Genomic DNA, 142,633 nt, shown 5'->3' on the forward strand with positions numbered 1-142,633 from the left:
TAAGTGGACAGTAAAAACAGTAAATGCACAGTAAAAATAATAAATGTGCAGTAAAAATATTAATTGCACAGTAAAAATAATAATTACACAGTAAAAATAATAATTGCCCAGTAAAAATAATAAATGCACAGCAAAAATGATAGATGCAAAGTAAAAATAATAAATGCACAGTAAATAATAGCATCTCAAAACTAGAGATTGTAGAATTCCACATTTCGAGTTTTACGTTTTCGAGTTTAATCGTTCGAGAGGTATGTTTCTTTGTAGGTCGCTGGGGCCAAGCTCCAGCCTGCAGGCTACCAATTCTACGTCACTGTAGCTCCATAAAAACCATTATTCCACGTTTTGAGATTTACATTTTAGAATTTAATCATTCGATGAGTATGTTTCCTTTAAGCTTAGCGTGCAAGCTACCTACTGAGCGTTTATTATTTAAACTGTGCAAACTGAAACTACAGACTGATCCAGAAATACTGAGTCTGTTGGCAACACTGGGCTTAAATTTTTAAGGATACCAGTAGAGTACGCTTCCAGTTACCAACAATTTAACATTCTTGTGGGGTTGTACGTCAAATAATTGTCAAGAAAAATTAAATTCAGTTGCAATGTTGCAAATTACGAGCACAAATACTTTCAAATCTGTTGCCAACAGACTCAGTATCTCTGGATTAGTCTGTAGATAATGAGCATATACGATTTCTTTACTGGGAAAATTTTAATAAAATACTATGCATGGTTTACTTGTCATTTAAATTTTTTACTGTGCAAAAAAGAATTAAATACTGATCATTTATACTCTTTTACTGATCACAATCGAATTTATTACTGATCGCTTTATTACTACCCAATATGATGATCAGAAAATGCTAAAAATAGGTTATAAATTAGAGATGAAATTGCGACCTATCTATACAGCCTGTTAGGAAATGGTCTAACAAAAATTTGAAGGCAGATAGAGAGTGGTAAAACTAATCGATTAAGTAAAATTTTTGTGTATCGAAAATGCATAGTTTTCCCAAAAAAAATTGAAAGTAAGGTCCCAAATTTTGAGAACCGCTAAACTAGAATGAAATAATTAGCGAGTACTTTAAAATTTTTGACAAAACGGCTGAGGTAAATTAAGTTCTTGGTCCACTCCGTAATTCTTTTATTTCAATGTGTGTTTTGTTATTAAATTTTACTCCAAAAAAGAAACTAAAAAATATGCCAAAACTAAGATTCGAATCACTCACACAATAGCTACTTGTGTATTAAAAGAGCAAAGTAGTACATACATACATTGCCGATTGAGAGAATGTTAACGCGTGACGAAGGATCGCGGCATTTTCCCGAAATCCACAATGTACATTTGCGTTCACAACACAAACAAAAATTTTTCTCAGTCGCAAGTATTAAGACTATACCATAACCATAATAAAACCTTAAGTTCATATGCCAATTTTCTTGGATATAACTTCAAAAATGAAGGACTTTTGCATTTAACTCCATTGAGGATGAAATTTCTAAAAAAGCTGAAATATACGTCTCTTCTTTTTTAACCGACTGTTTAAGATTTTGATTGATATCTATAACTTCAACAATAAAGAAATTTTTATATATGTATAACTTCAACAATTTAGAATTTTTTGTGTAACCTCCTTGGACTGGAATTTTCAACAAACCTGAAACACGCGTTTTTTTATTTTTAGACGAACGCTCAAATCCCAATTTTTTTGGTTATAACTTCGAAAATGACAAATTTTTATATTCAACCATCTTAGAGATGAAACTTAAAAATTCCAGAAACACACCTTTTTTCATTTTGAATCGAAAGATCATATTTTATGAATAAAGCTTCAAAAATGACTATTTTTTAACCCTCTGTGGAGTGGAATTTTTAAAAATAATAAAATACTTGTTTCTTTATTTTTCACCGAATTCCCAAATACCAATTTTTATAGATATCAGTTAAACAATGTCAGATTTTGGTATTTTACCCTTTTGAGGGTAGTATTTCAAAATAATCATGAAACACGTGTTTCTTTTTTTACCGACTACCCAAATACCAATTTTTATCAATATAAGTTCAACAATTACGAATTTTTATATTTAACCTACTTAGGGGTAGAAATTCCAAATATTCTTAAACACACGTTTTTCATCTTTAACCGAAAGCTCAAATACCAATTGCATGGATGCAACTTAAAAATTACGGATTTTTATACAAATTCCAAACCCTCTTGTCCCTTTGGGGTTAGTATTTCCAACTAAAACACGTGTTTCTTCACTTATCTGATAAGAGGAATAAATAGTACCAATAGTTAATCGACCAGTCTAAGCGTCTGGTCTATTGCTATGACGTGTTATCGTAGTTTGTTCGTCATCCATCAGATGCGCCGGGCAAATAATAATAATAATAATATGAATTTAAAATAAATCAAAAAGTCATCCCAAAAATATTTTTACAATTAATGCTCTTATGCATGTTTAAAGCATGACACCGTGGACGTCTTAAACCGAATAAAAATCGCAAATTCATTTCGTAGTCCGAGAAGTGTGCAGCGTTGGTTTGCCTATCTCGCACTATTCACGCCGTCAATGACACGGTACTTTTAATTCCTCTGATTACACTGAAAACCTAAATACCTACTTTAATTAAAATAAATTCAAAAGTTCGAATTTTTATACAGCCATTTAACCCTCTTAGGAATTGATTTTTCGAAAATTCTGAAACACGTCTTTCTTCAGTTTTAATCATTTAACCGCCTTAGGGGGTGATTTTCCAAAAATCCTTTCTTATTACAAGCTACCTATTGTGAAAATTTCAGGTTTATACAGGATGTTCCGTTTAAATCCCACATTAGAAGTATTGAAAGTTATAATAAAGATATTCATTTGAAAGCTGGTACTAAGTCACAGTCCGTTAAGTTTTGCTCAATGAAAATATTTTCAAGATGGCAGCACTTCCGGTTATACCTATCAACTTTCTTCTTTTAAATAGAAAGCTATGTGTTTCACTGCGTTTTTGGATTAGTTGAGTTATTTTAAGGAAGTTTTTATCAACTTTCCCTATACGATTTTTAATAAAAAAAATGCAGTTTTTATTTGATAATATAAAAACGGTACAAGCGCAGACGCCCAAATTCGACCAGTTAAAAGCCCTCCCAAGGAACTACAAGATGGACTATTCAGTCAAATGTCTACCGTAAACCGTTGACGCACGATCGCACTTGGAAGGTTTTTAAAACATTTCCCAATCTCAAAAACAACAGGATTTTTAGCACGGCTCAAGCTTAGAGCCAACTACTGGCCAAATTTCATAGAAAAATATTAACTCGAAGAGTTATTGCAGTTCGCAGAAGAACCGGACAGAAAGATCGCCGGACATCAAAAAATTTCACTTATTTTTTTCGGCGTAGAATCGATCAATACAAGTTTCATCTCGATCAGACTTCAAATGACCGAAAATGAGGTAATTTTAATTTTTTGGGGCTAGTGACATTTTTTAAGTATTTTTGCGCAAAACAACATTCAAGCATCGTTTGTAAATAAAAACTATTTTATATTTGAATAACATTTTCAATAAAAAGTCAACAAGGTAGAGAAAATTTCGGTCATTTAAGCAAGCTTCACTCGATGTAATTTCAACAAGTTGAAAAAGTAATGAATTTGGCCTAAACTGTTTTTAAAATTAGCTTTTTGGTCTTCTAAACTTCCAAATTAAATTAAAATTGATGTTATTTTGACTGTTTCGTTCGATTTAGCTAGTTTTTGAGCCAAATTTTCTTCAAAATAATATTAAAAACCCAAAAATATGTGCAAATATGGAAATATGATATTAATCGAACCTTCTCCAAACTTTTAGGGCGTTCATTTTTTTTGCCAAAACAGTCGACAATGTATTTTTGAGAGTTGTAGCTTATTGTTTTCAACAGGTTTTATATCTATATTTCGTAAAATTTCATTTATCATATCTGTTATTTGATCTGTTTTATTGTTAAAGCACGTCGTACTTATGACCCCTTTTTGAAATGATTTCATGACACATTTTGATCTCACTTACCCTTTTCACATTTTGCACTCAAAATTTTCACTAAAGTGAGTCTTTTGGAAAACATTTCGATTTAAAAATCTCTTTTTTGTCAAATTTATGTATCTGCAGCACATCGAGGCATTTTGACAAACTTTAAAATTGACAATTGAGACCACCATTGTTGCCACTGTTCTAAATAAAGTCACTGTAGTAGTAACCAGTAGGGGAGGTCACTCTCTGCATTAGTTACTAAAATATTATTATATTTTTGTCTTTTTAATTGTAAAAACGTCACACAAGATCAAGTTAGATACAACAGTTTTTCTTTCTATTTCTTTAATTGTAACAATGACAAACAAAGTCCTTTTTGATGGAATCAAAAAATGCCTAAAGTTTTATCTATTACATCATTATTTAGAAAAATTACAATATTCCTAGACTTTTCTGCTGTGTGTAGTTATTTATTGTACAATGTGTTCAAAAATGGTAGCTTATCAAGTCAGCTATGAAATTTGAACGTAATGTGCCGCTTAATTTAAATTGTAAATGCCGTCAAAGTGACAGATCCGTCAAAATAATGCAAAAAGGCTTCGAATCTAAAAACAAAAGAATTCACAACAACAAAAATCACTAAAATACAGAATATAAATCAAAGTAAATCCTACACTTTCAACAATTTTGTCGAAAAATTAAAAAATGTGAGTAAAAAGCTAATTCAAAGATTTGACAGAAATGACAGTACTCAGAAACTAGAATAGTCATTTGGACGAAGTGGCACATTGAATTTGAATTCCATAGGCTATTTGATGAACAACCATTTTATTTTTGGACACATTATATAAGGGTCTTACAATGTGATTAATCCGCGAAAAGGTTTAAACGCGAGAACGAAGTGTTTTATTCCCTATGTAAGAATTTCATCAGGTTTTAGCTGAACTATATCTTGTGTAAATTCCCATAATTTCTTAGGAAGGTCGGGATCTGCCACGGTTTTATAAGATGCAACTTTTTGGCAGTCTTCAAAATGTTCGCCACTGTATTTTTCAATTCGTTTTGTGACAGAACAGTAGATTGTTGTCTGAGCCCCTTCCTCACTTGTCTATAATTACAACATTACATTTTCTACAAAATACGTAGCTAAATTTACCTACCTTGAAAAATATATTGGTCAAAAACTGAAAAAGGAGTTTATAACCATTTTTTGCATGTCTGTAAAGTTCAGTTTTCACAGCGCCTGGATGCAGCGAATAAGTCGTAACTTCAGTTCCTTCCAATCTTCTTGCCAGTTCTTTTGTAAACAGAATATTGCATAACTTGGAGTAGTAGTATACGGTAACTATTCCTGGATATTTATCAACATTGCTGACATCAAAATTTTTGGCATACTTGGCCACCATAGATGACACATTGATCACACGACTTCCTTTCGTTTTCTTTAAAAGACCTTTAATTAACATAATGAAGTATTTATTATAAACAAAAATTAGAAAATAAACCTATAAGTAAATGAGTCAATAGAAAACTCGAAAAATAGTTAATCTGCATCAATAAAACATGTCCGTCTTTGCTCTTTTTATCACCGATCCCTCCAGCACCTGCGTTATTCACCAGAATATCTAAACGATCTTCTGTTTCATTAATTTCCTTAGCAAACTCTCGTACCGAATTAAACGAACTCATATTGATCAGTTTTACAACAACATTTTTGTTGCCAGTTTCTTCTATAACTTTATAACGGGCATCTTCTGCTCGTTTTTCATCGCGACAAGCTAAAATCACCCGTGCCCCCCTTTTGGCAAAATCTAACGCCGTCTCAAAACCAATACCTAGAATATAAAAATATACGTATAAATACCTAATTAAGTAATTAGAATAAAAAATCGAGAGAATTACCTGTGTTTGCACCAGTTATTATAGCAGTTTTGCCTACTAAGCATGTTTTGCTTCTGCACCATCCTGTAGTAAACTTGATGTAAATTTTTAAAATTACACCAAATATAAGAAGAAACACTATCACAAATATGTAGAACATTTTGTTCAAAAACAAAAATTGTCGGAAACATAACTTGGAAGTTATTGTATAATCATCTGATATGCTTGTTTTATCATTATCTTCACTTTTATCTTTGTTTATCGTCACAAATTTTTCATTTATTTGAAGTTTAGTATCGATAATTTAAACTAAAAAAGTATGCACATATTATTTATAAATAATGGTATACACACTGTACACGTACTTCAGTAAGCGCAGATATCGCCAATCGATTTTATTTTATTTATAAGTAGCTTCTTAAATATTATAATTTTTTTTTGGATAATAGTATGACATTTAAAAATTATTTCTCGTTGTCTTAATAATTAATAATATTAAATGCTCGTTGTATAATAGTAGTTCAATATACAAGTAAAGAAAAGTTACTCATTATTTGTACGTACAGGAACCACGAGCCAACTTTTCTTTACGTGTATAATACAACGTTTTCTCTTATAGGTACATCGAGAAATTATTGTTAAATTTTTTCACGGATAGAATTAAAAAATCACCAAATGGCCACTTTAATCTAACGAGTAAGATAAAAAAAATAACTAAATCATATAGTGGACCACAGTAGCCACTTGTAGAATAAAGGTGTACTACCTCTACTCGTGTCTATGTAATAAGCAACAATATTACACGTATTAATACCTGTAAGGGAAATACTATTTTTTAGTTTGAGTAAACCTTTTTCTCACATGTAAAATAATTTTAAAATAACATATTTGCCGTGGTTGACAATTTTGATAACCCACGGTTAACCAAGTCATAAACATGCGCCATTTTTTTATTTAATTTTTGGTCTTTCCTGAGCTGACCTAGAAATCAAGAAGAGCTCTAATTACTCGAATTGATTCATAATACTTTTCTCAAAGGCCCAGAGTACGGATTTTAAAAACTAAGGATATGAAACGACGTACAAATAAAACGACCCCGTCCTCGATAGTTCCGTTAATGTCGCCAGAGGCGTAGTTGTTCCATTACCGTCTAAGTTTTCAGAGCAATAAATTTATAAAAATAGTTGTAATTAAATAACGGTTAGCACAAGGCGAATAAAAACCATATAGGCAGATAGGGCATTAAATTCTCAATAATAGGAGATAAAGATAGTGCAATTATTGTTTCTTAAACTATATTTAAAAAAATTTCAAGGATTTACCAATTTGCACTCTGCCCCATATTTTTCAAAACCCTACGAATACGGTTACAGATACAAAAAAAATGTTCAGAGGAAAGTTCTAGAGAATTAAATTTCCTTTAAAAAAGTTCGCGAGACCGTATCTCTATCTTCAACCTTTTAGGCTCCAAAGTCATTCAAAGACGCTCAAGCGATGGATTTCCTTAATTTTGCAGTTGGTCAAATGTTGGAAAATGATATAATTATACCTAAACCGTTGAAGATAGACATATGCTGCCGCAAACTTTTTTGTAGAAAATTTAAATTTCTACAACTTTGTTCCTTTCATCTTTTTGTATCGTCAACCGTATTTGCTGCGTTTGCAAAAAATAAAGTGAAACGCAAATTGATAATTCTAAGCGATAATTTTTTGGGCATCGTTGCCTGTTTATTAAAACACTGCGAACACGGTTGAAGATACAAAAAACTGTAAAGAACGACGTTGTAGAGAATTAAAGTTGCTACAAAAAAGTCAGCGACACCATATTTCTATCTTCAACGGTTTGGATATAAATTCCATATTTGATTACCGGCAAAATGAAAGAAATCCGTCGCTTGAGAGTCTTTGAACGCCTTTAAAGCATAAACCGTTAAAGATAAAGATATGGTCTCCCCGACTTTTTTACAGGAAATTTAATTCTCTACAACTTTCTTCTAAACGTTTTTCCTGTATCTGTAACCGTATTCACAGCGTTTTGAAAAAGACGGGACGAAGCGCAAATTTTAAATTTTTAAATGTTGAGAATACAAAGCTTAAGATTTCTACATTTTTTTCTAAGTAATTAGTGAACTGATTGAAATTAAATTAATTTAAAACGATTTGACACCGAGACGGTATAACGCTGGAAGCGCCCTCATTTTACTCTGCCGTACTATTATTTGTTGGGTTCAGAAAATCCTTCGATTTTGTATCTCGTTCCGTCTCCTAAGTTATAGTTTTTTGTAGTGCAGAGTTAGTTGAATTTATGAATCTTTACTAGTGTAAATATAAAATTGTAATCATCATTGTAGTAATTGTAGTTGCAATTGTAGAAATTGTGAAAATAGTTTTGAAACCACATACAATTCTCCAAGCAGCAAAAATGTTTTAGAAAACTTGAGTGACTGTTATTTGAATCTTTGCAAAGGGGGAAAGTAGTGATACCTCGAAAAAAGAATTGGCAATAATAAATTAAATATTTACTGATAAAAATGAACTTAACATATTTCATCAGGCTTTAATGAGACAATCATTTCCGTAATGTTCCAAAATTTTGTCATTTCTTGGTTTTCTACAATTGCATATCTTTTAACCCTTTGGCAATCTATAAAGTTTTCACCATTACATTCTTCGATTCCTTTTGTCACAGAGCAATGGATTGGGGTTTGTGCTCCCTCCTCTGGTGTCTGTTAAAAATTCTAATTTTAATTAATAAAATTCGAGCATCAAATAATAATTTCCATTTTATGTTTTCAAATAATTCTCTACCTTAAAAAAGAAACGCTTGAACGACTGGGCCAGCAAATTTATGAATCTTGGTGTTTGTTTAAAAATTTCTGTATCCACTAACCCCGGATCTGCAGAATAAGCAGTGACTCCACTTTTATCTAGTCTTTTGGCTAACTCCAGTGTAAACAATATCATACAAAGTTTCGTGATACCATAATCGTTCAAAGTTCCTTCAACGTTATTAATTTTATCGACATTAAAACCGTGAGCAACTCTTGCCATTACCGATGTTAGATTAATTATGCGACTTGGTTTACTTTTCCTCATTAGATCTAAAAACCTTTAAATTATAAAATTAATCTTTGTAAAAACAACAACAAACCTGTTAGAAGAACAGTTAACAGAAAAGGTGAGAAATAATTGACTTGCATAACTAACAGATTACCATCGTTAGTTAAGGAATTTAGACCAACTTCAAGGATCGCTGCATTATTTACCAGAATGTTTAAACGCTCTTCAGATCTTTTTACATCTTCAACAAAGGCTCTAACTGAAGCGAAAGAACTCAAATCGATTAATTTCACAACTACATTTTCATTTCCAGTTTCATTAATTATTTTCCTGCATGCCTCTCTTGCCTTTTGTTCATTTCGGCAAGCTAAAATCACTCGAGCTCCTCTTTTTGCAAAATCCAATGCTATCTCGTAACCGATGCCTACCAAAGTAATTTTAAATAAATAGTAAGAAGTTAAGTAAAATATTTTACCTGTATTTGCTCCGGTTATAAGAGCTGTTTTTCCAACTAAACACGTCTGACTTTTACACCGGACAATCGTTAGTGTTAAGTAAATTTTAATAATTGTGCATAAAAATATAATTATAAAAATTATAAACAACATGTTCGTATCTCAGTATTGTTTACTGAACTCTTTTCAGTACAGTAAACATTAAACTACGAGCAATGACCCACAAATGTGATCCGGCTTCCATTTTCCCACACTTTCGCTGAATTTTTATAATAAACATTTGATAAGAAATCATTAACTCTTATTACCACACGTGCACAAACAGGTGTGGAACAACCTTTAATACTTTTTAATCTTTTTTTATTTTTATCTATTGTAAAAACAGTAGATTTCTTTATTAATTTGGCAATATTTTTCTTGGAAACATTATCGAATTGTCTACAAACAATATAAACATAATCTATCCCGGAACTTAAAGGTAATTAGATGTTCCTTCTTGTGTATGCAAGATATGAAGCCATGACGTTTTCTGTACCATGGAAAATTATTTAATGTAATATTATTTTGTACAAGTTTTGTGATTATTGACAGATCAGATCAATAGAAATAAAAAAATTGAAAAAAGCACTTAAAACGTGAGTTTTTGCAGCCCCAGTACCTACAATTATTTAATTGTTCTATTACGTAATGATAAAATAAAAATAGTAACTTACCGACAATCTAAGGCCATTGTTCTTTGAACATCAGTCATCATTATCTATCATACATGCAAGTATTGCAGAAAGAAAATGATTTAAATAATAAACTAAAACAAATTTCATTTTTTGAGAAAATTAATATAAAATAAGGAAATTTTGCGTGTCCTTTTTCACTCTTTCCTTGATTTTGTCCGATAGAATAACTACGATAGGCTATAAAAAGTATATCCTACATGAAACACTCACTTCATCTATGTTAACCAAAGTTGACATGACGATTTATTAAAGAATAAACAGAGTAACTCTAAAGTTTTCTATACTATTTACTATTTTTAAATTGTGACAGTGCACATTATTATACGGGTCAGTTAACAACGATTTGCCTCGATAACGAACACTTCTTCTACATTTTTGTAGGAACGGATTTTCTGTATAACGGACACGGACAAAAAAATCCCCAATTACCATAATATCATATAAATTTACCTCCAGAATAGAGGACACGGAGTGTTGGACGCTTCTGTCATTTCGCGATCAAAAGGTATGTGTATGGAACCACCGTATAGAGTATTCCATATGTTTATGTCAACGAAATGTTTGATGAATTGAAAAATTAGATGAAAAGATTGATGAAGACACTAGTGTTAAAGAGAAAACTTGCCCTAGCACCACAGTAAACTCATGCTGCTTGAATATTTTGAAGCTGAAGCTACTTTGTAAAAAACATTTTTGTTGAGGTATGAAATTTGAATACCTTTGGTAGACAGTTTATTGAATAATGCCTTCCTAATCCTGTAAATAGCACTTTATTTCAAATTTTGTGGTACTATGTTGAGTAATTAGCAAATCCTGTATACCTTCTGTGATGACTTTGTCACACTTTGTCCTATGTCACAGTCACACCCATTTGTTTATTAAAAAAAACAATTGTTTATACTAAAATCGCCCACATCCATTTAGTGGACACCTCGCCACAACGGACAATTAAAAATTCCTTATCAGTGTCCGTTGTTGAGAAGTTTTACTGTAAATGTAATGTAGTTTTTCGGCTTATATTAAACTTCTAGATCTTAATATTATTTGTTTACACACTTCTGACTGAATTTTTAATCATCATAGCATGAATAACAGAGGGAAGAAGCTCATCCCCACACGCAAACTCTCTTGAACTGGCCCATATAAAAAGTTTTAGCTTAATTTAGGGTATTTTTTATAATAATGCATAATATCTACATTTTTTTGGAGTAATTTTTAAACAAGAAAAGTATTGGTACACTGTTACAACTTCCTTCACTTGTACCAATTGCGAATCAATTTAAAATTTACGTTACAGACCATAAGCAGTATGAATGTGTCTTTTGGTATTTTTTTATTTTTTTGTACTTGCTAGGTAAACAGTATAAAAAATTGAGATTTGTTCAACTGTAAATTTTTGATCATAATGCTACAATTATTTTTACAATTTTGTGAATTACGAGATTCAATTGTTAATTAAGTTCATTTTAATTTTTCATATATGTAAACAACCCATGTATGAAACTATGTATTATTAACCTTTTTCCAAGCTGCAATGTAAAACAATATACTATTTAAAAAAATTACTGGTACCTGCTTAAAAATGAATTTCTATCAGATGCATAACTATTTAGTTCTAACTTTTAGGGAAAAAACATAATTAATTAGAGCAAAAATCTGATAGATAAGTCAAAATTACCTTTACCTACGTTAACGAATAGTAAGAGAATCTAAGCATTTAATTTTTAAATTAAAAATGTATAATAGTTATTTATGTAATAAGTTCGCAAAATAGAGTTTTAGCGGACAAATGGGATTAGGGACAAGACGACGAAGGAGATTAATGAAATGAGTCCGCTAAAACTATTTTGCGAAAATGTTGCATACAAACTTTTTGGTACCAGCTCTCTAAAACAACAATAAATTGTAAAATTCTATTTTTACATGTAGTAAAATATTGATAAAACAGCAATTTGGATGGAATATCGTTTTACGGAGTGAAAATTTTATGGTATGTCCATACATACTCAGATCAATTTGTGAAGCCGGGATGGCTATCGCTAGCTTATGCATTATTTCTTCCATCATATAATCGTGTCTTTTACTATAAATTACCATAAAAAATAATCAAATTTTACTTTGAATTAAATAAAATTGACATCAAATTTGACAGCTGTGTCATTCGTAGTGGACTGTATCCAAGGTAATGATACTCACAAAATTCATACTTTTTTATTCTGCAGTGCGGTGTAGAGTTTAGTTTAATCCCAAATAACTCGAAAACGGTACATTTTGGAGATATGAAGCAGAAGTACCTTTTTTCTTAAAAAATGATTGGGTTTTTGATTTTTGGTATCAAAAATATGTGTTAATAGGTCGAAAAATTTAGTTATCACCCAAACACTGGAAGGGCCCCCTTGTCACCGAAAATGTATATCTTTTACAAGATTTTCATTTACACCATAAGAAAGAGGGTCTTTGTGTCTCTTGACATGCAAAATTTTATAATAATCGCATAAACGATAACAAAATTATTTTCAAAAAACTATTTTTCCAGAGCAATTTTTTAAAAATTGTAATTTTTTATTTTTTAAGGTGGGTCAGTAAATACTATCCTATTTATTCTCATTTGTAGAGGGGTATTCGTGGTTAAAATTAGGCAACACATTTTTGAATCATCCGATATACTATTATATTTCCAATCCACTATCATCATAAGTGGTGTCGATCGATAGTCATAGCAACCGACAGATGTATTGAAACAAAAATAATTATTTTGTCGAATACTAAATAAATTAGAGTCCGCAAAGAGTTGCCATGACGACTTTAAGACCTGTCATTTAAAATGTCATTTTGCGGAGTCAAAACAGTTCCCAAAGTGACCATTTTAGGAAGCGTGTACCAAAAAAGATTTTATGTATAAATATTTACACTAACTTGAATATTAGATATTTCTTACAAATTTGTTTTTAGCTTTCGCTACCTTATAGTGTAAATTTAGAGTGTAAGACACTATGAAGATTTGTTTATACGCAATTAGTAGGTTCTTTTGCTTAATGACAAAATTTGGGATACCATTTAGCTATTTTAGCATGCACCTATTTAGTTTCAAGGCCTCTATGGACCGCCAAGTGCTTAAGCCACCACCGGTTTATAATAGGTACCGTAAATACGTTGAAAGGAAAGAATTACAATAGTGAAAGAATAAATTTAACTTGTTCTGCGAAATTTAGTAGGTTTATTAAGGCAAAGAAACACAAGTAAAAAACATGTAGTATTCCGAACTGTATTTATAAAATACACAATTGTTCCTACACTTATTTAATTATTTCTTCATCATATTGTTTACATTTTCCTGAATATTTTTCACTGCAAATGGCGCCTCACTCTGTGTTCTTAAATAATAATTTCCTCGAGCTGAAGTCGGAGCTGGATCTCCCATAGGAATTCCTTCTTCCTTACACTCTTCTTTGTGCAAGAAATTCTCAAACGAATCACAACGATATGCCATAAAAGGTACTTCAGCAGTCAAACTTTCGGCGAAATAGGCCCAACTTCGACCATGGCTACAAGCTTCAATCATCTGTAGCACACGCAATTAGCACACCCAGTGTAACTAAACTAAATTAAAAATTACTTCAAAAATGTTCTCGCATCCAGGCTGAGGCACACTTCCCCCATTTGGGTGGAAATCAGCATGTCCAATTGAACTACTCATCCCCAAATAACCTGCACAAGTATGGATAACATCCACAAAATCAGCATCCTCCTTATCAAGATGTCCTCCTTCGACTAGACCCATGTTGAACCCAGGCAATGCTGGGTCAAGACCTGTCACTCTACCAACCTTGCCTTTCACACCTCGAGCCCCAAACCCCGTGACATGAGCCCCTAAACTATGACCAACCAGATGAAAGTTTTTAGGGTCGGCACCAGAATCGACAAGTTTGTTAAGAAATTCGGAATAGAAATCGCCCACCGATTTGGTGGCCCTCATTGGAATTGGATAAAGAACATTGCTCGAGATTTCGCTCCAGTCCATTATAAACACATTCGCGTCGTATTTTTTCAAAAACCCGTCTTTAATTTTCACACAAGTGTCAGCAGAGCCGCTGGACATCCAGCCATGAGTCACAAACTTGCTCGGTTTACTTTTATCGAAGATTCCTTCAAGTTTTTCGAGGGAATCCTCAATTTTGGTGCCCTCAGGGTGTTGTCTAAATTAATGTTGTGAGACGAAAATTTGTAAAATGCACAGTACCTACCTGGTGTAAAGTGTAAATGTTACGACTTCTTTTGGTTCAGGAGGAAAAATAAACCTAGCATCATCTGAATCGTCAAAATAACCAATAATCAATTCGCCGTTTTCTTTTTGGCCTACGGGAATCCATTCAGTACCAAATCCCGGATACTTTTCCTGAAGAGCTTCCCTACTGTAATTTTGAGTCAGATTACCCACACCTGAAGGTCACCAAAATTAATTTTTGTATGATTCTTAAGCCAACTTACCCAAAAATGTAGCAATAAATAGAAAGAGGCACCACATTTTTATTAAAGTATAACCGGTTAATTACTACATTATTTTTATACCACAGGTGTAATTAAAAGGGTAGAGATTGCAGCGGAAATAATAATTACTTCCGTGTTTTAACACAATACTAATAAACGGTTTTGTTGGATTTATCTTCAAAGTGTCAATTAAAAACATACAAAATCGTCATAATTTATAAATATTTAAATCACATGGTGTGCTGATATGATAACCACCTTCATTTTAATGCATTTTATAATCAGGTTAAGAGATAATGAAGTATTTGGGACGTTTGTTGTATTATTTTGAGCTCTGGATAAAACAGATTATAAAACTGTAGGTAATACCATGCGATCATTTGAGTTTATAATTATTAATTAGGGTAGACGGTTTTGTGTCTTTGTGATTGAAAAACTAGTGCAAACTGAGGGAAAAAATGTATTCTCTGAATATTACCGTTCAACACATTATTATATGACTCTTTCAGCTTGATTCATTATCATAATCGGCATTTTCATCCAAGTTAAAAAACTGGTAAAGCTTACTTTAATTATAAATTCAAAAAATCGCAAGGTATAAATACAATCGTACTTTTTTTATCTCCAAGACATATTAGTTATAATTAATTATTCTAGTGTTATTCTAGAATCTGTAGATTAATTTTGTTACTATTTATATCAGGAAAATTGTTTAGTAATTTTCTGTGCTCATTAGCGTCAAAATAACAGTTCGCGAACGCAAAAATTTCCTAAATCCCATTTCAGTTCATAGTAAAATTTTGCAATAGCGCATATGATTTTTTTGGAGTGAAATGAAGCATAAATTGAGGGTTTGTGGTTTTCTTAACCTGAAACGGGTCGCTGGGATTTAGTTTAACACAGAAATCTTTTCTTTTACAGATAATCTCAATTTGTACTTTATTTTTCACTCTGAAAAATTGTTGCAATTCTACTAAGGGCTGAAATGGGATATACTATAACCGCGAAAGTACAGACTGATCCAGAAATACTGAGTCTGTTGGCAACACATTTGAAAGTATTTGTGCTCATAATTTGTAACATTGCAATTCAATTTTTCTTGACAATTATTTGACGTACAACCCCACAAAAAAGTTAAATTGTTGTTAACGTAAAAAATTTTTCAGTTTCTCTTAGCCGATAAAGAATGCAAAGCTCAATATTTATTATTTTTTTCCACTAAATTAGTAAATTGGTTGAATTTAAATAAATTTAAAACAATTTGGCACCGAGACGGTACGTTACGAACCTTCAAAGCGCTCTCATTTTTACTCTGCCGTACTATATGTTTTTGGGTACTGATTATCGTGCCATTTTGTATACGTTATCTATAGACCTCCGTGTTCTAGAAATACTTATAGAGATTTGTTTTTAATATGGCATATGAAACACAGCAGCAAGTTTGTTTCTAAAATCGATGCCCATTTTATACAATTAATCAAAATTAAAACAAGTGTAAATTATACATTTTATTTATTATAAAATATAAATAGGAATTTTATAATAAAAACACAACACTTATTGACAATCTTAAATTGAGGCCTTTTTGTTCATTTTAAAACAAGTGCAGATTATACGGTGCGTTCAAAAAGTCTTTAGATCAACTCTTGCTGTGGAAATTGAATTGATAGATTTTTATTGTCTATGATAAATTATCGTTTTATTCTGTTGAAGTGTCAAACGCGCAACTTGCGATTTCCTCCAACGCGAGTATATTCGTACAAGAAATCCAGATACGTTAAAAATTTCACAGCAAGACTTGATCTAAAGACTTTTTGAACACACTGTACTTTTTATTTATTATAATATATAGATAGAAATTTTATAAAAAAAAACATAACACTTATTGACAATCTTAAATTGAGGCCTTTCTGTTGATTTTTACAAATCTAAACTTTTCCGGCAATTTACAAAAATAACTCGCATCCACCTCCCCATCATGAAACTTCATAGTCAACTTTTCCCGGCTTTTAATTCTGTCAATTAACCCTTTATAAATTTCAGTTCTTCGCTTAAGAACAGCAAGAAAAGCCCGCCAAGCGATACTTTTCAAACACTGAAATGTTACTTTCCGATATTTGCCACCTTTATAAGTTACGATTTTTTTAAACGCCCTCGAGGCATATGCTCTAACTGTCGAACTCAAAACTAACCAAATAAAACCAAAATCATTGACCAAAAAACTAGTTCTTAATGCCATCATAGCTGCATCAAACTTATAAGCGACACAAATCATAGCATCGTAGAAATTCGCAAAAACGGTCTTTTGGTCGTTGAAAACTGTGTTGAATTCAAACTTCGTGAAACTGTTACAAATGAATGGAAAGTCCATCGCTTTTTGGAGAAATCTCGCCGGGTTATCGTCGCTGATTTGATTGTTAAAATTCCACAGTTTGAATTTGTGTCGAATCTCGTAATTCGGAGGCAGTTTGTATAGCGTACGCACTTGTCGTGTCGTCAAATTGAAGATTTTTCCGCAATAGGGAATTTCGTCTTGTGGGTGGCGATGGGTTGGTAAATTTGTTCGTGTTTTGGTGGGATTTACTTGATAGACGCCTTTGATTAGCAATTCGAAGTCGTAGACTTTGTGAGGGTGAGGTGAGCAGAAGAAATAATCGTCGACGGTTCGATGGATGAAAGCGTCTTTGTCCAAGTTGGAAAAGTAAAGTCGGTCCATAAAAGCCATGTAGAGTTCACACAAACAGCCTGATAAGGGATCACCTTGTAACAATCCGTGGTTCCACTTGTAAATCTTTCGCCTAAAAGCCACAAATTGGTTGCTGATGTGGTCTACAATAAAATTTTTCTTTTCCGAATCCAGCAAATGTGTCGGAATGCTCTGAATTAATTTACAAAGAACTGGAATTTTGACGTTTCCGTACGCGTCTCTAATATCAACTTTGATGCCATAAATCTGCCCTTGTGTTTTTTGAGTGAATTCCGACCAGCACGTGTAGAGAGACCCGCTTGTTTTGTATTTCTCTTCCAACACTTTGTAGATTTTGGACGTTAAAAGTTTAAAAAATGGTTTTCGCGCCGAATCTGGGAATATGCTCACGATTGCGCGAAAGTTGTCTTGTTTTGGGATTATGTTCAAAACACCTCGTGGTTTCACCTCGTCTTGGACCTCGACCAAATACTTCATTTTCTTCAATTTGTGAAACACCTTGCTCTCGAATGAAATGTACTCCTCTTTGCGGATGAATTTGATTTCGTGTCCGTTCAGTGTTTTGATGGGTTTGTAGTAAAAGGCGATTAAGGGTTTGACTATGTTGTCGAGGAGGAATAAATTGTGTTTGAGCAATAGTTTAGGGCGGAGGTTCGGTTCGACGTTTTGTAGCCAGGGAATTGCATCGTAATCGTAGCATTTGTGGAGGACTGATAAATGGATACACTCGAATGACGATTGCGTTAGAATTTTTTCGACGACTTTGTAGAAACGTTTGAGGTTTGTGGTTGTTCCGAAGTAAGATTTTGGAATGATTTCCTGTAAAAGTGTGAGAATTTGGACGGGTTTCTTGGTCTTGTGCTTTTTACATAGTCGGAAGTTTTTTAGAGCAATGTTTAAGATGCTGTGGTATTTTGAGTTGACTGTTTTTGGGGCTTTCTGGCGAGATTTTAACGAAAGGCGATAGTAGTGGACCATTATTTCTGTAAAAAATAACACTATGAATTATTTATAACATGGGATCTAAAATGAATGAACTAGAGCTGGCCATGCCTGCGAAACTTTAGCCATGTCAAAAATTTTTCTTAAGTTTACGCTTATGGCTTGTCAAAATGTGAACTGTCAATAGAGTTAAAAAATAATAAAATAGCAATTTTATTTTTATTCTTTCGGTATATTCAACATCCAAAGTGGACAAATGACTTTTTGTAAACCAGATATTATTATTACAAACAAATTATTTTTACAACGCTCGAAAATGCCATTGCGTTTTACAAATTTTACGCACTAATGCGCGAAATCAAAGTTCTCGCACTACTGCCAGAACTTCGCGGTTAAGGTTAAAGCCGAACATGTTCTAGTGTGTTTCTAAGCCGCCAGATGGCGCGGAATTTATTTTGCTATTATCTTATTACCCATTCACTTTTTTTCACAATTAAAAAAAAGTTTTGAACATAGCTGCATTAAATTTGAGGCAACATAACGCTTTTTTATTTTTTGAATTACTTTTGGAAAAAAAAACGAAGGTAGGGCGACGAATCTCCATCACAAAAATATTTTTGTGTTTAAAATTCGATAAGGTGGAAGGTATCAAAACGCGAATTTTGTAAAATCTTTTGTTTAGTTATGGTCGGGCAGTGAGGAAGGCATTCCTTGGAAGCAGCTTTATAACTAACAAAAAAATTTTGAGTTTTCAGAAAAATCCTCAATTTCGCAAAATAATACCGTTTCTGGATTAAAAAAGTGGAAAAACACCCGAAAAAAGACGAAACCAATCACATTTTCAACCCAATTTTGTGAAATTGGTTAGGAATTTAGGCTAAGGTTTTTCAAATTCGCAGCATATTTTTAAAGAAATTTATCGCGAAATTGGTCTTTTTTATTTAAAAATAACAACGTTAATAAAACGCAAAACAGTAATTAATTATTAATTAAGTGATTATTGTCATTTTCGAGAAAATTTAGTGATGCTTGGTTTATTTTTGAAAAATTTCGTTACATACAAAAGCGTTTCTGATTTACAGAGTGACTCAATAGTGAGTTATTTCTGGATAAGACTGATTCCAGAAATAACCCACTACTGACTCACCCTGTACATGCTAAAACGTTCTAACAAAACAAAATAATGTAACATGCAAATCGTTTGATAATAATAATTTTTTCATCCGATTTGGTGAAATCTTGCAAAAAAACGTACTTACAAGTAAACTTAAAACATATTTAAAATCTCAGATGCGGTAAAAAGTACATCACTTTCGGCTTATCTTAATGACTTTCTGATTATTATTGAAAAATTTAGCACAATGATACCGTTTCTGGCTCAAAAAAGTGGTGAAACGCTCGGAAAAACATGTCATTTTCAACCCAATTTTGTAAGTTTTCTACAATTAATAATATAAATCTGACACAGTTCGCCGATTCTTCGACTTATTTTTAACAAAATTTTTCACAAAAATGCTCTCTTTGATGAAGAAAAAATGTATTAACACATATTTACGTTATTTTCGAACTACTCATTTAATAATTTTACGATTTATATTAGAAAAAACAGCTAAAATGTTATAAATTGCAAACGCAATTTTAAACTTGGAAGCGAGCTTAAAATTTAAAAAAAGGTAAGAATTACACTACTCTCGATATAATTTAGTAATTTTTCCGCTTAATTTTTTAAAATTTTGCGACGTGATTGATTAAATTTTTCACTAAAAGACTTAGTAAAACGCAAGAAAAAGGCAAAATTAGCGTCAATTACTTCAGTCAAATAGTGTTTGCTTTGCAAAACTATGCTTTTTTTATAAAAAGGCAAAATGATATCACTTCCGATTCAATCTGATTTAACTAAGTGATTTTTCGTTTATTTTGGAGAATTTTTGCTAAATAATTATGTTTTTTAACGAAAGTCCACCGAGTGAACAACTAAAAATACATAAACTACCTATTTTAATTTACTTGAATCACTTTCACTGTAACAAGTCGTTGTAATAACTAAAAAATTAAGTTTTTTGTATTTCAAAGATTGGAAGTAAACATTAGGCATGCAACTGATAAAATTAACTATCCTCGTTTTTTTTTTTATTGAAAAGTAGGTACTAATTTTCGGTTAACAGTTTTAAATAAGTATGTAATAGTAACACTTGAGATTTAAAAAAAGCCAAAAGTTTCATTTAATTTAATTGTTGTACTAAAGAGGTGATTGTTTTAAATGATACGAAATCATTATTTTAACAATTTTACACACAAAAACTACTTACTGTTTGTAGTGGCTCTCTTGTAATACATATTGCACTTATTTAATACTTGTTAAATTTTGTGATGCGTTCGATTAGGCGCGTTTGTGTTTCGGAACTTGTCTTTGCGTGTTTAAGCCCTTTAAACGGCTGGAAATGTAGCCGACCAATTAGAATCCACTTCACCCCTAACTTACTCCGGTTTTATTCAGCGGATCATTATTTTTTTTAAACTATTTATAAAGATTTAGCTTTTTAAATAATATTCAAAGATAATTTGTTTCAATTATTCTTTCTCATTATTTTAAACCAATCTAGACAAAATTATGCTACAGTTATAAAGGTATAGTTAAAAGAAAAATCGTTATTGTTATTATAATATTTATTTATTTGGATTTTTATATTATTACTTACGAGTATGTCCTTATGTTATTTTGTCGCTTTTACATCGTTTGTTGACTACACTGTTGTTTTTAACATGTTTTTTTAGAGTAAAGATTTTACTTTGCTGAACACTGTCGTCTCTATGGAACAGTTTGCAATGCATTCGCATGGACTTTTTAAAAATGAAAATAGAACAATTAAAATTTTACAATTAAAAAACTTGTAATGTAATGTTTAACGAAATAAATTCTTTACCATATTAATACAGAAGATCTAAGAACTTTAGTAATGCATTGACATGATTTTTTTAACATAGGAGTAATAGAGTTATGTGATGTTCAGTAAATTAAAAACCTCAGTGTAGGTAACAAGTGTTCATTAAAAAAAAACTCTAGTTTTTGAGATTAAAAATCATTTGTTTTATATGTAAAATACATAGAAGAATTACTATTATTGTTAATAATTTGTTCATTATTCTTTATCTTACGTCTCTCATTATAATTTTTAAAGATCAGTGGATTTAAAAATCATTTTATTACGACGCCTATGGGCAATTTTTTTTTTCAATTCGGAAATAAAATTAACTAGACGCCCTCTGGTGATGACTTTTGAACTATGTTGAAAACGGTAACGAAATTTTCGTAATTCACATTTAAATGACATTTAATGAATTGTTTAACAATTTTGCATGTATAGTGTTAATTTTAGAATTTTTCCACTGAAAAAATCATGAAATGCTTCGGTAAATCTACAAAACTACAATTACGATTAACAACTGCTGATACATTTAAACGTAAATTGTTCCAAAAGGAAGGCTTTTCAATGTCATTGTAATAATTTTCCAATAAAGTAAGTGAACCAAACAGTCGCTCGTTATTCGTGTTTTTCTCGTCATCTCTAATTTGTCAACATTCGTTTCTTGCACCAAAGATACAATAGTCACTTCGCATAGACAATGCATTAATTGTAAAGCCTCAAAATTCGTACAACGCTCAAAATATCCGAATAAACATTTTCCCGTCATAATGGTTACTGTTTTCAACCTTGCTTAGTGGCGCCCCCAACGATAATTTTACTTCCGAATAGTAAACATGTATTTAATGCCAAAATTCAGTCATTTTTGACAACGTTAGTTCGCCACCAGATTTGGAATGAGCTCTATTTAGTAATCTTAGGTTATGAATTCTGGTGAGCTGATTTAGTAGGCAACCAACAATACAATGATAAAAATTGTTCTACAGCATCCGTAAACATTTCAGGGCCAGCTGCAAGTTTTTTTTTAAATGAACACCTGATATTATTGCCTTACAGAATTTATACACTTTATGCAGTATTATATTTTTTATGTAGTAAGTTGACTACTAGTTTGTAATTGTATCCCATTTCAGATCATAGTAGAATTGCTACAGCACATTTGAAGTTTTTAGAGTGAAAAATAAAGCACAAATTAAGAGTTTTTGTATAAGAAAAGAATCCCAACGACACACTATGCTGAGAAAACCCACCAGAAACTCTCAATTTGTGCTTCATTTCATTCAAAATCATGCAAATGCGCTGTTGCAAAATTCGACTATGAACTTAAATGGAATATATTATGTAGTTAATAATTTTTATTGTTTGAATTTCGCACTGTATTTGTGTAGTGGGAAAATTAAAATTTTCCTTTCGTTTTGATTATCATTTTAACCGTAAGTTTTCCTTCCACCACACAAGTGACAGTGTTGTTTTATTAGGTGTTTTATTCTTAGTTCTTTCTTGTATTAATTTATAATGTTGTAAACACATTTAAAATCTAAAGAAATGAAAATGTTTCATTAAAACGTGGTTAAAATCAAATTAATCTAAACTTTCTTTATTAAAACTTTTTCATTTATTTATTTTAAAATTGGTTGATTGGTTCTTTATTTTTTATTACGAGCCGCCACTGGTTTAAGAGGTTAACGGTTAACTTCTTCCCTTCGATAAATTTTTTGAAAAGGTGGTGTTATTTAATAAAATATAGATACAAAACATTTTCATGTAATAAAGGAACAAATAATTACCATTTCATTTAAACATAATTCACCAATGTTTTACATTATGGTTTTACACTTTGTAAACAAGCTTATCAAGGTGTTGTATAGTCAATAGCGTGCATTTCACACGAGAATGGTACAAACTGGATATTGCTTTGTTCCTCCCATATTTCGAAGAATAATAATAATTAATCTAACGTTTTTTCGTGATAATTGTAATTAAAATGAATAACAAATTAATATACAAAGTGGAATTTTTAACTAGAATAAAATTCTCAACATGAGTATAGGCGATTTTTGTGAAAATTCTCGAAACAGGTCAATTTTTGATTTTTCTTGCCCATCATTTGACGGATATGGTTTTTGTTTATCTGCTGTCAAAAATATAACGGTATGTCGAATTGTGTAAGAGCACTTCAAAAGCAGTACAATGCACTGTTTGTTTTCTGAATCTAAAAAAAAACTTACGTGATAAAAAAAATATTACCAGTATGTAGTCCTTGACTGGAATAAAATACATAACTTAGATATAAGCGATTTTTCTGAAACAGGGCGATTTTTGTTTTTCCTTGCGCGTCATTTGGTTTATGACTTCTATGAGGTTTTTGTTAATTTGCTGTCACAAATGCACAGCCGCCTCTAACATTTTTTTTTCAAATATAACGACATGTCAAGTAATACCTCTTGTGAAAGGCCTCTTAATCGCAAGCAATACAACGCACTATTTGTGATAAAAAACAATATTTATAACTTTTATAAGTTAAAATTAGGCGAATCACACTTGAAATGATGCAAAATATTAGAAATTCGTGTTACTATCGTTATATTTTCTCAGGAAAGAAACGGTGCCCATTTTGAACATTTATTGCAATAAATACTCTTCAACTCGTAAAATAAACAAAAAGCAAATAGTGCATTGTATTGTAACAGTGCGAGGTATCACTTGACATTCCGTAACATTTCAAAAAAAAGTTAGAGGTGGCTGTGCATTTTTGACGTACAAAAATTTTACTTAATCGATTCGTGTTGCCATTCTTAACCTACTGTATTGTTCTTTACGTTGCATCTAAATGAATCCATTTAATGTGCCCTCCGCAAAATAAGTTTTCTCACAAAAGCTTTTAATTAAAGTATTTGAGACAGACGTTAGTGTGGTCCGCCATCTAAATAACGGATTTGACTGAGCGTCAACGTCAACGTTTAAAAATACTTGAGTGACTATATTTACTGTGATACATTTAAAACAGGGACGTAATCAGACACTAATATTGTACTCATAAGTACACGCAAACTGTCGAAGATCGAGAAACAATGGTGGGCGATACTAAGAAACTCTAGCAAATGCTCATATTTCAAGAATTATTAATTAACAAAACATTTTTAACTTAAATTTTTTTGATGATAGTAACTTAGTAACTGGGGCATGCAAAAAATTTAATTCTAAACTTTTGCACAAATTTAGATCATTTATTCTTATTACACCATGACTTTTTCACCAGTTTTTTTGTGTTAAACGTCAACAAGTAATCAATCAACTAGCATGAACGTATTTGTAGAAGTATCCCTCCGAATTTTTTAGTAGCTCTTCCGTTTTTCCATACTCCACCATTCTTCCAGACTCCAAAACCAAAATTCTATCACAATCCATAACAGTATCCAGTCGATGAGCAATCGTTAGTACGGTGGAATCCTGAAATCTTCTCCTAATCGTCGACTGAATCAAATGATCAGTTTCAACATCAACACTAGATGTAGCTTCATCAAGAGCAATAATTTTCGACTTCTTTAACACTGCACGTGCTAGACAAAGCAGTTGCTTTTGACCAACACTCAAATTAATCTCGGAGTCGAGATTTCGAACAACATTTTTTAGTTGTACTTCTTCCAAAGCTGACCACAACTGGGGATCGTCAAACTCATTAAAAGGGTCTAAATTTTTTCGGATTGAACCGCAGAATAAAATCGGTTCTTGAGGAATGATGGCAATATTGGAACGTAGGATGTTTAGAGGTAAGAATTTCGTATCAATTCCGTCAATGCGGATACTACCTTCGAACGGAAATAAACGAAATAGGATTGAAATTAGAGACGATTTGCCAGAACCGGTCCTTCCAACAATTCCAATTTTCGAGCCACCTTCTACATGAAGGTTAATGTTTTTGATGACCAACGGCGCATTTGAAGAATATCTCATTGAAACCGAATTAAATTGAATATTTCCTTTCTCTGGCCACACCCCCGGCGGTGTTAAAAATCCTTCATCTGCTTCTAAAGCTAAGTCAGAATACTCGACAATACGTTGCACTGAAACCATCTCCGAATTTAAATTTGCCCACATTTTTAGAATATACTGTGTCAATCCAATAAATATTAGTGACTGCGTTATTGCCAAGCCAACGTTTCCTACAATCATTTCTAAAGCCTGATTGTATTCAATATATTAAATTGAGAAAATGTACCGTTACCGTACAGTACGAAAAAGCATATTACTACAGCAGTGTATAAAAATTGAGTAAAGTCAGTCCAAAAACAAAATGTAAAATATAGAGCTTTATGCATGTAAAAGGCGGCACTGTGCAGATTTTGTATTTCGTCAAATTTATTTTGTAGAAATGTTTGGGCTTTGGCTGCTCTGATAATTTCCAGACCTTGGATTGAAGCTGATAACTGTGTGATGATTGGACTTCTTTCTGTAACAACATTTCGTATTTTTGATGGCTATTACAATCAATACTTACTCAATCCTTCAAAATGTTTGACTCGACTTATAACAGGATAAAATAACAAGACGTAAAGTGCAACAAGAGAAATAAATATTATAGTCGGGATTACCATCCAGAAATTAACATAGATGATAATGATATAACAGCCAAGAATGTATAAAAATTTTCTTATCATTTCTCCTAAACTTAGAGGAACAATTTCGTCAACTGTTCCAACATCGGTCGAAAATCTATTGAGAATTCTCCCCGAAGAATGATTATTGAAAAAAGTCATAGAACCTTTGAGTAACTTTTCAAATAGTGCGTTGTGTAAACATCTTGAAGCTCTTTTGCAGTATTTTGTAAGGGCATAAGAACTTAAATGAGTGGATACCACTACACTGATCGAAATTGCACCACAAGTGAACAAGAAAATTTTGGTATTTAATCTGAATGTACTCTCTTTTAAATTAATCCAAAAGGCTAACAAACAATCCATTGAATTTACCTGTACTTGCACAAAAACAAAAAATAAAAATAGTAAAATAGTACGCGTGAAACCTCCCGCTTTGAAATAACTTTTGTAAGGACTTGTATTGGTATTACCAATATTTTCTTTTATCTCTAATAATGTGTCATTACTTTGAATAACTGGTTGTGCTATTTCTTTCACACTTTTATCAACCAAGTCTTCAACTTCGTTGTAATGTCCAAGGGCTTCAACTTTTCCTTCTGACAAAAGACACACTCTATCTACCTGTTTCAAGAAACTGGTTTGAGTAGTTACAAAAATAATGCTTTTGTCACTCAAAAAGTTTCTTATACAGTTATTGAAAATGTGAGTTGCAACTAAGTTATCCACAGCTGATAAAGAATCATCAAGAAGATACAAATCTGCATTTCTATAAACAGCTCGTGCTAGACCTATTCTAGCTCTTTGGCCCCCGCTTAACATTACACCTCGTTCTCCAACTAAGGTGTTTTCACCGTTTGGTAAAAGAGATAAATCGTGTTCTAAAGCACAAACTTGAATTACTTTCGTATACCTCTCTTTATCGAATTTCTCTCCAAATAAAACATTTTCCTCGAGAGAACCGGAAAAGATCCATGGTTCTTGTGGAGCGTAAGAAATTGTTCCTTGACAAAAAATGGTTCCTTTGACTTCAACTTCTCCAAGTATAGTTTTTAGTAGAGAAGTTTTACCACTTCCACACACTCCGGTAAGACCTAATAACTCCTTTGGTGCTATATTCAAACAGACATTGTATAAACAGTTTTCAAGAAATACGTTTTCAAGTATGCAGCTAAAAGTTACAGGTGGTTCTTGTTGTCGTTTTTTGTATGTATTAGAAAGTAAAAATTCTTCTATTTGCTTAAGTGAAACTATGCCTTCTGTCGTAAAAATAAGTGAGCTGCTTAAAATATGTAACGTTGTTCTTGTTAATTCAGTGATATTGGCGACGGTAAAAACATATGCAGCTGATATCTGGAAGCCCAATAATGTTTTAATTAAAACGCAAATGTAAAGGGCAATTTTTTGCACATATACGGTGAAAGTCCAAACTGTCAAACGAAGAAAATTTGCTTTTGAAATTGCATCGAGCTCTTGCCTATAAGATTTTATTTAGACTTATAAATAGCACGTCAGAAAATGCTCACTTTCTGGCTGTGTACATCCATTTTGCAAATACATTCTCCCATACGTACAATTTAATTGCTCGAATTCCACAAATGATTTCATTTAGCAAACGAATCCTAGAATCAGTTTTCTGCACAATGAAATTACGATTGTTAAAATTTCTTCTAGTAATATAAGCTAGAACAAAAATTGCTTACATTTCTTCACAAGTAAAATTCTCTTTTACTGACTTTGAAATAAGAAAGCTATAATAAATAATCCAATTGCAGTAGTGGTTATGTAATCAAAATGTACACATATGAAGATTATCATTGCCATAGCTTTTAGACACCCCATCCAGATGAAATGGAAATATATTGCTGTCCGATCAAATTTTTCAACGTGATTCGATAAAAGATTAACAAGTCGTCCGTGGGTCATTTTTTCAAGTGTAGATTTTTTACTTTGTAACAATTTTCTGTATATCAGGGAAGTACAGGCAATTCTCATTTCTAGACCGATTGTGGCAAATTCAAGGAAAAAGAAGTGTATTATTACCACACCGAGAAATGAAATCAAAATAATTATGACGCCGTGATAAAGTACATCCTTTGCGGTAGCAGTTTGGTCTGGATCATAACAGTGAAGCAACTTGTTCAGATGAAATGGTTGTCCTAAACTAAGAACAAATTGCAATTACTTTATCTGAAGTTATTATTGACATACTAAATAACCAGATCAATGCAGAAATACAAAATTCCATACAAAATATATCTCATTCCAAACGTTTTCCCTAGTGCTCGTATTAAAGAAGGACGTTTCTGGCTTTCTTCGGATATCCATATTTCTTCAAATTTTGCACCCAAAACAGCTGCTTCGTGTTTTTTTAAAGGAACGTTGAAACAGTCATCTGTAATCTTCTGCCTTAGATACTGGATCACAATTGGTATCTCCCAACTAGTTGATAAACTACAATTATTGCATAAAAGTTGCAAAACTTACAGAAAGAAGAAATGAGCCATAAAGTTAGTTTTATCTTTAGGATGCTGTTCTTTAGAAATATTTGTACCCTTCATTTTAATGTTTTAAACAATTTTTTTGTTTTTTTAAATTGTAATACAAATTTATAAATTATGAACAATATTTTGTACAAAAACGTCTACGTTGGTCGACTATTATATAACTACAAAAAAATTTCAAGGACTTCCACATAAGTGTCGTCACTTAACATCATTATAATGAAAATAGCAACTTATGGTTTATCGTTACAATATAAAAAACTGCGTAAGGAGTTTCCATAGCATAGTAAAATTCGTTTAAGAATTTTCAAACAAACCAAAAAATCCTGATTATCATTTTTATGTAGGTATATTCTACTAGACCATAGTCGAAGACCAGTAACTTTTTAAGTTGTCTCCAATTTAAAACACGTAAAAAACACATCTAGTTATTTTAGACCACCTTTAGACTAACGAATTAACGATTAACACTAACGTCCAATTGTCAAAAATGTCAAATCTGGTGTTCAAAACGTCAAAAACAGAGTACAGCTAGTTTCAAAAGTCGTTGGACATAAACTTTTAGGGTGATACAGTCTGATCTTTATCAGATCTTGACATTGACAGTTGATTATTAAAAAAAATGAACTATACAAGCGATCAAAAACTCCTTCTATCAAGTAGGCATATTACTTAGAAACGTATGTCCGGTGTCGTACATTAGTTCAGCCTGCTGTCAAAATTTAAAATAAAATTACCTTAAACGTAAACTCTTAGATGCCGTGAATTTGTGACATATATAACACCCGAACGCTACACCACCCGTAAATGGTGTCTATTGGACAACACTGGAGATTCCAACAATAATTTAATTTGCTTAATTTTTTAGGCTTGAGTTCCGCAGACATACGTCCTTTAATTTCTAAGCTTAGTTGATAGAAGGACTTTTTGATTGCTTTGTACATAGATACAAACTGTATAATACGTTTAGCGCAATGACATAATTTGTTCAGCTATTTAAGATGCATCAGTTGATAGAAACACTCTTCAATTTAGGTGATCCTAGAATTCCTATAAGAAATATGACTAATCGTTTGGTTGGAACGAGCATAGGCGAGAAAATAAAGACGTGCACCTGACGCTTCTTTTCGCGGGAGAACTGCAGCTTTGGGTAAATTACCATGATATTATAATCCGAAAATACCAATCAAAGCTGGAAATTCTCATATTTTTTTAATGTGGGATTCCCAAAAACGACATATGCGTGAATGAAGAGAATTGGTATTGGCGCACCTTAACTACTTACTTTGCCACCATTTTTTGAAAAATTAAGTTTTAGTTTTTTTAACTAGACTTGTTTTTTAAGTTTACCTAAAAGTGCCTTAAAGTGATTAAACTGTGTTTGAAACGATTATAAGATTGTTTTTGAATCTAGACACACAATTTTTTGTCAGTCAACTTTAACCTTAAAAGCACAAATAAATAAATAAGTAAATGCCAAACTAATATACAGCGTGTCTCGTCTAAGATTTTCGAACTTAATATTTCAGTAATTTGTCAACGGATTGTCAACGGATGAAATTTAGAATGCATATATATATATATATATATATATATATATATATATATATTATTAGGTGTTTTTTCAATTTGTAGCAACAAACGACTCAAGTCAAAAAACTTAAAAACACGTTTTTTTATTGAAAATTAAGCCAGATTACCACTGAATCATTAAACCCCGAAAAATAAATGCCTACACAAAAAATTAACCAAATCGCTCGGCTGATCGAAGAAAAAAAATTAGATTTTATTGTTAAAAACTTGATCCAAATTTTGAGCAGTCACCTATTGAAACAAATGATGAAGCATTAGTAAGCAGCATTTTGTGCTTACACTGACAAAACTGTCAAAAATGTGCGCGCTGTTAGAAAAGTAAAATTGTATTAATATGATAAAATTACTTTAAAAACAAACAACAGTGATAGAAATTTCTGTGTTGTTGAAAATGGAAACAATATTCGCCTATGAAAAGTGGCGCTGGACTTCCTGTGAAATATTATTCAAATAAAGCTTTCATAAAATCTAAAATTTAAAGAATCGACAATAATTTAAAGACACAGGAAGCGTACGTGAACTAAATCGAGTGAGGACAAAAAACGTCACTAGAAACGAAGAAATGGTTGGAACTGTAATTCAAGCTTTTAAAGAGAATCCAACCAGCAGTGTACGAAATTTCCAAACTCCTGAACGTTCAAGTATCTAGAATTTTTCAGTTGATGTTCGGTCTTTTAGTCTTTCTTGAAATAATTAAAGCATCCAGTACAACAGGTTAGTCAAAAATATAATTTTTCAACTTTGTATGGGTGAGAGATAAATGTGAAATGTCACTTGCGTGACATCTACGTTTGTGCAAGTAGAAGTGACCAAAATTCAGTGGTAGTGCTCATCTGTTTCATAGGGATATACGTTTTTGCATTTGCACCTATGTTTAACTTTTTTTTTCTTTTTTAATGCAAAACAATCTTTCAAAGATGGGTTTTTTCTTACAGCATTTTTTATTGACGATGATTTTTTTAATAAAAGTCTTAAATGATTTAACATTTTAAAAAAGCACGTAAAAATTACGTTTGTAAGACATGAGTTGTTTAAATTTTAAATCTCATAAAAACGCGTTGGCAAATATCTGAGATAACAGGCGAGAAAGTCTTAGGTGAAACACCCTCTATAAATGTACCACATTCACATTCACATAAAATTAGCATTTTGATTCTTTTTTATTGGATTTTCCACTAAAAGAATTCTGTTTCTCAAAAATTTAGTACACAAGCGTTTCACGGCACCATGACCAGTCCGTTTCTGCCCTACAGGACAATATAATAACAGCTTTTGTTGCTAAAAAAACTCTAGCTTTGATTAGAGTTCCTTTATTCCCAATATAGGAACTCTAGCTTTGATAAAAACAGCCAAAATTCGTCACCAAGTAACATTTTTATTTATTCCAAATTCAAAAAACTTCATACGTTACATGTCACTCACGTTTTGATAACTTTTTTTAATTGAAAAATCTTTTAACGATGGATGCTGAATATGAAGAGTTATACAAGTGGATCGAAGAACACACAATAACTCGACCCAAACGCAACATAAACCGCGATTTTTCGGACGCAAGTAAGACTTTCAACTTATTATCCCACTAATTCCGCAACACAACAATTTCAGTACCTCTTATTGAAATCCTAAAAGTACATTACCCCAAGCTTGTGGAAGTGCACAACTACAGTCCAAAAAACTCATTCGCTCAGAAAATAATCAACTGGGAAACACTCAACAATAAAGTACTGAAACGACTCAAACTCAACCTGACCAAAAAACGGATCGACCAACTGGCAAAAGCTGAACCTGGAGCCATCGAAAAACTCCTCTTGGAGGTAAAAAAGAAAGTTGAAACGAAAGATTCAAGCAATGACAATTACGAAATCCTTTACCTAGAAGGAAGCCCATGTATGCCTAAACTATGTAAAACAAAGTCTAATTTCAATTTTCTTCAGCTGCCGCAAGTAGGAACGGAACTAAAAAAGTGATAACACACGCAGCGTTCGAAAAATTGCAAGCAGACCTCGTTGAAAAGTCTGAAGCTGTCACAATACTGAAAAATAAAGTGGACCACCTCGAAAATTTGTTAAATATCAAAGAAGAGAGAATTAAAGATTTGAGTTTACAGCTGCAAACAATTGTCAACCAATCGTCACGACCCGAATCTGGTCAAGGCTCGAAGTTTTTCGGCTTTTTTCAATCCGCTAGTCTAATACCCGATCCAATCAAAAACGAATAATGTCTAGTAATTTATTGAAAATAAAGCGTCACAAAAATAGAAATCACCATAACGAAACATTTTGCAACGTGAGCCCTCAGTTAATTTTTTATGATCAGTTGCGTTTTTCTCCGAAATTAGCACTGTGAATTAAATGGAGTTCAGTAACATAGTATTCGACCAAAAATTCCTGTTCGTTCTGTTGGGTTATTCTCCGACATTCCTTCAAAACTAAACGAAAGTTACCTATATGATTTTTTTTACAAAATCACGACACTGTTCATGACTCATGCCTTCAAGACCGATCCGAGACCTTAAAACCTTTCATAAGAGTTATAATGAGTAGAATAATTATCCACGGACGCTTCAAAGTCCGCTTGAATTTGGTTTAAATCGTATCATTATCGTAAATAGTATTTCAAAAAGTTTCTTATTGTGGGGCTAAATTTTCTTCCCCTCCAGCGTCCAGTTCCTAATTGCCTCACCATTCATACATCAGACACTTATTTCGGCCGCCGCTAAATTATTTCTTTCAAGAAGTTATTTTAAAGTTTCTTTCAGATTGACTGGAAAACGCGATCTTCCTTGTGCACCTAAAGATAAAACGAAAAAACGAAGAAGAAAACACAAAGAGGTTGATATAAGTTCAACTATGATAGAACTAAAAAACAACTGCAGCTCGACATTCTAGCGCCTGAAAAAAAATTAATTCTAAAAAAATCATAGATTTGGCTCTAAATTCTTTTATTTTCCTGTTAGCAGTTATCATTGTTAATTGTTTACCTATTATTGTTTTTTTTAATTACGTAATAAACAATTTCGATTGAGTGAACTGTCTCGATTCTTCGAAAATCTTCACATTTTTTGTAGTTTACATAATATGGAGCTTATTTATGCCTATGGTTGTATTCATTATTTTGATGCATTTAAGCGCTTAATACTAACGATAACACTTTCGTAAAATAAAAACGATAGTGTTACGTGTAATTGTTGTTGAATGTTTCTCACAAAAAACTATTTTAATTGTCAAATAGGACGTATGTTTACAAAAGTAAAAAAACGCCATAAAAGCCAAACCTACCATTTTCTTTATAATTATTATTTTATTTTAAATTCGCTATTGCGAAAGATAGCAGGTCGGCGGGTGCCGCTGTAAGTAAGTAAGCCCCATGATTGGCTCGGTCCTGCTGGAGATTGGTTCTTGGTTTGGATAAAGTATGGATGAATTTCATTAAAAGATTCGCTACTTGAGCACAACTTCGTTTTCTGTCGTCATAACCAACCATCAAGAGAATTTCCTTATGCTCAGTTTTATAACGCAAGTTTAATTTTTGGCTTATATACAGACTGTACTAGAAATACGTTTGTGTAATTTAAACAGGTAACAAAGCTCAACAAATAAAACATAATTACTGTATGGAAATTTTCAATTAAGGTTTTGAAAATTTATTTATAATTTGGAAAAGCTAACGTATTGAAACGAGTACCCGCCTATGGGTACAAAAATAGAAGTGCCGAGCTATTTTCGTTGTGATAAAAAATGATAATTTAAACAATTTACAACAAGAATGAAAATGATCGGCTCGTTCGCAAAAAAAAAGGAAAACAGTAAAAATTTAGAAATTTTGCAAATCGTTATATAACGAAAATACCGCTGCTTTTATTACAAAATAATGCAAATTAGTAGTGAACTGAGTGTTGTTCATTTAGTGTCTGGAAGACAAGCGAGTAGATGCACCCACGTAGTAGGGGTGCACTTTTAAGAATCTTAATGTCTTTATTCGGAATTTGGTGTAATAAACGTACCGAATAGAACAAATAATCAGGTACCGACTAAGACTTTTTTTGTGAAACTTCGTTGAATTAATCAATGAAAAATGCTACCAGATTGGTTTAAATTTTTTGTAGGTTAGATTAAGAGACTGAACTAAACCCTTTTATTAAATATTTTCAATTTAGAGCCCCAAATTGTCCAAAGTTAAAGTTGACAAGTGTCTGACAGGACTTTTTAGTCAAGTGCATGCCTCTGTTTAAATTACAATAACTATTAAATGGTGCATTTTAGCGGTGTAAAAGGTTATACCTTTTTTATTCGCAATTGATTACTCTATCGATTTAGGCAATAAAAAAGTAGTGTTAAGAGGGCAAAAAATTAGAAAAACACAAAAAATGTGACCCGGAAATGCTGCAACCGGAAACTGGGTGGATGTATCCGGTTTTCATAATTACCAGATTAAAAGGCATGTTCTCTTTAGTAAGTCTACCAAGTTTTGTAATATTTGGTCAAACGATTCCAAAGTTATGGTGCAAAAACGTCTTTCCGTACCCCTACTTCCCAGGGTTGTAAAATTCTTATCAGTTTCGATAGGACACGACTTATAATCTCAATTAGCATCATTTTATAGGTCCTTTTTAAGGTTCATTTTTTGTCTCACAAATATATACGCCAACATCGCATTTTATTTCAATTAGCTGTTATAAATTATAAATGCACTTCAAAACAAATAATAGCTAATGTAATTTATACTTTTAATGAGAGATCTAATCATTAATACCTATTTTATAATTTGATCAAACTTAATTAAAAAAATAATTCGGTAAAATGCGACTTTGGCGTTTAATAGAAAAGTTGTTGTATTTGATGAGTTTTATTACGTGGCAAAAGTAACACACGTATTTCTGTTTACTAAACACTGACCGGATCATCTGCACAAATAAAGAGAGGAAAACGGAAAACAGTGAAAATAATAATTGAGAATTTTGCAAAATGTTATATACAAGATGTCCGTTTTTCGAGCTCCATCATAGGGATCTCAGTTATTATAAGAGATACGAGGTCGATTAGATTAGGAAAAAGTTGCACATTTTTACGCTCAACAATTATCTGAAAGATTCTAAAGATAGAGGTTTTCGACGACATAAAAGAAGCAAGAATAACACCTTACGTGGAAACTTTGGAAACAGCAAATCTTCAAAAAAAAAAGGTTTTACCATCGTTTTGGAACTTGCGACAAAATTAGTAAGCAATTTTTTTTTTGTTGAGATTCGACTCGCCAATAGCAAAATTTAATGAACTACTTTTACTGTATTATTGTTGAAATTTGAAAGTGGATAAAAGGTGAAAAAGATTTAAATTTTGAATACAAAGTGTTATTAATCAGTTGTGTAATTAAAGACTATAAGTAATGGATCACAGCAAACACTGTTGGGCTCAAGAAACCAATGAATTAGTGAAGTGTCCGAATTTTAGGTTGGAATTTTTCCACTGAAAAAATCATAAAATACTTTAGTAAATCTACAAAACTACAATTAAGATTAACAACTGCTGATACATTTAACCATAAATTATTCGAAAAGGTAGGCTTTTCACTGTCTTTGTAGTAGTATTTTTATTATTCAATAACGCTTCACAGTAAATGAAATTTTTTAGTAAATTTTCCGTGGGTAACCTTATAGACCAATGCAATAAGAAAAAAATAAAACCAGGAATCCGTAAAGACACTATAACTGCATAAAAGAAAAAAATTAAAACCAGGAATCCGTAAAAAAAACACTATAACTGCATAAAAAAAGTAAATTAATGTGACTACTGAAAGCTTAATACCTAATTCAGTCATTTCAATCACCATAAACTTTTCCAAAAAAATTACGGAATGGTGTCAATTAAATACTTACTAATTAAAAACATGTGTTCTTTGAAATTAATTTATATGGAACAACTTTTGGTTTATACTCGGGTTAAGAACACAAAGATAAACTTAATTTGCTGATTTTAATAAAAAAAATAGAGAGTAAAATGGCGACGTGAGTCGTACGCCACTGTATTAACGAACTGCATACACGATTTTTTTCTAAAATGCGACCGGTCATAATAAAAAAATAATTGCTGTGATGTTACATTTTCATTTGTCACAAATTGTCTCTTGAGTCTTCGTTATCCTGCATTCTGATCGGTTACTCGTCACAAGCTTGTGTCGTAATGAATTTATGATGTAATATGTACACTGTGTTTTTAAATAATTCTCATGTAGTCGTCGGTGAATTTTCCATGTAAAATCAGAAATGCCGCTTTATAGAATTAATGACAGGCATTTTACATATTACCGTTCTCCTTTAATTCAGAAATAAGCTTCGACAATAATCGTGTTTTGTTGCACAGTGTAGCAATTTAGTTGCATTTTAATGAGATTTTTAAAATTATTTAATTGAATATTTGTAAATTTCACAACTAACAGTTTTGACATTTATTGACAGAGAATTCAATTGAGCAGACCGGCACAATTTTTTTTACATGTAAACCAATTTCAAAGTTAACCAGATGTGATTTATTTAAAAACACATTGTACAATGAATTTAAAATTGAATGCCAAATTTGGTAAAAGAATACTAAAAGTTAAACTTATGCTAAATTCTAGTATGTTCGTTAAAAATAAAGTCAAACGTAACGATTAAATTTGTTTGAATGTAGGACCTTCAATTATGTTGCAAGGATGCAACTTGCAGAGAGGATTAGCTAAAGACTAATAACTTCTAACCAAATTTATTTTCAATAAAATAAATAAAATTTACAATGTGACTATGTTAAATAAAAACAAGTTACTCAAAAAAAACATACATCTTCAGAACAAATCTGAATCAAAATACTTTATTAAAGTACTTAGTTTCTATGTTCCAAATTATAAACAACTGAACAATCAAATTTAACTAAACTAAAACTTTAAAGCGACATGGAGACACAGAGCAGTGTAAATCGAATATTATTATATTGATGAATAATACTCTTAAACACAAAGAAATGAATGTTCATCAAAACTTACTTTTCATGACTGGGCAGTGAGCACACTCTGACCGCTTCTAAAACTAAGAAACTATTTGAAGGGATTACAGAGAAAAGGACCAAAAAATGACTTATTACTTAAGGTCACCCCAAAATCAGAAATACACACATCAATATAATCTAGAAGACGTATTTATTGCGAGACACTTTCACAGAAGGTGAAAAAACTCCTAAAATCAACTAAAGGCAATTTTTCAAAAAGCATTTACTGAAACTAAAACAATATGTTACAAAAAAAAACTACTCAAACAGTCTTTAGCGCTTGATTCCTAGATTATTTTTATGTCTATACTTAAACTCACATTAGATGTTATTTAACGATATTTATTAATTATTAAAATTAAAAAGGTAATACAAAGTTTGTGCTAAGGCGTTTGGAAAACTTTCAACAAAATATGATGGAATTTTGGTAGAGTATAAGGGATTTTCAGCTATATTATTATCTCAATATTAAAGAAACAGTTTATTACAATAAAAATATGAAAAGTGAAAATATAAATTATTTATGATTAATAATAAAAGATGAATTGACAACACTACTAAACTAAAATTTGTTGAAACAGAAAATTTTATTTTTATGGTAGGTTCAAATTAATGAAAATGCTGTTAATTTTTTAGACATATTTATTAATTATAACAAGTATACTTAAACTAACGTATATTTATATCTGATATTTATACTTTTGTTCTAACATTTTCATATAACTATTTACTTCGCAATGCAAACATTGTGAGCCTTTAATCCCAATTTCACCTTTGCATTTAAAGCATACAAATAGAACCGACGAGAGAACGACGTGCTCCTAGCGCTTTTTTTGATAAGAAAGCTGCTGCTTCAGGTAAATAACCAACATCATGATCCAAAAATAGCAAGAACAGCAGGGATCTCCCATAGTTCCCACAATTTGACGCATGCGTACACAGACAACCCACGATATCATTATCTAAAAATAAAAATCACATCAAGGGATTCCCAGAATTTTCAATTCAAGTAAATTAGAATTGACAACTTATTTACTAGCTTCCACTTTTTTGAAAATTCAAAGTTTATGTTTTTTTGCTTTTTAACTTTACCAAGAAGTGATTAACATCGCAATTTTGAAATGATTAAAATATTGTTTTTGCACCAAGACACACAACTTTTTATCTGTAAATTTGCAAAATAAGTTTTAATGCCAAAATTTAGCTAAAATGCGAAACAAATACATAAATAATACATGTTTCATTGAGTTTTCCACTTGAAAATAAGTTTTACTTCGCGACTTTTTATTGAAATTTCAAAAATTTTACCCCTACTTTTTTAAGGCACCGTGACCAATCCGCCTCTGCTCCACAGTTGTCTACAGGACAACATATTAACAGCTTTTGTTGCTAAACTCTAGTAAAAACTAGAGTTCTATAAAAACAGCCAAAATTCGTCACCAAGTAACATTTTTATTTATTCTAATTAAAAAAAATTCAGTTATTACATGTCACTCACGTTCTAATATTTTTTAATCCAAAAATCTTTAAATGATGGATGTAACTCGACTCAAACGTAACATAAACCGCGATTTTTCGGAAGTAAGTAAAACTTTCAAGTTATTGAAACGCTGATAGTATATTATTACACGAGTTTTATGAGACGTCCTATAGTGGCACTCCTTGGTCGTGCTCCAATAGGATGAGTTCCACAATTAAGTCTTGTAAAATGAGTGTAATATACAATATTTTCTACTTCCTATTTTTTTGTTTTTGTTTAATTTAATTTTTCAAAATCTGTTGAAACTATTTCCTTTTAATTTTTTTTAATTTTAATTAAAAGTAGTTGCATAAAAGTTCTCTTTGTGAAACTACTAGTAGAAATAAGTACATTACCACAAAATTGTGGTAAAGCACAACTACATTCAAAAAGATTCATTCGCTCAGAAAATAAACAAAAAACGAATAATGTGTAGGAATTTATTGAAAATAAAACATCCCAAAAATTGAAAATTACCACAACGAAACATTTTTATCCAGATAGTGAGCGATGAGTTTATTTTTTATAATTGTTTGCTTTTTTTTCCCAAAATTTGCCATGTGAATTAAGTAAAGTTCAGTAAAATTGTATTCGACCAAAAACTCCTGATCGTTCTGTTCAGCTATTCTCCGACATTCCTTGAAAACTAAACGAAAGTTATATGGAAATTTTTTGACAAAATCACGACACTGTTCATGACTCATATCCTCAATACCGATCCGAGACCGCATCCAAAACCTTTCATAAGGGTTGTAATGCCTAGGATAACTATCTGCGGACGATTCTAAGTCGGCTTCAATTTGTTTTAAATCGTAGTCAACAACCAAATAATTTTTATAATTCAATTGGCGCAAATTTCGCTTAAAGTGCCTTTCATTGGCTTCCTGGAAATGAGTTTTCAACTTCGTAGCGTCTTCACACAAAGTTTCTTTTGTCGGCTTAACTTTTGTATCAAAACTAAGTTTAACAGTTACAAGTTTCCGTCTGTTTAATTTTTCCCTGTGTTGTTCTTCTTTGAAGCAAGTAAGTTTTTCGACAACCCAGTCCTCGTTAGCTCCGCCATTAACAACTTCCGGTTCGTTAACAAGTTGCAAAAATTTGATTGGTTTCAATACGTGCGCTAGACTATCGCTGGAAAAATCTCTAGATAAAATTTCCAAATAATCGCTTTTAGGCAACTGTTTAGCATAATCCAAAAACGGAGTGAACGTAACCGGAAATTCGATAAAGTCAGGGACGTCAAGATAGTTTTTCAATTTTTCAAATAGTTGCTTGTAGTTATCTGAGGTCGAGTTCGGTTTTGCTGATGCTGAATAATCTTTTCTTCCAAGTGCACTTAACGCTAAGTTTACATTGTTGAAATTGTTCTCGTCGTGAAAACTTGTGGGAAAGTGCTGATTATTCATCACCAAGTCCCTATATTCTATGTATTTAAGCCAGTCGATTATGTTAAACATTTTAGGTCTAACAGCTTCACTATTATTTAAAATATTCGAGTAGTTTGCTAAATGAAACTCTGTGACATCGTCTAATCCAAATAATAATTTGAGCACAAAGAGAATAACGCTTAAAACGCGACCTTCGTAATTTGGGATTTTGCCATTTCGTTTACGAAACGACATTTTAATATCAGCCCTTGTGATAATATTTTTGGCGCAATCGCAAATCTCACGAGGCAAATTCAACTCCCCACAATAGCGTTCACACAACTCAATTAAATTAGGACACGAAATATAAAAATCAATTTGTAATAAAACCGACATTTCGGCAGCAATTGTTCGAAATGGTGCATTCACAAACATTGTGTTTTTCTTAAAATTACGAAAATTGAGTGTTTTATCGACGAAATCTTCGGGAAAAAAATGACTGTAATAATTGAAACTCAAATGCCCCTCTTTAATGAACCTCAAAATGTCGCTCAGTTGCACCTTGCTTTTAGTAATAAGCAATCCTAGGTATAAAATAGCGTAAAGTTTGTTTATTGAAAGTATGTAAGGGCTAGCCCGGTATTTCCCCGAGATTTTTCTATAACTCAACTTGTGACATTTTAAATTTCGTTCAAAGTCCCTTCGGTGCTTACGCCAGTGGTATTGTGAGCTTTTAATCTTTCTCAACTCTTTAGTAGCATAAATATTGTATTTGATAGGTACTGCATTTTTAGAACTTTTCTCAGAACCTGTTTGCAGACTTGTCAAAGTTTCATTATGCAGTGAAGGTGTCTCTTGAGACTTTTTACTGAATTCCTCATATTGAGCCTTGGCTAAAGCACGCTTTCTCTTGACCCTTTCATGCTTCAAAGAAGTTGAATCTAAAGATGTGACGTCAAGTTCGCTTGACGACGATTTGTTTCGCTTTCGTTTCTTCTTCGCCAGTTTTCCATACACAATTTCTGCGTCCCTATAAAAAAAATGTATATATAAAAATTTCAAAAAGTAACACAAACACTTTAGTCACAGCTTGATGCTAATATAGTTCAGATGTCTAAGCAATGCAACAATGAATAAAAAGTTAAGATAAATTCAGTTATCCAAATCCAAAAACTTCTGCACTCAAAAATGGAAATAGTGAAGTTTCAAGTAACTACATGGTATTGGTGTGGTTGGTTGTATTTTGAGTTGTTAAAAAGTTGTTTTGAATAATGTTTTATAAAGGCACTTGCTCCTTTTGATCAGCAACAAAAGCAATAGATTTTATTAAAGGCATTGGCAACTTATTTTACCTTTTTTATGTTTTAACGGAAATTCAAAATATCGTTCGTTCTGTATCATTAGGTTCTTTTCAAAATTTTATGCGGTGAGAAATAAGCGAGATAATCACTTCCAAAGGAAGAAATCATGACGTCACTACCGTCTCTCATCATAGAAGCCTCTTATCACTGAACCCTCTCAATCACCAAAAACTTGACAGATATTTGAACATACGACTTACTCCTTTTATTAGTACGTTATTAAAAGAAATACTAATATTTTTATTTTTTGGATCCAATCAATGTGTTCTAGTTACTTGTTATGAATGTTATGAATTAAATAAACAAGGTTTCTCAATATAATAATTATAATATCCCAATATAATACGCTTTTCAAAATATTTACTCGTTATTTAGTATTTTTATTCTGGATATTATTATAAGTCGAAAACAAAAGACAAACAAAAATAAAACCCCAATGGAAAAAATGTGTTGTAACAGAATTAAGAAGACTGCTGTTGCCCAAACATCTGAGTATCACTCTTGTCTCCAAGAATTGTAATGAAGATGAAGGCCACATTTCGAACGCAAGCATAGAAAGCTCAATTAAAGTTAATTGCGCTGTTAAAAGTTAACAATGCGAATAGACCAACCAAATCGCCTCAATTTGATCATGTGTTCAGTTAATCACGCATTTATTTAATTGCGAATTAAATTTTTATTTTAAGTCGACAATTCGAGTTAAACTTAACTCTTATCATAACATCATGACTCAAAAAAAATTTTAAGTTAAAATTTAATGACGGTTTTTCTTGCAGGGTCCATCAGATTCTATTTTCATAATAAATAATGTTTGTACAAAGCGATCGAAAAGTCCTTCTATCAAGTAATGAAATGAAATGACGTATGTCGGCGGAACTCAAGCCGAATGTCAAAAGAAAAATGTCAAAAAAATAAAGCAACTTAATTTATTGTTGGAATACAGTTTTGCCCCATAGACACCATTTACGGGTCGTGTAGCGTTCGGGTGTTATTCGTGTCACGATTTCACGGCATCTAACAGTTTACGTTTGAGGTAATTTTAAAAGTTTAGGATAGAAAATGATTAGTCTGCACTAAAATGCAAATTAGGGTTTCTTCGGGTAAAGATGTTTATTGTTCACTTCGTCACACTTTTCAAAACAGATGTTGTCATGAACAGATATGGGGCCTAAGCCGAAGCAAGTCCGAAGAAACCCTAATTTGCATTTTACTGCAGACTAATCACTTTTGTCCCCAACTGGATTGTTGGCATGAAATATTACTTTAGTCAATCTTCACTATTTCGCTTGGAAGATAATACATACTACACCTGGGAGGGAACTTCTGAGATTGGTCACTTTGAAACCTCTTTATCTCCCAAACGAAGAATAAAAGACCTACTTTTTTGCATTTTTGTCATCTCTATTGCTGTAACCACCAGCACATTTCCGGTGGGGAATGAGTTGTGAGCCACGCTGTATATGAGCGTCATATTTTGCCATGTTTATCACATTGCTTGTAATATGTAACGATGTTAAATCAACCAAGATTTTGGGGCTTTGGATGTTACCTAAACTCATTGAAAAAACTTTCATTCCCTTAGTTTAAACAATAACCTATGTAAACAAAGAACTACGGCTAACGAATTTCCCAATGTTAAAATGGCGAAAGTTGAGATGAGTTACCTACAATAACTAGTAAATTATTATGCATATTGATATATAATAGTATATTAAAGTATAACTGGATGCTAAGGTCTTTGAAACACGCGCGATTTTATAGATCAAGTATTTTAAAGAATACTTTACGTAATTTTTTTTTACTGGTACTCTTTGAAATCATAAATATTAATATTACAAAAATTGGAATAATGTAATGTGGAACATAACACCTTTCATTGTCATGGAATGGGCTCGTCCCGCAAATCGTAGATTTTGTTAATTAATTTTAATTTTATATCTAATGAAACTTCAGAGAAAATCAACACAATTTCTACGAGATTTGCAATTTGCAAGAATGTCTAAAAATGAATTTTAAGCCACCATGACGTCACAGGCCGAGAACCGCCCACTAGCATTTTGATTGGTTCACTAACCTGACGTAACAAAATAACGCGTATCCTAGATGCAAGCGCAAATCAAAAGTTAGGTTATATTCATGGTCATATAACGTTTAGTGTTTTTGAAAGGGGAGTATATCGGCCTACTACGTCACCCGATCAAAAACTGCTTTTTTGGCCTTAATACTAAAAATCTATTAAAATAAAAAAATAAGGGTAACGTAATTTTTTATGAATTTTCCAAAAATGCATTTAAAAAAAATGGGGGACGAGCTCATTGATGGTCATTAGAAAGATACCATATATACTTGGATTACTGATGTTGCTATGGGCACTTTATACACGCTGCAGTGTTCCTTAAATAGGTAAAATAGATTACCAATAATAAAACGTTATTAATTACAGAAAAGAAAATATGAGTATTTTATTTAAAAAAATATTCTATGGGTATTTGAAGTTCTCCAGCATTTTGGACATTGCTAATCTTCTTTAGAAAATTAATAAGAAATAAAAACAAATGAAAAATCTAAGCTCTTTGTCTTTCAAATAGTAAATACCCAAAGAATTGGTGATTCAAAACTACAGAAAAAATGACAACAGAACGCTTAGGTATATTTTTTGAGGTCAACTAGGTCACAAATTAAAACTTCCTGTGTTTCCGTGTCGTTCTGTGTTAAATTGAACTCTAGTGGCAAATTTGGAGAGTGTTACAGATACCGAACTGGTTCTTGTACCAAAAATTTATTTGAAGTAAATATTAACTTCATTTCATTTCGAGTATATAAGGGTTTATCTTTTAAAATAAAAAACTTTCTCGCACCTCGAAAATTTCACTACACAGGTATGCAGCATAAAAAGAAAAATGAACAATTTCAATTTTCTTTTATCAAAACAACACTAAAATATGAAATCAATGAAGAATTAAAAAAATGAAGTTTCTTGCTTTATCAAGAAAGAAGGAAGACAGACACGACAATGTAAACACAAAAATGGTCCAACTTTAGGTTTTTGTAAATTTTTCGCTAAAACGTCTTTTTCATAATGAAGGAAACTTCAAATCCTAAAACGCCTTTCTGATTCGAATTTAGCAAAAAATTTACATAACAATCAAGTACCTCTGATGGCTTTTTAAAGTACATTTCATTCCCTTACGTTTAATCACCGTAAACTGTAGGTGATTTAAAAAATATAAAGAAGTTAAGAAAACATTCTTATGTAGAAATTTGTGCATTACAATTCTGTGATTAGATTACAATTTTTATTTAAACAATTTTTTTCTAGTTCTTACCGATTTAGAATAATCTAAAAAAACACTTTATTTTCGTTTTTTCAACCCCTTCTCGGGGGTTGAAACAAAAAAATTCTTGACGAAACGTTTTTTCAGAGTAACTTACATAAGTACATAAAAATGCAAGACAGGTACCTGAATTAAATTAAATAAGACAGACAATTCTTAAAACAAACTTTTACTTACATGTTGCTACAGACGGCTTGCAATTTCGGTAACTCATCACGGCCCAATTTGAAAACTTGCAATTTTTCCAAATAACGCATCCACAAGAGACGAACGACCGCCTTCAACTTTTTATCAGCCCCCAAATTTATAAGTTCATTCGTAAGACCAAGAAGAATGTAGTTGTAACACTCCCAACTTGTTATTTTATTCTCAGTCTTCGCTGTCTTATCACTTTGGATTTTTTTAGTCTTTAGGCGAGTTTCGGGGGTGTATTCATCGTAAACGTACTCTTGGACCTCCTGAGACTGAATCTGACACCCGCTGCAGAAGTAGAAACCAGCTTCTTTGTAGAAATCGACGCCACCGCACTGCTCACACACTATGTCCTGCATTTTGGGGCTCACACGTGCAAGTATGGGGTTATGTCGGACAAACTTTCGCAAATTATTATTAACCAATTAACCACGCAATTATAATTATACGAGAGTCTTATGTTTGCAAACTTTAAATAAACAAATTAGTTGTAGTCGACGTACTATTATTGTGTTTTAGGCGGTAAATTTGTAGGTTATGTTTGTTGACAAGTAACGTAACCTTACTTTTCGTATCAAAATCGAAGACGATTTAACAGCAAATATTGCAAAAATGAGTGATTATGATGAAAGTTTTGACGAGGATGACGATGATTGTGGTATTTTGAAACAAGCACTTCATGTGGAGTTTCCAGAAAACTTTAATCCCAATAAAGTGCCCCAAACCGGTAATACATTTTCCACTTTTATAAGAAAAAAACTGTAGAACTAGTATTACTTACAGGTGAAGAATATCTACAGCACGTTATTTACGAAAGACGACAGTGTAAAACTTGGCTCACTGCAGATATTGACAGAAGCAAATTTGTAAATCAACAAACTTTGAAATTGGAAGTGGTAATTCACTTTATTGTTAATTAATTTCGGCCACAATTTATCGATTTCAGGAAAACCCAATTAAAGGAGCTTCCTCATTGCTTCCATCCAAAAAATGGCAAACACAAAAAATTGATGAATTTACAAGTTTCCAAAAATTCATTTGGTTTAAAATCGAAAAAGAATCAACGGTGTCATCATTTAACGAAGAACATTTTTTGGAGAAAGTTCAATCAGAGGATCCTCAATTTTCGGAGCTTACAGCCTACACTCAAGCCGCAAAAATAAGGATGTTTCAAATAATTTCAAAACATGTAAGTTCAATACCCAAGGGGGAGAGTATAGGAAAGAAAACTGGAGCTTGGATTTATGCAATTTTGACACTCTTAGAAAAACCCTTAAGCCCTGATTCATGCTACACTTTGCGTGAGTTCGCCAAAAGGTGTTTAGCTGTAAGAGCCAACTTGGATGAACCTGCAAGTGAGGAGTTGTATAAGCCGTTAAATTTATTCATTTGTATAATAGCCAGGTTTTATAATCAACTAGATTTAGCTGACCCTTTCTGATTAAAAACAAAAAAAAATGTTTAAGAGTTTTATTCTAAAAGCCAATCTTACATCCTAAAAAGTTGTTAAACTCGCTATTCACTACTTGATGGCGCCAGCAATAGCCACCTTTGCGACTCTTAGCTGTTTCAAAACTATGAACACGCCAACGTCGCAAAATTAGCTGTAATAAATTATTCATTCATACACTTTAAAAAAATAATAGCTAATGTATCGTTGTGGGGAAGCCCCGTCTTCATTTTTTTATATTTGGGCTTGTGAAGTGATTAAGTGCAGTGGCGTACTGAGCAGGGTTCAGTGGGTTCCGCGGAACACGGGTCCGGGCTTCGATGAGGCCCGCGCGGGCTTAATCTTCCATTTCCGAATTACAATTTACAAATTTTAGAAAACTTAAAATCAGAATTTTTATATTTGCTGTTAAAATTGTGTTGACTAAAAAATTGTTATGGCTGCTTGGGAGTACCAAGATTTGTCGACCACTTGTCCCAAAAAAATTAATAAAAACATTAGATTTTCTTTACGTTACACATAATAGGGACTAAAATCAAAATCCCCAATGTCTGTAACACTTCGTTGAAAATGCTCTTTATTTCTTTAGTTTGAAAACGAATTTGTTGGAATTTGTGTATCGTCTCAATGTGTGAGTGTATGCAATTATTGTGTGTGTGTGCCATATTAATAATTATGTCTTACAAACATAAATCGGGCAGTGCCAAACGCAAACAAAAACTCGAAATTGAGGGAAAAAAGAAAAAACTACCGAAAATTGATACATTTTTAACAAAAAAAGTGATGTGGCTAGTACTCAAATTAGCACACGGAGTACACCTGATCCAGATCCGTCTACTTCTAGAAAACATGAGGATGGTACAATTAGCTATTAGTTGTCGATTATACCAATAAGAAGTCGATAATGAGTAATAGAACATATTACAGACCGTGGACGTTTTACTTCAGATTTGTCAGACGCAGATAAGCATTTTATTGTTTCAAATAGACCTTCCAGACCTCTCGGCCCATTCCAAAAAGATAAAAATAATATGTAGAAGTTTTTAAAATTTTTATTATGCATTCATTCAGGAATAAAAACTGATAGCATGTGGTTGTGTTATTCCAAATTACTTGATAAATGTTAGTGTCAGCCCTGCTGGTTATTTTCAAAGCAACAAAATGGTCTAAGTGTAGGATTTAACAATTGGATATATTTAAACCAAGTAATTACACGACATGAAGAAAATTATGAACATAGTTAGTGTTGCATAATACAATGTGTTTTTTAATGATTCTCATCTAGTCGTCTGTGAAATTCCCATGTAAAATCAGAAATGCCCCTTTATAGGATTAATGACAGGCATTTAGACACCGAATATTACCATTCTCCATGGAGTGTTATGCTAAAAAATGAAATTTTTTATATGGATTGCCAACAACAAAATAGGCGACCCATATTTTTTTATTTTAACCAAAGCTCTACCGTTTTTGAGAAATATAATTAAAAAGGTGAAAATTCCTGGCCTGACGTCAGCAATGTTCCTTTTTGAATCAGCCAGTCACAGAACTTGAGATAGAAAACTGGGCCAACAAAGATAGCTTGAAAGACGTACGTTTTTTCTTAATTTCTACCTCTGTTGTTTTACATACGACTTCAGATGTGCTGCAGGAGCAGTCATTTTACCAAAACACAAACTCCTGCAAAATATTAGCACACAACACAGTCACAATCGACAACGCACGGTTTTGACATTTGTATGTGCCGTTTACCAACCCAAACGTAGGTCGTAGCGTTAATTGTATGCAGTGAAAAACATTCTTTGTGAAAGACTGACGAATCATTTCATTAAAGACATTGCTTACGTCAGAGCGCGAATTTTCTATTATTACTAAAAAAGTACCGATTTAAAAAAACTCAGACCGATATTACTAGACATCATTTTGTGTCTACTTTCAGAATCTGCAATTTCCAAAAACTTTTACTTTCGAGTAAAACACTCCATTGACTCTGAAAATCAAAAAGTCATTTCTGAAGAAATTTCAGTTTAGAAAAAAAAACTGAAAAGTGTCATTGATGTTTCACTTTTGTTGGCTTTCTGTAACATGTCCTTTCATGGACATAGTGAAAATATTAATTAGAAAATCCGGGAATGTTTTTATTTATTATACTTAAATCTTCTCTCGAAATATGATCCTGTTTTATGAATTCTTTTAGAAAATAGAACTAAAAAATCTATTACTTTATCTAAGTCTAAGTCCAACTATACAAAATGAAGTGATAAATGTATTCGGTAATTCGGTTAAAGAGGAACTGGTATGCTATTAACAATGTGCTGACATATACTATTTTTTTTAATTTATTAAATAAAAACACATAAGTGGCGAGCTTAGAGGTAAGGGCGTCTACGTGGTGAGACCAGTTCAGTCTATTATGTATGTGAATGTGCATTACGATAATTTAATGTAATTTATAATGATTTGAGTTTAGAGTAAATAATGACACTGCTCAAACAAAACTTTTCTTTAGTATTGAGGCGCTTTTAACGTGCAAGAGACAATGATATGCAAGTTGGGGATGTACTCGGATGAAGATGAACTAATGCAATAATGAAAGCAATAATGATATAATGTGACTTAACTTTAGTTTGCAATATGTCTAAGGATAAACAAGGTGAATCCTGTAGGATTGATTCAATTTATCGATCACCGTTTAGCCCAGTCAAATTAGATAAATCGATGGAAATTTTTTTAGAGAATTGGAATTTTTTTTAAACGCTTCCTTTACACTTGGGTAGATAAATATCAAAAGTCCTAGAGGGTGGTGGACGAGCTTGAGGAGGGAGAGAGGGTTGAAGATGACATTTCTTGTTTTTTTGCTTATGTTTCGGAAACGATCAGTCATCTTATCAAAATTAAATCTACAAAATGGTCATATGCATTTTTCTCGTAGGACTAACCGTAAGCGAGCTTACTAGCTTCTGAAGTTTGGAATCTACATAACACTGCGTTTATTAAATATTAGTAGTATCATAAGTATTTATATGGAAGTAGTGTGTGAGGAGCGTTTACCAACTATCCTAAAGGAGGAAAATACTTTCTTCTCTCAGGCTCTCCAATTAAAGGCTATAATTTAGTATGTGAGGATGACCCAGAAGATTTGATAGAATGAACTGTTGGACTCAATGCTTTCAGTTTATTACAAAAAAACGACTCTGAAGACTTCACTGACCTTGATGTCCCCCCTTTCGCCTCTAATGAAGTGTTGGAGCCAATAAATTCAGTTTTTTGTTAGTTTTTCAAATCACAAGACATTCTCTTTTAAAGCATATTTTTTAAAATGATTATTTCTTTCCAGACCTATATCTCTTATGGTTAGTCCTACAAGAAAAATGCATAGGACTTTTTTGTAGGAAATTTTATCTGCTTGAATTTTGGTTAGATGATAGGAGTAATCGTTTCCCAGATATAAGCAAAAAATGTCATTTTCAACCCCCTCCCCCTCCTGGAGCTCACCCTCACCTCCGGGGACTTTTGATATTTGTTTACCCATGCCTAAAGAAAGCGTTTAAAAAAATTCCAACTCTCTAGGAATTTTTTCACCGATCGCCTTATTTTTGTTCAATTTGGCTGGGCTAGTTGCAATGAACAGACTTGAATAAAATTGTCGAATGAAAAAAAGCGTTTCATTTAGCGCACACTTTTTTCTAGATATCCAGGTGATTTTTAAAAACGAGGCACCGTAAATATCTTAGAAAATAAACAAAAAATTAGAAAATCCTGAGACAGGTTAATTTTTATTTTCAGGGGAACCTTTTAATATAGTTTTGAAAATTGTAACACCAACTCCCTCTAAAATACAAACAACTCCTTTGAAATTTTAGATGACATGACACCCTTTACCTGCCCTTTATAATACTTCAAATGAAAGGTATTTTGACCAGAAATTCGGCTGAGTGATTTTTTTTGGGTTTCAATATTTTTTATAAAGTTACATGGTGCTCAATTACTTGATAATCAAAAATGGTTTCTAGGTCTTTACGAAAAAATTTGACGTGGTAGGGTGTCATTTGCAAAAAAATCATTTTTTAATAACTCAAAGTCTAAAAAAATCGAAAAATTTTTTTCTTTGAAAATAGTCATATTTTTAAATTAGTTGATGTTACTAATTGGTTTTCGTAAGGTCTATAGTTTAGGCACAAAACGCTTGGTTCCATACTTTTGCCCAACGCTGTGTGTTTACAATAGATATTCGGCCGAAGCCTCTAGGCATGTAGTCGTAATAACCGATCCGTCCTTATTAGCAGTTTAATAAAAAAGACCGAAAAAGTTGTTTTCCTTAATTTGCTTCATCCGTCTGTTTACTATTTTATGAGACAAATTTGTGAAAGCCCCTGTTACCCATATAAGCTGAAATTTTGCATACTATACACGCAATCTCCGTGTCTTTACAACAATATTTATAGTGTAATTAATAATTTCTGAAATTATTGTTATAGACAATTTATTAGCAATATTTTGGGTCTTAGTTGAAATACGATGTTTAAACCAACGCCGTTTGTTAAATAATAATTTAAGTATGCGTGATTTCAAAAAATCACCGTAAGGTGACTATAACATGGGCACTTCAGTGCCAGTTATTTCACTTTTAACAGAATTACCACAGAAAGTATCATTTGAACACAAAAACAAAAAAAAAAACATTGGTAATTTAGTAATAGTATTTTTTGTCGTTTATTTATGATGCTACAAGTCAATTTTCCCCTGTGTTTAATCCAACTGACAGAGCAATGCCACACTCCTCTTAATCCAATGCGCCGGTTTCACACTTGTTTCCATCAAGATCGGCAGCACATAATTCGTTGAGTGCCCCGTTGTCGACAACACCCCTCTCCTCTCTGAAGTTTTATAAACCGGACACCTATACCTTCCTCTCTCTTTATAGTCCTTATCTTTGATCGGTTTAATCCAAATCAAGGGCATATTATCATGCAACACCTTTGGCAGCAACTCATCAATTTGTCCTCTGGCACGATCCCATCTCGCCCCATCAGTAAACAACCCATAAATATACGCCCCATCTTTTGGTGCTCTATCTCCACGATCTTTTTGCAAAATCTCAAAATCAAACGTAAGCTTATCAATCGGAATTGTATACTTCCTTGCGTAATTCTGCTTAACACCGGTTAGAAACGCCTGAGTGAAGAAAAACCCAGAAATCCAATAGTCATCCGGTTTACCACGCTTGAACCAAGTTTCGAGAAACTCAATCCTTGACAAAAAATCGGCCACGTAATGGGGCAAGTTTTTGAGGCTTGGATACGAACTGCTCGCCCAGTTTGAAGGGATTCGAGCGATTAGCAGAGAAGAGGCGAAGGATTCAAGGGAAGGGGTCATTGAAACCAGTCCTTGTATCGCTTTCTGCATGTTGATTAGAGAGTTGCGGATGGTGGAAAGCAGTCGGTTGAAACGATCCATTTCTTGCACCAACACAGTGTTCATTGATTCCGAATACTGGACGGGGTAACGACGAATTGCTTCTTCCTGATCGAACGGTTTTGGTAATTTGGATAAGATATCGGAACACAACATCATGATGTACTTGTCGGTTTCACCAACACCACCAGTTTGAATTTCACCGTAAGCTTTAAGGACGGAATTTAACAAGCGTTGCGAGTTTTGCATATCGCGCGTTATTCCAGCATTTGTGTTAAGTCCAAACACTTGCGGAGGGTGCACATGTGGTAAATTTTGGATGTGGGTGACAAAATCTTGATAGTCGATTTTAATCGGAAGGCCATAACAATCCGCCGCGTCACTAAAGAGATAATTGTTCGAAGTTGCGACTCGAGGATTGAGAAAATCCTCAAGAATTGTAGTAATCAATCGACGATCCCAATCATCTGTGACACGACCTCCGTAATTACACTCTCCAATCAGGTACGATAATGCTTCATACGGATTTTCACTCTCATTGATGAACATTTGCAATTGTTGGACACTGATATCAAAATCCGAATCGTTAAAACCGTACGGAATATTCCAACCAAGTGGGCCAAAAGTTCGGCGTTCTTGCACAACGGCGTGAAAAAACGCAATGCCATACAACAGTTTGACAAACATCTCGTAATTCCCGGGACAACCGTTGTAAAAATCTTGGTTCTTCACCGGATCGTTAACGTAAGATTTCAACAAGTTGTCTTTCAAACCAGTCGGTGGTTCGTTGGTGATTTTCACTCCTTTCTGGAGTATTGACACTGGGAACTTATCAGACGGGTAACTCGTTAGCCACAACCTGAAGTTATCATTAGTGTTATTATAATCCATATCTTCGAAGATTTTTTCAAGACTTGGCATCCAAGACGTGGCCAAGTGACAATTTTGCAGACACACCCATAATCCTTCGTCTTGACCTTGCTGGATCAAAGCTGCGGCACGTGGCCCCTGACCTTGCCCCAAAGAAATTGATTGAAACTTCTCCGTATATTTCTTCTCTTCTGCGAATTTCACTAGCGCGGACATTGGATCAGTCCCGGGTGACAATATAAAAATCAACGGACACAAATTGTAAGACTCATTGTACGAAATGGAAATGTTAAACTGAGGCGGCGTGATATACTTCACCCCCATCTCCTTTGCAATATAATCAGTGGCACCCACTATCAACTTATCGGACCGCAGAATGCGAATCACAATCAACTTTCGAAACGTGTTAAGTTTGTCGTGCCAAGGCCCTGGCAATCTTTCCTTCTCCGGTTCGTAGCTATCGTAAATCCTCTTCCAGTCGCGACTCGCTTGAACGAAAGAATCGCGAAAATTGTGAAACGCCGGTAATTCATCCACTCGACATATCTCGTCCCACGCCTGGTTTGGTAACCAATTGACGGGGTTTGGGACCGGATTTTCAACATTAACACCACCCGTCAAAAGAAACATGAACTCCTTCTCATCGAGCGCTTTGCGAAAAATCAGTATCTTGGAGCAAAGCAAGAAGGAAAACAATAACTTATCCTTCTCGAAGAGGGAACGTGTGATATTGGAGTAGAGATCAAACGTGAAGGCTGTTATTAAATTGGTGCAACGTTTCTCCACACTTTTACATTTCTCGGCTCGTTGGATTGAACCAATGTATAAGTTTATAAACCAGTCGAGGGAGTATTGATACATTGGGTCAACGTTCCCCAAGTCACAAATGCAATAGTAGAGAACGGCGGAATGTTCGGCTACCCCTTGGTACAAAACGCGAAACTCCTCGATTGTCTTTTCAATTTCCAAAGACTTGCTCTGTTTCTCGCGAATTGTGATGGACAACAATTTTGATTCGTCTAGAATTTGGATCGCGGATTCATCCTCAAGGATATCCCCTTTACATTCCGAAAGCGTTCGCAAAATGTTCAACTCGACGTTGTCTAGCGCAGCCTTGTTTTCCGCTTTTTGCACAATCAGTTCTTCTTTGAGTCGCTGCAATTCGGGTTTTTCCACTGCGACCACAATCCCCAGTAACTGGTCTTGGAGCCCTTCGAGAGTTAGGGCAAAGTTGATAATTGTCACACGATTGAAAACTTCGGGTAAATAGTGTGGGTTCCTCAAGGGTGATGCAAGATACAATCTAAAGTTTCGATTGTAAGGGATTACGTTTTCCCCCATACTGATCACCTCGAACCCAGCTTGTTTGAACACTTTTTTGTACAGGAGAGGATCAATTGGTGCTTCCAAAACCTCCCCAATGCTTTCGATCAGGACGGGATATCCGTTCTGGACGCAATTTTCGATTTTTTTCATATAGTCGGAGTGGGAGAATTTAACAACGTAGAGCGAATTCTTCTTCTCCATTTTTTTGATCCAGTTACTGGCCTGGTATTGGGGATCAATGAAAAGGGACCATTTCCGCGAATTGTCCGCTATTATGCCATTTTCAGTCGAGAAACTATCGCGTGGTAGCCCACTGATGTACCAGTTTTGTACCTTAACATCCGAACCCAAAACAAACAGGAAATCAAACGTGTCGGAACATGGAATCTTCAACTCTTTGACGATTTTGTGCCAGTCGGCTACAGTTTTTTGGCGGTAGAACGCAGTCAAGGGTGATAAATACGCCATAATGCCACTGGAAATCAAAATATCGCCAGCCAATGAATCGTGTTGTTCTTGAAGTGAATTGGCTGCAGCTGTCCACCTGGTTTTCTCACCACCAAGTCCACCGATCAATTTTTGGGCCCGTATTAATTTATTTTTGCACAAGTCCACATCGGCTTGAAGTTCGCCTTGTTTCTGGACGGCTTCGCCCAACTGTTCGTTCAAAATCGCCAATTTCTCTTCCAACTGTTTGACTTGTTCGCGCTTCGCCCGTAGTATTTCCATAGTGGCAGCGAACTCGCGTTCCGCCTTATCCAGCTTTTCTTTTTTAGGTGCAACAATTTTATTGACCTCGTCGTACTTATCAATGGCTATAATCCACTTACAGAGACCTTCGGCAGCACTCGATGCCTTCGCCACAACTGCTGGTTTAAAATCCTTGTGGGGGAGAAACTCTCTACGTATTTTAACCATAATTTCGGGCTTGATGTGGTCCTTGTCGTAGTCTTTGAGACTTTGGAGGAAGTTCATATCGCCCAAAACTTTCACACTCGGACCCCAAAAATCCAAGTTCATTCGACCAGTCGAAGGGTCACGAATACGTGCCGGCTTAACATCTTTCATTATGCAAACAGCAGCCATCACAAGTTTGATTGCAGCTGGTGGGTTTTTCATTGATTTGACCAAAGTGATATCGGCTGGTTTGAGTGTGTCCAAGGCACGTATCGCGTCCTCAAGAATTGGTATAGCTTCGGCCAAATCAGCTTCACACTCACGTTTCAAGGCCGAAGCCATTGCAGCTTGAATATTTGCAACTTTCTCGTCCTTTTTCACCAACTCGGAAGCTTTCTCCACCTCAATAGTCTCACTTTCGATTTGTTTCATCATATCAATCGCCTTTTGGTTCATTTCTTCAAGTTGTGGTTGCAAGTTCGCCAGGTTTTTTTGCATTTCGGCGATTTGTTCCGCCGCGAAGAGTAGTTTCTTCAAACCACCAATGTAACGTTTCTGAGTTGTTAAAATCTCCAACTGTTTCGCATTAGTCAGGATTGTGAACGATTTGATCAACTCGAGATACGAAGCTGAGGTGATGTAAGTTTTGCGACCTGATACTTTATAAAATTCATCGGAAACAAGCCTTGCCTCGACGTGGAAATACTTGCACGCGATCACAGCTTGGTTCTTCACCTCCTGGGGGATGTTAACATCCGACATCCATTTAAACGCAACTTCTTCTAAGGCATTTTCGGGCCAATCGTCAAACCAATCAATCGTACAACAATTAATCAAGGACGGGTAAAGCCTCAAACGATTGCGGAAGGTTGAACCAACCGGACTGAAGCACAAAATAATGTGTAACTTCTCGCGGCAACGTTTCGTAAAGAAATAAAAGATTTGAAGGGCGGAAATATCCAAGTTTCGGTTCCCTCCTTGCGCCGCCAGACGCACCATATCCAAAATTTCTTGTCGTTCATCGATTTGATAAATGTTCGGGACTTCGCCCGAATTTAACAAACAATCAATGTCTTGCAAGAACGATTCTTCCTTGATTTGACCTTCGGAAATCAGGAAGACACAATGGCGACCGCGTCCACCTCCTTCCTTTAAGATTTTCTTAATATCGTCACGCCATTCGTTCAAACCGTAGTTATTAGTGATTTCAGGTTGGTACAAGTGTTGACTATAAATTTCACTTGCTAGTCGGGTTAAGGACTGACGACCGGAACCACTGATACCAACCAATAAGCAACTACCGCAAGCCATTGACAAGACACGACAAATTTTGGACAAGTGTTCGAGGGCATAGTCGAATAACACAACATCCATTTTTGTCTTGTGAGTTGAATTGTACTCATCCAAGCACAGTTGGCACACATCGGCAAATTGCTTGATATTGATCGTTTCCTCATACCTTCGTTCATCGTCGTTTGAATCCTGGTCAAAGTAAGTCCCAAACATCAGTTTCTTCAAGGAATTGAGTGTCAAAACCCCGTCAGAGTCTTTCGGTAGATTATCAAAGATTGTATCAAAATGTTCCTTGAAATGGTCACGCACTACTAGTTTTAACTTCGCAAACAACCAATTCTTGTCGGTTTCTTCTACCAAACGGTCGTAGAAAACCCTTAACACTTCGTGAACCCAAATTTTCGCAAAAATAACCTTACTTTCCACACACTCTTTACGTAGCATGGCGCAACCTTGAATCAAACGTGAGAAATCACGCAGATTGAACACGTAGTGACTCTTCGACGGTGTAGGTCTTAGATTATCCATCGCTGATTTGTACATGTCTAAACTAGCACCAACTGTTTGTACAGCTAAGCTAATTACATCGCTCGGAAAACCGTTATTTTTCCACCCCAAATGTAGGATGTTGGTATAGATTTTGGCCATCGTTTCTTCCGAAAACTCATTAATCGAGAATATGCTGAAATGGCGCAAAAAACGAGGATAGATTTCTTGGCGGCTACCACCAACCAGACCCATGGCAGCGAGGAAAATAACGTTGTGTAAATAAATCGGTTCGGTGGTTTTAAGGTCGTACCAGTTCTTGTGATCAATGTATTGGCGGAGTAACTCGATGGGCGGTTGTGCACCGTATGTTTCCTTATAAGGCATGTTGATATCGTCAATGAAGAGAACACAGGTTTTGCCTTTAGGGGCTCCATAATGTGAACGCCTCAATTTGTTTAGCTTGGAAATGATCAAATTTTGGGTTTGATTCGCTGTGATTTTCACGGTGAATGTGATAAACGAAGGTAGGTACAGTTCCTTGTCCAATTGATTCATTAGCAGATCTTGGATATAGAAACTTTTGCCAGTCCCTGTTGGCCCAACCAATAAAACTGGAAGGTTATTTTTGATGTGAAGGTCGACCAAAGCCATATAACGTGCGGTATCAACTGTTGGAACCATTGCTTGTAAAATATTTGCGCACTCTTCGACTCGTTCGTTACGTACCACTTCCGGCCAGTACTTCCAAGTACCTTTCATTCGAAAATAATAGGAATAGTCGTAAAGTAACCCTTCGATTGGTATATTCAACTCAAGTTTTTCCATCGAAGCTGGATATGGACATTCCTCAATTTGATTCCGCCACAACTGCTTGTAAAACGTGTCAAATTTGATCTTTGAGTCTGAATCAAGGACACAACCAAGTCCCCATAAACCGGCCTGAATCAATGCTGCCTGCATCCAGATTAGTAAATTTTTTGTGTCTTCCGTCTCGGATAAAGCCTTGTTTAGAGTCATTTCAAATAGTTGCATCATGTTTTTCACCAAGTTGATGTTTCCAATGTTGCAGTATTGCACACATTGTTTTCGAATGAAATAAAGACATGGGGGTACAATCCATTTGAAGATATCGATGATTAGAGTTTTAAATTCATCGTGGCACCAGTCAGGGTTACAATTTACAATCCATGATTCCATGAAGGGTTCCCAGCCGAGTGTTACAGCTTCCATGTAAATCATTCCACAGCGAGATACCTGAAATTGGGGTTTAAACGTTCAATTAAGGAAGTTGAATTTTACTTAATTCCAACACTGTTCATTTAACTGATTCATTTTTTCCTTTTTTATCTGCTACGAGCAAGTTTATTTTTCAAAATTATATTTTTTTTGAAAATTATATTTTTCAAAAGTCAATTATACCAAACAAATGAAAGAATCTTCGTTTTGTGTTATTTTAGATCTTTCTTGGGCTAGAAACATATTCAGATCGACAGTTTTTCTGTTAGCAAAACCAAAAAACTGTTGTTATAGGTCTAAAATTTTACATTATTAAAAAAAATTGTGGGATTCAAAAAAATTTGAAGGTGAATTCCTGAATAAATCACAGAATCATCACCATGAGTTCTCAACTTTGTCACTTTAGCATTTTGCTGGATATCGAGTCAATACAAAAGATTTTGACAAAACAAATCTTGAGAATTGTCATCTTAGCAAGTCTAAGTCACATTTTTTAACAATTTTGGAGTCATCAAATCAAAAATTGTAACTGTAACAATTAGAACCTAAGTTTTGAGCTAGAAACGTTCTTAGATCGAAAGATCTGTATCATACTACTGCAAAAATTTAGTCACTTTAGATCATTATAATCAACAAAAGTTCGATTTTCAGTTAAAAAATAAACTAAATAGATAAATAAAATGCGATAAATAATTTTAAACAATTAAGCCCAATTTTAAGTCAGAAAAGTATTCAAATCAATAAATGTTCTGAAGCAAACTATTTTAGCCTGTTCTGAGCAATTTAGTTTGTTTTTCCAGCCAAAAAAAAACCCGACTAAATAGAGAGGTCTAAGCGATTTAAATTAATTTAGAATCAGAAACATCATCAAACTAGACAGTCGTCATTGCATATTTGAATTGCACTATTTTAGCCTATTCCGAACTATCTCGCTCATTTTAGTCAGATATTGACGAAAGTAAATTAGTTTTATCATGGTAAGTAAGAAAGTTTTCGTATCAGTCTTCTCCAAACGGTTTAACACCTTTTTGAGTTAAACTTCTTTAGATTTACAAACTTTCTCAAAACTAATCCAATTTTTTTTGTAAAAGTACTATAGATACACTACTTTAGCATTTTCTGAGCGATTTATAATGGTTTTAAGTCAGAAAATCTCTTAGAGCAACAGATTATAGAGATTCTAATTTTGTATCTAAATATTTCTCCAGAAGTTTTCTTTTTTACGTTCTATTTTATTTTTACTACTTTACATTTATTTCTATTTCACGTAAATCCTTTTCTAGAATTTTTTGCTAGCTACTTTTTTAACCATTAACTTTGTTTTTGCATTTTTGCTCTTTGCTTCATTTACTTTTCAAAATTTTTATATATTTTTTCCCGATTTAGATTGCTTCTTACGTTTAGTTTTAGTTTCTCTTTTTATATTTTATATTCTATTTTATAGCGTTCTTCAAATGTTTCTTTAGCTTTTCTATAGTTTTTTTGTTTTTTTTTTTCAGTTTTTTATAAACTTATATCGGATGTTTTATAATGGTTATTTATTTAACGAGCTTGAGTAAAAATCAGAGGTTTTATTTCATGAGTGGATAATCAAACCACGAGTGAAAACGAGTGGTTTATCATGCACGAGTTGAAACAAATGAACGGTGTTGGGGATTGCAGCTTCGTGGTCATGAATTAAAGGCACTGTTCTACTTTTCTCTACTGGCTAAATATGCATTTCTAATACGATACAAGAATTGCTGTTACGGAATCTTTATTCGTACTACCCGTTCAGCCCCTTGTAAGGGCTGGCTTTGGTAAGGGCCAACTCTCAATCTAGGGTGGGGGGCAGGTAGAACTTACAATGTAAATATAACAAACGGATTTACACGAAAACGAGTTGAATAAAACATTTTATTCCTCAAATTAGACTCAAAAGGCTTAAAATTGCTTTAAATTTGTTAAAAGTAATCTGACATTTCGTATTAAGAAATGCCAAACAGTTGTCAAAACTGCCTTACATAGGAGAAAAAAGGGAAATTGTGAGAGTGTCGAGGAATAAACTCTTTTTTATCTTTCTTTACATACTTTTTCAGACGTCTTTTCTGTAATTTGTTTGTTTTTTTGTAATTTGTTGTTTAAATGTTGTTTAAATCTTTCCCCACATATTTTTTAGATCTCTTTTATGTTCGGTTCTGGTATATTTTCTCATTTTTTTAAGATTCCTTTGTAAACTAATTTTTTTATTATGTATAAACTCTTCCTTAAATCCTTCATATTAAATCCTTCATATTCTTTTCAGAAAATTAGATTATTTACTTTTCTGAATTTTTATAAAATATTCTCTAAATTTATCTATAATTTATTTTAGATTCTTCTCTTGATGTTTTGTATCTCCTTTTCTAAATTTTTATCTAAATCCTTCTGAAAATTTCAGTTCAGTTCCAGTTTTTCTATTCTGTATAATCTTCTCTAATTTTTGCTTTGTATTTTCCTTTAGGCATAGACCATTCTTTCAGATTTTTTCCTAAAGTTTCTTTTAGATTTGTCAGTTGAACAAAATTTAAATTTATTACTCGTAATAAAATTATTACTCGTAATAAATTTAAAAGTATTTCGGAATTCTATAACTTTTATGTGTAAGTTACCTATGAAAGCTATGATTTCTTAAATTCAACATTATTTACGCTAAATCTTGCTGGAAAATTAATAACCTAGATGCAAGTTATTTACTTCTCAGGCAATTTAATTGGTTTTTGGTTTAGAAACTCACTGAAACTCACTTAAACTCACATAATTATAAAGTTGCGTTAATGAGAAGTTGCATCAAAATTTACCACGAATTCAAATAAATTTGAATGAATCGGTTTTTTTTTCAAATTTCAGACCATAGATAATTTTCTCTACAATGAAATCTGTAAATTGTGAACGGACAGTCAAAATCCACGATTGTCCCTCAACAGCATTTTATATGTATTTATTTTTTTTTAACCAGTGAAACGAAAAAAGTCGTTCGCGTTGTTATATAGAACTATTTACATTTTCTACTCACAGTCGCTGGTGAAGCTTGCTCCAAATCCATGACTTCAAAAATCAACGACATGGTACTCGACAAGGTCATAACTTCCCCACTCATCAAACAAAGTTTCTTATTATCATCCAACACACTGTTCATATTTTCAATCCAGACGGCATCAACAGGTCCATCAAAAATAATCCATTTCCTGTCAGGACTCGAATCATGGGCATAATTCCGAAAACAAGTCGCAACAACACCATCCGACCATTCGTACGAAATCGGATCAAACTGACCATAGAGTTGTCCCATTGTAATCGCTTTTGGATTCAAAATCGTATATTGAACGTTTGATTCGCCCAACCCTTGACTATTGATCAATGTTAAAGTATCGGCCAAAATTTTCAAAGTTGAAGTTTTCCCAGCGAAAGGCTCCCCAACAATCATAAAACCCCACCTAACGATCATCATTTCGTACGTTTGGATGATCTTTAAAATGAAGGAACTTTTCGGTTGGAGATTGCGTTTCTGGCAACTGATATTCATCGCATTTGTTAACATTTTGTAATCAGCTTCGGGGAGTACAACCCCTGGGAACAAATCAGAGATAATACCTTCGAAAAGTGGAAGGTCTTGATTAAGAAATTTGGGTAAATTAACATCAAGTATCGCCCTCAAGAGCAAAATATCCTCATGTTCGTCTGGGAAATTTCGTTTGTTGTTCCCAGCTGCCGAAAGCACGGATTTGACGGCTCTCATACCATAATCGTAGTGGTTTTGGGACGATAGTTGTTCCGAACATAGCCGATAAGTCGTGACGATCTTGACTGAAAGGTTCCGAGCGTCGATAAAACCATACGAATACAAGGAAATTTCACCAATCATTGCATAGTCTGGTACCATCATTGCAACCGTTCGAAACAGAACTTTTAAATTGTCTGGTAGTTCGGTTCGGCCGGCATAGCCAGGATTCATGGTGATGCAAACATAACAAGCTGGATTTAGGGATATTTCGGTTCCCTCGAAAATAAATTTCGATGCATTAGCACGAACTGCCATGATTATGGAGAGGATTTGTTGGGCAACCACTGATAAAACCTCAATATCAATTCGGTTGAATTCGTCGAAGCATGCCCAAGCACCACACGATGCCAAACCTGTTGAAATGTATGTATTTTAGTTATTTTTGATCAATTTCTATTTATTTTTATTGTTTTGGTTGATTGGAAGAATTAAAATCGTCTATTGTAGCGCGTGTTATTAGCTTTTTTTTTTCATAAAAAACCCTACTAACAGAACGAAAAAATATTTATTTGAACGTAGGACCCTCGATTTTGTTGCGAGATCGGCTAATTTAAGGACAGGGTTGTAGTTTTATTAAATTTGGCGATAATTCCAAATCTAGTTTATTATCATATGAGTAATTTTATTAATCGTTACAAATTAAAATCGACCATATTTTTATAATATGACCAAAACAAAGCATCGTACAACAAAAATAAAAACAGATTAGTCTTTAAGCAATTTTAAGTTAAATAAGCAAATTTATGCAATAAATTTTTGATCATTGAATTTTTTATTAGCTGATAGGTAACTAAGTAAAGATTTTCAACAAGTATTCAGATTATTTTCCCAGAAATTTACTACACGTTTTTCAAATGTAATTTAGAATAGTCAACTGTATTTCAGAAAATTATTTGTAGTACGATTAATCTTTTCTAAATTACATTTGATACTTTTAAAAATTAATCTGATACACTCTGAACTCCATTCAGAAGTACAATTAAAAAAGGTATAGTTAAAGTGCCCACTGATCGTTTTTTACAAATAAATGCCAATTTTATTACTTCAGGTTTTGAGAAACTTTTAGAAACTTTAAATGGGCATTACTATTACCCTGGATTTAAAGCTTTTAATTGTTATTTATGGAACAAGTCCGCTAAAACTATTTTGTCGAAGTGTTGCATTCAAACTTTTTTGGTACTATTAGCTGTTTCAAAACTATAAAAACTATAAATAAGGTTGATAAAAATGTAAAATAGTTATTAATGATTAGATCTCTCATTGAAACTTTAAATTACATTAGTTATTATTTTTCTGAAGTGCATGAATAAATTATTACAGCTAATTTTGAGAGAAAATGCGAAATTGGCGTTTTTATAGTTTTGAAACAGCTAATAGCTCTCTAAAACAACAAAATTGTAAAATTCTTTACATTTCCAATTCACTCTCATCACTAGTGCAGTCGAGCGATAGAGTGATTTATTGAAACAATAATTATTGTTTTGTCAAATAATAAATAAATTAGAGTTCGCAAAGTGTTGCTGTGTCGACTTTAAGTACTTGACATTTTGCGGAGTCAAAGCAGTTCCCAAAGTAACCATTTTAGGGAGCGTCTATCAAAAAAAAATTTTTTACATTAAATTATGTATGTAGAATTACGTATTTTATATCTCTGTTCCTGCACTTTAAAAGCATAAAAATCTCCGGAATGTATAGTCCCGAAAACAATTTTGTTGTGGCTTTTTTAATATTTAAATTTAATTATTTTAGATTTTTAGATTTCAAATTCATATAGAAATTACGATTCTGAATATTATAAACAGTTGTCAACATTTCTTTAAATGTAAATAATTTCTTTTGAGTTGAAGAAAGAGAATTTTAAGGCTTGAAGCTCAAAATCGATAAATTTTTGAAATGTACAAGCTAAACAAATTTTCGGAAACAATTCTTTTTTGAAAAAATCTTTGAGTTTTAGAATCGAAGAAACTATAGATGTGGAATTTCTTAACGTTACATTATGTGCACATTATTCATACGAAAGGTATGAATCCAACTTCTTCGAATATTAATTTAAATTTTAAACTTAAAACTCAATTAGAAATAATTTTTCTCTCACTAGTTTATTCCTCTTTCTATTAACATTTTCTCTTTATTGTAGTCCTTCACATAAACACACGCAAAGGTTTTATAATTTCATAAAAAATTCTGTCGTAAAATAGACAGTTACATTTTTTTTATTCCTTTTCGTATATTTCGGTTTTAAACAAATTCTATTTCCATTTTTTTTCTACCCATTTTTTTCTAATATATTTCAATTTTGATATTGTTCCATTCCAATTCTATATACTTTATTTCCTCTACAAATATGGTTACTATTTATTTAGATTTTACTGTCGTCATATACTCTTCTTTCTCATTTTTACTGAGGTACTGTATTCTCTATTCCCCTTGTATTCACTGTTTATATACATTTGCTTCTGTGTTTTTTAATTTTTTATTTCCTTATTCTATTTGTATTTTATTCTCGTTGTATTCCCTCCATTCTTAGCTTCCTTCCTTCCTTCCATTCCCTCCTTCCGCTCTGAAAATTTTTAATAAAAAGTGAACAGTCCTTAATATCGTTTATTCCTTTTCAGTTCCAATTCAAAGCAGATTTCATTTCCTTTTCATTTTTACTTATATTGGTGCTGTTCCATTTTAATACTTGTTTTATTTCTATTCTTTCTGTTAATGTCATTATTCTTGTTGTGGTTTCTTCCTACTCTATTTCCGTTCTTGTATTCTTTAATATTTGATTTATATTCTACTTTTGTTATAGATGTATTCTATTCTTTTGATTATCTTGAAAACACGCGATGATTTTTCTTATTTTTATGTTTAATATTTATTGTAAAAAAATTTGGTTTTCCGTTTCCACACCACTTTTTTCTACTCATATTTTATTTCAAATGTATTTATCTTAATTGGTTCAAGAATTATCTTAATTCTTATTATTATTGAATTTCGTTCCATTTCTCTTCTGTTACTCTTTTATTTATTATTATATTCTAGTGAACTGACACATTTTTCTTCTTCTATTTAACAACAATTAAACAATCTTGTGGGAATGTACGTCAAATAAATGTCAAAGAAAAACGAATCCGGTTGCAACGTTTCAAACTATAAGACTTTCAAATCTGTTGCCAACAGACTCAGTATTTCTGGATCAGTTTATACATACTTCTTTTCTGTTTTATTTCGCTCTTATTTTATTCCTGTTTATCGAGTTTTATAACGAAACACAAAAGTTTTTGTATTGTATTAGCTATTTCTGACAAAAATGGATAATTTCTAGAGAAATATTACCATCTATCGCAAGTTAAAAAACGAAGTTCAAGTGTCACTTATTATCTTATTAATTATTTTTTTGACTTTCAACTTGTTATTGACCAACCTTGTCGAAAATGTTAATGATACATTTAATTGGAAAAACTATTACCTATTGATTTTTATTTTTTTATGTGTATAGATCTTGGGAACATATAAATTTTAAAATGTACAACTCATAGGAATTTTGAATTGTATTATGGTAGGTGTTTCGAGAATTTTACTGTTAAATATTTCGTTAGTGAAAACTGATTCGCTAAGCGATAAAGACTTTAAATGATATAGACATTCATAATATTTGAATTAAGTTGTGAAATCTTTAAATTTGTAAAGCCTCCATATGTCTCAATATGTAGATCTCATATTACAGAAACTTTAAATTTGTTAAATGTTGGATTATGTCTGTTGAATTGCAAATTGTATGATTTAAAATCTGAATTCTTGTTTGACGTAAAATTGTCTGGGGATTCAATCATTCATCGTTTTTTTAACGATTCGTAGTTTTTACAGATATTTGGAAACAATGGTGGATTTTAAATTGTCCAATCTACCAAAAAAAATAATAAATAAACAAAAATTGATCTAAAATTACCCCTTTTTAATTGAGCACAATTTTGTGGCAATCGAATTGTTTTAAAAAGAGTGCTCGAAATCGATGTTAGTTAGTTAATGGAAGAGCAGCAAACCAACAAACCTTTGAAAAACTTCCCCATAGCTTTATAGTCCAACCCATCTGAACAGTTAAACACCACACACTGCACAGCTATTGCCTTGGCCAAATCCTTGGTAGTTTCAGTTTTCCCAGTCCCCGCCGGTCCTTCAGGAGCTCCATTTAAGTGCAAATGATATGCTCCGATTAACGTTCGATAACACCGATCAGTCAAAGGAGTGATCACAAGACGATCAGTATTTCCCAAATATTCATACGCATACCGAACTGTGGCATTAATCAATCGGACGTAAGACTCGTCGTCTTCAAGGTAGTACCTCATTTGCGACAACCACTTAAACTCCTTATCATCCTTGACACGTTTTTCGTGAAGTTCGTGAACAACATCTTTCGCATGAACATCAATCACAATCAGGGCTTTGATTGTGATCCGCGATAAGTTTGTGAGAGTTGGATCACGAATCAACCCAACTATTTCCTGGAGTTGTTTCTTGAGTTGCTCAGAAAACGACTCAATCGACATGTCTTCGACCCGATTCAACGCTTTATGAACATGCGCAGTCCAGTGCATTTGTGACACGGCTAAGACCACCTGACCTGGCCATTTCTGGACCCATTTAGTTCGCGGTGTTACAAAATAATTCTTCCAACTTTTGATTATTTGCTCACGAACTGACTTAACCATCTGGTCTTCGACCAAAATCAACCACTTTTCGACGCTACCACCAAATTCCTTCGTTTTGATCATTTCGACAAAGTCGATTTGTTCCCCTTCTTGACTGTACATGGCATGGATTTGCAATTGTTCGTCGAAATTTAACCGATTGATCGCTTCAAAACACTTCTTCAAGTGGGGTTGCACCCGGAGTGGGTCCTTCGTTTCGGATAAAATCTCCAACATCTCGTCGTTGGATAGGAAGAAGAAACGTGGGAAAAATAATCGTTTGCGTTCCAAATACGAAACTACGCCATCGTTAATTTTCTCCAAAAGCTCGATACAATGAACCATTGCTTCCAAAACACCCATCGCACCAGCGGTTTCCGTGACTCGAGGGTCCCTCAAGACCATGTCCATGTAACGCTTGTACGTATCGTTCACTTCTTTGAAAAGTAGGCCTTCTTCAGGCATTTGGCTCACAATGTCTTTGGACGAGAAAATCGGCAGCAAGTACAACCATTGTGATTGCACCTTCCCCCACTCTTCAATCGTACTGTTGATTCGAGTCAACTTCTCGTAAAAGCTCTTAACCTCGGTTTCGTAAGGTCTCACAAAGACTGATCCTCGCATCGTCAAAGTCTTCAAAATGTGGTCGTCTAGCACAACTTGAATATCATCCAACTGAGTCAAGATATGGATCCCCGTATCCTTGTAAATTCCAGTCTTGAAACAAATATCAACCCACTCCGCCTGCATTTTATTCAGATTTTTCAACAGTTCGCGTTCTTTGGTGGCACTAGAACTGATAATTTCGTACTTGTCAATATCAGCTTCAAGCCCCATCATCATAAGCTTTCGCAGAGAAGTTCCAGCATTTGGAGTCATGTCGAAACCTGCAACTTCGGACATCTCCTTCCAGTGTCGCTTCAACAAAGCATCGTTACACATAATCTTCATCATGGTTAACGCAGGTCGAAAGTCCTTCAAATTCTGGATTGCTTTCGCGGTGAGTTTTAGCGGAGCGGGCCAGTTCACGAGCTCAGGATCATCAACAATTCCATCAAAACGCAGCGAAATATTCTCAGCTTGTGCTTGGCGCAACTTAATCCGATAGGTTTTTTGTATTTTGAGCAACTCCTTCTGGAACTCCTCAATTTGGGCTTCGGTCTCCTCGGCATCGAGAAACTCAAACTGGCCGTCGAACCAAACTCCAATTTTGCGTTCCAAGTTTAGGCAAAGCTTCAACAAGTGGTAAAACGGGAACAGAAAGTTTGCCACTTCTTCGTATTTGTTGAAAGTCGTAACCCCGAACCCCAAACTTGTCTCTTCCTTGTTGGACCAGATTATTTTGGTTCGGACGTCTCGCATCACTTCGAGAAATGGGGCCATTTGACGTACGTATTGTCTCACATTGATTACATCGTCCATTTCGTTCAGAATCACAAGTTTGGGTTCCAGTTCAGTGAGCGCGAAAACAATTTCTTCTTTCGTTTTCTGGAGCTTTTCCTCCGCTTCGAATTTGAATTGTTCGTACATGGTGGAGTTGTGTTCAAGGACTGGTTCGATCAAGGTCAACCAGTTGACAGTGTCGGAGTTCAAGTCCATGTGGTCGCGTGTGATTTCACCAAAGTCGATCAGTTTCACCAAATTGTGTAGCATCATTTGGATGCGATCTCTTAGTTCTTTGAGTTGAACTGTCTTGACCCAAATCATGTGTTTACCTTGGGCGATGAGTTCTTCGGTATTGGCTGGAATTTCAAGTGCCTTTTCTTGAATGTCTTGAAAACATTGACAAATTGCTTCGTCTTCTCGTCTATGTTCCAGACTGATTTTGGCGTGGGTATCATCAATGATTTGTTGAAGGGAAGCTTTCAAATTATCAACGTATTCCGACAAGATGAGTTGACCAATGCCAAAATATTCATTGGTTAGGTTAGTCATTGCTTTTTTGATGTAGCTTTTGTAGTAAGCAATTTGGTTGAAACCTTTGGTGAAAGTCATTTCTTCTTCGTCGCCAAAATCAGCATACACATCACCAAATTCAGACTCAACGTAATCAAGATATGCAAAAATGGGTTCATACATCTTGGCTATATTGCTGGCCATTTGGTCAACACATGAATCAATAAAATCTTCAGTTACATTAAGATACATAATTTTCTCTTCCAAATCTTCATTCTTTGCCGATTCAAGCACGGGAAATTTTTCACCAGTTGCAACAAGTTCGTTGAAAAATCGTCTGTATAGCCCAATCACTTCTTCCATTGTTGGTTTCAAGGAAAGTCCTTCTTGTCCAAAAATTAAAGTGAGTTTGAGGTACGGAATCAAGTCTTCGTCCCCTGTTACTCTAGTGATATATTTCATGGTTTCGATGATTGTTTGACTTAAGTGGACCGAAAAAAGCCCAGTGCAAGCTGGCAAATGATCACGACCTTTGCTTTTGTCTTTCTGTACCAAATTGAAGAGTCTTGTGTACAAATCTTTGAACAAGGTTTTAGCTTCTTTGGTGTAATTGTGGAAAATATCGTTCAACACTGCGATATCAATCGGTTCGTTGTTTTTAGCCCCAAAATCGAAAATCTTGTCCGGTAGAAACGTGACACATTCGTTGAGAATTGCGCGGATTAGGGGATGATTTAGTTTCCACTTCTTTAACATTTTACTTCTGTTGGTCAAAAAAACATCGTAGCGTTTCGATTTTCCCAAAAATTTGAACGACTCAAGCTTTATGTGTCCATCAGTGTGATCCAAAGGTTTCGTTTTTAAATTAACACTCACTCCATGGATTGTTTCAATAAATTCGTCTCTTGCTTCGTGTAAAATCGTCTCAACTACTTGAGGAAACACGTTTTGGAGGCCTCCGATTTGAACTCGTCTCATTATTTCGCGTGAGACAAACATCAGTTTTATTGTTTTGGGGCCCGCTTCTGCAAATGCCCGGATATCAAAGTGTGACGTGTTTTTTTGGGGTACTTCAGGGTATAGTTCTTTCAGTTTCGTCTTGTGTTCTTTCTTTTTCGTTTCTTTTGATATTTTGCATTTGTATTCACGTAAATAACTACGCTTTTTTGAGGAGATATTGAAACGTTCTAGCAAATCTTCGGATAGTGTCGTGGTTATTATTTCTTCTAAAATTGGGATGTTTTGAGTTTTGGGTTGCATTTTTCGACATCTTCGAAAAATTTCTTTGTATTTATTGTCCATTTGAAGGGTTTATCAAATTATTTTTTGTTTTAAAAGAAGGATTATCACTTGTCTCCTAAAATGTCAGTTTGGTGACTGACAACTGTTTGACACATGTTAAAAAAACAATAAATTGGTTTATTGGTTCAGGTATGGTTAAGGTAAAATCCAAAACCTAGGCATGAACTACGGACTAAAGATGAAGCAAAATAATTCTCAAACTGTGACAATAAATAGAAAATCTATAATGTTTTGTTTAAAAGAAGCTAAAAAGAAATAATTTCACATACTTAAGTTCAATAATAATAATATTAAATTTATGGAACTTTTTCGGCAAAACTGAAACAGATCAAATTTTGCTTCTTAACAAGAAAAATTGTCTGATAAATCGATTTAATTTTTTCCAATCAACTAAAAATGAATGCAAAAAATTGAGAATGGTCAAAAACGACCTGTGGCTATTTTTGAGCAAAATTCTGCGGTGGTAATCGAGTCTATCGAAAGTAAACACATAATAGCGCGTATTCTGTAATGAAACCGTTAAAATTTAAAGGCTGCTATTACTATAGCAATAACCAATAAAATTCCAAGATTTGCGATTTTAACCAGTGTTAAATTTTAACAACCCGTTACCAAAGTTTCAGAATACGCGCTAATTACAGTAAAATATAATCAGGTAAGTACAAGACCCTAACTAAAAAATTTCAAATATATTTTCATGCTTTCTTTTGTTTGTATTTGGTAGTTTTTAAATTCGAAGCCTTTTTGTATTATTTAGACAGACCTGTCACTGATGACAGTATTCACAATTTTAATTTAGCGGCACATTAGGTCTAAATTTTATTGGAGACTTGATGAACAACCACTTCTGGAACAGGCTGTATTTATCAAACTACAGTAAAACTCGGTTATAACAAACAATCAAGTTATTTAGTTATAACTTATAACCAAGCGAACGTCGTCTTTATGGAACAGTTTTCTAATGAAATTAATTCTAAAGTTTGCAATAAATACATGTAATAAAGCATGCATTTTTAACCTTATTTATTAAAAAATATATAAAAAATTGTATACATAAGACGTTATGGCAATTAATATATTTATTTCAGATAATATTTGTATAGTCATGAACAAAAAGAATGACATTCTTATCCACCGGGCCGGATACAAGAGCTTAACTAAAATCTTTTAGCTTATAAATTTCTACAAACAGGTTTTTCAACTAACTATCTAGCTAGTTTAGAAACTAGCCAAATTTATACAAATCATTTATTTATCTTAACATTTTGCTGTTTTCGAAATATATATGATTTTTGGATGCACCCTCCACTTAAAAAATCGATAGTTTATATTTTTAAATACATATTTTGAAATTGTAGGTATTTGGGCATTAGTTACGAAGAAAAAGCTTAGACCTTTTAAATTTCAAAAAAAAAACAGGTAACAAACCCTAAAATTTTAATACATATATTTTTAATAATTTAATACGTTTAGAAAATTTCAACTACTCAAACTCATTTTTTTTTCAAATAAATGTCCTTATTTTGTCTTTACTGAATTAAAAGAACATTTAATTTTGCATTTATTCTGGATTAATATTTATTTATTATACGAGCTGGTAAAATTTGTGTTTAACTGCATAACACATTTTTTTGCCTCTTACAAAAATTTTATAAATATCTATCCAAGCTACAATATACAAAGCGACCAAAAGATTTTTATATCCGAGTTAACTATAGGGTTTATGGTCGACTTTTTTTCTTTTCAAAACAAGAAATATGGCTTTATTTGAAACCAAAAAGTGTCAATAAATCGAAGTAAACAGTTTTATCTGGAAACTTTGTTTTGTTGTTTGTTTATATTCAGGGCCGAGCTAAGCCGATGTGCAATGTGGGCGGCCACTTAGAGGGGCGGCCGCCGACCTGTCACCTTTCGCAAAATCAAAATTGAAATAAAAAAAATATAAAAATAATTATAAAGAAGTGGTCTAGCGTTTTTTACTGTAGTAAACATATTTGACCATTAAAAGTTTTTTTTCTGAGAAACATTCAACAATAATTATTTCGATATTTCTATATACAATTTATTTCACGAATGCGTTCATGTTCAATAATCAGAATAATCTTCATTATGTAAACTAAAAAACCAGGGGTTTTCCTAAAATGGAGGTAGTTCACTCATTTGAATTTATTTTTTATTAAACTGTTTATTATGTAATTAATATAACAACCTAGTGTGAAGCATAAAAACATTAAAAAATAATGAAAACTAAAGAAGTTATCACAATAAGTTTGAAGCTTCAGATTTTTTAAAATATGGCTTTAGGAATTTTTTCAACATTTTTCCCGTAATCTGCACTTGCTTCTCAATAACGTACCACTGAGTTGGTGCGCCAGTTTTTGAGCACCCTGGATATATATATATAGTAGATAACCAAGTTTTAGCTTGTGGCGACAGTTGATGGATTTCATTGAAGCCTCCTTGAAAACTTGTAATTTGGCATTCTTCAACAAGATGTTGAATTGTTTCTTCCACTTGGCCACATTGGCAATACGGATTTTCTGTAGCCTTCCATTTAAACAACATTGACTTACATCTGACATGGCCAGTTCTTAGTCTGTTTAATTTCACCCAGACCCACCGTGGTTGATCCATTCCAGGTACCCTTTTTGATGGATCTTCTATTAAATCTTTATTGAACAGGTGGATATTAGACCATATACGAGTATTGCGCCACTCATTAATGATGAAAAAGTTTTCGATGTTAAACGTTTCCACCCAAAAAGGTTTTCTAGATAAAATAAAAAATAAAAATAAAACAAAAAAATATTTAGCCAGTTTAATCTTTTCTTTTAAAGAATTTAGAGCAAAAATCTCTGATTTTTCTCAGAATTAATTTTTTTTGATAGTTAAATTTATGTCAACCTCTTCGACTGTTTCCTCTTTGAAGCTCTTTATAATTTCATATCTTTCAATTATTGTCAGAACTTTTCGTTTTGTAAATTTATTTATGACGAAAAATAGAGTAAAATGAATACTAATCGCCAAATTTGTTCTCAACACATTGAAGAAATAAATGTATGCGAATACAAAAGTTTTAAATCGCAAAAAATCTGAAAAACCAAAAGAGCACAGAAAAAAGACCAATGTGTAATTTTTTCGTGGTTCATTAAACTGTAACTGCAAATTTTCATCTCCAATAGTTTTTTGGTATGCCATTCTATTTCTTTATTTAAACTAAGTTTCAGTAAAATGCCTAACCATAAACATAACAACTTGTTTAGACCTTTTTCAAAATTAAAGAAGAAGAAGAATTTTATTAATTAAATAGGAAACCTAGTTACAATAGTTAAAAAAAAATAAAAAATTACATTAGTGGATAAAAGTCACACTTATTACACATTTATCTTCACATAATCTTTGATTTTTGATTTAAATATAGATAGAGTACCTGCATTTCTAATATTGTTTGGTAACTTATTATATTCATTAATACCCTTAAAAAATAAAGATAACATTGTTTGTCGGTAATTTACACTTTGAACATTAATTTTGGAAGAATCCCTAGTCTGGTAATTGTGTACACTATTTCTGCAAATAAGATATTCACTGAAATACTCTGGTACTCCAAGCTTAATTATTTTATATACAAAAATCATGGTAGAATAATACAGTCGTTGCGTCACAGAAAACCACATTAGGGCCGATAACATACATTTTATAGGTGTTAAGCGGTTACATCTTAAAATTATACGCATTCCTCTATTCTGAAGCTTTTGCAGTTGTACAACATGACTAGGCCGTAGCAGGTACATAAGTGTGGCAGAATAATCAAAATGTGGTTGGACAATACAATTGTAAATTAAAATTCTTGTTTGCATTGACACATGCGTAGATATTCTTAAGAAAAAAAAACAATTTCGTCCTAATTTTTTTACAAACATAATCGAGATGACTCTCAAAATCGAGCAAGCTATCTAGGTAAAATCCTAAATACTTACATTTATTAACAAACTCTACAGTTATGTTATATATGCTTAAATTAATGTTGGCAAAATCAATTTGGTTGTATTTATATTTAGTTTGTGTTAAAATATTTTTCAAGTATTTCGAGAGCCTTGTTCATTTTTTGAATACATTTATCAAGATCAGTGTCATAGCATGCTACCAATGTGTCATCGGCAAACAAATTAACAAAATCACAATCACAATAGTTTACAATGTCATTAAGATAAATTAAAAATAAAAGAGGGCCAAGAACGCTACCTTGCGGTACACCAAATTCACTAGACACTTCATCAGACAAAACGTTATTATATTTAACTTTTTGTTTCCTGTCTGTTAGATAACTTTCAAACCATTTAATGACATTACCCCCAATACCATAGCACCGCAATTTAGTTAATAAAATATTTCTATCGATAGTTTCGAATGCTCTTTTAAGATCTAAAAAAACTGCTACCACATATCTACCACCGTCAATTTCTCTTTTAAATTTGGTAACAGTTAACTGCAGGGCTGATTCACAAGAGTGATTTTTTCTAAAACCTGACTGATTTGTAAACAGTAATTTATTTTTATCAAAATATTCTACTAACTGTTCATATACTGCTCTTTCAATCAATTTTTCAAATGTGGGTAATGTATTAATAGGTCTAAATTCTTCAGCTTTTGAAGTATTAGCAATTTTTGGTATTGGAATTATCGTACTAGTTTTTAAAGCATCAGGGAATTCACCCTTATCAAGTGATGTATTAACAAAATGTAATAGGACATGACCAATGACATAAAAAAAATGTTTTAATAATGTGGGATTAAAAAAATTATATATATTAATTTTATTTTCGAAAGATAAAATTATACTTTTGAGCTTTTTCATTTCCAAAAGTTTAAAATTACAAAACTTACTATTTACATGTATGTTAAGTTGAAGATCAGTTGTCGGCATAACATTATTGGAAGTAATACTATTGGCTATGTCCTTAATACTATTTACAAAATATAAATTAAAATTATCACAGATTTTTTTATCACAGCTATATGTTTTGTTCTGATTATCTATGGGAAATATCACAGACTTTGGTGCATCACAGGTAGGTTTACTAATGAGTTGTTTTAACGTTTTCCACATTTTTTTTGGTGAATGTTTATTATTGTCGATTTTCTCGTGGTAATATTTATCTTTTTTACATTTTATCAAATTGACAACTTCGTTTCTTAACTTTTTAAAATTTAACCAGTGAATTTCCCTTTCCGCATCAGCAGTTTGCTTAAATTTGCGATATTGCAGGTCTCTAGCTTGCGCGATTAAGTGAAAACGTTTTTCAAACAATCAGTTAATCGACAAAATTGTGAAACCAAGAAGAAAACAAAGCAATTTGGTTATGGAAATGAGAACAAACCAGTAGCAGATTGTAAAAATTATTTAAAAATTCACGTTTTTTATTTAGTATTATCTGGTCTCAGCATTTTCCATTATGTATTATTACTGTTGCTCTTAGAATTCTCTTGATATTAGCACTTTCTGCTTGTGGAGAGAGAACCTTTTCAAAACAACTATCAACAGTTATCTATGACGATGTCCCAAAATCGATTTAATGATTTTCCCAACTTTCTACTACTGCAGTGGAAGGAGAAATACTCAATGGACTAGATAAATTATATTTTAGAAAAAGAATTTGCCTCGAGTAAAGTAAAGTGAATTTATTGAGTAAATTATGTAAATATTTTATATGGAAAACTCAACAGCTGATGTTCCTGCACAAAATTTAAAATTATTCTTGTTACAACTAGTTTTATTTTTGTATAAATATGCTATTTCAAAATATTTTAAAAATAAACAGTTGCTTTTATTTATTTTTAACTACTATTTTAATAAGGCGCAATATTTGGGACCTACACACGGGCGGACAATTAACTTGGCTTCGGCCCTGAGTTTAATTATCAATTTTAAGTTAACTGGACATTTGGGTCTGTCTGTATATTAAAAATCAGGAGAAATTACAACATGAACATAAAACAGGACAAAACGTATCCCCCTCTTCGGGACAAAACTGTTAAAATCTAAATCTGTTCTAGCTAAATCAAGAAGACCCTTTCTCAAAAGGAATGCTGTAGTTTTGTTGTTTGTCCATTTTTTTAACTACTACATGATTCTACCTTCGACCATATATCATATAGACTGGGCAAGGTGAGATTTGTTTTGAAGCCAACATGTGCAGGTGGGGCAAGGGGAAATGAGGCTCGGTACGCGAATTTGACCCTTAGGTACCCCTTCTCTGATTGGTTCATTCAAAATATTTCCAAGTGTTTTGTTAATATTCGTCAAACTTCGTGCTTCACGATTGTGATTAAAGGGAAGAATTGTGAATTTTGAGCCTAAATTTACTTGTGAATGGATAAAATCTGGTTCTTGCGTCAAAATATACAGGAGAAAGTATCCACAAGGGCTTATTGATCGGTAATGTCATCCGTAAGTAAGAAAATACACGTATTAACCTAAATATGGAAACACACCAGTGGCGTCGTAACGTATTCTGATTTTTCGCTTTGAGACTGAATATTTTTGAATATTACAACCCTGACGACATGTCATAAGATAGAATTAGAAGTATTTTAACTAAGGCATTTTTTTTAAACTCGAAAACTTAAATTATTTCTAAAACTTGCCCCTTGACTATGAGCTGCCATTGAACAAGGAGTAAGCTTCCTCTTGCTCCTCACTCCTCGCACCCATACATGTTGGCTACATGTTGGCTTCAAACAACCTGCCTACAAACTCGCTTTACGGCAAGTCTATATGATATATGGTCGAAGGATTCTACAGAACTACAAAACCTCAAATTTAAGAAGCTTGCTACTCAACACAAGGTGGCGCCCCCTGCTATAGCTATGTAGCTATACAACACGTTATATAGCTATTAGAAATGATCGTGCGGTCGGCCACAAGTGGAAGAAAATATTGATATTAATATGTTCATTCTTCGGGTTCGGGTAATATCGACTTTTCACTAGCGGCTAGCCCCTGCCGGTCTACAAATGTTCGCTCAGTCGAAATGTTGCGAGCGAGGTCGGAACAGTACGAACGGAGACCATAACGGACTTCTCATTTCAGCTGGGCATATTGGAATAGTGGTTTTTATGGAAATATGTTGCGCGTGGCTGGGGCTTCGCCCCAGTTAACTAAAAGGAAACAAACCCCACGACCAATTAAACTCGAAAACGTGGAACTCGAAACGTGGAATAGTGTTTATGTTTATGAACTGTACGCCACCCTAGCTCCATAAAAAAACACTATTCCACGTTTCGAGTTCCACCTTTTCGAGTTTAATTGGTCGTGGGGTTTGTTTCCTTTTAGTTAACTGGGGCGAAGCCCCAGCCACGCGCAACATATTTCCATAAAAACCACTATTCCAATATGCCCAGCTGAAATGAGAAGTCCGTTATGGTCTCCGTTCGTACTGTTCCGACCTCGCTCGCAACATTTCGACTGAGCGAACATTTGTAGACCGGCAGGGGCTAGCCGCTAGTGACTTTTCGGGTAAATAAACCTAACCTCTCCATTATAAAACTCACTTTGGCCAGTTCGGCGGATGGAGATTAGTGCGAGATCGATGCGCGATTGGTCGATAGTTGACATTTGAATGTCGGTGTGCATAGCCAACTGTGTGTGTGAGACAGAGAATGCATCCGTCAGACGTCGCTATTGCATCTCTCCAATTGTTATGATTAACCTGTTGATATCGGGTCATTGGAGTGCGGCGAAATAAACAAATAAAAATCAACAATTTTAAGCGCGGAATGCGAATTGTAACAACCGGTCCAAGCTGCTGGAATAAGAAAAGCGAGAGGAAATTATACCAATATTGTGAGTATATTTTTATTAAATTTTAATTAAAAAAATTGAGTTATAAGTGTCAGCGTTAAAGGGTAACAGCTGCGCCACCCCCATTTCCGAAGAAAATCAGGTTTGTCACTGAATCGGGTTACTTTGTTTAATCGATAATTAGCCGGTGCTAATTAAATTGAGTTCAGGCTGAAACATGTTTTTCTTCTTGTTTGGTCTTGTCATTTTCTGGACGACCATAATTAATTATCAACCTGTAAGAAGTTCTTTTCTTTATTTACCACGGGATTAAAGTGGTTTTTAGTGCATTTATTCATTTGCACAATGGTATTAAGTGCTAACACGGAGTGTTTTCCCTATGATATGTTTTTAATGTTGCAATTATGTAAGAGAAAACGGTTCAACAGACCATGGAAAATGAATTGACCGCAAAAAATTGATTTATTCGGGCGAATATGAAAATTTTAATCAACCTCATATCTCGAAAAAGTGACGATTTTAATTTTTAAGGCGTTGGATCGCGCAAACTGGCACCAACCCAACTCCCCTAGCTTATTATTTATTTGAAGTATTTTTTCATTTGTCAGAACGTTTCAATTTTGAAACAGGGGCGTCCCCTAGAAACTACTCGTACATTTATTTCTTGTCTCGGCATTTGATGCCTTTCGACACATGTAAGGCAAGGAGAAAACTTAAAATTTAAAATTGGTTTGAATGTGGTTCAAACTACTGGTTTTTAAATTTCCATTACTAATTGACTCCTATACTCATAATAACATTTTTTTTTTGATTGTGAAAATATTTACTGTTGATCTGAAAAATTTTTATTTGTGCGATTTTCTAGATTTGATGTTTTTTTTATTTTGTTGCTCAGAAGAGGTATTGGATGTAGAAAAGAAATAGAGCTTTCCATAGCAAAGGACTTTTAAACTTCGAACATATTACCTTGTGCCGATTTATTTAAAAAATATGAAGCAATACATATTTGTCTACTAATAAGGCTAAATAAATCTAATTCTTATATTTCGAGGTTGTTTTAATAATTTTATATGCAACTAGATATGCATAGGACAAACGTATTATTGACATAAATCCTAGTTATATTTTACACCTACACTATCGGACAAAAGTAAGGCAACATGTTGAAAAATATACAAATATTGGTATTTTAAATTTTAAGAGTTGGTATTTACCTTCAATTTAATTTTATAATAAACGTTTAAAGATATTCTTATTCGTGTTGAAAATGGATAGCCTATGGGTAATTATTATGACATACTACTAGCTTGAAATATAAAAAAGCCCGATATTGATGCGACAAAAGTAAGGCAACATTGTCAGAAAATATTTTCAACTCAAATTTTATTTGATTCAACATTTACATAACACTACCCAACACTAAAGTTTAAATAAATAGAACGAAAAATTCAATAATTTATGGCATAGCCGTTATTAAGTATAATTTTTTGGCACCGTCTGGGCATTGAAGAAATTAATTTTTGAATAACATTTTCATCCAGATTTGACCACACTTCCTTGATTTTATCTATCAAAGATTGCTTGTTGGGAAATTTTTGTATCCGGATTCGTCGCTCTACCTCTTCCCATAAGTTCTCAATTGGGTTGAGGTCTGGTGATTGGGCAGGCCATTGCAAAACATGAATATTATTATTACCACTCACTGACCAATGCAGAAGTGTGTTTGGGGTCGTTATCTTGCTGAAAGATAAAACGAAGAGGCATTTTCCATTCTGCATACGGCAGCATTACATCTTGGAGTATGTCCTTATAGATGAACCGATCCATATTACCCTCAACGGACCCACACAATTCCACGAAAAACACCCCCACAGAAAAACGCTACCATGACCATGTTTAACAGTGGGTGTAACATACTTGGGGTTGAATCGTGTATTGATTGGCCGTCTCACACGTTTCATTCCATCCGAATTAAATAATTTGTATCGAGTTTCGTCACTAAACAGAACTTTCCTCCAATCTTGCTTCGTCCAATTCAAATGTTCTCTTGCAAATTGAAGTCTGGCCCGTCTATTTCTTTCGGAAATCAAAGGTTTTTTAGCAGGACGTCTACTAAAAAGCTTTGCTGCAACCAGTCTTCTTTGAATTGTTCGTGTACTAACTCCTACTTCCGGTATTTCCGCTATAATTTTAGATGCAGATTTCCATGGATCGTTCTCCGAAATTCTTTTAATGCGTCTGTCCATGTTTATAGTGGTTTTTCGTGGTCGTCCCGATTTTGGATTATTGTTTAAATGTCCTCTTTCGTTGTAGCGAATAATTATTTTAGACACGCTGTATCTAAGCAGTTGAAATCTTCTTGCAATATCCGCTTGTTTTTCATTGTTTAAGAAAGCATCGATCACTCTTTCTTTCAACTCTTTACCAATTGGTGTACCCGTTGGCATGGCTCTTGTTGCGCAAGACGAACTGTTAATATTGGCCTAACAAATTTTTCATTATAACAACATTTTTTGAAAAAAATCTAAATGTTGCCTTACTTTTGTCGTCTTAAAATAATCCTTTTTTACACTACAAGTCAACAAAGCGGTTTTTTTCAACCTTAATAAATAATTACTTGACATTAATGACAGTAGCTTCCTTTGATTCTTTTAATAATACCATAGTTTGCCCGATCATAATTTATTTACATTAGATAGACATTAATTTCTATATTTTTCAAAATGTTGCCTTACTTTTGTCCGATAGTATATGTAATTGTGGCATTGGTAAGTTAATTTGTCAATAATAATGTCACTATATAACATTTATTGTGTTTTTGTTTTTATTTTTAAGTCTCGATCGGAGCTATTAAATTAGCGTTTCGTGAGTTATATCAGTATTTAAAAAAATTGTTTAACGAGAAGCGGAAAACTTCCTTAATTAGAGCATATTACGTTGTTTTAGACAATTTTGGGAGAATTTTAGTATACATTAAGTATTTGATTGAAATGAGTCGGACCAAGTTTCATATCCTGGTTAACCCATATAACTGGGACAATAATTTTTTGCACAAAAAAATGAAACAAATGGCTTGCGAAATAATATTATATTTGTGTTCACTTTTTTATTTTTGTTGGTTTCATTATTTTCTCAAAAAAGTATACAGCATACTTAAACATCTCAAAAAAAATTGTAACAAAATGAATAAAATTTCTGTTGTTGTTTCGAACAACACTACATTGCATTTTAATTAGAACTTTGATAAATTGTGAATGAAAATATGGTTTAGGAATTTTAAACTCAATGTTTGAATTTTGAAATGTGCCTTCCATTCACTTTTCGTTTGCCATTCAACCTTTCTCTGTTATAAATAGTGGATCATTTTGGCTCCAAATTTGTCAACAAGATCCAGTTATTATAGCATAAAATTTATGCTATAAATAATATAATAATATATAAGTATTTAATATTCCTTTTACACAGAAACCCAACGGGGTAAATAAAAAGAGCCCATAAGTAATATTTTTCAAACACGTGCTAGTTTTAGAAACGTATGTGCTTGAATAGGTATTTTAAACAGAAAGTAATTTTTTTAATACAAAATCTTTTAAAACAACAAATTAATTCTTGGTTTGCTTTGTGGGTTTATTTTTTAATATAGTTTTGTTTTAATTTTTATGAGTAGTTAATCGAATACAGCCATTGCTGATTTTGATTTTTCAGATTTCACTTGGATTTGTCTCAAAACACTCAACGAAAGAGTCGAGAACAAAACTATAACACTGTGGTATCTCTAGATTTTTACCCTGTTTTATGTTACCTATACAGCACGTGTTTATTTACCTTGTACACAATGTTTTAAATCATTGCATTTATGGGAGTAAACAACAGAAAATCACTGGTAGTAGGTATCCTTTTGTTGTCATACACCTAAAAACATAAACTACTATAACAAACCGCAAATTTTTTCAAAGCAAATAAATTGCACAACTGTTGTGTGCTGTTGTATAAGTGATAAAACTGACAAGAGAGTAAAATACACTAATAACAAGAGTAAGTAGATAGAACTAGAATTAGCAAGTACAAACTTGTGAAAATTAGGTACATTAAGCGGAATGTAAATCATTGCATTGTATCATTCCACTGGGCTTGATTTTATCTAATCGTGGGTTTTTGGAAGATCAGAGCATTTAATTCGATTGATTTAAAAATTGTTTGTGCGCTTCGATTCGAAAAGAAAATATCACGATGTCGGTGTATAAACTTCACCTTGGCCTTGTAAGCTCATATTTTATTCTTTAGATTCCTTTTTCGTTGGCCGTCAAGTGTCACTCTTACGCTAAGCGAGAACCTTGTGGCACCTAAGTGAATAAAAGAGCAAATACATTATTCCTTGAGTAACAAATGTTTAATCTGATTCACGGTTGAATAAACTTGTAAAAACACGGAAAAAACTTTCCAACGTCAATTAGACGTTGATCGAAATGAAAAAATTTTGACCAGTCGCCGTGTTGGCCAGTTGTCAAAATTTCATAAACACACGTCAGAAAGCAAAATTTTTTGTATCATTCTTCCAAATCTGGCAGAGTAAAGGAATGGCTCATCTGTACGCGGCGTATAGGTGTAATTTCTGCTGTGAGCTTCCGGAGACAGCACCGATCTACCATTGCCCAAACAGACATCAATACTGCAATGAATGCTTCAGAAAGTTGCAAAGGCTTTATCGTGGTAAGACCAGGACGGAACAAAGAGTTCGAAGACAGACTATTGAAGGCAAATCGATACCTTGATTTGCCTCGAATAGTTTTGATTGCCTAACCAGTAGTTCTTATAGTTTAAGATCCAATTAGAGACATCCTTCACCCATCTACTCACCGAATGAAACTTATTTTTTAGTTAAATACCATGCGATCATTGAATTTATAATTAGCGTAGGCTTTGTCAGTTTTTTAACTTGGATAAAATCGGTGATTGTGATTATTAATCAAACCGAATAGTCAAATAATAATGTTTTGAAGGGTAATATTCAATTAGAATACATTTTTCCCTCAGTTTGCATTAGTTTTTCATTGACAAAATACAAAATTGTCTATTCGAATTATAAATTCAAATGATTGCATGGTATAATATACAAAGGAATGTATCGCGAATGAATTGCCTAAAGTAATACAGTTCAAGACTATGATTAAGAGCACTAAAAAGCGTCGAATTTCAGCCAATTTCGAAACTTACATTTTTGAAACTGATTTACAGGATACATTGTTCTACTCGGGCTTTAGGAGAGAAAGTCTTTTAAAATGCGCTCAGTGCTTTAATTCAGTAAAAAACCTGAAAATTGAAAAAAAAGCTGTTTAAACATTATTTCACATGAACACTGACTGTTAAGAGGAAATAAAATAACAATTGTTTAATAATTGTTCTGATCGTGGTTTGCTGTGGTTTTCTCTTTCTAGCATGAACGTAGGTTGCGTGGTAAGTTCATATGGTTTGCTGTGAACTATCTAAATGTTGTCTTATTTTTGCATTTAGGAGTTTTTGATAAAAATCACATTGCAAATTATGATAATTGTATGCAGACGTTCAAGAATTTGCTCTGCAAGCTCAGTTTAACGTGGGAATTTTTGGCCGCATTTTTGGCCTGACTTTGACAGCTGTCATTTGTTATTTTTTACCTATCTATCTCTTACAATTTTTGAAATAACCTCAAAAAAAACGAATTCTAGCTCATTATTTTTATTTTTAATCCAGTAAACTATCTAAAAATATGATAACATTGTTCCATTGATTAAAAGAAATGTTAGATTTGTCCACCATTTTTACTCAAGAAGTTCAAAATTCGATGACTTTACTTTACATAATTCACTAAGTGAGCATAAACCATAATTAAATATTATTGTTTTGCTGCTTATTCGCTAATGAATCAGCTAAAAACTAAATAAAATGTTGTAGTTTGGCAATTATTGTTGACCATTTTGCAAGATCTACTTGATTAACTATAAAAACTACGAAGTAAAATCCGTTTATTGTGATTTTTTTCAAATTCTGTAAGAGGTGAATGTTTTGATAAAAATCACCATAAATATTATTGTTCTTTCGGTTGCCGTTAAGAAAATAGGGTCGATCCGTTTGAAAAAATTAAGTTATAGCAGCTTTTTGATAACTAATTTGAAAAAAATCATACTAGCCTTGAATTTTGACAGTTGACAATTTTGAAAATTCAAGAAGGCTCTTCAAAACTTTAGTTATCGAATGCAAAAAATATACACTCATCGAAAACTGTTTAAGGGCTGTGATACTTGAAATAAACTTACAAATGAAAATTTCAATAAAAAAATTTACATATGCAAAAACTATGACAGATAAGTACAAACAACTTGGATAAATTTTACTCAGTTTGAGGAGAATTCAAAAATGGAATAAAGATTTTTGGTTACTATATAAAATTTTAAAGTTAGCACCAAGTTCTCGTAGTTCCGGAAGGTTTAGCCATTTTGAAAATAATTTAGTTGAACTCGGAATGTCGATTTAGATCGGATAAAAAAATTGATAGCTCTAGTTTTGTTAGAAGTTAAAAAGTTTCTAATGTAGACCCTAAAAGAATCACCTTGTATTTTTATCCGTTTTGACCGGACCAACAGCCCGAGTAGAAAAATGTATCCTTTAAATAAGTTTAAAAAACGTTACTTAAATTGGCTGTAAGACACTGAGGAAATTGTCTAAAGGTTGAAACATATTTTTTCAGACAACCCGTTTTTTGCAATTATATTTGATAAAAAATAAGTGTCATCAGGCAAGCGGAGGGGTGGAGGACGTCTTTAATTCGTGTCCTTTACTGTTAGGGAACGTTGAAGGCGGAGGCTGTTGTTTGATTTGTAAATGTGCTGCCAAGTTTGAGAAAAGTGATGTGAGTTCGGAGTTGTTGAAAAAACTTAAGGTTAAACCCGGAATCGGACGACCACTAAAAGGTAACCCGAGGAAGAGTATGTTTTTCGATGATGGTGAAATTTCTACAGCTGAAAATATGTTTGGCTCACAGCTTGAAAAAAACCAAGGCGATGGCTTAAAATCTTTGAAAACGCGATCAATGAGTGCCACCACAATGTCAAAACGACCTCTGACGTGTCTTCACGATGGTTGTAGAAAATCAGTGGCTGTTTCCTCCCTTGTGAGCCATTTCAAGCACGACCATCCCGCAGTCCCCTGCTTTGGAATCGAAAGGGGGCGAGAGTTAAAAATGTTATTTGACATTTCGCTAGTGGCACACAATCGAACTTTCTGTCTGTCGATGGTCACGGTTTACGAATTCAACAAAATCGACGTCGTTCGTTCGAAAAGCTCCCAAAGTGTTATCAATACCTGCAGTAAGCTTTCTGGTAGAATCCCACTTAACACCTTCTGGCTAATGATGAGCGGTTCGAGTGAATACAGAAAGGAGAATTCGTATGTCGTTTTTTGGCTTTATTCTAATTGTGAAGATCGGTATTGGTACACGATTGAGCTGTCGTCGAAAAACGATAGAATTAGTGATTCGAGCTTTTGCAGCGCTGTTGGATTGCATGAAAGTCGCACCGTGGAAGACGTCGCCAGAAGTATGAACTGCCTCTTTGTCAATTATGGGTCCTTTATAGCCCTTCTTGAAGAAGGGGATAAAATTAATTTAAGAATTACAGTACATTAAGTTTAAATTGTCTGTGCCTTTTTAACTCGTGTCTCGATGGAAGCTCACACAATAAAAGATTTTTTAAGACTATTTACTATCCGTGCTCTCAAAAAGATCTTGATAAAAATATTAATCATAGATAACTAACTGCCTTCTTGTAAACGATTCTTTAATAAATCATTATTACTAGCAATTATTGTTGCTTAACACTAATTATTTATTTGGAATTGAATAAACAGTTGAACAACAACAGTCAACGTTTTTTAACAAAAAGAGGTCACTTCACTGAATCTGAACTAAAATGCATAATAATAGCTCTGGTTTTACAGATACTTGCAGATATTTTACTTTTTATCGTTGGATTTAAACAACCTCTTTCCTCTTTGTGTTATGACGAGGGGTTTCATCAAGATGACATTATGTTTTACTTCTGCAACAAACATTTTATGAATTTGAATTCAACGAATTCTTCGGGTTTTCAATGTAATTGTGCTTAACTATTTTAATTTTTTGATTCAAGTCATTTTAGATTTTTCAGGGTGTGGGTTTCTTTGCACACTAATTAGCTGATCTTCCACACTATTTTAGAAATGATGTCGAAGTTGTTTTGTTTTGTTAAAGGCGAAAGTATAATAAGTAAAATGGGAGAAACTAAAAACAGAAACTACAAAATTAGTAAAAGGAAAACTGAAAAATTGAGAGAACCATTTACTTCAAAAATCACGAAATAGCAGTTTAGTTTTTAGCAATGAGGGTTTCTTTTCAGGTTTTGCTTTTTTTATTTATTTTTGGAGTTGTTTTTCTTTGAATTTTTCAGAATTTCAAATATTTTAGATTTCTTGGTTTAACTATATTTTTTTAGGTTTTTAACTCGAGTATATTGGGTTTTTAATTTGGTTGCTTTTGGTTTTATCAAATTTTATCAAGCTTTAAAATTCTTTCATTACAATTTTAAGTTTAAGCTTATTTTATAAGTAAATTCTTGAGTTCCGCACTCCTTAAATTTTGGATCTTAAACGGAGTACAACATTGCAGAAAACGAAACTACAATAATGTTGTATTTACGTTGAAAGTTACATTAACAAGAGGAAAAGTTTTATTACAATAAACTTCTAATAAAAAAATTGACAACAAAAATAAATAGTCTGAAAATAAAAGTTCGGAAAGATTTAAATGAAATAGGGGTTGTAAATTCGAATTTATATAAATATTTTTTATTTTTTTTATAATTCTCGGATATCAGATGAATGTTTTTTCAGTGAAAGTCTGTTTGTTAAGTTTTCCAGTTTTTTAATTTCTTTTTTGACTTTTTAGATTTTGAAGTTTAGTTTAGGTTTTCGGTTAGCCCTTACTTTTGTATTGTTATGTTTAACATGTTTGGAAATGAATGTTTAATATTGATAGAAGTCGACTTTTGAGTAACTAAAATACATGGTATAAGCAAAAATGAGCCTCTCACTACAAACGAAAAAGGTGCAAGAATTTAATTTGCGGAGGATTACCACATGTGTTTTGAAAATTGACAAAACATTTTGTTTAATTTGTTTGAAATGATAAAATAATTAATGATTTTAAACTTGATACGTACGTAGGTAGGTACATTTATTAGTTTTAGATTTTTCAGCTTTATTTTAAAATTGTCACATTTCCGACTCTTTCTCCAAATGTGGTCCAATAATTACACACTCCTACTCAATTATTAAAAATTAATGAAAGTTAGTTTTTTTATTACTTTTTTCACACTCCAAATTTTCAAGAGCAGTTTTTTTTCAAGATAAGTTAAAACCTGTAACTTCCAATGCATTACTAAAAAAATTACCACGTATGAAGTTTTTAAACATTGTTTCCTTCTAACTCTTTGCTCTTATTTAATCAAACTATGTATTCTTTGTTTAATATGTTGACTTTTTCTGCAAAAAACTTGAGTTTCTAAAAACTCACTATTTGTGTCAAATATCGTTCGTCAGGAGAGGGTTTCAGCTAGAAAGTAATTACTAATTACAGAAAGTCGCGAGGTTCCAAATCCAGACAATAAGGTGTATTCAAATTTCATACAGTTTGACCAAATTTTCCAGAATAAGGACAACTGAATTAAAAGGCATATTGTCACATTTCATATTTTTTAACAACTTTTTTAAGATAACTAAGCGTGAACGGTTCTAAAAATATTTTTCCACTTGGCTATTGCCTTTTTGGGAAGTATTTAATAATGCTTGATCATTATCAGTAACTGAGTCAGGCTTATTACTAGTAACTATAACATCCTATATTATTAAACATAAAAAACATTCAGTAGGTACATTTGATTTCTACCCAACTTCTTAAAGAACCTTCTACTTTAATTCACCGTCCAGTGATAATTGCTACATTAGTCGACCCGAAACAGTGAAGTCATTTGAACATTCAGTGGATGGCTTTTCAGTTGCACAAACATTTCTTTGGAATTTTTTATTTGAATAGTAATTGACGCATTTTGTTCTGTCCATTCCACTTTATCGGCATAAATCCGTTTAAAATATTCCACTGCATAAAATTTGGCAGCAACTTGAAAGAAACCATATTTCCATGTTTCTAAATTCGTAACGTCCGTCCGTCGGTTCAAGAAAAACACATGCCCTAGAGGATTTGCATCCTAAGATTACACAATTTGCAAACTAATTGGGTCGAGGGATTCGCGCCCCAGCAACAAGTTGGCGAACCATTTAACTTGTGTATATTCATAATTGTTTGCACCTGTTACGTGAAATTTCGACGTAATTACTAACGGAAAGTTTCAGTTTTAGTGCTCAAATCAATACCTACGTCAAAGAAAAAAGTTACCATCTGCTTGATGCAAACCCCATAAATATTTGTTCGAGGGACTCTCGGGTTCTATTTTCGACTGTTTTAACGAGCTGTGTGGTTCTGAATGCTGTTTATTTGCATATTGAGGTTTCTTAAGATTGACTTGAGACGAATCTGTACCGGCCGACCTTATTCCAATTATTGTTCGTTTTGAGGGCATGGTCGACATGACCTACAGATTTCGCGATTGCAAATTTAACTTGTTAGGTACCTACACAGACAGGAATAGACGTTTGGAGGGTTTAGTTTCGAGTTCACCCAACAAAATTATACTTTATTTTTTCGGTAATTCAACTCAAATGACGAATATCAAATTAAAATTCTATCTACTGTCTAAACATAGGTTGCTCAATGCCCAACTGTTAAACATTCAAATAGCTTATATTATTTAGAGAGGTTGCGAAACCCTCGAAATTCGGACAATCGATTCTGACACCCCTATTCAGTGGAATTCTAATTTTAAAACCTCACTTTTGTTTAATACTATTACAGTAATCAGTAATTTTCATTGGTTATTAGATAATCAATAATACATAGTACTAACACTAATTACACAATAATTTGGGAAAAAATCTTATTTTTTTTATTAATTTGAAACGATGAGATGAAAACAGTTTTGGCAATAACAAACAAGCTTATCTTAGATGTGACTGCAAAAGTTTGGCATTTCTAAAAGTGAAAAATGTATTTCAACAATTCTTTTCTCTTTAAATATTTAACAAAATGAAGATCTTTTGAACTTTTCAATTATTACGCTAAATTTTCATACTCCACCTACTCATTCGTTTTTTCACTTTTTTTACTCGCTTTTCTTTTGAACTTTTTGGCGCCTAGTTTACAATAAATTGTGAATATTTTACGTTACGAATATACTGGGATTGATAAATTTGGAATATCGTTTTAAATTTTTTATAAAAATTGTACCTTATTATGAAAAGTGGCATATTTTATTCATTCAATATTCGTTTTTAATTTGTGTAATACTCATTATTTCCACTGTTAACACTTTTACTGAATATGATTATTCCAATTTACTATAAGTTGTTAGTTAGTTTGGGGGAATTAGAATTTAGAACATCATCTATTTGGTTGTTTTTTATCATTTTTATCCGCAGATCAGTGATAAAAAACAACCCACTTATACCAAAGATAACCACAAAAATCAATTAACTGGTCGTCAGCAGTAATTTCTTGAAGTCTACTAAGTCATTATACCAAATGAGGTAATAATTTTATTAAAAGCCGAACTGTCTTTTTATTGGCATAATAATTTTTAAATGCGCACATACCCATTTAAGAAAGCGGTTATTTCATATGCAGCTATGCATATTAACAGAAACAGCAGGAGACCAATATTTTATATGAATTATGTTTATGACTTAATTTATACGGTCAAAAGTAGTAAGTTGTTGTGAAGAATTTACTGTATACGTATAGACTCTTAAACCTGTGGAACTAAGGCAGATCCGATATGTCCAGATAATTAATTTTTTGAATGTGTGTTCAAGCTCGCAAAGTTACAGAAATTATATTTTTTTCCAATAACGCGAGGAGCTGAATTCTTCTAATTTAGATAACCTCAGAGCTGTATCGAGTTTTTCTGTTGCAATTAAGTAAAAGTCTAATTGTTAGGGTCGGTTTGCAGAAAGCGAAATTAAAATTTAATCGAGAATTAAACTAATTCCACTTAAGTTGCCATTATTTATTTTGTATTGACAAACGGTAAGTTAATCGCGAATTAAACTTTAATCGCGATTAGAACTCTGATTTTCTAATTTCTAATTACTATCAAGAATTATTACTTTTAGGCATTTTTAGGTACTACGTAGCAGAGTTGGGCGTAATCAGATTACAATGTAATTAAATTAATAATTCTTACAGATTAATCAGATTACAATGCAATCTGATTACTTTCTATTCAATTACATTGTAATTGCAATTACTTTTTTATTAGCTGTAACAAATTACATATTATTTCAATTGAAAAGTAATCGATTACTTTGTAATTAATTACATTATAACAGATTATTTTAGAAAATCATCCCCAAAGGAGGTTAAATGGGGTATTTAAGTTTGAATTCCAGAAAATCCGTCAAATATGCATATACCATAAAATTAGTAATGGGATCTTTGCTGAAAAATTAAAAGACACGTGTTTAGGTTTTTTAAAAATTTTACCCTAAAGGGAGGAGGGTGGTTAAACAGGGGTTAAAAATTGTATACAAATTAGTAATTGTTTTAAATTAGGTATAGTTATAAACATTTGTGTTTGAGGTTTCAGTTAAAGATAAAAATGCATGTTTTGGTCGTTTTGGAGATTCCTCTCCTAAAGGGGGCGTAAAATAAAAATTCATCATTTTTAAGTTAGTCCATGAAAATTGGTATCTAGGCTTTCCTCAAAAAATGAAGAGATAAATTACTATTATGTATAATGTAACTGAATAATGTAATCAGATTACATTGTAATTAGATTACTCTGTAATTAGTTACTCACATTACTTGAGTAATCTGTTACTAAGTATTTAAATTACAAATTACAGTTTAATTGTAATTATTAATTATTAATTAGATTACATTTTGCCCAACACTGATAGGTAGTACGTCAAAAATGTATATTAAAATAAATTTCTATCACATCACAGCGAGAAAAAAGTAGACAGCTTATTATTAGGACTGTCAAGTTTTGCAAATTTGACCGTGTAATCATCATCAGTCATCTCAGTCAACAATGATAACTAACAATGTTAAAGTTATGTGATTAAGGCCCAAATTATGAAACATTTTTAACGAGAGATGAATTTAAACCTCAGTTAAAACATAGTACCTAACGTCAATCCGATGCGCACTATACCCTATAGCAACAACGGAAAGATAGAATTCAACTGAAGTTTAATCGCAGCGGACATATGGTCAACTTTCTGTTGATATAATAACATTTTATTTTATTACATCGAGTAAGATAAAAAATAACTAGTATATCCCATTTCAGTTCATAGTAGAATTTTGCAACAGAGCATTTGCCTTTTTGGAGTGAAATAGAGCACAAATTGAGAACAGCTCACAGTTCGACATTTATTAAATTAATTTCAATCTTAGAAAAAGTTTAAAATTATAAATAATAATAAAAATAGGAAATACATATATCAAACTCCACCTTATGGTAATACATGGTTATTTATCTAAGGCTGCGCGTCAGCGCATCAGGTAAACACAAAATACACTTTACGTTGTGACTTTATATTAACAAATTAAATTACAAATTGCATGCCACTCGGCATATGGTCTTACGAGATGATTATAAGTGAAAATTTTGATAATTTCATGGTGTACAATCTGATATGTTGTAAGTCATAAGCAATCTAAGTTTGTATTAATGATGACACGAAAATAAGTGTCGTTAGTTTTATAAATTGTATTGTTTGATGCTGTGATGCACTTCTTACCTGCTCAGGCGCTCAGTCTTATGTGAATAACCCTGTATTCTAAATTCTGTGTGAAAGCAACCATAGACTTCGATACAGCTCTGTAGTCCATTTTGTCAAGTTCTTAGGAAATAAATGGAACTTTATTGCGCAAAATAAAATTTAGCATTCCAAAAAACTCTCAAATCCGAACACACTGCGCTGCATTAGTTCGAATTATCAATGCTGAACCATAAATAGGGTGAATAGTAAAAGTATATTTTTACTACAAACACGTTACACGATAAGAGTCTAGGAATATTAGTAATTTTTCTGAATAATAATGTAATAAATGAAATTCTTGGCATTTTTTTTTTCGAATTGTTATTTATTAGCGTTAAGAAACAGTTTTTAACGGCAATTTGATACAAGGATCTTATTCGTTATCTTCTTGCTTTGCATTACACCAAATGATAGTTTGTTTTTAATGTATGATATTGCCAACCACATACTTAAGTGATTAAGGAATTTTTACGAAGGTAACGAAATTTCTGTTTTACTATAGCCAGAACAATCTTCTGTCTTGATAATCATTGAAATCTAAATTTTTAGAGCAATAAATTTATAAAAATAGTTGTAATTAAATAACATCACAAGGAATAAAAAAATATAGGCAGAGAGAGCATCAAATTCTCAATAATAGGAGATAAAAATAATGCAAAAATTGTACCTTAAACTGTATTTAAAAAAAATAAAAATTTCACCAATTTGCACTCTGTCCCATATTTTTCAAAACGCTGTGAATACGGTTACAGATACAAGAAAAATGTTCAAAGAAAAGTTGTAGAGAATTAAATGTCCTTTAAAAAGTCCGCGAGACCACATCCATATCTTCAATCATTTAGGCCCCAAAGTCATTCAAAGACGCTCAAGCGATGGATTTCCTTCATTTTGCCGGTGGTCAAATATTGGAAAATGAATTTATACCCAAACCGTTGAAGATAGACATATCGTGTCGCGGACTTTTTTGTAGAAAAATTAATTTTCTACAACTTTGTTCCTTTCACTTTTTTGTATCTTCAACCGAATTTGTTGCGTTTGCAAAAAAATACGGTGGGACGCAAATTGATAATTTTAAGCGATAATTTTTTGGGCACCGTCGCCTATTAATTAAAACGCTGCGAATACGGTTGAAGATACAAAAAAGTGTAAGGAACGACGTTGTAGAGAATTAAATTTGCTACAAAAAAGTCAGCTACACCATATTTCTATCTTCAACGGTTTGGATATAAATTCACTTTCCCATACTTGACTACCGGCAAAATGAAGAAAATCCGTCGCTTGAGCCTCTTTGAACGCCTTTAAAGCCTAAACCGTTAACGATAAAGATATGGTCTTGCTGACTTTTATACAGGAAATTTAATTCTCTACAACTTCCTTCTGAACGTTTTTCTTGTAACTGTAATCGTATTCGCAGCGTTTTGAAAAATACAGGACGAAGCGCAAATTTTAAATTTTAAATAATTTTTTTCACATTTCTCATGAAAATTTTATTCCTCAGTTTTTCTCAGTCTGTTGAGAATACAACGCTCAGCATTTCAGCATTTTTTCCAAGTAATTGGTGAACTGATTGAATTTAAATTAATTTAAAACGATTGGACACCAAGACGGTATAGCGCTCGAAGCGCCCTCATTTTACTCTACCGCACTATTTTTTTTGGGTTCAGAAAATCCTGCGATTTTGTATCTCGTTTCGTCTCCTAAACTATAGTTCTTCGTAGTTACAAACAACAGTTTTTATTTTTTACGCTAATAAATAACAATAGTTTATTCAAAAAAATGCCAAATATTTCATTTATTACATCATTATTCAGAAAACTTACTAAAATCCCTAAATTTTTCTTAAAAACTAATAACCGCAGAGAAGTCACTGTTTGCTATTAAATACCTTGTAATTTCCTCTGCGCGTGTGAATTTTTTCAGTATGTTTCTTGTAATTAAAATTAATGTTTTAATTAATTACAATTAAGTAGATGCAAAAAACAAGCTATACTTATATGTTGTTTTTTTATAATAAACATCATTGTTTTAGAATAACACCCGAAATCATAAAATTTCTATTAATTAATACATATTTTCATATTTTGAATTCTATTGATATTAATATTTTTAATTATACATATGTAAGGGTAGAAAAATTCTGAAAGAATTCACATACATAGAGCACAAGAAAAAGTATTGAATAGCGTATGCTAAATTTGGTACGATTTTAAGTTTTGAGGTGTTGTCGTGTAGTGAAAGATACTTTTAGCAGAATCACTCCGTATTGTAAACCATTCATTTGAATAAGGCGATCAAATAGTGGCATTTAGGAACACTGTGTATAATGTTTTGTTGTTGAACTTAATTGCATTACTCTTGTTTATGATTAATGGTTTATTTGCTGTGGAGCACAATAAATTCAACTTTAAGACCAGCCGAAGTTGCCTGGGTTTCACATATCGATTTATCACACCGGACTCGGAAATATTTACCTGTCAACCATATCGGATTTTCTTCAGGTGTTGCTCACACCGCAGGAATTCGAAATTTCCCAGATACGTCGGAAACAATTGCGCACTTGAATATTGACGTACAAAACGTCACAAAATAAAAGAAATCTTTTTTGATTTTGCTAAAACGCGTAGAATTTAGGTTGTGTTCGTAATAGCAGTGATAATGATTGATCGATTTCTTCTGTTTGCAGAATTCGTTTAATTTGAGGACCACGATACGTCACGCGGGTGTAATCGGCCTATGGGCCTCTCCACTGAACGGCAAAAAGGCGGGGGGGAAGCCCGGGCCCCCAGCTATGCGCCACACGGGACTAGGAAAATTAGGGGGACTCATCAACACAGCTGTACATGCCACGAAACGAGCCCCAGGTGAGTTATGAAACGAGAGCTTTCGTTTTTACTACCAAGAGAAAAGCGCCCGGAATTAATTTTTCCTTGGTTCGTAATTAAGATTTTGAGTGTTTCAATTAGTAACAGTAAACACAAAACGCCGAGGTAAATTTACAAAATTCAAATATTTGTTTTGATGATGGGCTTACTTATAACACTGAGATGGTGGGAAAATGAACAACTAAATTGCCGGATAAAGATTTGAAGCAACCTCGGAAATAATGAGACGAAAATGCAAAGTTTGCATTTATCTGCAATCTCAAATGCAGCATTCAGGGCTGGAATGAAAATTAGCCTAGTTACCTAGTTGGATTTTTCGACTAAATTTAAATTGGAGGTTAGTAAAATTAAGTCAGTATTATTTACATTGTTATTCGATAACTATCTGCTATTCATTCTAAATGCATGGTAGTGGTAATTAGACTCCAAAAATAGTTCTCTGTTCACTTGTTCACTGTCCCTGCAATGGAAAACTCCATGACCATGTAAAAATAAATTCATTTCCCAAAATGTGAATGAATGAAGCGTACAATAACAAACTTTTTCATAAATATTTAATTTTATGTTATTCTTCGTTAATCGAACATCTAACACGACAGTGTCAATAAACAATTTCGAAAAACTGACAAAGTTCCAAACTGGCTATCCTACGTGTTTTCCAGTCGAAAATAGAAAAGTATGTAATAAACTCAGACCACCCTGAGCTGATTTTGCATTTGATAATTCTGAAGCGTGGTTTATTCATAGCGATAATAATTCTTGCTCATTTAGAATTTTAATTGGCTTATTCGATCACTGGGATTTAATTTATAATTAACTGATTTTGTTGCGAATGGCTGGATGTGTTTTTTTTAAATTGACATATTTTTAACTCCTGCAAGTCATTTTTATTTTTAACAACAAGTATGTTCCAATAATTCTTTTTAATGAAATGCAAAATACTTTCACAGATAAAAATTCTGAACTTCAAAGTATTTACATGCGTCTGGACTTTACTTTCTAAATACATATTTGCTTTGCAATTATAAATTGAGTTATAAATAAAGAAATATGATAACAGTTGCATATGACTGTGTAATTAATGAACACTTTATTATTGATTGATGCCAAAGAATGGTGTTTGACCTACTAAATATAATCTATAAAATTTATTCTTATGTAACATCTATATTTAAATAATTTGAATGATATTTCTGTCACTTTGATTTTTTACAGCTGCAATTCGTCGTAGGATTTACGAATTAACTTAATTGAACGTTCTCATCTGAAAATGTCAAAAATTCCGTGCATTTGAATCATGTTACCACAGATTTTCAGTAAATTTTTCAGACAAATAATACTTAAACTTTGGAATTATACCTACCTTAATTTAAACACTTATTTTATAATTGTTATTTCCTGTGGTAGATATTACTAATAATTACTACTACTAATAATACTAATAATTAGTAACCTCGAGGTTTTTAATACAAGTTGTTATCAGAAAAATCATTCATTAGATTATTAGTGAAAAATTTTAGAAAATTGATCAACATTGAATTAAATGATTTACAGTCGAGGCTCTCAGAACTTGTAGTATAAGCATGGTGCTACCAAAGTTATGAAAACAAATTAAGTCTTACCTACCACTGATTTTTGGTTTAGCCAACAAAGTTTATATTTTAATTAAAATAATGATAATTACGTTAAAGTTTATTCTACAAAAATGGCCTTTATTAACAATTAATTACTGAAACTTAATAAACTTAATATTTTTTATAAGAAGATGCGGAAAAATGTCTAAAAAATTCACATGCACTCAGACAAAAATAAAAATTTAATAGTAAACGCTGATTTTGAGATACGGTAAAAAATACGTTTAGGTGATTTACCTTGTAGAGACTGACTTCTTAATTATTAAATAGAAGATTTTAATGAAATAGTCGAGAACATTTATTGTGTAGAAAGCGTCGTTCCATATAATTTACATTGGACTCGATTACAATAATATGCCTGTTCCTATTATTTTATGACTTGTTTTTGTTTATTTCCATTTTTGAGTAAGGGATCGTCTAAAATCAACTGATTTCAATAAAATAGTTGTTTTCCGCTAGTGATTTTAATTTAACAGAGATAGAAGTTGAAATAAGCACACGTGTGTACTGTTGCTTGCATAATTATTTTTAAATTAAGATTGCGATTTTGGAAAAATCGATCCTATGTAACTACAGGATCCTCGAAGACTGGCGCACCAACTCAGTGTTACGTTGCTGAGAAGCATGTGTAGATTACGGGAAAAATCTTGAAAAAACCTGTTTTAAAAACTCTAGAGCTACAAACTTATTTTGTTGACTTCTTCGTTCCCTAGCAAATCGATGAATAATGATTTTTAAATTTACTGCCAGACTTTAGCAGATTTTTGAATTTATAAAAATTAAAATTCATCAAAAAACACAATTTGTAGATGTGCCAACACTGGGAATTATTTCCTAGAAAACCGCTTCAAAAATAACTTATTTTAATTTATTGTTGATCAAATTCTATTGCAAGATTGCCACGTATCATTTATTTAAAATTTGTTATTTATCCGTAATTTTAGTACAAGAAGTTTTTACAATTTATACCTTTACAGGGTCTTTCAAGTTTAAGTGCCAGTAAAAAAAATAAATACTTCTAATTGTCTAAAAGAAAAAACTTATATAGCAAATGATACACGTTTCTAACCTGTTTCAATTTGATGCTTTGACGTTTAACTACATTAAAAAAAGTTGTTTTCAAATTATTGAAATTCGTTTCTATATAATAAAATTTTTCCTATTTTTTAAGTGAAAATTCCGAAATTTGAACAGTAAAAAATCAATGGGCAATTGCATTTTTTATTTGACGGAGACAATAAACTGCTTCCAAATTTTGTCTGTTGTGTTTATTTAATTTTATTATTTTGCAATTTTTCACGTTAGCAATTTAAAATTCTACTATTACAATGCTTTTTGGGGAACCCCCATTACACACACTAACCACCAGTTGGGAAACACTGCAGTACACCAATGACCCTTGTCCTTGTATGTGTAGGAATTTTCTTCTAATACTCTAAGGACCGCTTTTAAGATTTAATTCAGAATTAAACTAATTCGAAATAAGTTGCCATTTAAAATGCATTGATCAAGTATCAATTTAATCGCGATTAAAATTTAATTGCGATTAAAATGTTCTGTAAACCGGCTATAAGGGTCGGTTTATAGAAGCGTCATTAAGTTAATCTGCAATTAAATGCGTGATTAACTGATCACGTGACCAAATTGAACAAATTTGATTGGTCCATTCGCGTTGTTAACTTTTACAACAAAATAAATGTTAACAAAGCTTTCTATAAGACGTGGTTAGCTGTCCTCACATTTGTGCGGACGTATATTATTCTAGCAATTCGTTTGTGTTCGGTTCAAGCACTCAAGCCCTTGAAGTCCAGAAATTGTCTACGATATGATAGGCCTAGACTAGTGTTGGTTGTTTTAAGATGAATTTTAAAAGTGGAGATAAGTTCCTGTTATACGATGAACTTGCAAAACGTATTAAAAGTTTTGAACAAAAAAATCCAATCAATTTGTATGAAGGGACTGTAAAAATCTCCCAGAAGACGAGATTACCTGAAAAATTGAAGAGAGCAAGGGTATACTACCGAATCGTATTAATAACTTTAATACAAAGAATTATTTTTTACAATTTTGACGTTTATATGTAAGCATTACATTACTCACACATCAGTGAGTTGGTGCGCCGGTTTTTGAGCAACCTGCATATCAGGCGTCTTCCAGATCTCGCGCCCCACCAGAAAGGTGCATATAGTTTAGACAATTCTAAAGCTAAAATTCCTTTACAAAAAATTTCTAACTGCGTTTGGGAGATAGTTACCATTTAAAAGTAGCCAATCTTAATAGTATATTAGGTATCAAGAACGGTAAGGAGATCGGCAGTCCTTAACGTTCGTGATGCTTATGGCGTTTTTTGCACGATTCTTAATTTTTTTTAAATTATTAAATAATGTCAAAATAATTGTCAAGACAGTAGGTTATGTTTACTGGTTGCTACGTCCAAGGCGTCGACAAAATTACTTACCGACGCTTAATTTACTTACTGACGCCTTTCGACGTAGCAACTAGTAAACACCACATACTGTCTTGGAAACAGGCCTAGTAAACAATCAAATAGAGCTCAACGGCATCCCGAACTGATACAGCCAAATCGAACCCTCACTGAAATAGGTTTTACTGATGATGCGGATAGATGGCCTTAGTGTTTTACGGGAAAAAGAAATCCTATTGGCGGATTTAAAATTTCATATTATTCGGAAATAAAATTAATGTTGGGGGCGCCACTGAGGAAGGTCGAAAACAGTAACCATAAATGGCGGGAAAATGTTTATTCGGATATTTTGAGCGTTGTACGAATTTTGGGGCTTCACAATTATTGCATTGCCTATGCGGAATGATTATTGTATCTTCGATGCAAGAAACTTATGTTCAAAAATGAGAGATGACGAGGAAAACACGAATAACGAATGACTGTTTGGTTCACTTTGTTTATTGGAAAATTATTACAAAGACATTGAAAAGCCTACCTTTTGGCATAATTTACGTTTAAATGTATCAGCAGTTGTTAATCTTTATTGTAGTTTTGTAGATTTACCGCAGCATTTCATGATTTTTTCAGTGGAAAATTCTAACCTAAAATTCACACACTTCACTAATTTATTGGTTTCTTGAGCCAAACTTTGTGTTCGCTGTGATCCATTACTTATAATCTTTAATTAGACAACTGTTTGATAACACTTCGTAATCAAAATTTAAATATTTTTCACTTTTTATCCACTTTCAAGTTCCAACAATAAACACTTTATACCACGAAAAACTGCAGAACCCAAGTCAACGCTAATATTTACCACCACGTACTTTTAAAGGGATTCTTTCTATTGTAAGTAATTAACACTATACACGCAAAATTGTTGAACAATTCATTAAATGTCAGTTAAATGTGGAATTACGAAAATTTCTTTACTGTTTTCGACATAGTTCAAAAGTCATCACCAGAGGGCGTCTAGTTAATTATATTTCCGAATTGAAGAAACACGTGGTACCGATGCGCGGCTGACAAGTAAAAATTTCACAAACGTCAGCAAAATTTGAGTTTATTTTTTATAATATCACGTTAATTTTTCAAAGTTTTATTAAGATAGTGGTTCAAGGTGTCGTGTTTGGGTTAGACTATTGCCTACTATCGGTTAGGAACAACATGATCTCCAAGAATATAACGTACTAATGAGCTCCAGAAGGTTTTCGTAGATAGGTGCGTTTTTCCCAAAAGTGAGTTTTTTGAGACCGAACCGCAAGTGAGTTACACTGTGAGGAGATTCCCATAGACAGAAGTTGCAAACATAAGGTGCCAGTTTGGCTGATTGCAAGTATGTCTTTATCATCGATGCGGTGACGACTATTAGTTTTGTAAACTTAATGGATTTAATAAATATCTTTAATATTAAATGTGTTTAGATCGTGTCATGTTGGGTAAAATTCTTCCATTTGTGATGTTTGTGCATCCATCTTTTCAAATACAATTAGAAAATTTTTATAATAATTGTATTTGATAAGGTTTTGACATCATTTTGACGTGAGCAAAAATTTTAAAAATACAAAGTAATTGGGATTATTTAATTCGCGCCATTTTTAGTACGTGATGATGCGGCTAGATGGCTCCAGCTAGGAATTCATTGCCAACCATTATGTTCCGCTTCTATAAAAGTGTTATTCTAGGGAGCTCAATCGTGCAAAAAAGGTTTGTTTGTGGAAAAGGGCGAAAACAAAACACGTTTCCATACCAAAAGAGAGTGACAATAAGTAGAAAGTCAATTGACCTAACTTTTCAAAAATATTTTGTCAAGCAATTTTCAGGAGATCCGTAACACTTGAATGGGAATTGGAAATTGTCAACACGTTTGAGAAAGTTCTGGAAACTAATTTTCTAATTTTTTCTCACTCTTGTGTGATATTTGAAAAATTTTTTGATGTTTCGTTCGAATTTTCTGTTAAATTTATCGTACTTAGAATGTCCGTTTTGTTCGATCTTGATGGTTTTGGTCCACAGACATCAAATTAAAATAAAACTTTCACTCAAAAAAACCATCATACCTACAGCCAAAATTACTGGTATATGTTAAGTAGAAAATTACCAGTGTAATATTGATTTAATTAATAAGTGTTTGGTCTATATGAAGGGACAGATATTTTGTTGGTTGTTTATCCACAATATGTAGTGTCCACAAATGTGCGGACCGCTAACATGATGTTATAGTCGTTAGCACAAATGTGCGGACCACTAACACAAAGTTATAATCATCCGCACAAATGTGCGGACGGCTAACCAGTAAGAATCGGTCAATGCATTTTAAATGCCAACTTAATTCGATATTAATTTAATTCTGAATTAAATCTTAATTGCGCTTTGTGTAAACCAACCCTTATTATCTTATTAAATTATAATATTATATCTTATTAATTATAATATATAATAATTAAAATTAATAAATACATTGAAATTCGGAGTCTGAAAAAGCCACAAAATATGAAATACAGTTACGGCTATGTTGCAGCTTCAAGGTCGATGTGTTTTAGATTCTAAACAAACATTTTTTAATTGAATTTGGCGCCACTTAAAATGTCAACCACCGCTAACTTGATTTTCAACGATCCATCATCCATAAATTGCTAAATTAATTAGTGTCATGTTGCTCGTAAACCCGCTTCCACTTCTAGTCAATTAGTAACAATCATCGCTCATAATTCTGCCAAATACGGTTCATGTGCAATAACGTCCTTCCTAAATTGAAAAAAAAATTCAAACGATCTTCAAGCCAACCGAAACGTCAAGTCGCGTGCGTTAGCGCCACCTGTAGGAGTCCCTCGTTATGACGTTACCGGCCGGGCGAGCAGTGGCGGCGCCAAAGTCGCCCCGCCATTGGTGTATCCGCCAATGACGTCAGCTTGCAGTCCAGTGAGTGCGAAAGTGTTCCTCGTGTGGCGGCCATTTTTCAGTGAAACGCGACAATTTTGCACATGAAGTATCGTCACAGGACCGCCGTCGTCGATAAATTTGGCTACGAATCAACGAAACGTTCGCGCACCTCGCAAAGCCCGCCCGCGAGTCGTGTTATGGCCGGTAAGTGTTGCAACGCCGCCGTTGTTGTTTGCCGTCGTCAACCGTGACCCCGTTGCGGGGATATTATGTGTGATTTTGGCACCGACACTCTTTTTCTATAAATGATGGAAGGTAATTTGATGGCTTGGCGGCGGCGGGCGCCGCCCCCGGCACGCTTCGATCGCCACCGCCGCGGCGGCTGCTACTGCGATGCCATGTTGACCAAAGACGCACTGCCCTTACACAATCCGCCGCCCGGGGGCCCCCATAAATAACACTTACAGCACGATCAAGAAAATTCATCCACTAGAAGGCTTTGACTTTGTTTCTTTCCAAGTCATTTGCATTGGCAACAAACATTTCATAGCCTTCTTGTCGATAGGACATGTGGTACCATTGCGGCCAAAAAAATACTAAATATTAAATTTTTTAGTTAATGAGAGTGTTATAAGACTCATTTTGATATTTCATGTCCCATTATTTTTTGACAGCGATAATTGCAAACAAAAGGTGATAATTCGAAACCGTATTAATTGGTAAGTGGCCTCCGGGCCCCGGCATGAGACTCGTTGAGAGTTCAGAAGCCTGTTAAGTTAATCGAGTTAAAGTCGACTTATCAGATAATAATTACGCTTTTTCGCTATTTGCGATGGAATTAACGTGTTTTCATACAGGTGACGTTTGTTTTTCTTCGTTTCGTGCGGGCGCTTTGTAGTAGTTTGCAATTACCCAGTTATAAACAAAAATTTTAAATAGTTACTTTCTTTACATAATGAAACACGTACAAATGAATTCTAATACAAATTCATTCGATTTGTAATAATTTAATAATTTGATAATTTTCAGTACTGGATTGAACAGAGTGGTCGAGAATTACTGTTTTAGTGGTAACAAAAATGACATTTTTATTTTTTGTTGTTTGCATCACTGCCACCGGACATGCAGGGAGATTAAAAAGTGTAGGAGTATCTTTAGATTGGTAATAAAGTTAAGCATTAAAAGGATTGCCGATTTTTTCCAAGGAACTTAATTTTTCGTGTTTTGTTTTAATTTTATTGTTTTCAATATCAACCGTATTAATTACTCTTTTATTTCTAATGTTATTTATTGCCGAATTTGCTAGTATGGTAAATGTTTTGTACAGTATAATTATAATACACTTAGTAGACTAAGTAAACAGAGGTACTGCCACCATAATTATGACTTTGATAATGACAGCGGCTTTTTGATTTTGAAAATTTTTCTTGACACATCTACAACATTGTTGTCACTAAATTCTAACAACATATGATATCTTTCAAATTATGACACTTCTTTTGGAGTTTTTTTAAGGTTAAAAAGTCACTGTCAGTATATCAAAATCATAATTATGGTGGCAGCACCTCTATCTATGATACCATCCAGTACTTACTTAAATCATATGATAGCAGTTCCTCTGTCTATGAGTATAAAACACCAATTAGTAATTTTTAACCTAAAAATATAACTTTAAGAGCTAGATCTCGTAAAACAGGCAAACTATTTTTTGTCATAAGAACTTTCAACTCAGTTTGACGTCTAATTACTACTCAAGAGATGGGTATGGGTCCCACATTTTTATTGAAATTTCACTAGTAGTAACAGGTGGTTCTAGTATGTTGCACATGTTTCTTGACATTTTTTTTTTTTTGATTTATTTCAACTTAAGTTTTAAACGTTATTTCATATTCATTCAAAAGTGCCGGACAATCTCTCGTATGGTAGGTAATACATCAAACTGATTTAAAGTTAAATTTTAAAGTTTTTGGTGCTTCAGATCATATTTTTTACTAATTTTACCTTAGTTAGCGGAAACGATAATTTTTGCAACGTTAAACAGATACTTATGTATTATTGACTTTATTTTTGTGGTTAAATGAACGTCTTTTATTACTATTCGGGAGTATCTTACACTTTTAAATCAATCTGTATACTATGGTGGCTTTTAACAAAACAAATAATTAAAACTTAGGTTTTCTCTGATATTCAATCACTCATTGTATTTTGAGTTGGCATTTCTTTGCTTTTTAACGTGTCTGATAAATGTTCTGAATACAGGGTGATTCAAAAATATCGGACTTTATTCATGTGATATACAATATATAATAAAAATGGTTGTTCATCAAGTCACCTATAAAATTTAAACGAAATGTGTCGCGCAATGGTAAATTGCGTCAAAGTGACAGATTTGTTTAAATAATGTATAAAGGATTTGAACCCAAAAACACATTAACAAAAATCACGGAAACAAAACATACATCAAGACAAACCGTACACTTGAAACAACTGCCGAAAAATGAGTAAAAGCTAATTCAATGGTTTAACAGAGATGTCAGTACTCAGAAACTACAATAGGTATTTGAACGAAGCGGCACATTGAATTTGTTGAATTCCACAGTCGACTTGACGAGAAACCATTTTTGAGCACATTGTAGCTTTTCAAAGGTTAATTTTGAGTTAAATTTTGGACTTTTCAAATAATATTTTCTTGAAACTATTTATTGAAAACATTAAACAGATACCTGTTAAAAAAATTACTAATTTATGTTTTGGTGTACCAAAACTTTTAAAAATCTAGCGAATTCCACAATAAATAAAATCCGACACCATTGTACAGTGGCTAAGGAAAAAAAAAGAAAAATTAAGTTGCTTGATTAAAAATCTGCATTCATTTTTAGGCTTACCTTACCATCTTTTCTCACTTTTTAATTAAAAAAAATGTGTAATATAATATACAATGTAAACCTGCTAAAAGTATATTTCAACTGTATACAAGAATAGTTGTTTATTTTACGAGTTTGAGTGTAAATCGGACGTTTTATGTCACGAGTGGATTATCATCTTCTAGGTGAACTACATAACTAAAACGAGTTGAATACATTTTATTCTTCGAATTAGACTCAACAAGGCTTGGGTCGGTTTAATTCAAATTAAATCTTAATTTCGCTTTCTGTAAACTGACCCTTAAAATTGCGTTAAATGTGTTAAAAATAATCTGACGTTTCTTTTTGAGAAATGGCAAGTAGTTGTCAAAACTGCCGACGAATAAATAGTAATTCATTCGATAGTTAAATAATAGTTTTAAATAATAAGACGATTAATGTTACGACTTTTTGTGCTTTGCGATGGACAATAGTGTAAGCGCTCCTCTGCGATATAGTGGGAAATTTAAATGCGACACAAGTACTAAATCCGTCAATTGTTATTTACGTAGCCAGACCATAGGAATAATTTTTTCATTAAATTAATTGATTAATTGATTGTAAACAATATTTTGTCACTTTAAGAGTGCTTTAACCTCAAAAGCAATAACTACAGTCGACAAAATTGAAGTTGGCAAAGGAGCGGTTCAAAAATTTAAAAAAGCATTTCAAAAAAATTATTGTTGGGTGTCATAAACTCATAACCTTTGTCTACGTCATTGCCTACCTTAGAAACGCAGTTATCAACTCAAATTGTAATCATTTCTGATTATCTGACACAGCGTCAATTTGAATTTTTTATTGAATCATAATTTTATTTCTTATTTTCATTATTAACAATTAACAGCAAGCTACCACATTGTTCATTTATTTAAATTTTCAGCTATTCGAGAATCACGTGTAAATAAATAAAGGCAAAACAACATTTTTTACCGTCGACTGTCTTCTTATCTGATTACCTATCAGAATTCTAGTTTATCATATTGAAATCTTATTCTCCAGTTTTTTACGCAATTTCGTAATTTAAAAGTGGATCAGTTCCTACATTACATTGTTCGGTTAAGTTGTGTTTTTGAAGATTTTTTATGAAAGAGAATTTGCTTTAATGTCATTTTTTAGAAGAAAGTCAGGTGCTAAAGGTGTGAATATCTGTTTTGATTAAAGAATTTCATTTTCAAACGTTATCAGCATATTTCTATTGGGTGTAATGATTTTTTGTTGTGGAAGAAAAATGAGTTAGGTTTTTTGTTCAGAGTGCTTTTTTAATATTTCCAGTATTCATGTGTCATTCAATCAATCAAGGAATTGATTAGGTTATTATAGTCGACTGAGTTTGAGGTTCGCTTAGCTTCCGTATAAAAATAATTTTTTATTTTGTTCTTCTAATCCTGTTTTCCTGTGCTTGCAATTTCGATGCAAATTACTTTTCGAGTTTCATGTAAGGACAACCGGTGTTTTAGTAATGGGCGGATACTTAAGCAGTAAGGGTTGATTAAAAGCAAATAGTGTTGAAAAACCAATGAAAATAGATTGAGATTTGTCGAATTTTTTATTTATTAACACAGACTTCGAAACGTCTGCGAATATAATATTAATAACCTTCACACTCACTGGCGTGTGATAAAAAATGTCCACAAAGATTACATATCCTAGCAACTGGAGTGAAACAAAAATGTTAATTCTTATCTAAATGTAAGGAGTTTAACATGGCCATTTGTTAAGAGTGAATGTGTTAACAAAAGTAGGACAAGAAAGTGAACACTGGAAGTCTGTAGATGATTTAACTTGTTATGTTAGCGATGGTCAGGACTAGGTTAAGGTTGTCTAGGAGCTTAATAAATACCAACATTTTATGGCAAACAAAATGTAACTACGTATTTCACTTTTTATTTTTATTACTAATTTCTTGAAAATCTCAAAATAATCAAAATCCATGGTTTAACACAATTGGTCTCTTTCGAATAAACAAAATTTTTGTTCATTTGTCAGTAGAAATAAATATAGTTATATACAGGAGGTATCAGAAATACGTGTTAATTTTACCACGTAATAAAACTCATTAAATACAACAACTTTTCTAGATAACGTTTTGCAAAATTCTTATTTATAATTTTCACTGTTTTCTTCCTTTATTTTGTGAAAACGGGCTAGTCAGTGTTTAATAATTAGTTTGTATTCATAGCAACAATTGTCATTGTTGTTTTCAATTGTTTAAATTGTTCGTTTCTATTTCAACGAAAATAGTTCGGCTGTACCCATAGGCGGGTACACGTTTCAGCATGATATCTTTTTTTCAAATTTTAAGTAAATTTGCGAGTTTTTTATTGAAAAATTACAAATGGAAAATATGTTTTGTTTGTTGAGTTCTGTTACCTGTTAAAATAAAGACACGTATTTCTCATACATCCTGTATAGTCGTTTATCAATAGCGGGTGGCAAGAAAGAAAATCAATCATGTTTGGGTTAGTAGTATTACATTTATGGGACGCTCTAAGATACTGACACACGTTCCTTATCGGAAAAAAGTAATGCTACATTTTGAAAAACATACACTTTATGGTAGGGATGGGAATAACCGTTCTTTTGAACGAACTAGTTCGCGCGAACTATTTCACTAAAAAGAATAGTTCTTTCGCGAACGAAATCAGCAGATGAGGTCGCCAATGCGCAGAATAATAAAGAACGATGTGTATGTGGACCAACAGCAGACCGACATAACATTCATTCGTCAGTTCAATAAGCAAAGAACGAACTAGAACCCACAATGCAATTAATTACAAAACAAATTGGTAACTCTTAGTTGTAATTTTTAATTACGCGTTGATTTACATTGTAACGTGTTTGATGCGTCAATTAAATTACATGAGAAAGAAGTGTAAAATTAAGTTTTTATTTATTTCACCAATTTACTTACCGTGAAAAATATTTATCAAAGAAAATACAGTAAATATCTATGTTTTAATTAATATTTTAAAACTCCATTTTTAGTAAGGATCTTATTTCCATGCTTTTATGCTCAGTATCTATTTGATTGTATATAAAAGCAACAAAGAATCAATTGGAAATCACGCCTTATCACAATGACCATGACGACGCATCGGTCTCAAATTTCCACTTCAACCGTGCTCGTTATAATTAGAAACAGATCATTTCACTTTTTCGGTCGTTCGACAAGTCTTAAGTTCACTTAGATGTTCGTTCGCGTAATCTAAGTAAACAGACTCAACCGTAAAAATTGTCGTTCGCGAGTGAACTAGTTTGTTCGCGAACTACTCTTCTTTATGGTACCTTTATTTTATTATTATTTTTAGAATCGGTATTTACCTTTATTTTATTTTTATACATTGTTCTAAAATGGTTATTTATCATGTTGACTATGAAATTCAAACTCAGTATGCCGCTTCGTTTAATTGACTATTCGGAAATAAAATTAACTAGACGCCCTCTGGTGGTGACTTTTGAACTATGTTGAAAACAGTAAAGAAATTTTCGTAATTCCACATTTAATGAATTGCTTAACAATTTTGCATGTAGTATTAATTACTTACATTAGAAAGAATCACTTTAAAAGTACGTGATGGTAAGAACTAGCTTTGACTTTGGTTCTGCGGTTTTTCGTGATATAAAGTGTTTGTTGTTGGAACTTGGAAGTGGATAAAAAGTGAAAAAGCCTCAATTTTGATTTCAAAATGTTATCAAACAGTTATCTAATTAAAGACTATAAGTAATGGATCACAGCGAACACAAAGTTGGGCTCAAGAAACCAATAAATTAGTGAAGTTTGTGAATTTTAGGTTAGAATTTTTCCACTGAAAGAATCATGAAATACTTCGGTAAATCTACAAAACTACAATTAAGATTAACAACTGCTGATACATTTAAACGTAAATTATGCCAAAAGGTAGGCTTTTCAATGTCTTTATAATAATTTTTCAATAAAGAAAGTGAACTAAACAGTCATTCGTTATTCCTGATTTCCTGGTCATCTCTCATTTGTCAACATAAGTTTCTTGAATCAAAGATACAATTGTTCATTCCGCAGAGGCAATGCAATAATTGTGAAGCCTCAAAATTCGTACAACGCTCAAATATCCGAATAAACATTTTCTCGCCATTTATGGTTACTGTTTTCGACCTAGCTCAGTGGCGCCTCTAATGGTAATTTTACTTCCGAATTGTATTTTCTGGGTACTGTCATCTTTGTCAAAATTTAAAATTAGGTTTTTGTTCACTTTTGTGCATTTTTCGGCAAAGTTGTTTCAAGTGTTGAGCTTGTCTTGATTTGTGTTTGATATTACTATATTTTTTGTTATTTTCTTTCGTTTTTAGATTCGAAGCCTTTTTGCATTACTTTGACTGATCTGTCACTTTGCTGGCATCCACAATTTAAATTGAACGGCGGGTAACGTTCAAATTCATAGGTGACTTGATGAAAAACCATTTCTGAACAGCGTGTATTAAATTTAATGTTTACGCCCGGTATTTAGTTGGGTAGTATGCATAAAAAGTAGCAAAAGCTTTTACTGTAGTTTTATCCTCTTTTCTCGTGAAATGTAAATTACGTCTATCTTTTACTATTACAAGTAAAAGCATTTATTCATACGGTTCATTGCCACTTTTCTGTGACCCGTTTTCATCAAGAAATCAAAAAGAAATTCTTACTTTTCAACAACGCATGCGCATTTAAAATCTTTATGCGCGGTGTTGCCAAAAAGCTGGGAATTTAACCCAATTTCTACTAAAACCCGGTATTTCAGTAGACGATTAAACCAAAAATATTTTAGTTACCAATTTATTTCCTTGCTTGACGTATTTTAATGCTTGGCTATGATTTAACAAAGTTTAAAATTTTTGCTGAAGAAAATGTGTCGGTGTTATAAACTTTTTTCAGTTTTGGAGTATTGTTTAAATGTCCCCTTTTGTCGTAACGAAAATTATTATTTTAGACACGCTGTATCTAGATAGTTGAAATATGTACCTGTTTCTCATTGTTTAAGAAAACATCTATGACTCAGTGAATGAACTCTTGTTGCAAAGGATGATCTGCTCATGGCTGAATTCAAAATGACAATTTTTTATAATATTGTACCATGAGATCGAAAATATTCTGAGTTAGAGCAATTTGAGCGTTGTACAGTCACCTTTGATTGATTCGCCATTGACAGAATTGTTCAAAAGTTCTAATATTGTTCTTATGATTTAGGTGTAATCATATTTAGAGGTTTTCTTGCCTCTTCCTAAAGCCATTTTCTTCTTCTCAATTGCTTTCAAACGTTTATCTTCTGATAAAATTCTGTTTTATTTAATTTGTTGTCATGTGTAGCTACGGTTTACTTTTAATAGGCAAGTAGTCAGATATAGCAGAAAACGATTTTTGTTAAAATATTCTTTGGTGTTCTATAGAATGGATACAAAAATAGCATGTTCAACCCGTAAGAAAAGTGGCTAAAACTATTTCATGAAAACTTTTCAGTGGCCTGTAAACCACAACTTTTCTTTACTTGTTAAGCAATCTACTATATTTCACAACAAAGTCAAATTGTCGCCATTCTTTTTAACACTTTCAGTCAACAAAGCGGATGTTTTGAGCCTTTATAAATAATGACTTGACGTTAGTGACAGTGTCCCCTTTAATAATTTGTCAGATCATAATTTTTTGCATGTAAAAAGCACATTAATTTCTTTATTTTTTTAAAATGTTGCCTTACTTATATCTTCCGATAGTGTATGTGGACTTAATTCTTATTAATTAAGTACGCCTGGACTAAAATACAAAAATCATTATCGATCGTTGTTTTAACATTTTGCGTAAACGTGGTGTGTTTTTGTTTCAGGCAATGGAGACGTGCAGTGGTGCTTTGCTCAGGTGAAGGGAACGCTCGACGATGACGTGACCGAAGCTGATATAATCTCTTGCGTGGAGTTCAACCACGACGGTGAACTCTTAGCGACAGGGGACAAAGGAGGCCGCGTAGTGATCTTCCAACGCGATCCGACGTCAAAAACATCATTTCCACGACGTGGCGAATACAACGTGTACTCGACGTTTCAATCACACGAACCCGAATTCGACTACCTCAAGAGTTTAGAGATTGAAGAGAAGATCAACAAGATCCGATGGCTGAAACGTCGCAATCCTGCCCATTTCCTTTTGTCGACCAACGACAAGACTATCAAGCTATGGAAGGTGTCGGAGCGGGACAAGAAAGTGGAGGGCTACAATACTCGCTCGGAGAACGGCTCGCTGATCGATCCAATGAATGTCAGCTCGTTGAGGGTGCCCACCATCAAGCCCATGGAGCTGATGGTGGAGGCGTCGCCGCGGAGGATCTTCGCCAACGCGCACACCTACCACATCAACTCGATTTCGGTCAATTCGGACCAGGAGACCTACCTATCGGCCGACGATCTACGGATCAACCTGTGGCATCTAGAAATTACCGATCAAAGCTTCAATATTGTAGATATCAAGCCGACGAACATGGAGGAATTAACCGAAGTTATAACGGCGGCGGAGTTTCACCCGGTCGAGTGCAACCTGTTCGTTTACAGTAGTAGTAAGGGTACAATTAGGTTATGTGACATGAGGGCGGCGGCCCTCTGCGACAGACATGCTAAACTGTTCGAGGAACCCGAAGATCCGACGAATAGGAGTTTCTTTTCCGAAATTATATCGAGTATTTCCGATGTTAAGTTGTCGAATAACGGCAGATATATGATATCTAGAGACTATTTATCAGTTAAAGTTTGGGATCTACACATGGAAACCAAGCCAATAGAAACGTATCCAGTAAGTATTTATGTCTTTGTTAAGTTTATTGAGACAGGTTCGATTTTATCGTTATTGTGCTCTATTTGCTTTAACGGCCAACTCTAAAGTTAATGCTTGTTTTACCCGTTAAACGGGGTTAATTTCGTCCCAATGTAACAGTAAACATGGCACGTGAGAGTGAAAACTGTAATTCACATATTTTAATGACGTTTAATTCAAGACTATTATTCAAACAAATATTAAACCATTAAAACTAAGTGTACTTAGAATTATATCCTACGGTAGAATCAAGTCAGTGATACAACTTGATGAAGTCGGAGTAAAACACACATCATCTCCAAGAATATAGAACGAAATTAATAGGTCGTGAGGCATAAATCTTTCGAATTTTACGTTTTTTTTACTTAGACAGTAAATCAGTAGCAAATTAGAAGTTTGCCTCACAGCCATTTACTACCTTTGCATAAATACAGAGCAATACGTGCACATGCAAAAAAAGATTCTTCTGGTTACATAAAATTGTCGAAATTTTATGTAAACTTTACTCAACAAACTAAAAAAGTTGCTATAAAGACGAATCTGAGTACAGTCGTGTTTGCTTTTATCAGCGGCACAGGTGTAGTATTCAAGAAACTGTTGAGATTTTTTATTGTTAATAAATAATTTAGGTAAATAGTAGATTAAATACATAAATCTACAAATGAGAGATTTTTATTTCACTAATTTAAAGTGAAGAGCAACATAACTTTGTATTTGGAATCCATAGACAACATGATGAACAACCATTTTTGATCAGTCTGTGTAACAAAAAAATTGATTTTTTATGAGATTTCAAAAATACGTCACTTTTCTAGTCGCATTTCTTTTTCGATTAATAACAATAATTAAAAAAAAACTCGAATTCAAATGACATTAAAAATTAAAAAAATGGACGTTTAATAATTTTAAATGAGCTTAATTTTGAATTAATTGTGTACAGATCATGGTACATTTGACATTGCTTACGTCACAGCGCAAAATTTTCTATTATTACTAAAAAAATACCGATTTAAAAAACAGACCGCTATTGCTAGACATCATTGTGTGTGTACTTTCAGAATCTGCAATTTCCAAAAACTTTTACTTTCGAGTAACACTCCATTCATCACCTACCTCTTTCAAGTCAGCAAGTGTACAGGGTGCTGCATTTTAGATGTCCAAATAGGGAATCTCCGAAACTAAGGGGTTTAGAGAAAAACGAATGATACATTCTAGAGTCCGTTTTTTTAAAAAAAATAGTTTTGGTCAAAACCACATCCCGCTATCGTCTTTTGTTTTCAACCTATAAACAAAAGTTGACATTTTAGCGGAATCTTAAAGAATTCATAACTTCCTTGTTCTAAAAGATACACATTTGAAACAAAAACATTATACAGGCACTTTTTTACAGAGAATTTAATGTTATCAGTCGTTTTTTAATCATTCATTTAGCTGTAATAACATAGGGTGTATTTTTTAAATGGGAATCATAGTTGCCTGTGACATTTTCTAAAAGCTTATTTTTTTTCTGAACTGAATGTAATATTTTTATATACTTTTTATAAAAAATATATTTAAAATATTTGTAGTTGGCCATGGAAAAATTAATAATAATAATAATAATAATAATAATAATACAAACACATAAAAGCCGTGAATAATCTAGAAATTTTATGAACGGTTAAAGTAAAAAATGTGATAATTATAAAAATATGCTATGTTAAAGTAATTAAATTACCTGTTAGTGTTTCCAGATAATTAATAAATTTCGCAAAAATTTTTTTTTTATTTTATTAACCTTGCAAGGTTTACTTCACAGATTGAGAATTTTTGACAGCGTATGGTTTAATTAGTTTTTTTGGTTGAGCATTGGTAATAATGGGTATGTTCAGATTTAAAAAACATCTGTACGGAAGTAATTAGTAGAGGCAGAAAAGAAATGCATTTTTAGTTTGAGTCTTGTTTTAGAAGTCAGGTTTTTAAAGCTGTTTGTTTATTATTAGCTTTGCTAATTTTATTATTATCCCACCTGAGAATTGACTGGAATTAAAGGGGAGTTTTGACATTTATGAAAAAACTGAAAGTCATGTTTAAATCTCTGCGAATTTCAAAGATTGAACTATACTGGGCACACTGTCCAAGCCACCGTGCGAGAGACTAAAGTAACTCAATTTTTAAGACAAATAATGAGACAACAAAATCGTTTTTTTTTTATAATTGGATGTTGTTACTAGGTTAAATCATTATTTCATAGACCAGTTCTTATCTCGTTTTAAATATTTATAAGCGAGTTTTAACCAGTTAATCAGCTTAATAATTTAATAAAGAGTCAGTATCATAAATAAGTCAAAATTATTTAAAAAAATAATAATATTTTTTTTTAAATATTAATGTGGAACCCTCAGTATTGCGAAATCAGTTCACAGTTTCACACTTTAACCGAAACCCTTCATTTTAGTTTTATTTATTTTATTTTAATAATAAAGAAAGGAGTAAAGATCCAGACAAATCGTTTTCATATAATTTATTATCCGTTTGCATCTATTTATTTTGTTAATATAATCGGGCTATCATTACCAAATCGCATTAAAAATATCAGTTTGTCAACTAACGTACCAATTAACGAATGTTTACACATGATAGAACCACTTGAACCAAATCAAATACCAACTAATCGCTGGCAATTTCGTTGTTCATTCTATAATAACATCGCTAAAAAGTTATTACTTCTCTCAGTTGTGTAATAAACGACAACTAGGGAATATTTTTTAACGGACTGTAATCAATAATCCTCATCTCAGCGATTGCAAACAGAAATAAAAATGTGCTAACAAAAATCGTTTTCCACATTTTTCACGTTTTTCAAGCGTTTGGATGCCACAATAAATTTGCACGAATGTTTCATAAAAAATGTATGAAACGCCAATTAATGCGTTTGTATTTTTTTGGTTGTAAATGAAACACGAGAAAATGTTTTATTCAAATGAACCGTACTAAATGAAACCCAGCTTGAAAAATAAACATTTCTAACCTGGTGTAATGTAAATTACCTTGGCCTGCAGATTAACAGATTAGTATTTTTAAGATCACGGTCAATAGAGGCAAGAAAATCAACATAGGAGACTGTTTAGATGTAGTAGATATTTTGACTCGATCTATGTTACAAAACTAGAACAGGCCCTTGGATGAATCCTATGTAATAAACTAATAAGAAACTAAATATTCATATAAATTATAAACACTAAAAAAAATACTATACCTCGCTGCTCGCATTCCTAATAAACAAATTTGAAGGTGATTTCAAAAATAGTAAATAATAATAACAAATGAATTAAATGCTTAAGAATATTTATAAATGGTAATTATATTTTCCAGTCTTTTCATTAATACGATTTTTTCATTCATAAGAAAAACGGGAAATGTAATTTAGAGCTCTTATATTTACATTCATTAACACAATTAAACTGTGGTATAGTTTATTTAAAAAACATTCTGTGTGAATAAAAATATATAAATATTTTTGTATAGCTGTACACTATGGCAGAGAGAAAATTTGATACAAATCTTGTGTATATCTCGACATTTAGACTGGTAATAAATAATTCAGTTTATTTTTACCTTTGGATCGATTGAAATCAAACTCGTATTAGTAACAGTCGAGATTCGAGCAGAAAAACGTAAACTGTATATTTATCACCGCAACCATCAATTCCGGGCATATCATAACGATTTCCCGCCAAAAATAAATTTATCGTGGGCATATTTTGATGTAATAAGTTTATTGAACTTGACTGCGTAATGCAACCGCTTTCATAATAATAATTTAATTCCGGTATACATGTGTATATTTTGATACACTAATTAACAAAAAACAATAGGTTTAGAATTTACCAGATCGCCAAGAGTTTAGCTTTATTTTTGGAACTTGATTTATTTTTTGTGGGTGTTTTGTATAATGCCTGATGCAAATGACATTATTTAGAATTGTGCAGAGATATCCATCCGGTGGTGAACTGATTTACAACATCCTTAGTGTGCAGATTTTTTTAGATTCGTATTTTATTAAATTTAGACACGAAATGGAAAATCTCTACTGTTGCAGAAAAAAATATTTGATTAAATTCTGTAGTTTGCATTGTAGTTTATTTTTCTCTATTACGATTGTTCCTTTTTTATTAACTTATTATCAGAGAATGTTATGTTTTGCAAAGCAGAAAGTACTTAAATATAGTATTCGACTTTTGTTTAAGCAGCTATAATATGGTTATTTTTTATTAAAAGTTACGATAGCAGTGTTTTTATGGCACGTGAGAATGATTGTAATCGAGACCGAAGATCGTATTAAAAGTTATTCAAATGTACCATAGAAACACAAATACCGTCACGAAATTCACACGTTTTTTCTAAAACCGCCAAAAAACATCAAGTACTCATAGTTTAGTCTGAAATCACAACAATAGCTAAATAATTCTAAACCCAAAACTTCCAAACTACCTTGTCTCCGGTGTTTGTAGCGAACTTATAAAAGTAAATATTTCACTATTTTTAGTAAAATATCTCTAAGCTGTCGAGACCACTTCAGTGTGGTGCTTCTAATTTATAAATTTCAGATCATTTGTTACGTTCTGAATAAATTTTTATATTTAAAAAGACTCTATACAGTAGACTTCCGGTCATTAAATTGAAGTTTCGGTTAAACCGGAAGCTAAAATAAAAAATAGTCTCGTTTGTTTTGACGTAACAATTTTAATTTTTATTTTTGTAAGAGACAATATATCTTAATTACTCCTTCGACATTACAGTTTCAACTAATTCATCCTGTACATTATTTTTGCTCGTATTTAATTTGTAACAGTATGCTATTCTGTATGGTGTTATACAGGCTGTTTCGCATATTTTTACGAGGCCTGTGCCTGTAAAATGCCACCAACAATACATATTCCAATACGAACTCGATTACAAATTTTGAAAAATTTGTTAGTCTTCTCTAGTTTGTTCACTTCTTCGAAAAATTACAACGTTTTTAGTTAGTTAGTGATTAAGATAACTAGATTAGGATCACATTCATGCCGTCTCTTGATAGAACACATGGTAATTGTTTGTGAAAAACATTAATTTATGACTATCAATGAAAGAGTCATTAATCTGACAACTACTGTTATGGATTTCCAAAAATTAAATAATTAAATGTGTATTGTTTGTATCTAGTGTTTTGTGACTTTTGTATATTTGGGTGCGAACATTTGATGCAAGCTTCGTTAAGTTATGTGAAACACCCTGTATATCCAAATTATTTCATGGGTATGTTTAGCACTAGGCAAAAGTGTGAAGAATGTCATAAAACTAGCAAATTAATATGTTTTTCTCAGTTATTTTATATAACTTTTTTTGCATAGTTTCCAGTATTGCGTTTTCGTTCATTTACAAATCATACAGGTTGATTCAAAAGTCTCACACCATTCTTGGGTAGTTGTAAATGACATCCAACTCAATTAAACGATTCCATAAAAAATGTGTGAGCGTTTTTATAACTCTTCAGAGTTTAGATTGTGGGTTTTGCTTTTTACCGTTCATCTATTCTTGAATATATGTACTTGGTCGAAACGGCAAATCTTGCAACATTAAAATAGTGAAGTGTTAAACCTGCTGTTGAAAATGTCATCAATTTGTGTCTTCATGGTGTACAAAAACATTTACTTGCTTAGGTCACAAATTAAAACTTTTTGTGGACATTAGTGACAAATTTAATGCCAAGAAAACGCTCTAATTAAAAGAGAAAATCAATTGTGAAAAGTGACAGTTTTTATAGTTTTGAAACAGGTATTAGCAACTTCAACTGTAATAAATCCGACAGTATCGAAAACAACAATTAAGTCAATTGCTGAGGGAGTACAAAAAAATTCAAAACCAAATAAATTGCATGGAAAAAATACATTTATTTTTATGCTTAGCTGTTTTTTTTATCACTATTTGAAATTGGATCCGACATTTTTGAATCAGGATATGTACAGGATGTGTCAATTAAATTTTCTTAGATATAATTTTAAAAGACAATCCACGATTGTATTATTACCAGTATTAGTATTATTGTCTGTAAGTGTAAGTCGATCTTTAAAGGGGCACAATTGTTTAAAGAGCGACTTACATTAGTGAATTACACCCAAATTACACTAGGAACTGGACGCAAAGGAACTGAAGGGCCAGTTTCATAACCAAAATAAAAGAACTTTAAAGTTAATGTTGATTTAGAATGTGACATTTTCATCAAATCCGTAGTAGTAATAACCAGCACATTACAAACAATATTTGGTTTAATACTCCTTTAAATTCGATTATGAGACTGACCCTAAAAGTATTTCAGAAATACACCACAGCTAATTCATTGCTTATTTCTCAATATTTTTTTAAGTAATAACTTAGTTCTTAGAATGTTGCGTTGAGCACAACCTTACTACTTCCATCATATGTAATATTTTCCGATTTTGTTACGCTCTCTAGAAACTTCTTAACTTTACGGGGGAAAAATTCACACAACGTAAACTGTGACCTTCGCAACTTAAAAATCGAAAAATTGTAATATTACAGGTCTTTTAGTCTTTTCTGATTTTTTTTGAGAAGAAAATCAATGGTAGACAACTAAAGTATTATTTTCGAACAAAATCAATTTTGCATGTCTTTATAAATTACTTCCTTTGTAATTTTATTCACAACCACTAATTGGTATACCAATTGTTGTGAAATTCGTCATTAAATTCCACGGTCAGTAATATTATTTCATCCCTTGTGCAGTAATACCGCGAATTTTGCCTTTAAATTGTCAATGTTATGAGCATATTTTGCTACTTTTGGTGAAATTACTTTTTTTGACCTCGACAACTATAACTGACATTTTTACACACTTTTGACAGCTATGATCTGATTTTTAAAGGCATTTGTGGTTACTATGATAAATTGTTTGATTTAGTTATTTCTTATCTTACTCGATGTGATAAATGGTCATTTGGTGATTTTTTTATATTCTAAAGGTGAAAAACATTAATACCAAAAATTTATCAATACGTATAATCAATACGTATCAATAACATATCAATACGTATAATACAAAGTTGGCAATATTTGCACGTGATTCCTCACACCACTTACACACAATGAACAACTTTTCTTTACTTGTATAATAAACTACTATTATGATAAGTTCATTAATGCTCTCATTTATCTATTACGTATTTAAAAATAAGCGCAATTTATTTTTTTTGACCAATTTCTCATCAGCGCCATCTCATTGTGAATGAAAATGGTATACGCACTGACCCGTCATGTGTTGCCAAATCTAAATTTGAATTAACCGAAGAACGATCTTCGGCTAAAAAGATCTGTACATTATTTGTGTGGTAGATATTTTACAGCGTATAGTTTTATTACACCGCTCAGCTTCGCGTCGAGCTTCAATATTAAAACTTTGCGTTGTAAAATGATAAATACCGCACGCGGTGGACATAAAAAACTAAAACAAACATGGCAATTGTCAAAAAATTACAAATTTATATTAGGTTGCGAATTGTTTGATTTGAATGATTAAAAAATCAAACCGATCGGAGAGAAAAAAATAATGTTTATAGGATAGATTGCATGGCCATGATAGGATGTTGAATTAAATAGTTTCCGTCGCGTGAAATGTATATTATTGACGTAATTTCGTTTTTTCCAGGTTCACGAATATCTCAGATCGAAGCTGTGTTCACTGTACGAGAACGATTGTATATTCGATAAGTTCGAGTGCTGCTGGAACGGCAACGACATGGCAATAATGACTGGTTCCTATAACAATTTCTTTAGGATGTTCGATAGGACAACGAAACGGGAAGTGACGCTGGAAGCTTCGAAGGACATCGCCAAACCTAAAACAATATTAAAACCGAGAAAAGTGTGTTCGGGAGGCAAACGTAAAAAAGATGAAATTAGTGTGGACTGTTTAGATTTTAATAAAAAAATATTACATACAGCCTGGCATCCTACAGAGAATATCATTGCAGTGGCGGCAACTAATAACTTATTTTTATTTCAGGATAAGTTCTAGTGTAATTAATCAATCAATTAATTTCTCGTCTCATATTCAGGTTGTTTTCGATTTTCTCCAACGGTATTTTAATATTAATTTTATCATGCAACGGAATTGTAATATTCAAGCTTTTAGTTGTTGTTATTGTGATATGGAAGATGTGGTGTTGCAAAATTATTTTGGTTTACACGGCTGGATATTTTTCTCAAATCCAAACAGTTTACCTCTAATAGCGAAAGTTGTACAATGTTTTTTATATTTTTTTTATAAACCAATAAAATATTACCACTTTTTTGTGTGCTTATTTCGTGACTGCTCGTGACGATATTAGAGGGAAACTAACAAGCGCATCTAAATGTTGTTATTTGCTTGCTACTGATTTCGTTGTATGGTATTTTAATGTAACATATTAGCCATTAAATCTATTGTACAAAATGTAAATAATATATACAGAATTACTTTTTTTACCAGTATGTTTTCCAATGTGTGATTTACACTTTTTATTTTATTATTTTTTTAAAGCAGGTGTTCAAGCGGGCTGAATATGGACGATATTATGGAACGATTTTGCCTTAGAGTGCCATTTGTTACAATGTTTTCTTTGTTATCATCAATCGTGGCGGTAAAGCTTCGGCTTGCAAAAATCATCCAAATGATACAGTAATGATAATTTAAGTTAATTTTAAATTATAATTTAGTTGTAAGATGGTTATTGATAATAAGACACCAAATAAATTGTTGTGAGATTTGGTTTACCTAGAATTCACTTGAATGTTTCAATTCTTTGTTTGCTCTTATTTTGTTTACAATTATACATTCCTTAATTAAAAATTTGACATATTCTAAATTGCTGTAACTCATACGATTGTTATACATTTTCAATAATACAGAAAACTTAATTTTATTGCTTTTTATTCCTCCAAGAACTTGGTTTTCAACCAAAATCTATCCAAAGTATACTCAAGAGATGCGCACTCAGAACTATTTTTTTACTTTTAAATACGCGATACAATCACGTTGATCTATTTTAGAAACAATCACGTTGATCTTTTCTAAATATTTTCTAGAGATTCTTTCAAAAGCTAATCAAGTGACAAAAATGTTTGAGCACATTTTAATTAGTTGCACTTGAACTTTATCACAGCCAGAAAGTTAATTATCCACCCTGTATCGTACTTTCCTATCATTCAACACTTTCTAGGAATCACTAATCTTTTTAGTCACCTGTTATAAATAAACGGAAAAACCCGTTTTTTTTAACGAGTTGTTTATTACGAGATATTAGTCCTTTCAAAGGTGTCCAAAGGACATATTGGAATTTTTATGATCTATGACATTTCTAAACTTGAAAACCAGGCTAAAATATTTGGAGTAAAATAAAGTTGTCCGAATAAAAACTTTTATTCATCTTGCTTAAATTAATTGTCTTCAATTGCGAGGAAAGGCGTACACATAAGAAATTACTCATGATTATTTTTTTAATAAAAGTATTTCGTATGAGTTGGAATGTTCCTCCTTCATATTATTGTTGAAATGGATGAAGGTACCATTGAACGTATCAATTTTTCCTATTTTTAATTCTCCATTAAAATGTATCCGTCCAACGTAAAGTGTTCCTTTACCATTTTGTCCATCTTCATTCCCACCAATCACCGCAACATGATCCAGAAGTAATGTGGGAAGGCTAGTAGATGTAGTAGACATCCAATACAAGTTTTGTTGAGTTCCACAGAGTATCTAGAATACAAACAAATTTATGGGAATTCAACAGATGTTACTGTTCTCCGTAATTACTTTTATATAGTCTTCTACTTTTTGGATTCCATACATCGGAACGTAGACTTCTTTTACTCCAGAGAAAATTTCACAAGTTGCGAGGCCTAGTTTATGTACGTATGCTTGCCCAATGTAAATATTTTCACTGTTGTTATTTCGGCCTGCGACTATCGCATCTCTGGGAACTTCACCATCAATGTAATCTCGCCAAAAATAGTCTAAAATAACAACAAAATGTTAAATGTCTTACTGTCGAAGTTACTATTTTTATCAAACACACCATATTGAAGACATAAGCATTGCTGACTATTACTTAAGAGGAAAATAGACAGAAGATAGATAAACCGTAACATCTTACAGTAAAGAAGTTATACCAAAACAAGTTGTAATTGGCTTTAATATGTGTATGTTTGCAAAAAGTAAGGGCACGACAACAAATTGTTATTTACAGCTAAACAACAAAAGTTGGAAAATTATTTATCTGACAAACAGATAAGTTCAATCCATGGTGTTAGATAAATAAGGCAGACTGTTATTTTTAAAATTATATTATAGTAAGTTTAATTTTTGTAACCTATCATAAGAAAGTAGGTATGGGTTTGTTTTTATACAGAATGGGTTTGCTGCTTGACACGTGCAGCCACCCTAAATTTATAAAATTAAATTCACGTTGTAGTTTTTTGTGTTCAATGTCGCATCTTATTTACAAACTAGAGACTTTTAGTTGTAGTGATTTAGATCGCCTCATCGAAACCCAAATGAAAAATGTGGGGCAATTATTTCACAATTGCGAATTTCATAATCGTGGCCCAGATGGTGTACTACTAAAATAATATGTAATAACATTTTTCGTTACTTTAAGGGCCGGTTTACAGAAAGCGAAATTAAGATTTAATTTAGAATTAAACTAATTCAAATTAAGTTGCCATTATGATTGCCATTTAAAATGTATTGACAAATGTCAAGTTAATTGCAATTAAAATGTTCTGTAAACCCACTCTTAAGGCGGCCCCCGAGAACTGATGCAACAAATGTTGGTTTTGAACATCCCATCGTGATCCCAATTAACCTGCTTAAAAATACAGGCTGTTGCGTCTAAACCCCACAATATTGTATTGGAAGTTCTAGGAATGATAGTCATCTGAAAATGTGTATACGACCATAATTCGTTAGGTCCTCATCAATGAAAATATTTTTAAGATGGCGGCACTTCCGGTTATACCGTTATCAACGTTCTTATTTTAAATGGAAACATTTACTGCATTTTTGGATTACTCAAGTTATTTGAAGGGAGTTTTCATCAGCCTTACGACAACTTTGCCGTTTTTTTAAATTTTGAAATCCTTTTTGGCTTATTTGAAAGAGAAGGTTTAAATCTTTTCTTTGGTATTTTCAAATTTCTAAAAGAAGTTTTGCAAACTCTAAATTTTTAAGATTAAGTTTGCAGAACTTTAAACACCCCTAAGTCAAAATTTTCAAATAAATTTAATTCTGGATCGATTCGTATTAACATTCCCCTTACTTATGTTTAACGGTTTTCAAGTTATACAAATTGATTAGCCATTAGCTCTTTTCGCATAGGTTGCCATGGAAACGTGCGTAGAATATAAGAAATCAAAGTTTTCCAACTCTAAATCAAATGAATTTATTTTGTTTTAACGAAAAGAAAAGCAAAATTTTGAATAGAACTTATCGTTTATTCAATGTTTCTTTGTCAAACTGTGGAAGAATGTCTGTTGCTAGTACTGCATTTCCGGCAATGTTAAAGAAAATCAACACAACTTGAAAATTATGACAGGTAGGTATAGGGAATGCTATTACTGATCGTTGTAAAAAAACTTTTTAAGGTTTTTTGAGTTATATGATGTAACACATACATACCTTTTTTTTCTTTATCAAACCTTAGTTCTTTGTAGCTGGAACTTTAATAAAAAAATAAGTCAAATAATAAAATAATAATTTTAATGAAAAAACACCCTGTATAAATAATTCCAGTAAAAGTAACCATGTACAATTTCATTTATTAGTTTACTATTTTCTTTTAAATTTAATAGTGAAGATTGACAAAAATAATATTTCATCACAACGATGAAAAGTGAGACGACGTGAGCACTAAACATCTTAAACGGAGGAAATTTCTCCTGTCTCCAGCTACATTGTTGTAATAAAATATTGTTTTAATCAACTTTCACTATTTGAGTTGGAAGAGAGTACATGTTCATCTTTTTCAAAATGTACCTAGTTCATATCAAAGCCAGTAGATATACTAAAACTAAAGTAACGACACGGACCTTGACAGGGCAACAATAACTATTATACACTCTAGAGAGGGCGCAACTATCGAAATTTGACATATACCGCATTATTTACATAAAATGCCTAGCCTTGAAAAGCCTTAGTAAGTGCGTTTTGTCCCTGTTTCTACGTTTAATCTTCACTAAATGAAATTGCTAAAGAGGATGCTCAAAAGAGATATTCGTTAAAGGTCACATTAGATGATAGATTTAAATCGAAAATGTATTTAAACAGGCAGTTTAGTTTTCCAAGGCTCGACATTTTTTGTAATAACGCTGTAATTTTAAAGGTTCGTCAGATTGTCAGTAATTTTGAACATACGTCAAGACTGTCAAGATTCTCTCACTTTTGAAAAATTGGTAAAGAGTACAGTGATTCTGGTGTTCATCTGTAGTTTTACTGTGGTTATTGATTATGAACAGATTCCATGGAACTTTCAAACCTGTGCTTCAATCACGTAAATAATAAATCGACACCAAAAACATTAAACAAAAGGACCTCCAGACTGTTCAAAGTCGTCCACATTACGAAGCACGTCTGTGTGAGGATACTGGAAACTTGAAAGAGATTTCTGAGATACCAAATTTTCATTAAGTATTTCAAGTAGATTTAAACAATACTTCCTTGAAAATTCATTCTAAATTATTAGATTTCGCCCTAATGGGAAATAATTTAAGACCGCTCTGCTTACACTGACCTTCGTTTCACAAAATTTAATGCATCTAAATCTGGGAGTTATAGCGCATCGAAGTTTGGTGGACTTTTTATAGCCACTTATTTACAGCAACTATGTTATACAAAATTTAAATAATAAAGAGAAATTCAAGTTGTATTATTTCTATTTCTTAGATAACATCGAGGTGTAAACCGTACCCCAAATTTTGTACACCAGCTGGTTTCCTGTAATTTAATCATGATTCCTTCTGATTTTCCCTAAATTTTTAAAGTAATTTCCTTAAAATTTCTTGATTTACTCAATTTTGTACACTGATTTCCTCTGCGGTTTACCTCTCGGGTAATATTAAAAACATTTACTTTTCTTATTGCGAAAGATGTCTTGATTTCATAGCAGTTGTTAATAGTGTTGAGGGAAAAAATTAAATTTAATTAAAAAAAATAAATCGACCAATTTAAAATCCTGGAGTAATTAAATACGATAACCTGTAAAAACACTTAGGGAGCAGTTTATTAAAATTAGAAATGTAGGTAACAATTTTTTGGATTTCAACAACTATTATTTTAAAACGGCTTTTTCGTTAAATACAAAGTTCAAATTCAGGAATGAATTCACTGTTGAAGCGCCAGCACCTTCTTCGAAATGTCCATAAGAGGTGCTGTATTCTGCGCATTCTAAAAGCCTTTCTCATTCAATGTTCAGTTGAATTTAGGGACGATCTGATTTATTTTTACATGAGTGAAGCACAAGTTTGAAGGTTTCATGGTATATGTACACATAAACAGTAATAACCAGGGTGAAATTATAGACATTCACCGAATTTATTGTTCTGATGGGTGATTCACCAATTTTTCAAATGTGAGAAAATCTTGACATTTTTGACGTACGTTTTTGAATTTTGATGGTGGAGCCATCTGTAGAGTGTATAATCGTTATTGTTGCCCTGTCAAGGTCCGTGTCGCTACTTTAGTATATCTACTGGCTTTGGTTCATATGATTGCCAAACGGAGAAAGCAGGAAGTACTTGTGTAATCCATTTATTTATTCTTAATTATACTAATAAAAAAGTAAAACATTTGCTTACAACTTACAAGACTATATCTAATTATTTTGATAAAAAACTCAAGTATTGTACACATTTTTAATCAGATGATTCGGAACCTGAAGAGGAATCTTTGGTACTCTTATTTTCATTATTTCTCTCATGTTCCTTTTTATTTTGTGTTCTTTTCCATCCACGACCACGACCTCCTCTTCCCCTCCCTCTATAATTTTGACCTCCACGACCTCGTCCACCCCCACGATAGTTCCCTCTTGAACCGCCGAAATAATGAACTGGTGGACCATGAAAATGATTTTGGGAATGCCCGTGAAACTGATTGTGAGGAGGCATAAAGTGATTCTGCGGATATCCCGCCATTGGATATTGATATGGACCGTAATTCAGGCACTCCGGACACTGGCAATGTGGTGGTGGTGCACCGTAATTTGATCTCTGTTGTCCTTCGTAATACATTGGTGGAGGTGTTGGGAGTTGATAATTATTTGGAAAATTGTAACTTCCTGAAGGTCTTTGCGATTCTTCAGCAGGCGCTTTTAGTTCAACTTTCACGGTTAAGTGTTCGTTTTTTGGTTGAACTTCTTGTTGCTTTTCATGCCCTCTTTGTTGTTGTGTTCTGTGTTGCCACTGGAATTGTTCTGTACCGTCTCTTTGGTGGTATTCTCGCGGCTGTTGTTTTCTGTAATACGACTGTGACTGCTGTTGTTTTGTATTTTCACTTTGTTGATTTTCTCGCGGATGTTGTGTTCTATTTTGCTGCTGTTGTTGAGGTCTCTGTTGATTTTCTTGCAGCTGTTGAGTTCTTCTGTTTTGCTGTTGTTGTTGAGGTCTCTGTTGATTTCCGGGCTGCTGTTGCTTTAAGGTTTGCGGTTGTGTTTGTTGTTGCTGCGGTTGTTCCATTACCTGTACTGTTGTTTGTAGTTGTTGACGCCGAGTTTCTATCCTCTGTTGCTCTTGCTGTTGTTGTACTAGACGCAGTTGTTGTAATTGTTTTTGCTGATAATAAACCTCACGTTCATTAGATTTTGTTGGTGAATTGCCCTAAAAAAAAACGTTGTTTTTGGCTGAGAGTACCAATAAAATTAGTAAACTTTTTTGTAGGAGCAAATTAAAAGTTACAACGACTCCACTACAAATATAGGTAAGTGTTTTGTTTTCAGAAATCGTGAATAAATAATAGTATATTGTTCAACTAGTGAGAAAGTGGCCCATTTACATGAGGTTCAAATTTGCGAGATGAGCTGAAGACGAGGACTAATTTATCTTCATGGAAATGGGCGTTCTCACAAGTTTAACACTACACTTTTTCTAATCATATTAAATAATTTTTAAATGTAAAAGTAGGTCAATTCTTTAATGTGGAGAAAATTGAACTCTTTCTCCACGGGTCACTGGCCAATGAGACGACGAGTTTTTCTCCACGGGTAGTGTAGTTCAACTTTCTGACCAACTTAATTTTCTTAATTTTACAAACTGTTCCGTCTACCCCGCACATTAGAAGTATTGAAAATTCTGATGATAATTATCCTAAAATTGGTACAATGCCATAACCCGTTAGGTTCTGTTTTATGAAAATATTTCGGTTATACCGGAAATCGCTGTCAACTTTCTTATTTTAAATTGTAAGATATGTTTTTTAATGCGTTTTTGGATTACTCGGGTTATTTCAATCCGCTTTTGGTATACCTGAATTTAGCCGTTTTCAAAATATCCCAACCCGAGATAATACATAACGTTGGCGTAGATCTTCCCAATATACAGCGTGATTCCTAAATAGTCCGACAAAATTCTACCTATGGTTGGATCGAACGAGTACATGCTGGGATAAATAGTAAAAAGTTTTGTATACCCGTTGCACAGTTAGTGTAAAATATGGTAATTATTTGATGGCAATGAACTCGATCAATGCACCAATGGTCACTGTGTGTTATCGATATTCGTGATGAAAACGAGCATATTTTTTCCAATACAACTAATTTAAACTCATAAGCGCCGTAAGTGGCACGGATTAAGGGGTTTCTACCCTTAGATAATAAAAACGTAAATATGGTACATATCATCTTTATACTTATCCCGTGCAAGTTGTGATAAAGTTTTGTCGGAATATTTAAATCACCCTGTATTCATTCCTGACTTAAATGCACATTAAACTAATTCGAAGTATGTTGTCATTTAAAATGCATTGTCAAATGTCAAGTTAATCTCGAATTAAAATTTGATTGCAATTAACATGTTCAGGAAACCTCTTAATCAAAAATGAAAATTTTGCTATTCAGTTAGCTCGTGCCACTATCAATCACAAAGAAGTTGCTTACACCAATTTTAAATAACTTTAAAATAAAGGTTAAACATAAATATTACATTTTTCAATTTTCTCATAAATATGATGGAATTATAGGAGCATAAAGCATATAGGAGCATGTACAGGGTGCTGCATTTTGGATGTCCGAATAGGCGATCTCCAAAACTAAGAGGTTTAGAGAAAAACGAGTGACACATTCTCGGGTCCGTTTTTTGAGAGAATAATTTTGGTCAAAACCGCATTTCGCGATTGTCTTTTGTTTTCGACTTATAAACAAAGGTTGACATTTTAGTGGAATATTAAAAAATTCACATCTTCCTTATTATAAAAGATACACATTTAAAACAAGGACATTATACAAGCACTTTTTTACAGAGAATTTAATAATGTTATCATATCAGCAATTTTTTTAATCTTTCGTTTAGCTGTAATAACATAAAGTTGTATTTTTTTAAATGAGAATCATAATTGGCTATAACATTTTCGAAATGCTTATTTTTTTCTGAACTCAAAACAATATAAATATAGTCTAATATCTTTATATATTTTTGATAAAAAATATATTTAAAATACTTAAAAGTAGATGGCCATGGAAAAATTATTTCACATGAAAGGTGTGAATAATCTAGAAATTTTGTGAACCGTTATTAAAGTTAAAAATGTGAAATGAAAGTAAAAATAAGCTGTGTTAAAGTTATTTTCAATTGAACAAATATACGATGATCGCAGATTTTAATTTGATGACCCTTTTCTATGATTTAGTGAAGTGCAATGGAGGTGACGTTGATAATGTTGTGTATTTTTTTACCGCAGATGGAATTTGATTTTGGTGTTTGGATTGGCATTTTTGTGTAAAATTAAAATTTCATTGATACGCAATCATATAATTAATAAGTTTTTTTTCTGACATTTCATGTTTAAAATTGGAAAATAGAATGACAACGTGAGCTTGCCAATTTAAATATAAAAACAAATAATTTTTATTAATTGCAAAAATTTGATCTAATAAAAATTTATTATGCTGTTTTAGAATTAATTAGGGTTTAAAAAATCATTAAGTTATAAATTTTTAAGTTATAATTATAATTATAAAATATTAAGTTATAATTTTGTTGGGTAATACAATTTTCATAGTTTTAATTAAAAATCCAAAATTTTTTCATGGCCTACTATAAAGAAAGATCCTTAAAGATTTTTTCTTAAAGATTTAAAATTAAGGTATTACACAAATAGACATATCAAATCAGAAAAAATAAGCTTTTCGAAATTGTCATAGCCAACTATGATTACTATGTAAAAAAAATACAACTTTATGTTATTACCGGTAAACGAATGGTTGAAAAAAATCGCGATAACATTATTAGATTCTTTGAGAAAAAGTGCCTGTATAATGTCTTTCAAATGTGTATCTTTTATAATAAGGAAGATATGATTTTTTTAAGATTTCGCTAAAATGTCAACTTCTGTTTATAAGTTGAAAACAAAAGACGATAGCAAGATGCGGTTATGACCAAAATTATTTTCTCAAAAAACAGACCCGAGAATGTGTCGTTTTTCTCTAAACCTCTTAATTTCGGAGATCCTGTGTTTGGACATTCAAAATGCAGCACCCTGTACATGGTGTTCCATTTGAAAAAAATGAGTTATTTTTTTTTTAATTTACAGGGTATTTCAAGTTTTTCTGCTGCAAATTTGTCGCAAAATATTCATAGGCGACTTCGCAGAGATTTTTTAAAAATTGGTCTTTTTTATAACGAAAAATTTAATAATTCCTAAACGAAAAAAGATAGACCCATAATAGTTAACATAAAATTACATTATTTTTTTATTTAATTATCCAAAAATACATAGGTGTTCTTTCTAAAAAATACAGCTGAGGTTCACCACCCTGTAGAGCGTGTTAGGGAATGGTTTACCAAAAATTTGAAGGTAGACAGAAATTGGCAAAACGAATCGTTTAAGTAAAAGTTTAAGTAAGTAAATCGAAAATACATAAGTTTTCCCGAAAAATTGTTTTGAAATTAAGGTACCAAATTTTGAGAACCGCTGAACTACAATGCTAAAAATTAGCATAAATTTTAACATTATCGACAAAACAGCATACGTAAATTAAAATTTGTATTTTGTTATTAAATTGTATAAAAAAATGAACATCCTAGCAACGCTATTTAAAAATTTCTCAAAATGTCCATGCTCCACTATCTTCATTTTGTTTACAGAAAAAATTAACTGCTAATAATCTACCACAAACCACACAGTGGCTCTCAACAGGTGGGTTAATAAAAATTTTTGAAGAAAGTACGCACTTTTTGGAAAAATAGTGTTTTTAACTCGTCATATCACGACAAATTCACATACAAAATATTGCTAACCCATTCCCTAACACCCGGTATACAACACCCTGTGTATAATAAAACTGTTTGTGTAATTTGCCGCCATTTTTTATTATTTATTACAAAAAATAGTATAGAAAAACTCTTTCATAAGACTTTGAAGCACTCATTCTTTCAAAAATTTCGGGGCTAACGCCACTCGTTTGAAAATGAATTCGTGCTTCAATATTGGCCCTATTAAAATTATGAAACTTGTTTTTTAGTATACTATTTTAGTTTGTGGATTTTAAGTCGATCTATTGGATAATGGAAACGGCATGTCAAAATTTCAAATAGCAAAAAGTTATAGACCAGTTAGTTACACACCCCTGGGTTAGCCTATTTATTTATTAATTTATTAAAACAATCAATATTTCGTAATTTTCATCGATGTTTTATCAAAACTTGACCAAGCTTATAAACAATTGCTTATAATACTTAATACATACATACACTCAATGAAAAACTTTACGCCCTTCGAATTAACTATTCATATTTCAACTTCATATTTCGTTGATCTTGCTTCCTCTCAACACAATGGGGGTTTCCAATGATAATGTTATTTTTTTAAATCAAAGTTTAATGCAATTCTATCCGAAACGTGAAATTTTAGCGGTCAAAACATTTTCTAAATACTCTAAAAAAAAGTTGTAAATTACAAGGCGGGAAAGTGGCGAATTTTGAAATTATGAAATGCAAAATAACGTTTTAATAATGCTATTAAGTTACCATTTGTGATACTGATAATTATCACTACTATCAGTTTACCATTTTGTATTTGTATTTAAAAAAGGAAAAAGCTCGGGAGAAAATTACTACAGCTTTGTTAAAACATGTTATTAAGACCAAAACGCCTATTTATGTACTGATAGCAAGTGGAAACAAAAACATTTCGATAAACTTAGCAAACAGGTTATATTCACTTTATCGATAACTTTAAGCGTGACTTTGAGTATATGTTAAATCAGACATCATAATGCATATTTGACATTTATTAATATGAATACAATACTTACCATTATTGTTGTTAAAATTTCCTAATCACTTGCAGGATAGAATAAGAGACAAAGCAAAGTGCAAACCAAACTGGAGTGATCACGTGCTCGTCCTTGGGTTCTATAATCGTGCCACCGATTTGAATCGAATGCACGTACAACCGGACTTCCCCGGACCATGCGATACAACAAATGAAATTACCCATGAAAACTATTTTTTCTTTTAAGAAAAATTAAAGTTTTGTGGCCGATTATGTTTTTTTATTTCTACAAAATTATGATTTGTTGGTTGTATACATGTGTTAAGACTTGGCATGTGGGGGAAGTACAGCCATGATCATAAGGAATGTCACCCGTATAAACCGGCCCGCGTAGCAAAGGGCTGAACGAAAATCACAGCAATAAATCTTTTATGTCATAAATGTCGTAAATTTCATATGAAGCATTTCCTCGAATGTTTTCTCGACATCAATTCATTATTATTTTTTATTATTATTTTGGGCATAAATGATATTAAAATTTTATAATTAATATAATTAGAATCGGTGTACAGAAAACGAGTTAAAATTTAATTTAAAGTTATATAAATTCAAAGTTACCATGTACTTTGCATTGACAAAAGTCAAATTAGTCACAAATTAAAATTTGATTGCAATTAAAAATTTTGTTAAATGTCTTGATTAATCAAAAATGACATTTTTATCTAAAGTGGGTAAAAAATAATTTAATGTTTTATCTTTTTACCAAAAATATTGCTTTCATTGTTTATTACTTAAATTGTAAAAAATATTTTGCGGTAATTTCAAAGCAAGAAGATATTTTTGTTAAAGTGCATTGCTCATTAGGTGACTATAACAAAATAAATAGTAAATAAATAAATAAACGTCAATAAAACACTTCTAATGTTCTAAGGTGTTTTTATTTTGTAAGCACAATAGCATTAGCGACAATTAATTGTGAACACCATCTGTTATTGGACTTTTTTATGGCATTCTTTATCAATTATCACAAAAGAGTTTAAGAAATGTGATGCATACAACTTTTTATTTAAATTTTTAATTAAGAATTTTTTTTCTCATATTCTGTTCAAACAAGCTTTGTCGGAAGGTTGCACTCTTACTGAATGAGTGACATATGATTTAATTTTTGGAGTATAAGTCTTTGTTGGTAACACATACCAGAGTCTTATTGTACATCAATCATCTTTAGTTGTTTATTTGTTGGAACTAATAAGCATTTATAAGCTAAAAATAACAGGAAAACAAAAAATGTTTAATTTAACTGACTTTGGCAGTACACGTAAACACTATTACACTTTCTTGTAGCTTCAACCGTATTCGCAGTGTTTTGATACTCGTAAATGGGCGACGGTACCTAAAAAATTATCGCTTAGAATTATCGTTCCACCTGCTGTATTTGCAAACGCAGCGAATACGGTTGATGATACAAAAAAGTGTAAGGAACGTGGTTGAAGAGAATTAAATTTTCTACTAAAAAGTTTGCGACACCATATTCGTATCTTCAACGGTTTAGGTTTAAATTAACTTTCCAATACATGACCACCGGCAAAATAAAAGAAATCAGTCGCTTGAGAGTCTTTGAATGACTTTGGGACCTAAATGGTTAAAGACAGGAATATGGCCCGCAGACTTTTTTAAAGGAAAATTAATTCTCTAGAACTTTCTTACAACATTTTTCTTCTATCTGTAACCGTATTCGCAGCGTTTTGAAAAATATGGTTTATCCATATGTTTCTCATGTTTCTCAAATAGGTAAACGTTTAAAATTTTTTTAAATATAGTTTAGGATATAATTTTTGCGTTATTTTTATCTCCTACTGTTGAGAATTTACTGCTTTATCTGTCTATATTTTTTTTATTCGCCTTATGGTAACCTTTATTTAGTTACAACTATTTTTATAAATTCATTACTTTGAAAACTTAAACGGTAATGGAACAACTGCGCCTCTGGTGACGATAACGGAACTATCGAGGACGGGGACGTTTTTTTTGTACGTCGTTTCATATTATCATAAGTTTTAGATATCCGTTGTTATTACACAATTAATTTTAAGTCCCCGGGTGACTATTAAAGATTGTGATTCTTGTTATGTTGGTAACAAATTTGAAATTTTACATTGACAACTTTGACTATCCAATTTAAATGTCAAGATTTTATATCATTTGTCATTCATTTCCGTTAGGCCATCGCTGGCATGGTCATCAGTCGTCACAAACAACAGCTCCATATGCAAGCTAACAGGAAGGCCAATAAGTCATCAGTGTTGTTAAATGTCAATAGATTTTCTTCATACAATTTTCTATGGTCACCCGGTATAAAGCGTTGTAGAAAATTCTATAAATACATATCTTTCCATGTAAAATATGAAAATTTATACCAAGTTTCTGTATAACCGGAAGTGCGGCAATGTTAAAACTATTTTCATTAACGTGTATGGCTGTACACCAATTTTCAGATACGTATCATTATCAGAACTATCAATAGTTCTAATGTGCAGTTTAGACGGAACAGCCTGCATACTTTTAATATTTGTTTAATTTTTTCACCTTCACTTCTCTTGTAGCGATTTTCAACATCCTGGCTAAGTTTTATATTCGGAACTGAGATTTTAATTTCGTTGTTTGAATCAAAAGATGAGCAACTTCTACCTTCGAAGGCAAATACAGTAGCTTCAAAAAGTCTTTAGATCAACTCTTGCTGTGAGATTTTGAACATATGTTGATTTCTTACGATTACTACTTTCGGTTCACTTTCATAGAAACCATTATTGTCTGTTATCATGACAACTCATATAAAAGTTAATGCCAAGAGTACCCAATTTCCACCACAATGGTTTTTATGGAAGTGAACTGAATGTACATACGAAAATACTGTTGACACACAGCAGTGGCGCACCCAGAATTTTTTGGGGGGGGGGGCAAAAATTTTATGTTTTAAATATACAGGGTGCTCAAAAACTGTCGTACCAACTCAGTGGTACGTTATTGAGAAGCAAGTGCAGATTACGGGAAAAATGTTGACAAAATTCCTAAAGTTATATTTTAAAAAATTTGGAGCTACAAACTTATTGTGTTAATTTCTTTAGTTTTCATTATTTTTTTATATTATTATGTTTCATACCAGGTAATCGATCCGTAACAAAACGATGAATAATTATTTTAAAATTTACTATCAGATTTTAGCAGTTTTCTTAATTTAAAAAAATTAAAATTCATCCAAAAAATCACAATGTGTAGATGTGCCAACACTGGTAATTACCTCCTAGGAAACCGTTTCAAAAATAATTTATTTTTATTGTTGCTCAAATTCTATTGAGATCAGACTGTTAGACAACGTTGCCACATATCATTTACCTAAGATTAGTTATTTATCAATAACTTTAATACAAAGAATTTTTTTACTATTATTACCATTATATGTAACCACTTCTCTACCACACACCATTAAGTTGGGCGCCAGTTTTTGAGCACGATGTATAATGGTAAAAATATATGTATTTCAAATTAAAACAACTACATTGTTACATATAAAAACACAAATACATATAAAAATTTTAAAAAATTATAATTAAAAAAAATATTCAAAGTGTAATGTTTACTCGTCTTTTTTATATCATTTATATATATCATTAAAAAACCCTTACTTAGAATAAAACGAATGAAGCGCGAAAAATTTTTGAAAATTTTGTTCAATTTTTTCCGAAGATGGAATTAAACTTTGAAAATTCTGTAGTTTTTCCTGGTTTTTTGTAAATCTTTCTTCTAAGTTCGAAATTACTGAATCTAAAAGAGGGATGAAAATTGAAATTTTGTAATAAATTTCTGGCGAATGAAATAGTACATTGGTTCGATGTGTTTGCCTTGAAACTAATCTGGGTACCACAATTGGTATGTTGAAAATTTCGTGTAAATGATATTGGACTGTTTTAAAAAAAATTTCAAAATGAGTTTCTGCGTCTTTTCGTAATAATTTTAAAGAATTAATGGTTTGTTCAACAAAGTCAATAGCTGATCGAAGATCTAAACTGGAAGTTTGTAGTAACTTACTTAAAGGAAGAGTATACGAAAATATAGTTTTAAGGCAATGAAGAGAAATTAAGAATTGTGGAGTTTTAATACTGTTTAAAAGAATACTAGCGTCACTTGATGTAGTTTTTTCAAACCAATTCTCTATTTCTTGTAGTGAAGCACATAAAGAAGTATACAACTCTTCCATTATTAATACAGAATCATATCTGTCAAGTGTCAACCCACCTTGTAGGACACATTTTTTTCAAACCATGTCTCTTAGACTCAGGTGCCAAAATATCAATTTTTTGTAATAAAATGTTTTCTCTTTATGGAGTGTTCATAAATGAGTAACATTTTTCTATTATTCCTGTGCAATTTCTAATATCTGGAATATTACAAGAGTTAGATAAAGATAAATTTAAGCAGTGTGATGCACAGTGAATGTATATTGCCGCTGGAAATTTTTCACAGATTCTAGACTGGACGCCTTTAATATGTCCCGACATAACCGCTGCACCATCATACCCTTGACCACATAGATAATTTATATTAACACCAAAATGTTCTAAAGACTTGCAGATTTCACCAGCAATTGACAATCCTGTTGTAGACGTTATTGGAATAAACTGCAAAAATTCTTTCCGTATCAAATTGGCTTCAATAAATCTGACGGATATGGATAGTTGTTCAACATTAGAAATATCATTTGTTTCATCGGCTAGCAAAACAAAACCTTTTGCTAAGTTTATTTTGTTAACCAACTTGCTTAAAATTATTTTATTTGATGCCTCAATTATTTGATTTTGTATATTCCAACTGGTGTACGTCGCAGTTGCACTAGCATTATCTAGGTGATTCTTTAAAATTGTATCACCGGCATCGATCCTAAATCTTAATAGCTTTTTAAAATTTTCTTCACTGTGCTTATTTTCTTCATCAATGTTTAACGCTCCATGATCTCTGTGACCCCTTAAAGAAAGCCCATTCTTACCACAAAATATGACCGTTTTTATAATTGGAGATTTTTTTTTTCTGTTGTTATAAGCAACTTCTCTTGCAGATTTATCCAGTAAAAAGTTCACTGACGTTTTATTTTCAATGTTTTTCTGAAACTCATCTACTTTTAATACTGAAAATTTTTGGTAATTCGTAGCATCATGAGCGAAAAACTTCTGTAGTGCCATTTTCCATCCTCGCAGTGGTTCTACGCACAATTGTCCTAAGCACTGGCTGCTGCTCTGATCCACAAATTGATTGGAGAATAAAACGCAATACTTGCAGAAAGCACCGTCTAATTTTTGCGAATAAGACAGCCAGTGGTATTTCGAAAACCAATTAAAATTAAATTTACGAGAATGTTTTGTATTCCCATCTAATGGAAATATGGAAATTGAAAATTGTGCGGAGGTGTTCACAGTTTATTTAAAATTATTATTTTTTCTTCATCCAAGATATGTTTTGAAACAAAGTTTGCTATATCGTAATTTCCTGGATCCGAAGTTACAAGGTTTTGCACACTTTCCTCTTCATTGCTTTCGTTCACCGTACCAATACTACTTGAACTACTACTACTACTAGGTATAGTTGTAGTATTACTTGTTGTCTTTATTTGTTTTCGTGTTAGAAAATTAAGCAAATTGTTTTCAGATTTGCGTTTTTCCGCCATATTTCTAAAGAAAACAATTTTCCTTTAGATTTATTTATTTCAAACCTTATGATTATCTTACCTTAAAAAATACATTAAAAGTTTTATGTAAATTTTATATGAAAATAAACACACTTAAAACAAGAAGATGCATGGGCTAAATGCTAGGTAGTTAGACCTGTGGCTAGACTAATAGAACTGAAGAAAAGTAATAAATTTTGAAGCAAGTTTCACGAAAAACAATACAAAGCATGTCTTTGAGAGTTTCTCGGAATAACAAAAATCGGAAACGGTTACGTACTTATACGATGCATATGTTTCATTTTTTTATTTTTTTATAAACAAGTTTAAAATTTAAGTCACTCAGAGCTTGGGGGGGCTGGCCCCTTGCCTGGGTGCGCCACTGACACACAGTTCCAGAGCAAGAGTTGATCTAAAGGCTTTTTGAACGCACCGTAGAATTCCACAGTTAACACATAATGCTTTTAAAGTAAAAATATCTTACCTTTTTTAATAAAAAAAAGTACAACCAATTGTTGCTTTATCTCCGAGTTTATCTCATTCTATAATTAGTAATTACAAAGATTTTGCACTTTACCAACCCTTAAGCGCACAGAAATATATTAATTGCTCCACTGACGTTGCTGTTTTAATAAAATATCGCAGGCGCACTATTAAGAGCTCTAATTATTCTTTATTTGATCCAAGCTCGAAATTAAGTATTATTCCATTTTTGTCGCGTGCCTCAACTAAATTAAACGATTTTTAATAATTTACTTCACTGTCCAATCCTCGATTAATAATAAATCAAATACTGCTTATAAAAACTCAAATCTGTGATGACACGATTAGTCTTACCGGTGTGCTCCAGGATGGAAGAAGACTTCGACTTTTTATCCTCCCTTCAAACTACCCTTTTCTGCCTAAGGTGTGTTGGAACGTGGCCTTCCAACACATATAAACTGGATGCCTACACTTTATATGCCACTGCATCCATAACAATTTGTTTGTTCGGCCACAATTTTTTTCAAACCGTCAACATCTTCTTCATTTTCAACGATCTAAACACCCTCACTGGTGTCATCTTCGTCGCACTTACTTGCTTGGTAGCAATTTTAAAATCACTGCTATTTATTTTCAATATGAGAAGGCTCAAGAAACTTCTGTTGGTCGACATAAGACAAAAACTGTTTAAACCAAGAAACCGTCAACAAGTAGTTATGGTGCAAAGCAGGGTGAATTTTTGGAAGAAGATTTATTTTATGTTTACTGGAATGGGTGTTGCGACTATGTTTTTCTGGGCTCTTTTCCCTATTATGGATGGGACGGTTAAAGAACACCGATTGCCTTTTTTGGCATGGTATCCCTTCAGTGTCAATAAATCACCGTTTTATGAAATCACTTATATTTATCAAATTGTTAGCGTTTTCTTCATTGTAATCGTAAACATGAACTCGGACATGTTGTTGGTTGCTTTAATGAATATTCTGGGGGTGCAGTGTGACTTGTTGTGTGATAATTTGAAAAATATACAATTTAGGGAAAGAATAAATGAAGAGTTTCTTCGGTGCGTTAATCATCATATGCAAATTTTAAGGTAGGTACGTTTATTATTTTTTTGTAATAAGTTTTTGATTTTTAGCTACGCCTCCGATTGCAACAAGTTTTTCAACACAATCGTCTTAGCCCAATTTTTCACGACTGTGGTCTCTTTGGGACTGACAATGTATCAGTTGACAATTGTGAGTTTGTTTTGTTGTGTTAAATCTTTATCAATATTTTTTTTCGCAAGGTTACCCCTTTTACCAGTGAATTTTACTCGTTTATAGTCTATGGAGGTGCGGTTTTAATGGAAATATTTTTATACTGCTGGTTTGGAAATGAAGTTGAATTTAAAGTAAAAAAAAAATCCTTGTCTGGGTTATTTAACTTTTTTTCTAGAGCTTGAACATTCCTTTCGCCTCGTTTGGGTTTGACTGGACTATTGGTAGCGTCGGGTTGCAAAAAAATTTAATTATTTTCATTGCAAAAAGTCAACGACCAATTAGAATGAGTGCCCTTAACTTGTTTCATCTGTCACTAGAAACTTTCGTTAAAGTAAAATTAATAATTATCTTAGAATACTTACTTATTTATGTTTTAGATTTTACGTACGGCTTACTCGTATTTTGCCCTTTTAAACAATGTCAATTCATTAAATTAGCTTTTTTCATAATATTTAAGTATTAATAATTAATGTAGATTTATTTATGCCCACTAACACATTTTAGTTCTGTATCATTTTCTTAATACAAGATAACTGTTTGTGAAGTAGTATCAAAAATTAAAGTATTGAATAAATTCACTTTAAATAACTCTTCAGTTACTTTATTGCCTTGCAACACCATTCATTATGCATTTGATATTCAATATGCAGTAAAACATGAATATGAAATTACAAAAGTAATTATCTTGAAAATACGACAAAGTTAAAAATGAATGTTTTTTGAATACGTCGGCCATCGGTCAATTAGTGTTATTAATTATTACAAAATCTTCGTTTTTACCCATATATATTTACCTAGGCTTCTTTTATGGGAAAAACAGATGGCAACAATAAATTTTTAACAACCTGCTAATTATCTGATTTTTTGACTTTAAATACAAATTATTAATTGAATTATTAATTGAGAAAATGTAAAGTCTTTAAGTTTATGAATAATACATTTAGAATTTGTAATGAATGAAAGGCCTTGCAAACTCATTTTTACCTAATAACTAAATACGTAGGTCCCTGATGTACTCGTAGCTCTGAAAGATTTTGTGCCAAGTTTGTATTTACTGAAACTCCAACGAAATACGTGAAACAAGTGAGTTGAATGTTTCACGCTAAGATTCTCAACAAAATTTTGAATGCTCTGCTAGAAAGGAATAGGTATACATATCAAAACAATTTATAGACAACAGCGAAGTATTCTGAAATCGTATTAGTGTATTTGAACGAGAAAGCTCAGATTTTTTCAAATCCCGAATTTGATGTTATAATGTTAATTATTTTAAATATAAAAAAAACAATTTTTGTCAAATAAGACAATGGGCTGTATTAATCAACAATAGCAAATTAATGCTTCTACAAGTTGTAGGAAATATCTGCTTGGCAATATTAGAATTTGCTGTCCTTTCTTTTAATAAAGTCTATCGATTATTTAAAAAATAAAAAGTTAGCACTTGCTAGAAAAAATAACATTCTTATGACAATCATAATAACACATTGGTTTGCAAAAAATAACTTTTTTCTTATATTAGCTGTTTCAAAACTGTAAAAACGTCAACGTCGCATTTTACCAAATTATTTTCTTCAATAAGATTGATAAAATTGTAAAATAGTTATTAATGATTAGATTTCTTATTGAAACTGTTAAATTACATCGGCTATTATTCCCTTGAAGTGCGTGAATAATTTATAACAGCTAATTTTTTGAGAGAAAATGCGACGTTGGTGTTTTTATAGTTTTGAAACAGCTAATAGGTATAAATAATGTTGTTGCTTATTCCATAGATACGAGTAGAGGTAGTTCACCTTTATTCTACAAATAGTTACTATGGTACATTATTTCATTTAGTCATGGTCTGTTTTTTTATAAACAATTGTCAGTGTCAATATTGGGTATAAATGTAGTTCATATCGCCTTAAAAGGGCGAGGAATTAAATTTACATTATACCTACACGGATTTGGGGTGAGAAATACATCTAGTTATATAAATTTCTTCAATTAATAAAGCCATACAACAAAAGTTCGATAGAATAAAGTAGCTATTTGGTGATTTTTTTCAATTGGTGATTTTTCATTCTATCGGTGAAAAAATTTTACAAAAATTTCTCGATGTACCTATAAGAGAAAACGTTGTACTTATTATACACATAAAGAAAATTTGACATTATCTGCTCGTGATTCCTTTCTACAATGTCTTTAAAGGGCCACGATCACAACTGTTTTAAACTGCTTGATTAAAATTTCACACTGCGAGTTTAAGGTCCGGTTTATCAATCAAATTTTAATTCGTTGTTAAAAGTTAACAACGCGAATAGACCATCAAATTGGCTCAATTTCGTCACGTGATCCGTTAATCACAGATTTAATTGCGAATTAAATTAATGAAGCTTCTATAAACCGGTCCTTAGAGCCGGTTTACAGAAAATTTTAATTGCAATTAAATTTTAATCGCGATTAACTTGAGTTTTGTCAATGCATTTTAAATGGCAACTTAATTCGAATTAGTTTAATTTCGAATTAAATCTTAATTTCGCTTTCTGTAAACCGATCCTTAAAGTCGCATTGCAAGATTTAATCATTTTGGTAAACTTTGAAGAACCATAACTTGATTTTTTTAAATCACTCACCATCACCACCACTCACAGATAATGAACATTTTTTCTTTACCTGTATAATAAACTACTATCATCTTACAGATGCCATTTTTTAGGTACAATATACCATTGTTTTCGGTGAGAGAAATTTGATTTGTCACAAGAGAGATAAAGCTGTCAGTTCTACTCACAAGTGAGTAAATCTGGGGAAAATTGGGGTAAACAATGAGACTATTTATTTCATAACTATAGCAACACAGGTCATTACGAAAACTGATACATAGAGCTATGCTAATGTTACAGGCGGATATTTACTTGAATTTCTTGGATTTTCTTTACAGTGCACCTGTAAGTTAATACGTCGTATATTACTCGTGATCGAAATGCATTATAATGCTCGTGAGAAGTGTCCCACTCGCTCACTCGCATATAATGATGCATTTCTATCACTTATAATATAATATACTATTTTCCTCTTTCTTATTATTATGCGTGATTATTATAAATTTAATTAAATAACAAAAATTATGTATCGCAAAACTTTTTTTTGTAATAGGTTTTTTTACATAAATCGTTGATTTTACTTAAAACCATAACTGTGAATTTCATGATTGCCATGATAATTTACAACAAATGTTATAATTTGTTCCAAAACACTAACAGTTATTAAGAAAAACTAACTATAGTTAAATTTCGTTTCATAGTAGAATTTTTTGACAGCACATTTGAATTTTTAGGGTGAAATAAAGCACAAATTGAGAGTTTCTGTATCAGCAAAGAAGTCTGTGTTAAGCGAAATCCCAGCGACAAACTTTGAGCCAAGAAAACCCAGCAGAAACTCCAAAAAAAAATCAAATGCGTTGTTGCAAAATTCTACAGTGAACTGAAATGGGATATAGTGGCATATTATTAATAGCATTTTTCTTTGTAGTTTTTTTCCTTTTAATATTTTTCATTGAAGTTTCAACCAACAAAACTCTGCTAGCCTTGCGTCTGACTGTTTCCCGTTTATCTAAATCTAAATATAAAAAAATAAAAGTATTAAATCGCATAGTTATACAAAAAATTAAATAAAACATAAAAGTTATCCATTATTACATAAAAATGATTTTATTTTTTTGTACTTGTCTTATTTTATAGAAGTGATTTTTTTTGTAATCTGTCTTGTACTCATATTTGGATTATAACGCTTATTAGTCAAGGCATTGGCAACTTATTTTACCTGTTTTATGTTTTTACGGAAATTGAAAATATCATTCGTTCTATACCACCAGGTTTGTTTCAAATTTTCTTGCGATGAGAAATAAGCGTGATAATCGCTGCGAAAGTAAGAAATCATGACGTCACAACCGCCTCTCATCAGTCATCACAGAATCCTTTTATCACTGAACCGTCTCAATTCTCAATCACCAAAAACCTGACAGATATCTGAACATTTTTCACATATCTTCCACAAAATAAAAAAATTAACTCCTTTTTCGACTAATTTGTGTTCCAAATTTTGTCTTGAACTTCGCGAAAATATCTTAGGAATTTTGTCACATTTTGCTTAACTCTGTCAGTGTCACTTAACAGTCAAAAACCATTTGATCTTAATATTGGAGCGCTTTATCATTTAAGACAAAGTTGATTTTTAAGTCGCCAATGCTTTTAAGAAAAAATATAAAACCAATCATTCCTTATCAAAAAGACAAGGACAGAAAAATGAAGCCTTTTGTATATAATTGAATAATGTCAATATGATATTTAGTTCGATAACATTTTCATTTTATTTTGAATTGAACTTTTTTATTACTGCTATTACCAGAGAAGGGAAGGGCATGTTATTATGAAAAACGGAAAATAAAAATGTTTGTTTTCAAAAAAAAATAATAAATGACGGACACTAATGATGTGAAAATTTTAGCATTTAGAAAAATACCGTGTGATTTTCAAAAATTTTGATCTAGTTATCCATGACAGTTACTTTAACTTGATGTCCATTACAGAAATAAGATCCAAATTTTTTATGTTCTTTGGTGAACATTTTGGACATATTTTAAACAATTAAGCGACGAGTCCTTTGACCTATTTTCTCGAAGTCGTATTGTTTCTGTGAAATCCTTTTGGTAGCCCCGAAAATTCTTCCTTTATGCTCTTGGGCATTGAATGGTCTCACGAATTGATGTTTTGACCCTTAATACGTAATTAGAAACTATAAAGGTGTACTGTATAATACCCAATTCACTTGTGTGAAGAGAAAAATTTCACAATGCATTTTGTCCAGGAAGCGAGAAAGTTTACTGTTACCTATTTTAGAAAAACCATTCTGTTAATAATAGGAATACCCGGATCAAATATGTATAATTTTTAGAGAAAACGCTTTTTGAAAGTCTGCTTCTTGTGGCGAATCAATTATAACTTCTGATTTTTCTTTTAACAAAAACTAACATA

The 142,633-nt window shown here is 32.3% G+C and overlaps 12 protein-coding genes, 1 long non-coding RNA gene and 1 other non-coding gene across 29 annotated transcripts; 5 read left to right on the top strand and 9 right to left on the bottom strand.

Annotated features, from left to right (window-relative positions):
• Nucleotides 1-4,254: 4,254 nt before the first annotated feature.
• On the bottom strand, nucleotides 4,255-8,252 carry LOC135265399 (retinol dehydrogenase 11-like). The gene is made up of 4 exons (XM_064354860.1): nucleotides 5,906-8,252; nucleotides 5,509-5,838; nucleotides 5,164-5,456; nucleotides 4,255-5,111 (listed from the first exon to the last, which is right to left on the bottom strand). Exons 1-4 carry the CDS (start codon nucleotides 6,042-6,044, stop codon nucleotides 4,917-4,919), a joined length of 957 nt encoding a protein of 318 aa, XP_064210930.1. The 5' UTR covers nucleotides 6,045-8,252; the 3' UTR covers nucleotides 4,255-4,916.
• Nucleotides 8,253-8,390: 138 nt separating this feature from the next.
• On the bottom strand, nucleotides 8,391-9,762 carry LOC657996 (retinol dehydrogenase 12). Of its 2 annotated transcripts, none has more exons than XM_064354861.1 (4): nucleotides 9,420-9,762; nucleotides 9,036-9,368; nucleotides 8,693-8,985; nucleotides 8,391-8,622 (listed from the first exon to the last, which is right to left on the bottom strand). In XM_064354861.1, exons 1-4 carry the CDS (start codon nucleotides 9,550-9,552, stop codon nucleotides 8,614-8,616), a joined length of 768 nt encoding a protein of 255 aa, XP_064210931.1. In that variant the 5' UTR covers nucleotides 9,553-9,762; the 3' UTR covers nucleotides 8,391-8,613. The 2 variants fall into 2 exon arrangements, with proteins under 2 accessions (XP_064210931.1, XP_969508.3); XM_964415.4 differs by having other exon boundaries at nucleotides 8,391-8,610; nucleotides 9,420-9,754.
• Nucleotides 9,763-13,384: 3,622 nt separating this feature from the next.
• On the bottom strand, nucleotides 13,385-14,847 carry LOC100142366 (pancreatic lipase-related protein 2-like). Its single transcript, XM_001807512.4, has 4 exons — nucleotides 14,622-14,847; nucleotides 14,378-14,573; nucleotides 13,750-14,329; nucleotides 13,385-13,695 (listed from the first exon to the last, which is right to left on the bottom strand). The coding sequence occupies exons 1-4, from the start codon at nucleotides 14,656-14,658 to the stop codon at nucleotides 13,438-13,440; spliced, it is 1,071 nt and encodes a 356-aa protein (XP_001807564.1). The 5' UTR covers nucleotides 14,659-14,847; the 3' UTR covers nucleotides 13,385-13,437.
• Nucleotides 14,848-16,116: 1,269 nt separating this feature from the next.
• On the bottom strand, nucleotides 16,117-23,080 carry Tert (telomerase reverse transcriptase). 2 transcript variants are annotated; one of them, XM_008201408.3, is made up of 2 exons: nucleotides 20,580-20,755; nucleotides 16,117-18,311 (listed from the first exon to the last, which is right to left on the bottom strand). In XM_008201408.3, the coding sequence occupies exons 1-2, from the start codon at nucleotides 20,605-20,607 to the stop codon at nucleotides 16,516-16,518; spliced, it is 1,824 nt and encodes a 607-aa protein (XP_008199630.2). In that variant the 5' UTR covers nucleotides 20,608-20,755; the 3' UTR covers nucleotides 16,117-16,515.
• Nucleotides 23,081-24,125: 1,045 nt separating this feature from the next.
• Nucleotides 24,126-28,669, bottom strand: LOC107398636 (ATP-binding cassette sub-family C member 4). 3 transcript variants are annotated; one of them, XM_064354893.1, is made up of 8 exons: nucleotides 28,277-28,668; nucleotides 28,001-28,231; nucleotides 27,838-27,953; nucleotides 27,526-27,786; nucleotides 27,316-27,472; nucleotides 25,693-27,266; nucleotides 25,414-25,644; nucleotides 24,128-25,369 (listed from the first exon to the last, which is right to left on the bottom strand). In XM_064354893.1, exons 1-8 carry the CDS (start codon nucleotides 28,348-28,350, stop codon nucleotides 24,486-24,488), a joined length of 3,528 nt encoding a protein of 1,175 aa, XP_064210963.1. In that variant the 5' UTR covers nucleotides 28,351-28,668; the 3' UTR covers nucleotides 24,128-24,485. The 3 variants fall into 3 exon arrangements, with proteins under 3 accessions (XP_015838864.2, XP_064210963.1, XP_015838863.2); XM_015983378.2 differs by having other exon boundaries at nucleotides 24,126-25,357; nucleotides 27,526-27,953; nucleotides 28,277-28,669; XM_015983377.2 differs by having other exon boundaries at nucleotides 27,526-27,953.
• Nucleotides 28,670-31,249: 2,580 nt separating this feature from the next.
• Nucleotides 31,250-32,147, top strand: LOC658313 (sperm flagellar protein 1). The gene is made up of 3 exons (XM_964715.4): nucleotides 31,250-31,440; nucleotides 31,492-31,773; nucleotides 31,821-32,147. The coding sequence occupies exons 1-3, from the start codon at nucleotides 31,347-31,349 to the stop codon at nucleotides 32,102-32,104; spliced, it is 660 nt and encodes a 219-aa protein (XP_969808.1). The 5' UTR covers nucleotides 31,250-31,346; the 3' UTR covers nucleotides 32,105-32,147.
• A 5,379-nt stretch (nucleotides 32,148-37,526) lies between these two features.
• TAF1B (TATA box-binding protein-associated factor RNA polymerase I subunit B) lies at nucleotides 37,527-45,035 on the bottom strand. Of its 2 annotated transcripts, XM_015983365.2 has the most exons (3): nucleotides 44,662-45,035; nucleotides 40,598-40,818; nucleotides 37,527-37,864 (listed from the first exon to the last, which is right to left on the bottom strand). In XM_015983365.2, the coding sequence occupies exons 1-3, from the start codon at nucleotides 45,033-45,035 to the stop codon at nucleotides 37,683-37,685; spliced, it is 777 nt and encodes a 258-aa protein (XP_015838851.2). In that variant the 3' UTR covers nucleotides 37,527-37,682. The 2 variants fall into 2 exon arrangements, with proteins under 2 accessions (XP_015838851.2, XP_008199650.2); XM_008201428.3 differs by lacking the exon at nucleotides 37,527-37,864 and having other exon boundaries at nucleotides 38,848-40,818.
• A 234-nt stretch (nucleotides 45,036-45,269) lies between these two features.
• Gem2 (Gemin 2) lies at nucleotides 45,270-46,136 on the top strand. The gene is made up of 3 exons (XM_008201429.3): nucleotides 45,270-45,403; nucleotides 45,460-45,572; nucleotides 45,623-46,136. The coding sequence occupies exons 1-3, from the start codon at nucleotides 45,289-45,291 to the stop codon at nucleotides 46,115-46,117; spliced, it is 723 nt and encodes a 240-aa protein (XP_008199651.2). The 5' UTR covers nucleotides 45,270-45,288; the 3' UTR covers nucleotides 46,118-46,136.
• Nucleotides 46,137-50,815: 4,679 nt separating this feature from the next.
• On the bottom strand, nucleotides 50,816-69,494 carry Dhc62B (Dynein heavy chain at 62B). The gene is made up of 3 exons (XM_964991.4): nucleotides 65,494-69,494; nucleotides 60,687-61,807; nucleotides 50,816-57,670 (listed from the first exon to the last, which is right to left on the bottom strand). Exons 1-3 carry the CDS (start codon nucleotides 69,329-69,331, stop codon nucleotides 50,876-50,878), a joined length of 11,754 nt encoding a protein of 3,917 aa, XP_970084.2. The 5' UTR covers nucleotides 69,332-69,494; the 3' UTR covers nucleotides 50,816-50,875.
• Nucleotides 69,495-76,717: 7,223 nt separating this feature from the next.
• Nucleotides 76,718-119,604, top strand: tws (twins). 5 transcript variants are annotated; one of them, XM_008199327.3, is made up of 4 exons: nucleotides 76,718-77,177; nucleotides 93,769-93,946; nucleotides 109,686-110,641; nucleotides 118,350-119,604. In XM_008199327.3, the coding sequence occupies exons 2-4, from the start codon at nucleotides 93,874-93,876 to the stop codon at nucleotides 118,716-118,718; spliced, it is 1,398 nt and encodes a 465-aa protein (XP_008197549.1). In that variant the 5' UTR covers nucleotides 76,718-77,177; nucleotides 93,769-93,873; the 3' UTR covers nucleotides 118,719-119,604. The 5 variants fall into 5 exon arrangements, with proteins under 5 accessions (XP_008197549.1, XP_064210670.1, XP_970874.1 ...); XM_064354600.1 differs by lacking the exon at nucleotides 76,718-77,177 and adding an exon at nucleotides 93,700-93,716; XM_965781.5 differs by lacking the exons at nucleotides 76,718-77,177; nucleotides 93,769-93,946 and adding an exon at nucleotides 100,951-101,152.
• On the bottom strand, nucleotides 78,502-79,888 carry LOC135265283 (uncharacterized). Its single transcript, XR_010332879.1, has 2 exons — nucleotides 79,676-79,888; nucleotides 78,502-79,618 (listed from the first exon to the last, which is right to left on the bottom strand). It is a non-coding gene; the product is annotated as an uncharacterized LOC135265283 (long non-coding RNA).
• Nucleotides 81,353-84,867, top strand: LOC659408 (hypothetical protein). Of its 5 annotated transcripts, none has more exons than XR_010333137.1 (4): nucleotides 81,353-81,367; nucleotides 81,420-81,845; nucleotides 83,957-84,097; nucleotides 84,154-84,867. XR_010333137.1 is itself a non-coding variant. In XM_015983325.2 (3 exons), the coding sequence occupies exons 1-3, from the start codon at nucleotides 81,713-81,715 to the stop codon at nucleotides 84,793-84,795; spliced, it is 915 nt and encodes a 304-aa protein (XP_015838811.1). In that variant the 5' UTR covers nucleotides 81,602-81,712; the 3' UTR covers nucleotides 84,796-84,867. The 5 variants fall into 5 exon arrangements, 3 of the variants coding, with proteins under 3 accessions (XP_015838811.1, XP_015838810.1, XP_015838809.1); XR_010333136.1 differs by having other exon boundaries at nucleotides 83,957-84,082; XM_015983325.2 differs by lacking the exon at nucleotides 81,353-81,367 and having other exon boundaries at nucleotides 81,602-81,845; nucleotides 83,957-84,602; nucleotides 84,660-84,867.
• A 485-nt stretch (nucleotides 119,605-120,089) lies between the features above and the next one.
• On the bottom strand, nucleotides 120,090-121,273 carry LOC103314160 (uncharacterized). The gene is made up of 3 exons (XR_010332878.1): nucleotides 120,757-121,273; nucleotides 120,495-120,694; nucleotides 120,090-120,437 (listed from the first exon to the last, which is right to left on the bottom strand). It is a non-coding gene; the product is annotated as an uncharacterized LOC103314160 (transcript).
• A 15,301-nt stretch (nucleotides 121,274-136,574) lies between these two features.
• On the top strand, nucleotides 136,575-138,132 carry LOC103314161 (odorant receptor Or1). Of its 3 annotated transcripts, none has more exons than XM_015983192.2 (5): nucleotides 136,577-137,449; nucleotides 137,495-137,594; nucleotides 137,645-137,737; nucleotides 137,794-137,949; nucleotides 137,996-138,132. In XM_015983192.2, exons 1-5 carry the CDS (start codon nucleotides 136,692-136,694, stop codon nucleotides 138,053-138,055), a joined length of 1,167 nt encoding a protein of 388 aa, XP_015838678.1. In that variant the 5' UTR covers nucleotides 136,577-136,691; the 3' UTR covers nucleotides 138,056-138,132. The 3 variants fall into 3 exon arrangements, with proteins under 3 accessions (XP_064210920.1, XP_015838678.1, XP_015838677.1); XM_015983191.2 differs by having other exon boundaries at nucleotides 136,579-137,449; nucleotides 137,645-137,749; nucleotides 137,996-138,131; XM_064354850.1 differs by lacking the exon at nucleotides 137,645-137,737 and having other exon boundaries at nucleotides 136,575-137,449.
• Nucleotides 138,133-142,633: the final 4,501 nt, after the last annotated feature.

The sequence above is a fragment of the Tribolium castaneum genome, chromosome 2 (assembly GCF_031307605.1).
Source record: "Tribolium castaneum strain GA2 chromosome 2, icTriCast1.1, whole genome shotgun sequence".
In the NCBI taxonomy this organism is placed as follows: Eukaryota; Metazoa; Arthropoda; class Insecta; order Coleoptera; family Tenebrionidae; genus Tribolium; species Tribolium castaneum.

What these genes read in the sequence shown, in the direction of transcription:
- LOC135265399 (XM_064354860.1), bottom strand. Translation starts at nt 6,044, where the DNA reads ATGTTCTACATATTTGTGATAGTGTTTCTTCTTATATTTGGTGTAATT. An exon ending in ATTGACTCATTTACTTATAG is followed by an intron (nt 5,457 to 5,508) that starts GTTTATTTTCTA and finishes TGTTAATTAAAG; the next exon opens with GTCTTTTAAAGAAAACGAAA. An exon ending in TGACCAATATATTTTTCAAG is followed by an intron (nt 5,112 to 5,163) that starts GTAGGTAAATTT and finishes TTGTAATTATAG; the next exon opens with ACAAGTGAGGAAGGGGCTCA.
- LOC657996 (XM_964415.4), bottom strand. Translation starts at nt 9,552, where the DNA reads ATGTTGTTTATAATTTTTATAATTATATTTTTATGCACAATTATTAAA. An exon ending in TATAACCGGAGCAAATACAG is followed by an intron (nt 9,369 to 9,419) that starts GTAAAATATTTT and finishes TTACTTTGGTAG; the next exon opens with GCATCGGTTACGAGATAGCA. An exon ending in TCAAGCGTTTCTTTTTTAAG is followed by an intron (nt 8,611 to 8,692) that starts GTAGAGAATTAT and finishes AATTTTTAACAG; the next exon opens with ACACCAGAGGAGGGAGCACA.
- LOC100142366 (XM_001807512.4), bottom strand. Translation starts at nt 14,658, where the DNA reads ATGTGGTGCCTCTTTCTATTTATTGCTACATTTTTGG. An exon ending in ACATTTACACTTTACACCAG is followed by an intron (nt 14,330 to 14,377) that starts GTAGGTACTGTG and finishes ACATTAATTTAG; the next exon opens with ACAACACCCTGAGGGCACCA. An exon ending in GATGCGAGAACATTTTTGAA is followed by an intron (nt 13,696 to 13,749) that starts GTAATTTTTAAT and finishes CGTGTGCTACAG; the next exon opens with ATGATTGAAGCTTGTAGCCA.
- Tert (XM_008201408.3), bottom strand. Translation starts at nt 20,607, where the DNA reads ATGTATTACAAGAGAGCCACTACAAACA. An exon ending in CAAGAGAGCCACTACAAACA is followed by an intron (nt 18,312 to 20,579) that starts GTAAGTAGTTTT and finishes TATTTTTTACAG; the next exon opens with AAATAATGGTCCACTACTAT.
- LOC107398636 (XM_015983377.2), bottom strand. Translation starts at nt 28,350, where the DNA reads ATGAAGGGTACAAATATTTCTAAAGAACAGCATCCTAAAGATAAAACT. An exon ending in TGGATGTACACAGCCAGAAA is followed by an intron (nt 27,267 to 27,315) that starts GTGAGCATTTTC and finishes AAAATCTTATAG; the next exon opens with GCAAGAGCTCGATGCAATTT. An exon ending in TTTCGTACTGTACGGTAACG is followed by an intron (nt 25,370 to 25,413) that starts GTACATTTTCTC and finishes ATCAGGCTTTAG; the next exon opens with AAATGATTGTAGGAAACGTT.
- LOC658313 (XM_964715.4), top strand. Translation starts at nt 31,347, where the DNA reads ATGGATGCTGAATATGAAGAGTTATACAAGTGGATCGAAGAACACACA. An exon ending in CCGCGATTTTTCGGACGCAA is followed by an intron (nt 31,441 to 31,491) that starts GTAAGACTTTCA and finishes CAACAATTTCAG; the next exon opens with TACCTCTTATTGAAATCCTA. An exon ending in TTACCTAGAAGGAAGCCCAT is followed by an intron (nt 31,774 to 31,820) that starts GTATGCCTAAAC and finishes AATTTTCTTCAG; the next exon opens with CTGCCGCAAGTAGGAACGGA.
- TAF1B (XM_008201428.3), bottom strand. Translation starts at nt 45,035, where the DNA reads ATGCAGGACATAGTGTGTGAGCAGTGCGGTGGCGTCGATTTCTACAAA. An exon ending in CAAGCCGTCTGTAGCAACAT is followed by an intron (nt 40,819 to 44,661) that starts GTAAGTAAAAGT and finishes TTTTTTTTATAG; the next exon opens with GGACGCAGAAATTGTGTATG.
- Gem2 (XM_008201429.3), top strand. Translation starts at nt 45,289, where the DNA reads ATGAGTGATTATGATGAAAGTTTTGACGAGGATGACGATGATTGTGGT. An exon ending in CAATAAAGTGCCCCAAACCG is followed by an intron (nt 45,404 to 45,459) that starts GTAATACATTTT and finishes TATTACTTACAG; the next exon opens with GTGAAGAATATCTACAGCAC. An exon ending in AAACTTTGAAATTGGAAGTG is followed by an intron (nt 45,573 to 45,622) that starts GTAATTCACTTT and finishes TATCGATTTCAG; the next exon opens with GAAAACCCAATTAAAGGAGC.
- Dhc62B (XM_964991.4), bottom strand. Translation starts at nt 69,331, where the DNA reads ATGGACAATAAATACAAAGAAATTTTTCGAAGATGTCGAAAAATGCAA. An exon ending in TATGGGGAAGTTTTTCAAAG is followed by an intron (nt 61,808 to 65,493) that starts GTTTGTTGGTTT and finishes ACATTTCAACAG; the next exon opens with GTTTGGCATCGTGTGGTGCT. An exon ending in AGCAAGCTTCACCAGCGACT is followed by an intron (nt 57,671 to 60,686) that starts GTGAGTAGAAAA and finishes CCCCAATTTCAG; the next exon opens with GTATCTCGCTGTGGAATGAT.
- LOC659408 (XM_015983323.2), top strand. Translation starts at nt 81,713, where the DNA reads ATGGCTCATCTGTACGCGGCGTATAGGTGTAATTTCTGCTGTGAGCTT. An exon ending in GTTGCAAAGGCTTTATCGTG is followed by an intron (nt 81,846 to 83,956) that starts GTAAGACCAGGA and finishes CTTTACTGTTAG; the next exon opens with GGAACGTTGAAGGCGGAGGC.
- tws (XM_965781.5), top strand. Translation starts at nt 101,050, where the DNA reads ATGAAGTATCGTCACAGGACCGCCGTCGTCGATAAATTTGGCTACGAA. An exon ending in CGCGAGTCGTGTTATGGCCG is followed by an intron (nt 101,153 to 109,685) that starts GTAAGTGTTGCA and finishes TTTTTGTTTCAG; the next exon opens with GCAATGGAGACGTGCAGTGG. An exon ending in AGCCAATAGAAACGTATCCA is followed by an intron (nt 110,642 to 118,349) that starts GTAAGTATTTAT and finishes CGTTTTTTCCAG; the next exon opens with GTTCACGAATATCTCAGATC.
- LOC103314161 (XM_015983191.2), top strand. Translation starts at nt 136,692, where the DNA reads ATGACACGATTAGTCTTACCGGTGTGCTCCAGGATGGAAGAAGACTTC. An exon ending in CAATGTATCAGTTGACAATT is followed by an intron (nt 137,595 to 137,644) that starts GTGAGTTTGTTT and finishes TTTTTTCGCAAG; the next exon opens with GTTACCCCTTTTACCAGTGA. An exon ending in GAAATGAAGTTGAATTTAAA is followed by an intron (nt 137,750 to 137,793) that starts GTAAAAAAAAAA and finishes CTTTTTTTCTAG; the next exon opens with AGCTTGAACATTCCTTTCGC.